Source organism: Haliotis cracherodii, unplaced genomic scaffold (assembly GCF_022045235.1).
Source record: "Haliotis cracherodii isolate W230 unplaced genomic scaffold, xgHalCrac1.p SCAF_20, whole genome shotgun sequence".
NCBI lineage: Eukaryota > Metazoa > Mollusca > Gastropoda > Lepetellida > Haliotidae > Haliotis > Haliotis cracherodii.
Genome location: NW_027266276.1, coordinates 10,142,986 through 10,277,500, shown reverse-complemented (window position 1 = coordinate 10,277,500; position 134,515 = coordinate 10,142,986). Strand labels below are relative to the sequence as shown.

Genomic DNA, 134,515 nt, shown 5'->3' with positions numbered 1-134,515 from the left:
AATACTACTGTTGTTTCTACTACTACTTCTACTGCTGCTGCTGCTACTTCTACAGGTGGGGGTAGGTGGGGTGGGGGGGGGGGGGGGGGGGGGGGGGCGGCGGGGTCCAGGTCACATTAATATCACAACAATGCCTCTCCCTCTCGCAATCTAAAACATCCCGGTACATCATTCCAAATGCATACATACATTAGCAGATCGATGAATAACACATCAATTTTAGCCTTTTAGAGAACTTTCCAAGCCTCACTTCGATTGTGACCTGTCAAAGCACCTCCGCCATTTCATAAATGACGACTATCAGACACAGGACCAGCCGAGCTACTCTCGCGCATCGTGAATTGATTCAGGTCCCAAAAGAATCAATTATACATCCCCAATTCTCAAGAGGGAGCATAAAATCGATTTGTAATCGCTTCCTATCTCACTGTGCTCAATGTACTTGTTTGAAACAATTCCACTTTGATTTATCGGTCTGTAAGATTAATGATGAACACGTCCACAAAGACATCAGTGATGACGTCGTTACCTATTATCAGAACAATGCCAGACTTTGGAACGGGGAAATTAATGGAACCTGTTATTTGTTTCTCAATGTGATTTGTTTGTTTGTTGTTTTACGCCGCACACCGATATATCCCAGCTGTATCATGGCTGCTTTATATTGTATAGGCAAAACAAACCAGTGAGTTCGATTATAAACAACAATCCACTTTGTCGGGGTGTAACGACGTTCAGTCGACCAAGCTTCTTAGTGTCTCCATGGAAACACACAACAGCTTTGAGAACAGCGACAATGGTAGCAAGCATTCCGTGAAATCACGTCCGTCTATTTTATTTCATTAAAACCCCGTTTCCGTCTACCACATTAAAACCTCGTTATAGCGCTGTAGCTTGTGTTAGGCACTATTTTATATACAATGCTTAATAATATAATTTCACATGATAGATACACCAAGAGTTATTATTGTTAATATATTATAACAGTTTAACGTGCCACAATATCATAGCCAGGCCTATTATGTATGCAATATGCATTTCAGTTCCAAAATAAACATGTTTTGAATTGAAAGTGTTTTCAGTAATATGCGCATATATATTAGATAATATCTGTAGTCTAATGTCATCTGCAAACTTCGCCATTAGAAGATAACATGTTCATGCAACACTGCCACCGTATACATGCTGTCTTCCTTGTGATGTAACATCTGTCACCATGGCAACATACAACGTGTTCACAAAGAGATGAAAGCACTTACCTAGGTTTTTGCTAACATAAATTTATCAAATTTATTTCTTCTCATACTTAGGTGAGGTGAGGTGAGGTGAGGTGAGGTGAGGTGAAATGGGGTTTAACGTCGCGTTCAAGATTATTGTGCCAACATAATATACTGACTCCGAGCCGACAGTCCTTGTTTTAGCCCTATATGCTGTATATATGCTTATAACGAACTATGGTTATTACGAACTAAAATCAGTGGTCCCTTTAAGTTCGTTATAACCGTAGTTCACTGTATTTTTTTGAGTGAGCTCCTCTTGCCGAACACCAAATCAGTCGAATATCAGTTATTTGTGTTGACTCATTCGTTTGAATCATAAATTAAAACTGATTTACCTTTGCTGAAAGTTAATGGCTACGTTAAATATCCTTCTCAGTTTTGATGAGAAACCTCTCACTGTTAAGCAAAGGGCATCCTCCCGAGGCAAGGGAGTAAACCGACTTTAAAAGTCCAATTTCCACCCTTGCCGAACTAGGCGCGAATTCCTGGGCTTGATCGTAGCGCCACCAGTGTCTATTACGAGTTATGTCCCTTCTAAGCCCTCCTGTGGACCAATCAGACTCCACCTCTTATATCGCATGCATTTGCTTCAAACAAAATGGCGGCGCCCAGTCAAGACGATCTGATCGATAATCAAGATCTACATTGTGATAAACGGGTCTTACATCGCGAAGTGCACCAAATCACGTGAGCACCTTGCTTAAAAAATGAAAAGATTTGAAAAAATATCTGTTGACGCCATTTTGGCGGAGCACATGCTTTGCAAATCCTGCAATCGACCGAAATCTACATGACAGTTTACAAACCGGATTTTGATTTCATTGCGCGATTTTGATTGGACTATGCATAGACTCATTATTCCAGACAAAATGTAACTCCATAATACCAGCCAAGTTCGACAAGGGTGGAAACTGGACTTTTATAGTCAGTTAACTCTCTTGCCTCGGGAAGATGAGGAAAGGATTGATTGCCAGAGGTTGCCATATGAAGACTTTAATATTTTAGTGATTTGTTTGGTTGTTTAAAACCACGCTGTATTTCCATTGTATAAAAATTGAATCATATTACCATCACAAACCTGAATATCCATTCAGTGTGACTCCTATGCTTCATTGCACATGTATGTTTTTACATGTACCTGTCTTCTTAACATGGTTATATTCAATTTCCATAATTTTCCACCGCCTCCGTTGTCTACTGGTAGAGCGTCCGCCCGGAGAGCGGAAGGTTCGGGGTTCGATCCCCGCGTCATACCAAAAGACGTTAAAAGATGGTACTTGTTACCCTGTCTGGCTCACGGCATTAAGGGGCTAAAACAGGGAGTGGTCGGATACAGTATACTGACTCCGAGCCGACCAGTCCTTGTTTAAGCCCCTAAATGCCGAGCGCCAGACAGGGTAACAACAAGTACCATTCTTTAACGTCTTTTGGTATGACGCGGTCGGGGATCGTCTAAGGCGCCGCGATTCGCTGTGCAGAGTTGCGACCCTTGGACACGCCAGAAACCTATGATTGTGGGTTCGAATCCTGGTTCTCCCCGATTATGTTTCTAGGTTTGTCAGCACCATACCCGTGCTCGTGGGTCTCACCGAAGTGGTAAACGTCTGAGACCTGCATCACTTCGGGCTTTCCTCCCACATTAAGCTGACACGCCGCGATATAACTGGAATACTGTTAAAAGCGGCGTTAAACCCAACTCACTCACTCACTCATTGCCTGTGCAGAAAGTATGTGTCTTTTGTGTAACGCCGTTCCAACTGGAGGTAAACACATGGTTATGGACTGCGTATTTAAAGAACGTCATGTCTGTTTCATTATTGTAATGGGAATACCAATTAACAGCATGGTACACACTGCAAAGTCTAGATTTCCTATGTCCACATCAAGACATAATTACATGTATTATCGTGTTGTAAACCGCAATCACACGCTGATTGTTCGATAGATCAGCTCGATAAATGTCTGGTGTCTAGGCTACGAATGATTAATAATACCTTGGCATGAGGGCCGTCGGAAATATCTCTCTCACAATATTTCGAAATGTTTTCATTGATTATGTTCCTGCACCCTCTCATTAATAGTATCGTAGTTTCGAGGGCAGTTGATTTCTAGATTACGGGAGTCAAACAATACTTCAAACAATACTTCAATATTGTTTTGACAGCCACAGCATGGCCACCCCATGTTATATCCTATCCATAAATGCGTTTCCTGGTGTTACCGTAGTTATCATAAAAATGCTCTGTAGCATCGGACCGAGATTCACGTCAATCTGGTTGGTAGGAAGCTGGAAAAAGTGTCCCCATGCGGTTTGAAAATAAAAAATTGTTTGATTCGGTGTTACAGCATAATTGTGACCAAAAAATGTCAGTCTGCCACAAACAGTAAAAGGTGTGTGAGTGAGTATGGTTTTACGCCGCTCTTAGCAATATTCCAGCAATAAAACGACCGGGGACACCAGAAATGGGCTTCACACATTGTACCCATGTCGGGAACCGAACCCGGGTGTTTGGCGTGACGAGCGAACGCTTTAACCACTAGGCTACCCGACCGCTCCACAGGTATATAAGAAACGTACACCACTGAGCAGAACAACATATAACCGAGAGGGATACGGACGAATAACATTGCAAGGGACTGGTTGATGTCCGATGCAATTCCCTATCTTGACTTGTACCATACGTTTCCGTGTTTATTAGGTGAACATAAAAATATTTGACTTGCCCTTGCTCGATCGGCTCGATGACTACAGTTACTGTGTAATGCTACCCTGCTTCTGTATAATTTCCGAGTCCCGTTATTGGATTCGAACCACGGACTCTCTGATTAGAAGTCGGACGCCTTGTCCACATGACCAAAGAGGTTAGCACCGTCAGGAAGCTGACAAGGTAAGATTGTCATCCGTGGGATGACTCCACGTTCCGCTACATACTTCCCCGTCAACAGAAGGGTACTGAGACTTACTTTGCTCAAATTTAATATGAACGTGCTCAGCCCCGCGTTGGGCGTCAATGTAGCGACCATAAAATGTCCGAGTCCCGTGATGGGATTCGAACCACGGACCTTCTGATAAGAGGTCGGACACCTTGTTCACATGACCAAGTTGACAAGGTAGGGATGTCATCTGTGGGATCTTGAGATCTGGCTCAACTGACATGAGAACTCGTCAATGTGTCGTGAGATCACCGACTCCCATTGAACAATGCTCCTCTGTTCCCTGGGGTCATTCCGACCGCCTCCGTGGTCTTGTGGTAGAGCGTCAGACCGGAGAGCGGAAGGTCCGGGGTTTGATCCCCGGCCGCGTCATACCAAAAGACGTTAAAAGATGGTAATTGTTGTTACCCTGTCTGGCGCTCAGCATAAAGGGGTTAAAACAAGGACTGGTCGGCTCGGAGTCAGTACACTGTGTCTAAGTGGGGTATTCATGTTAAACTGCGGCATGGTATCTCAGTGAGCTAGCACTATAAATCGGCATCAGTCCGGACTAGTACAAGCAGCCACACACACACACACACACACACACACACCACACACACACGTGCATGCACGTTGCTATATAAATGCAATAATCTTGGACGCGACGTTTAACCCAATTTCACCTCACCTCACCTTCACACAATGTACCGATGTCGGGAATCGAACCCGGGTCTTCGGAGTGACGAGCGAATGCTTTAACCACTAGGCTACCCGACCGCCCCTAAAAAATATTCTGAAATATATATAGAGGATATTTCACGTCTCGCCACTCTTGTATGACAATAGTTCCGTCAAGGTGTGATGTTCCCTGCAGTGAAATGTCAAGTGGTATGTTCACTGCAATGAAAATACCACCTTTCTCAACTTCAGAAAACTCAGTGTTTCACGCCGATGAATAATTATTATAAAAAAGTCCTATTCTTCCGTAATCACGACGCCCGTATCTGTGGTACAGTCCATGTTTTAACGCAGGTTTCTTATCCTTTATGACGATCTCTGTGACGAAGTAATTCAGCTTTTCTTCCTGTTTCAGTTCCCAGTGGCCGCAGCCATTGCCCTGGTGTCCACATGGTGCGTGACGGTGTGCCTCAGTCGACTCTACCTGGGCGTCCACACAGTGCTGGTACGTCTAGCCTCACCTTGCATCAATAAACTCGTTCCTCATTAGTTACTGAATGGGCAAGATTTTCCCATGTTCCCCGCTGACAATGTGCACATTTGACATACTCGACTGGGAAGTGTCGTGGTTCTTATCAATACGAATACCATGGTCTGATTATATTATCTCGAATTCACGAATTTGCCCGACGAAATCCGATTGTAAAGCAAGGGTGGTAACTCTAGATGTGCTTACGTCGTTTACAAGCTGCTTAGATGTCCCTGGAGCGGTTCGCTAGATATCGGTCGGGGTATTTTGTTATTATAGTTAAAGACAGGCGTTTCGCTTTAACTCTGATCTAACAGTTATTGACGATCCAGTGCAGGTGGGAGGTGTAAACGTGAAACCCGTTTGCACAGTTTTGGTGACCTTTACCGTTTGAATCTGGGTTCAACGAGCATCGGGTCAAGGCTTCTAAGGGACGCCACTCCGTTAAGTGACTTGCTGTGCCTTACGTCATTTGGCCACCGATACTTCTATCAAATAATTCTCTGTGTGTTTGTTGAACGCAGTCATCAGCAATATTCGAGCCATAATACGGCTACCTGTGGAGTTAAGACCAGACAATATAATGGCGGAACATTAAATGAGCCACGTCTTACGTCGACAGGTTTCAATTTCGACACTTACGTCTAGCATGAGTTGCCGGGACCAATTCTACCCCGAAATCACCTGGATAATTAGACCCGTGAAGATCCGGGGTAGAATAGGTCTTCAGCAACCCATTCTTGCCGTAACAGGCGACTATGTGTGTCGTAAGACGCTACTAACGGGATCGAGTGGTCAGACTCGCTGACTTGGTTGATGCATGTCATCGTATCCCAATTGCGTTGATCGATGATAATGATGTCAATCACTAGATTGTCTGGACTCTATACTGCTGTCATATAGCTGGAATATTGCTGAGTGCGTCGTTAAACAATCAAACAAGCAAACCTGGATGATTACTGGTATATAGATTTTATTTGCTAATCCAGCAACAATATGAAGAAAACATTCCAGTAAACTCCCAGTTCATGATGTCTTTTGTCCACAACGAACAATAAACACCCAAACATCTGTCGTGTTATTCAACTGACATATGTAGTGTTAATATTATTTCCTGGAAACTGTTGTTAATCGTTTATCGAAAATCGGCCACTTATTGTTCACAGAACAAATCGTTTGGACCTGTTGCTAGGCAACAAACCTCCGTCTGTTGCCAATCCGTTATATTGCGATACTAGACCGTCAGAAATCAATGGAGGTATATCAAGTTCATGAACACCTGGCCTATCACATACCCATCAATACAACCTGATTCAGATTTTCGTTTGTGTTTACCATAGCTTTACTCATTGAATGTAGCGTGAATCATTTAAATGTGTGGTCATTCGAACTGTATTCCTCAATAGATTTTCTCTTCCGGGAGGTCTTTAAGATGAACGTTTTTTGTTGTGTGTTTCATAAAACCGTTAGGTTCAGAAATTGAGTCGAATGTGTGCTCATACATGTTGGTTTGTTGATTGGTTGTTTATACCGCTCTCCAGTTAAATGACCGCGGCCTTCATGATCTATATCTGCATGGCTAACATTTCGGTAAACCTACACTAACAAATCTCAAATTACCCGCTCTTGACTTACATCCAAAGTTTACCGACCAATCCAATGCTCGACTTACTATCGTGTATTGCTTCAGGAAATCAGACCGCACCGCCTCAAGCGGCAATCCCCGTCATCAGCAGACGTAGTATGACTCAAACACACACCCAAAGTTCACAGAACGTTAATATCAATCCATTTTCAGCATCAGAAGGGTCTGGATTTCTTTCCATCTCTATCTTTGCCGAGTACAACTTTTTATTTCAAGTGAATGACATTGCCGTAGCCGCCATTTCCAACTGTTTGTAGAACCGAGGGATGTCACTCCAAATAGAATGTTTGGGACGGGTGACGTCACGGTTCTCCGCATTGATATAGTTCGCTTTAAATAAGTTTCAGGTTTAATGGATTGTTTTGTTATGATTTATGTATCTGTCAATATAAAGATTGAAGTTGTATTTGTTGACGTTCATCAGCTGACATTTGCTCACGTGCGGCACTGTCTTCATCAGCTGCGGAAGTTCTTTCCATCAATGTTTTTGAGAGCCTTCGTTTGCTTGTCAGTCAGTTTTCAGTTTCTCGCAATCAATGGGTCTGGCCGCCATTTTGTTGATGCCGCCAACCCAACATTGAAGCTGGTTTGTTTGTTTTGTTTGTTGTTGTTTAACGCCGCACTCAGCAATATTCCAGCTTTATGACGGCGGTCTGTAAATAATCGAGTCTGGACAAGACAGTCCAGTGATTGACATCATGAGCATCGATCCACGAAATCGGGATGCTCTGGCATGCATCGCCGTTAGTCGCCTCTTACGACAAGCATGGGTTGCTGAAGACCTATTCTACCCCGGATCTTCACGGGTTGACTATATATACTACTCAAAAGAAGTTAAAGAACACCCGATTCTTTCATATTACTATAGTTATAATCTGTCTTGGCATGTGAGACTAACTAACTATAGTAATATGAATTGGGTGTTCTTTAACTTCTTTTGAGTAGTATATATTCTGTGTATGATGTAATCGGGGATTATGTGATGTAATTGATACTGTGGAAGAGACTGAAATCTAATACGTGTATTTCTTTCCGCAGGATGTTCTTGTCGGGTTCCTCTTCTCAGTGGTCATCATCATCGTTGCAACGCCTTATTTCAAGGAGTTTGATACATTCCAGCAGACTCATCCTAGCGCCCCTTTTGTCCTTTTTACCACAGGACTAGCGTTGTGTACAGTGTGTTACCCGGGTAACGACCAGCACTCCGCCAAGGGCGACGCAGTCGGGACCGTTGCGGTCACCGTGGGCTTATCCTACGGCATGTGGCTCAACCACCATCTTGGATTGACCTCTCCACCGGAAGTGACACCTCCATACGCCATTGCAAGCCCCACTGTAGCATGGCTGGCTTTGTCCATGATTCGTTTGTTTTCTGGTGCCTTTGTGTTAGCACTGGTTAGAGAAGTGGTTACGACTGTCTCCATTAAAGCGTTTTCGTATTTCTTCGGATTGGAAAAACCGGACAAGAGTCATCCTACAGTGCAAACAGCGTATAAATTCGTCAGCTATTTCTCGATGGGAGTATGTGTCTTGTGGGCGGTTCCCTATGTACATAAGACAATGGGCATATGTCGGTCAAATTTTTACTTTGAGGTATTATAACACAGAGGACATAAATGGCATAGCAAAACGATCATCCGGACCCTTGAATACATGACACTTTTTATGGAGAACTTCTTGTTTCTAATTCACGACGTTTCAGAACTACGTCTTGCAAAGTATCGTGTCAAAGTATCTCCTGTGTCAATTGACGCCAGCATCTGAAAACAAAACATGTAACTGTTCTCGGGCAAATGGCATGATCACAGGATTCAGTAGCAAACAGTTTGTGTCTTAATGTTAAGCAGATCAGTTCATTGCTGCAGACATGTCTGTCATATTTGGTAACTCCTAATTATTTTTAAAATTCTGGTTTGAATTCGCTAGCAACTTCGCGTGTATTCGATTCAACAGTGCACAGAAAAAGACGAGTAGTAGGCACTACATAACTGGTATTATCTAAGGAATGCGCGATCTCCACCCATGTCAGCGTGATACCAGTGGAGTGAAACATGAAGGAAAGATTCCATAATTCGTAAATTACAATAATTTGCAAAGTGATATTCTCATATTAAATTGCTTTATCAAATGCCATAAATGACAAACACACATGTGCACACACGCACACATGCACGCACACACACACAACCATTCGCAGAATGTGAGACTCACGAGCACATATATATGATTGTATTTTATTTAAATAGATGTTTTTCGTCAACTGTGTTAATGTTTAATGTCAATATGCGGTATTATGTAAGTATGTCTTACTACCACTAAAATGTCACTTCAAACCCTTGCCAATTTGCCATTATTTATGGGTGTGTTGTTACATACCCTTGCCGTACCAGGATCCGCTGGCGCTGAGTTCAAATCCAAGACTGATCCCGGATATCATCCTTGGTTTGAGAGCACCTTTCCGTTAAGGTTTCACTAAAGTGGTAAACATCTATGGCCTGTGTAACTGAAATTCTGTAACAGGTTGCGTACTTCCCACTCACTCAATCACTAACTCACTCACTCACCCACGCACTCACTCACTCACTCATCAATCGCCCACTTACCCCCTCATCAATCGCTCACTCACTCAAACGCTCACTCATCAATCGCTCACTCACTCACTCACACTGACCATCTCGTGAATTCGGTTCACGAATTCAGCGATCATTAATATTCACTGTATTCGATGTTTAAAGTGCGAAACATTGTTATCAAAATATATTTTTTATTTGTCGCATATTTGTCGAGTCGCCGTCGTTGCTTTGCACACACGCAATCACATTCACGTGTACCGATTTCAGTAGCATTTTGAAGACAATAAATATGCCACATCTTTGGTTAAAGGACACGACATTTCACGGAGAACCACACATACAACGTCACGCCGAAGACCCGGGTTCGATTCCCGATACGGGTACAATGTGTGAAGCCCATTTCTGGTGTTCGCAGCCGTGATATTCTTGAATATTGCTAAAAGCGGCGTAAAACCAAACTCACTCACTCACTCACTCATACCAGAGCGAGACACTCATGCTAGGAACACAATACACAACAATTATATATTATCATATGTATTTCATAAATGATTGCCAATATAACATATGCTGTTGTGAACAAATAGACAATTATTATTTATATTCGCTGTTAAAATTGTTAAATTGATGAAATAAATAATGACCTTGCATGAAACTGATTTGTTTTCTTCTGTGAATCGAAAACAATAAGCGAGTTATTCTACATTTGTACGTATCTGTTCTTTTGTTAACATCCGGGTAAGTGCGGTGCGCGGTGCATCTTGGGGCATGACGCCATCTTGACGCATAACAGACCTGCGTAGTGTGTCCTTTTGACAGCATTTGACCGTTTCCGTGATCTAGGGAATGGAGCGTCTGCCCGGGGAGCAAAAGGTCGGTGGTTCGATCCCCGGCCGCGGCATAGTAAAAGACTTTCAAAGATGGTATTTGTTGTTTCCCTGCCTGGCGATCGGCACCAGGGGATAAAACAAGGATTGGTTAGCTCGGAGTCAGTATACTGTATCTGAGTGAGGTATCCATTTTAAACTGCGACATAATATCTCAGCGGGATAGCGCTATTTTGAAAACCGGCGTTAGTCCGGACAAGTACACACGCAGGCAGTTCGTGCACGCACGCACGCACGCACGCGCACACACACATGATTGTGCTATACGAGTACAAAATTATTAAACCATCCCACCTCCCCAACAATAACATAACAAGCGGGCTCTGGAGTGAAATAGAGCCTGCTGTTTTCAAGGTTTAGGTAACATGTTTCCGTTTATCGCTGTAATTAGATGCTTGTTGCCATGGCTACAGCTGACACTTATGTACAAATTGTCAGGTATGATTGATTCATTAACGGCATGTTTCACATTGTCAATGCAACTGATACCGATCTACATAAACTCAGCCAATCTTCCTCCAGACATCTGTCATCCAGTTTGATCCATTTTGAAATGGTCATACCCCAGTGGAGAATCAAGGTTGAATTTGGTCATCTATTGATGTCAACTTGTGCGTATGTGGGACCTGCACAGGATAATATTCTCACTCAAAACGGGGGCACGGGTGGCCCAGTCGTCTATGGCGCCGCAATTCGCTGTGCAGAGTTGGTGTCCCATGGGCACGCCAGAAACCTAGGATTATGGGTTCGAATCCCGGTTCGCCCCGATTATGTTTCTAGGTTTGTCAGCACCATACCCGTGCTCGTGGGTTTCACCGAAGTGGTAAACGTCTGAGACCTGCACCACTTCGGGCTTTCCTCCCACATTAAGCTGACATACCATGATATGACTGGAATATTGTTAAAAGCGGCGTTAAAACACAACTCACTCACTCACTCTCACTTAAAACACTGCATAACCAAATCTGCCATCTGCGCTACATGGTACTGCGTTGTATAAACTGCCGGCAATAGGAAGTACGCACTTAAAAATTAGGTTTGACCAAAATCTTACGAAGGTTTTCAATACGTTACTTAGCTGAAGACAGTAAACTTAAGATCCAAAACACAACTGCGATCACCAAATCAAATGCATCGCCATCGAATACTATTTCTTGTTTGTTTCATTAAACATGGGTGTATACTTTCTTTTGCCCGGCAGTGTAGTTTTAAAGTATCCGTTTCAAGATATCTCATGATATCACTGGTTATAAAATCGGTTCAGCTGCATGGTTCTGGGATGAATAGGTCGTATGCATATTAAACCCCAATCACTCACTCACACACTCACCAAACTACCCACCCAGCCACTCACTCACCTACCAACCCACTCACTCACTCACCCACCCAGCCTCTTGCTCACCCACCCACTCGCTCACTAACGCAATCACTCACTCACTCACTCACTGTCGTTTGAATACTAGTATACTTGTAAAAGGAATTATGGACCGAACCAATAGGAAGTAGCACGCAAATTTCGCACGTGATTTACCTGGTCAATTCAGGTCAGTAATACCCTATTTAATATGTCGTACATTTGCGAATAAAATCCAGGTAGATTGTGTATTTAATCTTTCACGGCACGATTGTTCGCTGCGATGATACGATGTGAAGACATGAAAAGGACGATACATTCTTGCGTCGCATCGTGCCATGGTATCGCCGCTTGCTTCTGTTTTGTCATCGCTACGTTCTGTTGTGTTATCGTATCGTCCCCTCGTTTTAACAAGTCAATGACAGAAATAAGCCACCATAATTCTACGACCCGTGAAGATTCCTGGGTAGAATGGGTCTTCAGCAACATATGCTTGCCGTAAAAGGCGACAATGCTTGTCGTAAAAGGCGACTAACGAGATCGGGTGGTCAGGCTCGCTGACTTGGTTGATGCATGTCATCGATCCCAAATGCGCGGATCGACGCTCATGATGTCAACCACTGGATTGTCTTGTCCAGACTCGATTATTTACAGACCGCCGTCATATAGCTGGAATATTGCTGACAAACAAACAAAGAAAACAAGCAAAACAGGAAAGCATTTTGTTGTTTGTGACCCTGATCGCCCGCTTGGTGAGATATGTCAGTAGGAGTTCTGTCCCTTACACAACGACACGCAGATCTTGGGCCGACGGTTTGTGGACTGTTAACTCAGTAATTGAATACAAGCAGTATAATTCTGCGCTAGGATACAAATTCAAACACTTTCATGATACTAAACAAGGCAAATTAAGTAAGGATAAGAATTTATGGATGAACAACTTCTTTATTACAATTACAATTAATTCATTGCTCTTAAGTTCTAATAAAGAAGTTGTTCATCCATAAATTCTTATCCTTACTTAGTACTCCAACTTCTAAATGCCTTTCAAATAAGTTATTCGTCGTCTTCAGCGGTCTTCAGCAACCCATGCTCGACGCAATAGGCGACTATGCTTGTCGTAAGAGGCGACTAACGGGATCGGGTGGTCAGGCTCGCTGACTTGGCTGATGAATGTCGTATCCCAATTGCGTGGATCGATGCTCATTATATCAATCACTGGACTGTCTGGTTCATATTCGATTATGTACAAGCCGCCGACATGTAACAGGAATTTTGCGGAGTGAGCCGTTAAGCAACAAACATAAACATAATTAACACAGCCACTTCGCAATGTCATAAGAAAAACATACACTCCATGGTTCTAGATGTGGCGGTCATATTTGTCAAGAAACTTGTGAAGCGTCATCTTCGGTCAGGTGGTGCTTTAGGAGGTGTACAGTGTAAAGAAAGGCAGTTTTTAAAAACATAGACCAAACGCTAAGGTCAAATCAAGTTAAAAAATTAACATCGCAAAACAACAGCCACAGAATATGTGTTGAACTAAACACACTAAATTTCATTATAGTTTGAACACAATGGCCAAAAACTCCAACAATACAAGTTTTATTTCTTATATATAATATTTACCATTTCTTATATATAATATTTACCATTACCACACTCAGCTAATAATCGCTATTTCAGATGTGATGTTTACAGAGGCAAAATGACATTTAGAAGTTAGGTCGCAAGTTAATACGATGTCAGCATTTGAAAAATTGCGTGAAAGGGAACATATGTGAGTCCCATCACAAACTAAACATTTACCAAAGTCATTATATTTTGAATGGAGTTCTTTATATTTTGAATAGAGTTCTTTATATTTTGAATAGAGTTCTTTATATTTTAAATAAAGTTCTTTATAATTTGAATAAAGTTCATAAAAATGTGAATAAAATTATGAGTGTAGTGGCCATGATTAGGGTTTGAAATATTGAAATTTGGATTCGAACCTCTTGAGCACATTGGAGTGTCGTCATTAGTGGAAACAAACAAACAAGGGAAGTGTCAGTTTCATTGGTCCAAGGTTTCTGACCATTAGTTGTTTACGACGCGCATTGCTTAACGCTCTGTCAGGTGAGCAAAAACGAAAATGATAAAAAAAACAAAACCATTGTATTAATAATTTTATTTTTTCCACTTTTGTATGATCGGCCGAATCTGTAAACCAGTTGAGAAAAGTCTCGCTTAAATGTTAGAATTATCAATTAAATGGTGGTTCTACTTTTAGACATTGTCGCCCATTACCAAATTCCAACCCCGCCCTTTTTTTCTTTGTTCACATTTGTCTGATCGGCTCGCAGCCTAAATGCTGAATAAATAACATTGTCATGACAAGTAATGATTTAGGATGGGATACACGTATATCCATTAGCACAGAGCTTACTCTCCGACCCTCGCATCTTCCAAGGCAACCTGGGTTGTCCACAAGCTCATGAAACTGATCGGGTGCTCCGTTGCGATATCAAGCTGAATTACAGGAGTTGGTCACGAATGCACGGTACCAATATGAGTTGTCTCCCTTTACATGCACACATCCTAGCTCCTTCCCAGCGCGTGTTACACTCTCGGAGAGCTCCGCGAACGGGCTATCGCTGTGAGGAGCTTGGCACACAACGTATTGATGTTCGTACAATGAAATCTGTGTTCACAGTTCAATTCACACAGTATCCGCCTGTGCTATTTTGAACTTGATGATATTCGATAATTTCTCAGGTTGTATCACATACACAAGAAAAGCACTTCTTCTGGTTGAATTCAATTCACAAATATTCCTTTCTAAATAAAATATATACAGAATTATGTTACAGTAATCACACATCACTGCGGAAAACGGCCATTTGAACTTTGAGTTATTTGTCACGTGGGTTCTCCGTTACATGATTACCTCCCTTTGATTTCTGTCTTTGGTTATCCGTGGTTTTGATCCCGGGAAGATGTAAACGACCTCCGGGTGAGTTTCCGGGTACATTAATGTATATTGGTGGGGTGGGTTCTGAACCGTTTCCGGTCCTAGAACGGGTATCAGAAAGAATGGGTCCTAGTTGTTTGACAGGGCCATTAGAACTATTCACGACACTGCTCGTAGCATAGAGTCCCTCTGAAGACGAATTGGGGACTTTAACATCTACACACTCGACTCCATGGGGAACTTTCTTGGCTGAAGGCGTGGCTCGACTCAGACGGGAATAAAGCAAATAATTCTGGTCCGCAAAACGCGGACTCTTTTGTTCACTGTCAATAATAATATTCTCGTAATCTGAGATTTTTGGGTCACGAAACGATCTCCCTATCGTTGAGCGAGTTATGAAAGGCCCGGATGGTTTGGACAACAATCCAGGTGGAGCTGGATCAGAAAATGTCCGTGTATGCGTAGGCAGACCCCCGAAGGTTTTTCCGTTTGGATGAGTTCGGGAGAAAGTTGAAATGTTCGGCGAAGAAAACGGCAGCTGACTCGGAGGCAGAGGTCGAATTGATGGTCCGAATGTAAATTTCTGAGGATCCCAACGACAGTTATCTCCCTTGCAAACGTCCTCGACCTCTGCGTAACCGGGCGACGCAGGAGTGGCTTGAACTCGGGATGCTATGGAGTCGGCTACCTCGCAATAACAGTCCCTTAATATAGGCCTCTCGTGTTTTAAAGGGGATGCTGAATTAGGGGGACTTCCTGGGCTTGTGTCGCACGGGGTCGGGACTGCATAGACATGCTCCACGCGCTCGATTCTAGGTCGCCTGAAATGAAGATTTAAACGTCAGCACGGTAACGATACTTACACTTAGATCTCGCTAAAAATACACCGACATCAATAAAATATTAAAGCAGATATGGTTGAGTGACGTTGGTGTATTGCCGTTTTGAACAGTATTTCAGTTATATCACGGCATGTCAGCTTGATGTGTTGGTCGTTACCATAAAGTGCTGACAAGCCGGGAACCCGAAATAATTTGATCCTGGCATGCCTAAGGGACAAAACTCTGCACAGCCAACTCCTTGACAAACATTTCCAAAAACATCTGACGCTCAACAAACGATACATCCCCGCAGGTCAGAATAAATCCCTCTGTTCAAATCAGCTAATTAATTCAAAAGTAATATAATTGCAACTCTTTAAGATTCATATTTCTCAATATCTTCAGATCAATATCAAATCACACTCTCTGACAGTCATCATGCGCTGCGAACCACAGTACATGTGTGCTGAGGGAGTGAGTGAGTTGGAGAGTGAGTTAGTGTTGAACTCCGACAGCACAAGGTGAGGAGTCTATAATATATATATTTCTCAAAGATTCGTTTCGTTCGATTATTCGTTCATATTACTATATAGCAATATGAAGTAACTTCTTTTGAGTAGTGTAGAGTCTTGCATGGAATCTCCACACAAAGCAACGGATGAAATATTTTGGAATATTCTTCCCTCATATCTAGTAAAACTCAAATAAAATTAACAAAACAAAGTACTTTGCAAAAAAATTGTATTCTATTCTAATCTGTACATTATTTAGGACTACTGTCAGACGGACTGAATCTCCAAACTTCGATGTCCGGATATAGCCGGAATTAGCCGAAGATGCCACTCGTATCAATCCTGAACATTCGTCACCACACGCCCCTTTCCGTAACCTCGCTATTCGGTTTGTCCCGGAATAACACGAGTTGGTCACGAATGCAATCCTGGACGTACCGAATTGCAGGTTACGGAAAGACGCGGGTGGTGGCGAATGTATCCCATGACGGGATGGAGGTACATTCTGGTACACCAAGTTGTCCCCCTGTTCACTAACCTGGACTGTTATGTGCCGCGTCTAGAGGGTGAGTGAATATAGTGTTACGGCGCATAGATGAGATACACAAGGACTTACTTCAGGAAAATTACTGTGAGGATGATGGCGACAAGCAGGACAGCTCCGATTGTCGACACCACGATAATCACAACTGAAAACAAAATATTGACATAACATGAATAGAAGGATAGAAATATTGACATAACATGAATAGAAGGATAGAAATATTGACATAACATGAATAGAAGGACAGAAATATTGACATAACATGAATAGAAGGACAGAAATATTGACATAACATGAATAGAAGGATAGAAATATTGACATATCTTGAATAGAAGGATAGAAATATTGACACATCATTGATGGAAGATAGTATGGAATAGAATTACTGACACAACGAGGACATGACAGAAATATTGACACGAGGTGTTGAGAAGGCCAAAAGTGAACAGAAAAATTGACATGTGGATAGAAGGACAGAATGGATAAACATTATTGGCACAACATTGATAGAAGGATTGAATGGTAAAGAAATATTGACACAGAGGATAGAAGGGCAGAGTGGATATACCTATTGGCACAGCCTTGATACAAGGGCAGAATAAAATAGAAATATGGACACAACGTGGATAGAAGAACAAAATATAATAGAAATGTTGATACAACGTGGATATATATGTATATATTTGCCTGTAAATAATCCGGGCCAGACAACTGGATTGAAAAATAGACTAAATATGAATACGTACACAGCCTCGGGAATAAGGTGAGCTACATTTGGTCAACATTTAATAACTTACAATAGAATCGTAATCGTTAGCAGCCCTTCCTACCAGTTTCAATTTTGTTTCAGCGCTTAATAACTATTACCAAGCCTCGCTATCACACCTTAAAGGTAAACCGGACCCGTGAAGACCCGGGTAGAATAGGTCTACAGCAACCCATGCTTGCCGTAAAAGGCGACGAGGCTAGTCGTAAGAGGCGACGAACGGGATCGGGTGGTCAGACTCGCTGACTTGGTTGATGCATGTCATCGTATCCCAATTGCGTGGATCGATGCTCATGTCAATCACTGGATTGTCTGGTCCAGACTCGATTATTTACAGACCGCTGTAATATAGCTGGAATATTGCTGAGTGCGGCGTTAAACAACAAACAAACACAAACTTACCTGTGATGCTGATCTTCTCTCGCTCGGTAGATGGCGCTTCCGTGCTCGCAATGGCGGTATTCAGAGCCGAGGTGTACCAGTCTACAAATAACAATTCCATATTTTTTAAAAACGTGAAGGAAAGATTAAAGCAGTAAGACTGAGGATGAAAGGAGCAGTTTGAGCTGCAGTTTGACCTCCGTTCTGAAACCTGCCATGTGTTGGCTGGGCCAACTGCCGGCAAGAATGCATGCTTTAAGTTCTACACTGCACTTCCACGTGGTGGAAAGTTCAAAGTTAGCAATCACTTGACTTACAAGTCCGGGTACTTGAATTTGAACTCTTGGGCTACAGACTTCCTCCTTGGGAACTTTTGCCATGTCACATGTGTGTACATTTGCCACGTGCACGAATGGAACGTGTAAACAGCTGTGATGAATACAGGATTCGGATTGAAGAGATCCGTGCTCATGAGGTTCAGGAAAACGAAGTGTTTGCCCTGTCTGGATTACCGGGTGTGGATTAATAAAGTTTAATGAGTTAAAGTAATAAAACGCAGGATTCCAAATCGGACGTAACCAAATTATGTCATCTAAAGTTCACTGAGACGTTTACTGTTGGAGTAAGTGAGTTGGGTTTAACGCCGCTTTTAACAGTATTCCAGTCATACGGCGTGTCTGCTTAATGTGGGAGGAAAGCCCGAAGTGATGCAGGTCTTAGACGTTTACCACTTCGGTTAAACCGACGAGCACGGGTATGGTGCTGACAAACCTAAAAACATAGTCGAGGCGAACCAGTATTCGAACCCACGATCATAGGTTTCTGGCGTGCCCAAGGGACGCAACTCTACAGTGAATCGCGGCGGCTTAGACGACTGGGCCACCCGTGCCCCTGTCTACTATTGGACAAACTCGTAGATAACTTTATGTGCAATTTAGGGGTAGGACATCTGGGCAAGGAGTAGGCAAGGCACCGACCGTGTCCCCCCCCCCCCCCCCCCCCCCCTCATTGCTGGCAGTTTCGGATGAGATGATGTTTACAGTGTAAGAAATTCATTTTGAGAGAATTTAGGAGCGAGGTCAAAGTGTAAAGGTCAAATAAAGGTCAAATTAAGGTCAAACTTTAAAATATCGTAATACTAAATATCTACATGTTCCAATGACTAATCCCCCCGTCTGGTGCAATTCGGAAATCAAGTTTGGCTACTATACCCCACTTTGGTTCATTGCCATTAGAAACATTTAGTTTAGTAAAGAGAGAAAAATAATGTTGTTCAGTATTTTTCAGCCCAAATTATCAAAAGTCACCAGATTACCACTAGGCTCATCTGCATAACAAGTTTCACCAAGACATGGACTTCAGCTCCGGAAACGAAAAACAGTCTGAAAATCGGATTCTGATTCATTGGTCTTGTGGAGATGCTGAACACAGTCCAAAGAAGTGCGTTATGTCAGAATGTAGGAGCAAGGTCAAGGTCTAAAGGTCAAAACAAGGTCGCGTTTACGGAACACTACTAATTATACATGTGCCGATTTTCGTTACGTTTTGAACACAAATGGCTGATAAAAACACGTCAGTAGGTTTTTTTCAATGTATGGCTGACAACCCCATGCTCGGGCGTGAACCTCTTGAACAAACTGGTATGTTATGTTGGTGGGAACAATCATATGAACTGTCAGTTTCGTTGGTCCAGTGGCTTCTGAAAAGATGTGTAGCCTAGTGGTTAAAGCGTTGGCTCGTCACGCCGAAGACCCGGGTTCGATTCCCGACATGGGTACAATGTGTGAAGCCCATTTCTGGTGTCCCCCGCCGTGATATTGCTGGAATATTGCTAAAAGCGGCGTAAAACCATACTCACTCACTCACTCTGAAAAGATGTTGAGTGAGTGTGAGTGAGTTTGGTTTACCGCCGCTTCTAACATTATTCCAGTTTTATCACGGCGTGTCAGCTTAATGTTGGAGGAAAGCCCGAAGTGATGCAGGTCTCAGACGTTTACCACTTCGACGAGACTCACGAGCACGGGTATGGTGCTGACAAACCTAGAAACATAATCGGAGCGTACCGGGATTCGAACCCACAAGCATAGGTTTCTGACGTGCCCGAGGGACGCAACTCTGAACAGCGAATCGCACCGCCTTAGACGACTGGGCCAGTTGTGCCCCCGAAAAGATGTTGAAGACGGACCGTGAACAAACACGCCACGACGTAAGCTCACCTGATTAGAACATAATCGGGCGATCAGCCAGGTGAGTAGTGGGTATGGTTTTTCGCCGCTTTTAGCCATATTCCAGCAATATCACGGCGGGGAACACCAGAAAATGGCTTCATATTTTGTACCCATTGGGGGAATCGAACCGGGGTCCTCGGCGTGACGAGCACACTTTGTACCCAGGTGAGTTAATACAAAACAGGACCGCCTCCGTGGTCTAGTGGTAGAGCGTCCGCCCGGAGAGCGGAAGGTCCGGAGTTCGATCTCCGGCCGCGTCATACCAAAAGACGTTAAAAGATTGTACTTGTTGTTACCCTGTCTGGCGCTCGGCATTAAAGGGCTAAAACAAGGACTGGTCGGCTCAGAGTCAGTATACTGTGTCTGAGTGGGGTATTCATGTTAAACTGCGGCATGGTATCTAAGTGAGCTAGCACTATAAATCGGCATCAGTCCAGACTAGTACAAGCAGCCACACAAACACACACACGTACATGCACGTCGCTATATAAGTGCAATAATCTTGGACGCGACGTTAAATTCCATTTCACCTAATACAAAACACATGAGCACCTACAATTGCTTGGAGGTAACACTGAATCTTTAGCTTATTTCCTGTCTAAAAAAAGAACAAAAACAGCCATTAACTTTATCTGAAAGCGTTCCGTCGTTATCATCCATTACCTCAGGGAACGAATTGACTCAATGAAACCTGTCCGATATCTTTCTGCGCACTATCTCACTTCTCGTATACGTCACGATATCGAATGAATCCAATAAATATACACGATAAGGGCTGACATGTAAGACGATGGAACCCCGATCATGCTAATCTAGGTGATATCATTCTCTCTGTACGTTGAAGTGTTTCTGGAAAATTCTGTTTTTTTTCTTTCAGATAAACAAAAGGTGGGTAAACACATGTGATGTTTAGGGAAGGTGGGCTCACATTGGGCTGTTTACCACATCAAACGCACCTGTTGCTGTGAGGAGTCGGACATATGTCGTGTTTACGTCGGTTTTCACGACACATGTGCCGTAATACATTTGATTCGGCTGGAGCCCTAATCGAGCTAAATGATCTTAATGCAAGAATAATCGCAAGAATGACACAGGTCTCCGGTTTTGACTTTTGTTGTATCAAAATATATGCTGGTATTGTTGGCCGCGGTTGATATTATAACCGCCATTTTCTGAGCCAAGTTTTGGGCTTATGAAGATGTGAACACACTGGGACACACATTATTTGGATTAATCTCCTGGAGATCTTTCCAGTGATATAAAATATGATTTTGTAGCTCATTTCCTTCTGTGTGGTCAAGTTCAGACTGCTGGCCATTCCGATTTTTTCCCGCCCTGCCTTTATACTTCGCGGACAGCTTTGATCTCTCAGAACTTGCTGATGTCGCCATGGAGACGCTGCTGCGATTCCCCAATACTGGCTGATGTCGCCATGGAGACACTGCTGTGATTCCCCAATACTGGCTGATGTCGCCATGGAGACACTGCTGTGATTCCCCAATACTGGCTGATGTTGCCATGGAGACACTGCTGTGATTCCCCAATACTAGCTGATGTTGCCATGGAGACACTGCTGTGATTCCTCAATACTGGCTGATGTCGCCATGGAGACGCTGCTGTGATTCCTCAATACTAGCTGATGTTGCCATGGAGACACTGCTGTGATTCCTCAATACTAGCTGATGTTGCCATGGAGACACTGCTGTGATTCCTCAATACTGGCTGATGTTGCCATGAAGACACTGCTGTGATTCCTCAATACTGGCTGATGTTGACATGGAGACACTGCTGTGATTCCCCAATACTAGCTGATATCGCCATGGAGACACTGCTGTGATTCCTAAATACTGGCTGATGTCGCCATGGAGACACTGCTGTGATTCCTCAATACTGGCTGTTGTCGCCATGGAGACACTGCTGTGATTCCCCAATACTGGGTGATGTCGCCATGGAAACACTTCAGTTATTCCTCAATACTGACTAATGTGATTCCTCATTGTTTTATGTACTTGGTTTGACCAGAGTATGATGTATTTGTTTTGACCAGTGTATGATGTATGTGGTTTGACCAGTGTATGATGTATGTGGTTTGACCAGTGTATGATGTATGTGGTTTGACCTGTGTTTGATGTATTTGGATTTGGTTTTGATCAGTGTTTGATGTATTTGGTTTGAATTCTGTTTGATGTATTTGGTTTGACCAGTGTATGATGTATATATAGTTGCATGCAGTGCTAGGGATAAGTATTAGAAATGTCGCGATCCAACTTTAACTTGTACTTCACAATAACACAATTAACTTAGTATCAAGGACTACATAACCAACGGTCTCCTTACACTAACATTCCCTTCCGACACAAATCTGCTACAGGGACGCGTCATCTCTCATTGCAAACCACCTTTGGCGCCGAGCCGGACAATTAACGCCACTGTACAAACAACGAAACGATCTGAGGGTCCCAAACTGTCGCATCATGCAACTCATGGACCAAAATATACGTAGGAGGATGGAGATATAGAGATAAGGTCGTATAATAAAGACATGTTAAGTACATAATGTTATACCGTGAAATCTGGTTTCTTCCATTTCCACTAAACCGGAAACATCATCATTCGTGGAATTTTGTTGGGAGCGTCCAAGAACATTTAAAGGTAATACTCCGCATCTATGACTCTTTTACCCGGACATGTATTAATCCGGGCGATTTGAATAAGAACAGAACCATCCAGATTAACGAGGCTACGTTTTTACCTTCTCAGTCATCAAATTTTGTAATCATTGTAGGGGCGGTCGGATAGCCTAGTGGTTAAAGCGTTCGCTCGTCACCGGGTTCGATTCCCGACATGGGTACAATGTTTGAAGCCCATTTCTGGTGTCCTCCGCCGTGATATTGCTGAAATATTGCTAAAAGCGACGTAAAACCATACTCACTCACTCACTATAATGATTATTACTGAGAATATATCTATAAGTTATAAAAAAGCCGATTCTCTCAATGGCTAATGATGTGCTGTTATAACTAATCAAGTAAAAGCGGTTCTTTTGTTTTCTTACCTCTCACAAGATTCTTCGATCAGAACATTTAAATTAATTTGAGGCGATCTGTCAAAAAATCACTATTTGTAAAATGACTGATTTTTTTAATCAATTTGGAAACTGACTTGATCGTGATGACAGTGATCTATAAACACATACTCGTGATATAGTCGGAATTGCGCATTGGACTCTGCTCTTGACAGGGATTTCTTATGATTGTGGAAAGTGTGTCGCTTATATTTAGTGAATCAGTATTTGAACAAAGTTACTGAAAAGTTCTGTCATTTACAAACTGACAGATTTTAGACATTGGCTGAAACCAGAGGATTTTGAGTGCTCTAAACGCCATAGCAATGACAAGCTGTCGGCGTGGTCGCTCCGAGTCGTTCGCCGCGTCTGTCTGCACTAATAGTGCAATGCAATAATTTCTACAAGAAGTAATTATGTAGCTATTTATTGTTCGGGATAAGTTCGCGTTGACCTAAATATTTTAGTAATAGATAGATTAAGTGTGTAAGTGAATATGAGGCGAGCGCTGTCGGAATTTCTTCTCGTTCATAAAACTGTTGTCTCATTTGTAATACAGGACAAATATGTAACGCAAGTAGAACAAAAACAGAATCCGTTAAAATATACAGTTAAAGCTTTCATCCATCCATTCATATACATGACATCGAGCCAGTCATTCAACATGGCACTTTCGTGTATATCAGTGGATATCGCAGTGCTATAACGGTATGTTTTAACGGAATCTGTGTTTGTTCAAACTAGAAAGTTGTGCTCAGACTCAAACTTTATAGGTTAGATACTTGACCTTGGAATAGGAATCACAGCCATACAGATGCAATATGGAACTATTTAAACAAACAATCAGCCCCTGATTGAGCTGAGGCTTATAATCACTGAAACGAACAAGGATATGAATAGCAAGCATGTCTCAACACTCGGTTGTCGAATATGGAATGTGTATTTGTTAAAATTATTAACTAACTTGAAACAGGCACAATGTGACAACATGTCGCCATACTGTGTTTGCTCTGTGCGAATACAGTGTGTCAAATACCCGTGATGCGTTTGCCGTAATCAATCGGAAATCCAGATGTAATACCACTCCAAATGAAACCAGGTCCATCAATATCGCAGTGTTAGAGTAAAACAAACAGAGCGAGCCTGCAATGTAATATTAAAATCTGCTCACCCGGAGTCGTTGTTGACGATGCCATTGCTGCAGTAGCTGTTGGATACAGCGGCCGTAGAAACGGTAGTGGTAAAACCTCCGATGATAAAGCACGGCTTGAGGTTCTCCGGCCTTGCGTACATGGCCCAGCAAACTGAAGTAACGGGGGCCGAACTGCAGCTTCCGGTGAAGACGTCACTGGACCGGAAACGGAAATGACGTTGAGGATGTTAGAAGAATGTATCAGTGTCTGTCATTCTAAGGAGGTGGTGCGGTTGTTGTTGATACATTCAGCAGGAAGTAATGCGGTTAAATGTATGCAGATTCAGGGCTAGGTAGTGCTGCAATTTGGTCGTACATATGGATTGGATAAGCAACACGTACGGTGAAACTCGGTCACGTATTAACATATTGGTATGGACTTTGATACGCTGCACGTACACGTGTTAGTTCGATTTTGGGAATTTCCTTTTCAAGATTTTTTGTAGAGATTTTATCTTCAGGTCACGATTCAAATTCAAGGAATAATTTTTGTTATGGAAATGTCGTAGATCTGATTGAAAGTAGCTTTTGGTTAGATAGATGATGGTTAGTTAACCATTTGAAATATATACCATCCTCGATTATCTAGGGTATTATATTTCCATTCCATTTGGATAAATACCCTGGACCCATGCCCTGTAATAGCTTTGTTTGTCAGCGAGAGGAATTTGGGCTCTTATAATTATTTGAGAGACCCGTGAAGATCCGGGGTGGAATAGATCTTCAGCAACCCATGCTTGCCGTAAAAGGCGACTATGCTTGACTTGAATGTCGTAAGAGGCGACTAACGGGATCGGGTGGTCAGGCATCAGCAAATCAGAAAGCAGCTTTATTGAGCTACACTAGTTTCAAACAGCCGAGTTCCATTCCAGATAACGCTTTGGAATATATTTTGATAAAGTTCTTGATTCAAAATTTGAAAACTGAATAAAGGAAAATCCTGGAACGTCTAACAGATGGCCGCGATTGGGTGTCAAGGGTGTACTTCAAATGTTTATACCATTGAAGCAAGAGATAGGACGATGGTTGTGACGGATTCTGTCGTACAGACAGTAACTGTCGTTCGGAACACACCGTGTTTACCTTTTCGAGGTTACATTGTTTGAAAAGGAAATCCTGATCAAGTAAGCAACGCTCTGATTGGTCTGATGAAAGGTCGTTCTGACGACTCGTATTGGGATGTCCTCAGATCTTTGCGTAGCGGTAGCAAGAACTAAGATCTGATTTAAATGAGATGGGAGAAAAAAACCGACTATTTTGCACACACAACAGAATACCCAACATATGAACGTTTTTTTTTCTTTTCGTAAAATATTTCGGCCCTCGATTTTCACAAAATAAAGGGTTGGAGGGACATGCTGTTTGTCTTGACTACTAGGGTAATTTTGTTTTGTTTCATTACAGCTACAATGGACACCTTAAAGGGGAAATGATACAGTTTTATCCAAAGGCGGGACTGCTTCACAATTATGACCAGTCCGGTAGGGCATCCGGATGGTACAGCAGACTACATTGATACAGTTGAGGGATTGACTAGTTTGTGGATTCATACACCACGCGCACACCATGAATGGACTTTCCAGCGAGTAAGTTGAAAGGAATTATACTGGCGTGAAAAAGAAAGTACACTGTCCTGTTTGACGGTGGCGAAAACTGAAATGGTTATTCTATGGTAATGAATCATTGTTCTGTTTTTTTATACTTTAGGTTTGCAGTGTTTCGGCGACTGTTTTAGCCTAGTACTGTATTGATAACGTTTGTATATTTGGTCAAAGCCAAAGTTTTCAAGTGTATACTTTCTTTTGCCCGGTAGTGTAGATCTATATACGCGCGCAACGACATTTCCTGTATGTCGGATGTAACATTGCTATTGAAAATGTTTATGGGTTTATTTTAATTTTAATTTAATTTTACGTCAAAGAAACATAACCGTGGGACATAATTATTAAATTATTATTTTTTGTGAGTGACAAAATCATGGTCGGATGGAACAAATTAAATAGATAAGCTGTGTTAATTAAATTTGTCTCATTGGTCTTCAACTGTAATAACTATTGTATACGCATTGTTGTGAAGTGAACACTTTAGTTTTAATTCAGCGGAATAACATTTCGCGATTAGAATATACTGAGTGAGTTAAAATTCGTTAACGCTCATTTTAGCAATATTTCAGGAATATCACTAATTGGACACTTCCATAGTATCGCACAGTTTACCCATGTGGGGTGGGGATTGGGGGATTAGAGGTGGGGGTGGGGGGGGGATGTGGGATGGGGTTGGGGGGTTTGGGGGTGGGGGTCGAACCAGGTGTTCACTTACCTGTGTAAGACAACCAGAATCGCACATCACTCCCAGGCCGAGTCGCTATTAACTCCACGCTGACGCTACCGCAGGCTATAAGCTCGTTTTTTGCAGTACTCTCGCAGGAAAGCACAGATACGACGTCCCCAGTTTCACACGCCTGGTAGGTTATGTTTAAGCTGCTGTAGCAGGTCCCGGATGAATGTTCCGAAGACACGTCATGGATGGACAGATGGACAAACCTATCTTCCGGAGCGGTGATCCTCCACAGACAACTCTGAGACCGGAAGGCTGCTGGGTAATATGGCGTCTGGATGTGTCCCTCGCGCCGCCATATTGTTTCTACATGCCAACCACATTCGTTGCTTATTGACGAAGCTGAAATGAGTATTGTATAACACAATGCAATAAACACAATAACAATATCTTTTACTGTTGAATTATTGTTTTTTGTTGTTTAACGCCGCACTTAGCAATATTCGAGCTTTATGACGGCAGTCTGTAAATAATCGAGTCTTGGCCACACAATCCAGTGATTGACATTATGAGCATCGGTCCACGCAACTGGAATACGATGACATGCATCAACGAACTCTCTTAGGACAAGCATATGGACGATTACTACCTCATCTTTAGTGTATTTGACACATTTGTTCAGCGTTTTCTGAATATACCATGCGTATCTTTGATTTAAACGGTAGCTTTTCATTTACGGTAGTGCAAAAAAGATACTCCAAAAATGTCATATTATGCAAAAAATGTCATAATATGCTTTTTTAAAACTTGTGTTAAATGTAAACCTTATTTGTCAGTCTTAAATTCGCAAAATATGAAAACAACCCTCACGAGATTCAGACTGAATTGTCATTCTTTGGAAATTGAGAATGCACGTCATTATAAAATTCCAAGAAAATGCAAACTTTGTAAATTAAACTGTGTTGAAACCGAGTACCACTTCCTGCTTATTTGTCCATCGTATGTCAAGTTACGGCAACTACATCTCAAAGCCAAGTTCTATTGTCATCCTAACGTTCATAAATTTGATATGCTTCTGTCATCACCAGATACATATACTATTACAAACCTAGCAAATATCTATATTATGCAAATGAAGTAAGAAATGCAAAACTGAATGTTTAAAAGTTGTCTGTACTCAAAGGCCTGTGGCCTTTATGTATTGGAAATAAAATGATTGAACAGATACTCTTCAAATGCATGAATGTGCTTTTTGCGACCCTGTCTGAGAATTAGTCAGTTTGTTAAAGGGGAAGTGTACACGCAAAAATCACTTTCTTTCTTTTTCTAAACAAAACGCAATTTTAGAATTAGTTAGTATCTGTGTTTGAAAATATACACTCATTTTTTTTCACAGTGAAAGTAGGAAGCTCACAATAGTGTGAAAGTGATATGCCGTTCTGAGGCCTTCGTTTTACGAGCGAAATAGGCCTGAGTTATCCCCCTTAGATTATGACGTAATTGGTGCCAATTCAACTGGGTCCCTGTCTATTCTCAACGCAAAAGATATCAAGGACCAGTTTGCGGTAAAACAACATGGTCTACGACACACTCCGGCGCAGTGGTGTCTCAGCATAACACAATTCTGGCTGGCATCTGAGATGCTAGAATCACAAAACTGTACCTACCCCACGTGAAGCGGCTCTAACAAAGCATGATGACGTCATAATGTTTATCAATTGGCACCAATGACGTCATATTGCAAGGGGCATAAGCCATGGTGTTTTTGTTATGGAAATAGAACACTTGGTAAATGTGAAAAATATGAATCGTTTTAGTGCAAAAAATATGTTTATTAAATATGATGTTTTTATATTTTTGTCTATGACACTTCTATGTTAACACTTTTAATGTGGAAAAAGTACAAGAAAAAATGGTTCATTTCCGTGTGAACTTGCCCTTTAAGGTCCTTCCTTATGATGAAAATTGCGTGTAGCCTTTACTTGTGCCCTTCACAGCTCCGGGGGGGGGGGGGGGGGTGGCCCAGTCGTCTAAGGCGCCGCGATTCCCAGTTCGCCCCGATTATGTTTCTAGGTTTGTCAGCACCATACCCGTGTTCGTGGGTTTTACCGAAGTGGTAAACGTCTGAGACCAGCATCACTTCAGGCTTTCTTCCCACATTAAGCTGACACGCCGTGATATAACTGGAATACTGTTAAAAGCGGCGTTAAACCCAACTCACTCACTCATTCACAGCTCCAGTTTCCTTTACTCAGCTTTAGGCTAAATTTATAAACAAGGGACTCCCCAATTCTCGAGGGCTACTTCGTGGAATTACAGTAAACTACGGTTATAACGAACTCAAAGGGACCCCTTATTTTAGTTCGTAATAACCGTAGTTCGTTATTAGCGTTATACAACGCAAATCCAACACATGGGCGGGACCAAAATATACAGTTAGTTATATCCGTCAGTTCGTTATAAGCGTGTTCGTTATAGCCGTAGTTTACTGTATTATTTTTCAACCTCATAAGTCTGTTTCGGAGACATGTATCTTTTGCACCCACCCTCACTCACCAGAAACACACACGTATCGGACACGGAGGGGGTCGGTCCGTCTCCTGCACAGCCTAGACGGGTCACATGACCTCACCCCCATGCACATCTGTCGGATATTCTGATATGCTGCTTCGTTCGGGGTGCCCCTGAAGTTGGTGACGCTTTCCACGAATATTAAGGAGTTATTGTCACAAGCGAAGGATTCGTCTTGTGGGCGGATGTTGCATACCAACCATTCACAGGCTTCTCCTGAAACAAACAGGTGCGTGAGTGAGTGAGTGAGTGAGTGGGAGGAGTGATGAAGGGAGTGATGGAAGGAGTGATGGAGCTAGATGTTCACCTCGAGACCGACAATATCACCGTAGGAGACACTAGATATGGTCCTGATAGTTCAGTGGAGGCACTGGATCAGTTATTATTTTGGCATCTTCCCGAGGCAAGGGAGTTAACTGACTATAAAAGCCTACTTTCCACTCTTGCCGAACTAGGCTGAAATTATGGAGTTATGTTTTGGCTGGACTAACGAGTCTATGCATAGTCCAATCGAAATCGCGCAACGAAATCAACATCCGGTTCGTTAACAACATGGATCTCATCGTGCCGATTTCTGTCGACTGCATGATTTGCAACAAGTGTGTACCGTCAACTGGGCGTTGACATATATTTTCCAAATCTTTTCATGTTTTTAATCAAGGTGCTCACGTAATTTGATGCACTTCGCGAGTTGAGACCCGTTTTATAGCAATCTTTATCTTGATCATCGATCAGATCGTCTTCACTGGGCGCCGCCATTTTGTTTGAAGCAAATGCAAGTGACATGAGAGGTGGAATCTGATTGGTCAATAGGCCTATTAGGAGGGTAAGTGAAGGAACAAAACTCGCGATAGCCACTGGAGGCGCTACGATCGAGCCCAGATGTTCCAGTCAAGTTCGGCAAGGGTGGAAATTGGACTTTCAGAGTAAGTTAACTCCCTTGCCTCGGGAAGATGCACTGTTGGGGACATTTACCACTTAGATCTCGGCCTGATGTCACTGACTATTGCACATTGTAATACTAGTATGTGATTTGACTATAAGTAATTATAATATAACATCCGATGTTGGTGTACCACAATTTATTTCGGGACACAAGTAAAAATGACATTTTAAAGTCTAATTTTAATTTAATATTGTCACATAGATTATAAATTTGCATAAGACATGTTACGTTTGAAAAACTTCTTTCTCGAGCTTGTGTACCAGATCAAAATGGTTAATTAAACCAATACGTTACTGCTGGGTAGGGCGAAACGCAGCCTGAATATATTAAAAAACACCAGTAAAGTACATGTATATAACCACTTCAACCCCAAAAAGCATAACGGGGGATTCGATTATTTCTTTCATTCTTGAAATGGATCAGCTGGGTTACATTTTTTTAGGCGAGAGATACGGACACGATGTCCTCAATGACAAACCCTCAATCTGCGAAATCAGGTTCCACTTGAAGGTCTGGTTAACACACGCCAAACTATTTTTTGATGTCATGCTGTTGTATTTGTTTGTTTGTTGATTAACGCCGCGCTCAGAAATATCCCAGTTATATGACGGCGGTCTGGAAATAATCAAATCTGGACCAGACAATCCAGTGATTGACATCATGAGCATCGATCAACGTAATTGGGATACGATGACATGCATCAACCAAGTCAGCGAGTCTGACCACCCGATCCCGTTAGTCGCCCCTTGCGACAAGCATGGTCGCCTTTTACGGCAAACATGGGTTGCTGAAGACCTTTTCTACCCCGGATCTTCACGGGTCTACTGAAGATAAATAAGGTGCACTCTATGTGAAGTGTGGCATGACCGACCCATCAAGAGATGTGAGTGGGTGAATTGAGCTTAACTTTGAACTGTATTTCTTATACTGTATTGAACTGTATTTCTGTACACGGTCTGCACGAACCATACCGTCATTTGGGTTTTAAACATCCGTGTTGGGATTACAGCAGTGTGTTCGAATCCCATTTTCTCCCCGATTATGATATTTGATCTGTCAGCGTCACACCTGATGTAAACATCTACGTCACTCATCGCGTAGAACCTTTCTCCACATCCAACTGACCCGCCGTGATACAACTGGAATACTGTTCAAAGCGGCGTTAAACCCGCCTCACTACATGGGACAAAGGGCAAAAAAATATTGAGAAAACGGACCTTCTCCAATAATAATCTCGCAGACACTCGACCATCTGTCAAACATCTGTAGATTGCAATAGAAACGGTCCCCAGGGTATACCGGAGTGCGCATGCGCACTATTCGGGCCACGTGCATCTCCGTTTCAAACGTAACTTGTAAATATCATTAGCGAAGCAGCCACCAAGTCTCAGCAAGCACGAACATGTTAGCTAATCATGTTTACATAGATATGCCGTCTCATATTCAAGTCTTGGATCGGCGTATGACATAAGAGCCAGTGTACGAATGATGCGAAGTTCCGCCCGAAGCCATGTTTATTCCGTTCCTCTCTTCCCTCGAGAGCCTCGTTATCAGTTCTTATCGTAAAGGTCAGCGTAAACACACAATCACCAGGCTTCGGTAATACTCGCGTCTGATCTTACAGATACCCGCGTGCGTTTCCTGAGCGACTCGCGTGTTATTCTACATCCTGTTAATTACAGCATTAGGAGAAGGTGAAGAGGCCTCATGAGCCAAACGGCACTGGTGTGGTAACACAATGTCAGCGCGTTTATTTTGCGGTGGTAAATGAAGATTGTGGGAGGTTTGTTTTGAATTCTTCTGTCGGGCAGCGGTGAAACATTGCACTAAATCGTTCATTATTTGACGTTTGGAATCTAGTTAAAAAGGGTTATAGCACACACACGAGAACCTTCCATACACACGTACAATCAGCGTGTCTCTCTTATTAGAAGCGTCTTTTGACTCGCCTCTTACGACAAGCCTAGGCGCCTTTTACGGTAGGCATGGGTTGCTGAAGATCTATTCGACCCCGGATCTTCACGGGTCTTAATTCCATGTGCAGGTAATGCTCTATATTGAAAAGACAACATGTTTGTCTTCTACTTGCTGCTATAACCACACCCACTCACTCACCTACTGTTGCATCTCTCGTCACGTTATGGCCATCTATAATGTTATCTGCTCCATTGTCTTTGACCCGTGAAGATCCGGGGTAGAATAGGTCTTCATCAACCCATGCTTGCCGTAAAAGGCGACAATGCTTGTCGTAAGAGGCGACTAACGGGATCGGGTGGTCAGGCTCGCTGACTTGGTTGATGCATGTCATCGTATCCCAATTGCGTGGATCGATGCTCATGATATCAATCACTGGATTGTCTGGTCCAGACTCGATGATTTACACAGCCCGCCGTCATATAGCTGGGATATTGCTGAGTGCGGCGTTAAACAACAAACCAACCAAACCAAACCATCATGTCTTGACTGCTTTGATGGTAATAGCGAACCAACACTTGCATAAGTAGTCTGCCATACAGACCCTGATACAAATATATACAATGCAGTCCATGCATGTCTATAATATTTGGTCCAGATTACTGCAGTATCTGAAAATTAACAGTCTCTGGTCTCCTGTTTAATATTTTTATTAAGATAATTTAACAACGGTTTTATTTCTGTAAAATATGTTCATTTCAGAGCCTAGATGTTAGTCTAACGCATTAGTTAAACACTTTGTACAAAATATATCCAAAACATTGAGAGAAGCAAAGAGACATCATATCTTTAGATGAACCGATGTGTTGTTTAATAAGCAGAAATATGTATATATAATCATTGTATGTACTTCACGGCCGTATATGTTGAATACATTGAGTGTTATCATTCACTCACAGCGTGTGCTTGCTTAGCATCCGTCTTTTTTAACATTCCGGGGTAAGCTGCATCAGTTATAACCATATCCCTGCTCTGTGCGGTCAAACTAGATAACAGCCAGCATCGCTTAAGGACGGTACACGTTGCAGCAACCCATCGGCTCATCAGAGCGTTCTTAAAAGTCATGTTCAGTCAGCATCAGAGCAGAAATCATCAAAAAAAAATCTTTAAATAGAATTGAAAGAGTACCATATAAAAGCAACAAAATCTTTTCCATATTCATGGCAATCTCGATTACTTGTATACGATTCCGACTATATCATGAGCACGATTTATGAATTACTATTATATAGTGTTTGTTTGTTTGTTGTTTAACGACGCACTCAGCAATATTCCAGTCTGTAAATAATCGAACTGACCAGACAATCCAGTGATTGACATCATGAGTATCGATTCACGCAATTGGGATACGATGACATGCATTAACCAAGTCAGCGAGTCTGACCACCGGATCCCGTAAGTCGCCGTTTACGGCAAGCGTGGGTTGCTGAAGACCTATTCTAAGCCGGATCTTCAAGGATTAGCGCAGATGTTCCTAAAGTGCTTCTCCATTAAATCCATTGCCTATTCCGTTACCTTGCGTCAATACCGCCAACAGTTAAATGACAATTCATTACTTCAATATCCCTCAAGACTGTATTTATCAGTCGTGTTTTTGCGTTGTCTGGGACCCTCCCTAGACCATCCACCCCCACCCTTCGGCTCTTCTCCCACCCACATATTATCGATGACCTCTCCCGAGCAATCCCATGACCATCCCCAATTAAAACAACACGTACAAGAACAATCCAGATGTGTTCCGTCCTTTCAATCTCTGACATTTTCCTTCCTTCGATAACTGCTGTCAGAGACGAGCTCATGCCGACCCGTTAATGATAAGGACGAGCCCAACGTGGGACCTCGATCGTAGCCCGTCAAACGGTGCATTCTTCACGTAACCACTAAAACCGCGTGTTATGCAACCGGCAAGAGGATTCTGCTGGAATTCCTCAACCTGTGATGGTATGTATATTCAAATAACATGAAAGGCGCGTCAGTGCGCACGTGTTTCACGTGCATGAACTTCAGACCTCGAAATTCCCGTGCGTGTTTGTCGTGTTTCGTTGAGAAAACAATTAGCGCCGTGAGAGTGACTGGAGTGTTTCGTAAGACGTGAGTTGTGCCGAAATTTGTGGAATCGATACCTTCAAAGTTAATATTTATGATACAATGAAATTCTTTTATATCGCGCTAGTTGTAGGTTGAGTCGCACATTCAGGGCCTTGTTCCACAAAACGCTCTCAGCACTACAACTGTCTTAATGATTGACCAGAAATTCAAACTTTCATAATACGGTCATGTTTGTTTTGTGAAGCTAGGCCCAGTATTTAAGCTATATGACGGCGGTCTGGACATACCAGTGATTGAGATCATGAGCATCGATCCACCCAATTCCAATTGAGTGAATCGATGCTCATGATATTAATCACTGGATTGTCTGGTCCATACTCGATTAAATGCAGACCATTCATATAGCTGGAATATCCCTGCATCGCTTCGGGCCTATCACATAATCCCACATTACACCGGCATGCTATTATATAACGGACGTTTCACATGAATATCCCACTCAGACACAGTATACTAACTCCGATCCGACCAGGCCTTGTTTTAACCCCTTAACGCTAAAGGGGCACCATCTTTCAACGTCTTTTGGTATGACTCGGCCGGGGATCGAACCCCGGACCTTCCACTCTCAGGGCGGACTCTCCCCCACTAGACCAAGGAGGCGGTCTTATTCATGATAGGCTGAAACATGTTTACGGAGCTGGCACTAAAACCAGAGAGGACACAGATGGAGGCGTGCCTACCAGGGCCGTGCTTTAGCTATCTCAATGTTTACGTGTAAATAACGTTAACGGTGGAGTTGAAAGTCGAGGCTGACGTCTTTATGGCCTCGGCGGTTTCTGAAAGGTGAGGTGAGGTGAAATGGGGTATAACGCCGCGTTCAAGAATACTGCACTTATATAGCGACGTGCATGCATGCATGCATGTGTGTGTGTGTGTGTGTGTGTGGCTGCTTGTACTAATCCGGACTTCTGCCGATTTAAAGCGCTAGCTCACAGAGATACCATGCCTCAGTTTAACATGAAAACCCCACTCAGACACAGTATACTGACTTGTTTTAGCCCCTTAAACCATGTTTAACGTCTTTTGGTATGACGCGACCGGGGATCGAACCCCGGACCTTCCGCTCTCCGGGGGGACGCTCTACCTCTAGACAACGGAGCCGGTTGTTTCTAGAAGGCGTTTGAAGAGCTACACGTATTGACCTGATAAAATTGGTGACCTCGCGGCTGAAGTATAATGTTTGATCAACTCTGTCAGGAGACTCAGTGTGTGAATGTTGTTTGTCGCCGCAGTCTAGACAAGGCAAAACCAGTGACAGAAAGCATGAGCAACAATCAAGGCTATCAGAATACGATGATGCAAAATCAGCCAAATCACGGACCCAGACCACCCGATCCACTTTCGTCGCCCCTTATGATTAGTAATAGAGTGAAAGGCATCAATGCTAACCCGGAACCCCACTGGGTATTTTATTGACAGAGGAATAAAATGGATCGTTTAGAGAATTTATCAAAGAGAGACTTGCACAAGTCTCTCAGACTATTATTATTAGTTTAAATCATAATTTCTAGATTATGAAAATAATAAGAATAAGTTGTCTGTGAAAGAGACAGAAGTCCTTAAACTGTCCACACATCTAGACTTGCCTATTAGGAGGATAGAATTACTGTACATCCATTGATTTTTCTTTCAGTACAACCTTGGAGAAAGGCTACTGCACCGTAGCTGATCGGATGACAGTGAGTCAGTGTTGTTCGGGAGTTTTCGCCAAATAAAACAAACCATTCTGTAAGAGATTACAGATTTCCGTCTTAAAAACACAACTATTGTACAGCATAAAGATACAAATAACATAATGGAAGATTCTCAAATCCCGAAATACATTCATTTGGAAAAAAGTGTTTTTCCTCTGCCACGAGTACCGTAATACTGGCTATTAGAGAAACGTGTTAGGAGAAAGTTTATGTTAAATCTTATACCACATCTATAATGGCAAAAGAGCCACTAGTACGCCTCCCAGACCCTAGTGAATACATTAAAGAAGAGTGCAAGTCTAGAATGATTTGGCAAGTCTAGATTGCCCCAGCTCTTGGAAGGTTTGTTCTGGGGTCCATTTGCATTTTATGTTTTATTCAGTCAATATAGATTTTGAAACAAGAGAACTTGTATACTCCCCAGGGACCTGAGAATGAAAATCGAGTGCTCACTGATCCATTGGCCGGGGTTATAATAGTGTAGTGCTATGAGCATCCACTTGGTGAATGGAATCTGGCGCATTATAAATGCACTTATTATTATTATTATTATTATTATTATAATTATTTAACTTTATTCAACTTTATTCCTGAGACTAACTGTGAGTCTAAAGAGTCGTGTAACCATGTTGTCTCTGTGTTGAAAACAAATACACCTATAACCATATAATACTATAAACAGTACTATATAACCTCAAATCCCGTAAAACCAGATTATATGGGTCTCTGGTCTCAAGCTGTAGAGATTGCACTTGACAGCGCGCTCGCGTAACAACAGGATATAACCAGTTCACGCAAAGGTCGCGTTTTAACAATGGCGCGATGACCCCTTCATCAACTGCGCCAGATCGAGATGTCAAAGGTTACAGCTGAGCATCCAGCACAGAGATAACATCCAGTTTACAAGAAACACGTGCTGTGCGATTGATCTTCCGGAAGTCCGACGTGGTCCCGTGAGTCAAGGTCATCGGTCATGTGACCCTGATAAAGAAAATACTTCTTTCCTGGACTTTGTGAGAGAAGGTTTTGGGGGAATTAGGTTGTTATCTTCATTTTGAGATCTCTATGGTCTTTCTGATGTATTTAAATGTCGAGTCAGATGTTAAGTGGACTGAAATTGTTTGTTGGAATCTCGTCGCTTTGACTTTCCAGGTGCTATCGCAATGAAATGGGTGAATGGATATTTCAAAATGAATATATCATGACTGACCTTTACACAAGGAAGGGTGTCCACGGATTTTGGCTCCCCTTCCTCATCCAGCTAACTAACGGTAACGGGTGGTCAGACTCGCTGACTTGGTTGATGCACGTCATCGTATCCACATTGCGTGGATCGATGCTCATGATATCACTCACTGGATTATCTGGTCCAGACTCGATTATTTACAGACCGCCGTCATATAGCTGGGATATGGCTGGGTGCGGCGTTAAACCATAAACAAACAAACAAGACATACAGTAAATGATATACTGCTCAAACTAAAGGTTAAAAAAGGAAATAATTTGACGTCAAGGTGGGGATCGAGTTTCAAACAAACACTTTTTGAAGAAGTCTACTTGTACGAACAACTTTGAGAGACAACATCAATCTCATTTCCATCTATGTGGTTTTTGCGGGCGCAATGTTGGGCGCCACGAGACAGGATGAAACATATCGCTATGTTTTATATACCACCAGTTGGATAATGTCAGTTCTCACCTCCAGGTGGAGCTGCGGCACGTGAGACATAGCAGGTGGTTTGCTTACCGATATATAGCTGAACCAGACAATCACTGTGGATGAAGGAATTTATCTACACATGTGTTTATAGTCACAGGTACACTATGCTTGAGCGTTTAATTTGAAATTCACGCGAAGTAGGTATTTCTGTATAATTTATATTTTAATGGAAAATGTTCCCATGACGTCTATGGCGTCCTCCTAAGAAGCTCAAATGACGTACGCCCTCGAAACCCATGACGTATACCTCTGTACCAATGTCGTATACCTCTGTACCCCGTGACGTATACCTCTGTACCCCGTGACGTATACCTCTGTACCCATGACGTATACCTCTGTACCCCGTGACGTATACCTCTGTACCAATGACGTGCAGATTATAACTTTGACGAAAAAAAATCACTGTCGTGTGTGAATATGCAGATCTACAAGATCCACAGCATAATCAAATTATTATTATCATAATAATACTTCAACCAAAAGTTGACACGTATTAATTTAATATCATACAACGGCCTACCTTTAGAATATTCAGGGGTCCGTTCCACAAAGCTATCGTAGCGCTAAGGTGATCTTCCATGCTATAACATCGACTTACGACTGTCGTTCGCTACGATCGCCTTGTGGGACGGGGCCCTGCGACCCTAAGCTTACAATCATGTCACAATACCCTATGAACTTTAAACAACAATACGGGGGCAAGGGTGGCCCAGTCGTCTAAGCCGCCGCAATTCGCTGTGCAGAGTTGCGTCCCTTGGACACGATTGAAACCTGTGATTGTGGGTTCGAATCCCGATTATGTTTCTAGGTTTGTCAGCACCATACCTAAGACCTGCATTACTTCGGGCTTTCCTGCCACATTAAGCTGACACGCAGTGATCGATATAACTGGAATAATGTTAAGGAATACTCACTAAAAAACAATACAAATTATGCCATACATCCAGGTAATGTCTCGCACAACAGTTAGTGTGAGGTCTTAAATCTGGCCTCAGACCACAGTTATCCCCCCTAGATTTTACCCATGAGTGAGTGAGTGAGTGAGTGAGTGAGTGAGTATGGTTTTACGCCGCTTTTAGCAATATTCCAGCAATATCACGGCGGGGGACACCCCAAATGGGCTTCACACATTGTACCCATTTTACCCATGAAGGAAAATAGGAGAATATAGTGCCCTGTTCAAATGGGCTGTTCAGCCTGTGCCAATGTTTTTGGAGTGACTTGTGATAGCTTAAATGAGAGATTAGACATTGTAGTTTGTTGCCAATTTTTTTGTTAGCCACAATCTGTGATGGTATTGATTCCAGCCTCCCATGACTTGACCCCAAGTTGAAGGCCGCTCTGTGTGTTTCGGTTCGAAACTTCCGGTGGGCACTGTTGACAGTGGTTACTGCGAAAGGGAGCTGGTCAATGCAGGCCGAAACTTTGCGTATTAAGTGACAAGTGGCAGGTTGGTCAGCATGCAACGGGAGAACGGCCTACGACCGATAATAATTATGGTGGCCAGTCATGTCACTGTACATAGCAAAGAAGGAAATTGATTGTGGTCTGAGGCCATCTGAAACTGGAGTCATCGGGTGTGCATAAGCTCCTCACAGTGATATATAACAGAGCTCCAGATAAGCTGCGTATCTGCGTAAAATACGCATTAGAAATGCAGAAATACGCAGTGAAATAATATTCAAGTGTATCAAATACGCAACGAACATTACAGATACGCTACATAAGACTAGTGCGTATCATCAAAATATTGTGAAGTAACCCTGCGTATTCGATTAGCAAATCAAACTTATTTTGAAATTATATACGGACATTCTTGCCAAACTCCACGATGACAGTTACATCATGATCATTTGCCTTCCTTTCTTGTGGAAGTATCGCGGTATTTTTGAGTCCTATAAAGCTCTCGAACCCACTCGACAACAGTTTGCAGGGACGAGACTAAGTGTTTTTAAATATTTAACTTAAATACCCACATGTGTAAAAACTAGTGGGTAACAGAAATTTGAATACCCAGATAGAACTACTGATACCCAATGATTTTAAAATGCATGGATAAAATACCCATGAGACCAAAAGCTTATCTGGAGCTCTGATATAACCTCGATAATGTCGATGAATAAGCCAAGGGATGTTGGGAGTTTTCAATATTAAATATTGTCAGTGAAACATGTTCCATACAATGTGTAATAATTAATGTACCAGTATTGTTATTAAACGGGTGATCTTTTCACGGACGAGTGATACATTTCAGTACCCCATGACGTACATGTCAGAAGCCCATTGACGTTTATATTAGAATCTCATGACGTATATCTGATATCATCCGTGTTCCGCGGAGATTGCACCCTAAAACACCCCCACGTGACTTTGGGACGTAACTCTGAGTTGTAAAATTTAAATACTGGCTGAGTTGCGAGCGAGAACGGGATTTGTTGTTAATTCGAAGACAAGTCTAAAAATAAGCGAAAGGATATTTCAAGATTGTGAGTAACATTTGTGGAATGATGTCTGACGATAGAAGCGATAATTTTGCATATGCTGCAGGATATAATCACAAATTTACACGAAACGAAACATTCCAGCTGCAATGGCACGGCTATACTACCTGTCATTATGGCTGTCGTGGCGATAGGTACAATTACGTTATCATCTCGCCATCATTCACCCAGGAACAGAAGGAATAAAACAGCTGCGGAGCTTGTGAGTCAGACGCCAGGAAAGAGACCTGCATCACTTCGGGCTTTCCTCCCACATTAAGCTGACACGCCGTGATATAATGGAATACTGTTAAAAGCAGCGGTAAACCCAACTCACTCACTCACTCATTCGGATGAGGAGAGTGAATAAGAATGAAATTGATTTTTCTTGAAGGTAAGGCCAGAGTGAGTGAGTGAGTATGGTTTTACGCCGCTTTTAGCAATATTCCAGGAATATCACGTCGGGGGACACCAGAAATGGGCTTCACATATTGTACCCATGTCGGGAATCGAACCCGGGTCTAACATGAATACCCTACGCAGACACAGTATACTGACTCCGAGCCGACCACTCCTTGTTTTAGCCCCTCAGTGCAGAGCGCCAGACAGGGAAACAACAAGTACCATCTTTTAACGTCTTTTGGTATGACGCGCCTGGGGATCGAACCCCGGACCTTCCGCTCTCCGGGCGGACGCTCTACCATTAGACCACGGAGGCGGTCCGGTACATGTATGTATCTTACAGTAAGATGTTACAGTGTCGGTGACTGGCGTGGTATGGATCAAGGCTAGAGACGCTACTAGGTTTGTGAAGTAAAATGTCAATGCAGAGTAAATGCCCCCCCCCCCCCCCCACCAACGTGATATGAAAAATAGCGATTGATACAAAAAGGCACTGCTGGAGTTTGGCGCACCCAGCCACACCATGGGGGACCTCAGTACCGGGAGTTTTAAAGTACGTCTACAGAAACAAATACTCCACAATAGCCGTGTGTCTGAGCCCCAGGAAGCTATTAAACAATATACTTCACAACACAGGCAGTTGAATGAGAAACTTCCTACGTGATGCTTGGCGAGCTGCTGCTTGTTTTTCCTGGTCTAACTTGAAACCGCAACTGGGAAATCAGTAGTTTTTTGTGTTTTTTCTTTCAAATTTAGACCTATTAAAACTGATAGGCGCTCTTGGCGTATGGTTACACTTTGAAGGTCACGACCTCACGAATTTACTATATTCACAGTCCGAGTTAAAGTCACAGTCCGAGTTAAAGATGAGTTAAAGCTGAGTGAGAGGCAATGGTTTTCACAGATCATCACGACGTCGTTCAACGTATCCAACTACGTTTCTAAGTCTTCGTTTGTTTGTTTGTTTGATTGCTTGTTGTTTAACGCCGCACTCAGCAATATTCCAGCTATATGACAGCGGTCTGTAAATAATCGAGTATGGACCAGACAATCCAGTGATTGATATCATGAGCATCGATTCACACAATTGGGATACGATGACATGCATCAACCAAGTCAGCGAGCCTGACCACCCGATCCCGCTAGTCATCTTTGTTATTTATGTTTAATATAGTTTATTCTTTTTAAAAATAATCGACACATATTAACTTTATGAGTACTTTGGGAAAAATAGACTAATGTTTAAGTATTCATTTTCATACTATCGTAATTTAAAATTTATATTGATATGAATTCACATTTTGTTGTCTATCCTTCTGATCAATCCCAAAGCAACCAGACATGTAACCTTTAAGGATGTATGACAATAATCCCTTGTTCACTGCTGTGTTATATCATGGGGTTCGGGAATAGCGGGACTAACCTGTTTTAAGATTTACGGTAGTGTGACACAAATAAAATACTCCCTCCATCTCTCTCTCCCTTCTTTCCCACTCTCTCTCCTCCCCCCTCTCTCTACGACACACTCTCTCACCATCCTCAACTCTCTTTCTCTCCCACTAACTCTCTGCTTCACCCTCTCTCTAGCACCCCTCTTTCTCTCCCTCTCACTCTCTGCTTCACCCTCTCTCTAGCTCCCCTCTCTCTCTCCCACTAACTCTCTGCTTCACCCTCTCTCTAGCTCCTCTCTCTCTCTCCCACTCACTCTCTGCTTCCCCCTCTCTCTCCCTCCTTCCCCCACTCTCTTTCTCCTCTCCTTCACCCTCAATCTCCCTCCCTCCCCCCACCCCCATGCATCTCTCTCTCCGTCCCTCTCTCAGACACACAATCTAGTAAACCATTACATTATATAGTATTAACTAACGACCAATCTGTTTTGATGTTTGTATTTTAACGGATCCGGTTACTAGAGACCGAGAGCCGCGCCGTCTCCCTCCACACTCTCATACAATAGCTCTGTGATCGACAGTTTCCGCCAGGAACCGCCCTTCGGGTAATTACGGTGAGAGGTTAAAGGTCAGACCTGCGTAATTGCGACTTCCTGTTTATCTGTGCAAGTAAGTTAAAGCAAATCGTTGGGCCTTGCTGTACATCACAACGTAATGCCGCTTTATACACCAGCAACTGACACGGGATCGCGGTGAGCGAAAGACAACGATATCATATTTATAAGGACTGGTCGTAATGCATACCCCATGTGTAGATATATATATATATATATTGACGAGATAAGAATAGTTGTTTTCACAAATCTCTGCATGATTTATTGATGAAATGATGTTTCATCGTCGATTTATATACGGGAGCCCAGTAAAAACGAGTTTAAAGAATTAACTGTTTTTTGTAATTGCCATAGCAACTTTGAGTTATTGCCAACATACGGATAATACTTGTCATGTGATCATTAATATAAGATGAAAATGCATACTTCTAGAAATATGATAATGCATACCTCAAGAACAATAAGATAATGCATACCACAAGGTCAATATGATAATGCACGTCTCGAGGCCAATATGACAATGCATACTTCAAGGCCAATATGATAATGGACACCTCAATGTCAATATGATAATGCATATCTCAAGGCCAATATGATAATGCATACCTCAAGGCCAATGTGATAATGCACACCTCAAGGCCAATATGATAATGCATACCACAAGGCCAATATCATAATGCACACCTCAAGGCCAGTATGATAATGGACACCTCAATGTCAATATGATAATGCATACCTCAAGGCCAATGTGATAATGCATACCTCACAGCCAGTATGATGATGGATACTTCAAGGCCAATATGATAATGCATACCTCAAGGCCAATATGATAATGCATACCTCAAGGCCAATGTGATAATGCATACCCCAAGGCCAATATGATAATGCATACCCCAAGGTCAATATGATAATGCACACCCCAAGGCCAATATAATAATGCATGCCTCAAGGCCAATATGATAATGCACACCCCAAGGCCAATATGATAAATTATATAAATGCATACCTCAAGGCCAATATGATAATGCATACCTCAAGGCCAATATGATAATGCATATCTCAAGGCCAATATGATAATGCACACCTCAAGGCCAATATGATAATGCATACCTCATAGCCAGTATGATAATTCATTCTTCTGCAGCTAACATATCGACTATGTCCTATGACTGTGTATCAACAGTAAATTACAACAAATGATAATTATAGCGCAACCCCGTTAAATCCATCTTCCCGAGGCAAGGGAGTTAACTTACTACAAAAGTCCAGTTTCCACCCTAGCCGAACTAGACTGGTATTATGGAGTTACATTTTGGCTGGACTAACGAGTCTATGCATAGTTCAGTCAAAATCGGGCAATGAAATCAAAATCCGGTTCGTAAACTGTCATGCAGATTTCGGTCGATTGCAGGATTTGCAAAGCATGTGCACCACCAAATTGTTGTCAACAGATATTTTCCAAATCTTTTCATGTTTTTAATCAATGTGCTTACGTTATTTGACGCGATGTGATGTGATTTTTTGACAGATCGACTGAAATTAATTTAACTGTTCTGATCAAAGAATCTTGTGAGAGGTAAGAAAACAGTAGAACCGTTTATACTTGATTAGTTATAACAGCACATCATTAGCCATTGAGAGAATCGGCTTTTTTATAACTTATAGATTTATTCTCAGTAATAATCATTATAGTGAGTGAGTGAGTATGGTTTTACGCCGCTTTTAGCAATATTCCAGCAATAACACGGCGGGGGACACCAGATATGGGCTTAACACATTGTACCCATATCGGGAATCGAACCCGGGTCTTCGGCGTGACGAGCGAACGCTTTAACCACTAGGCTACCTTCCGCCCCTGAATCATTCTGAAAGTTCATATAGTTGTATCGGAAATGTGGAGAGAATATTTGGCTTTTCAGGTCAAATAACAGCATGATATATAGTCATCGCATCAAGTGACCTGAAACAGTTGCTATTTTTATAAGTGTCTCAATCACGAATGCAAATGTCATTTAATCAGGTCACTGGGATGAAAAGCTACCATTTAATGTGAAGTCTGAATACCTTAGATGTCATGGAGGCAGGCTGCAAGTAGTTCTGGCATTGAGTGGTGTTTGACTCGGTGGAATATGTTGTTTCATTCGAGAGAAATATCGATTTGTGTTTATACTTTTCTGTGCATCAATCACTGATCACGACATATTGTACGTGGTTCGAGACAACCGGAGTGATTATATTCGACTAACTTCACGATATGCATTATTAAAGTGTATTACCTTCACGCTGCGCAGTATAAGTGTATCAGCCTCATCCTGTGCATTATTGAAGTTTATTACCTTCACGTTGGCCATGATTACAGTGTAGGAACCTCACGTTATGCATTGTTAAAATTTATTACCTTCACTGTGTATTATTACAGTGTATCAGCGTCATCCTGTGCATTACTAAAGTTTATTACCTTCACTGTTCACTATTAAAGTTTACTCCTTCACTGTGCATTATTACAATGTATCAGCCTCATCCTGTGCATTATTAAAGTTTATTACCTTCAGTGTGCATTATTAAAGTTTATTATCTTCACTGTGCATTATTAAAGTGTATCAGCCTCATCCTGTGCATTATTAAAGTGTATTACATTCACTCTGTGCATTATTAGTGTATGAACCTCACGTTGTGCATTGTTAAGGTTTACTACTTTCGTGTTGGCCATTATTACAGTGTATGAACCTCACGTTGTGCATTGTTAAGGTTTACTACCTTCGTGTTGGCCATTATTACAGTGTATGAACCTCACGTTGTGCATTGTTAAAGTTTACTACCTTCGTGTTGGCCATTATTACAGTGTATGAACCTCACGTTATGCATTGTTAAAGTTTACTACCTTCGTGTTGGCCATTATTACAGTGTATGAACCTCACGTTGTGCATTGTTAAAGTCTATTACCTTCACGTTGGCCATTATTACAGTGTATGAACCTCACATTGTGCAGTATTAAAGTTTATTACCTTCACTCTGAGCATTATTACAGTGTATCAACCTCACGTTGTGCATTGTTAAAGTTTGTTACCTTCACAATGTGCAATTTTTAACCTTCGCCATGAGGATAATTAGTTTATCGAATTTCCTAGCAAGTGTTTTCATTTATATTATAATTGGACTCATTATTTAGTTTCTGAACAGAAGCGTTAGTATTATAATAGACAGCGGACAAAACATATACACAGACGAAGAATCGGCTCTCACTAAGTGAACCAATGACAACTAAACATTTTAAATATTTTTGAAAGAGTCACTAGAGTTTGTTATATCCGGGTCGGTGGTGGTAGTCTAGCTGTAAAAGCATTCGCTCGTCACGTGAGGGTCGGGTTCGAATCCCCACATGATTATAATGTATTTAAGTCATGGACCTCCGGTGTCTATCATCGACATATGGCGGTAATAGTACTAAAAGCGGCGTAAAACTTCACTCACTCATTCATCCGGGGCGGTGGAGTAGCCTAGTGGTTAAAGCGTTCGCTCGTCACGCCGAAGACCCGGGTTCGATTCCCCACATGGGTACAATGCGTGAAGACCTTTCTGTTATCCCCCGCCGTGATATTGCTGGAATAGTGCTAAAAGCGGCGTGAAACTATACACACTCACTCATTCATCCACCCACTCATTCACTACGTTGTACTTGATAAAATGATCATGTCTCGAACACTGTTTTCCCCCCCTCAACACTGCATGCCCGACATGCATCCGCACTTAACCACAACATATTGTTGATTTCAGTGCCCAGATGAAATACGCATAACTCATGCCAGGGAGTAAATATACAGGTCTGTGTAAACAGTCTCGCCTCCTAACTCATATCGGTATCTTCATGACGATGTTCCTGTGTGAACGTGATAAGAGCGGTAACAGGTCTACATCTGTAGCCGGGGCACTCTCCGTGTATTGTACTCTACTCTGGCGTGCCGTCACATTGTTAGCGGACGAGGCCATGGCTTCATTCCAGACAACGGCTGCAAGTGATGGAGTACATATTCAGCTGTCATAATTAGTACGAAAGGGGTTATCTCCCTTTAACCTCAACACTCAATAAACATGACACGAGCGTTACGTGCAGGGGATGTGTTCTTAACATTGCAAAACGATAGACGTATGTTGGTTGGTTGTTTGTGATTTAGCATCAAACTCAGCAATATTTCAGCTATATGACAGCAGTCTGTAAATAATCGAATCTGGACCAGACAATCCAGTGATTAATATCATGAGCATTGATCCACGCGATAGGGATATGATGACATGCATCAGGCAAGTCAGCGAGCCTGACTACCCGATTGAGTGAGTCGCCACTTACGACAAACATAGTCACTTTTACGGCAAGCATGGGTTGCTGAAGACCCGGATTCGAACCCGGTTCTTCACGGGTAAACCTATGTAGTACTGTACGTAGTTGTTTAGACACGCCGCTATACTTACAAAGCTATATCTTATAAGGAAAGGCTTTGTTAAACAAACGGACTGGATAGTGATATTGATAATGACAGATAATCTTATGATACCGAGTAAACAGCTGTTACGACTATAAAAAACACCCTATTAACTGTACAGACGGATTAGTTAAAATGCCACAATAATGAGGTATTAATTTAGATACCCTCTTTTAATCATTAATGGTACAATAATGAGGTATTCGCATCCCCTATTTTTAATCCTTAATACCACAATAATGAGTTATTGGCATCCCGTATTTTTAATAATTAATACCTCAACAATGAGGTATTGGCATACCGTATTATTAATCATAATACCACAATAATGAGGTATTGACATACCGTATTTTTAATCATAATACCACAATAATGAGGTATTGGCATCTCCTATTTTGTAACCATCAATACCTCAAAAATGAGGCATTGGCATCCTGTATTATAAATCATTAATACCACAATAACGAGGTATTGGCATCCAAATGTATATCCTTTCGTACCACTCCTACACATACAAGAGGGTATATACATCCATACATATGGGCCACTGGTACTATATCCCTGTTTTGTCACCATTGACAAACATCAGTGTGTAAGGTTACTTGACTCGACAAATCCCTACAGGCAAGTTCAATATATATCCGAAAAAGTAACCATATCTTTTTGCCACTGGCAGGAAGTAGAAATACAATGTTATTCTGCTGACAATCTAACCATTTACATGTATAATGGGTTCGTATATTTTCATTATACATCCCCGTAATATTACTGGACCGCCTCCGTGGTCTAGTGGTAGAGCGTCCGCCCGGAGAGCGGAAGGTCCGGGGTTCGATTCCCGGCCACGTCATACCCAAACATGTTAAAAGATGGTAGTCGTTACCCTGTCTGGCGCTCGGCATTAAGGGGCTAAAATAAGGACTGGTCGGCTCGGAGTCAGTATACTGTGTCTGAGTGGGGTATTCATGTTAAAACTGACGCATGGTATCTCAGTGAGCTGGCACTATAAATCGGCATCAGTCCGGACTAGTACAAGCAGCCACACAAACACACACGCGTCGCTATATAAGTGCAATAATCTTGAACGCGACGTTAAACCCCATTTCACCTCACCTCACCCGTGATACAACTGGAATACTGTTAAAAGCGGCGTTAAACCCAACACACTGGCAACTCATTACACGTATATTTAACCATTTAACTTTGACATTCAATATGTTTACTATAATCTCAGCAGTTTTCCCTTAAAACTGAAGAAAGAAACTCCCGAAACTGGAGATGCCTCGGCATCCCAAATATAGAGCCGGAGCCAAGATACACACTCTCTCACTCACCATCCTCGCTCTTGTCTAAATTGTTGACTCGATCGCCATTCACAGATAACGCTTACCTCGCCGACATGTCAGTCTCTTAATGATCATTATCTGCAGCAAGCATGGGTCAGTTGTATTTCATTTGGCGAGGTAATAATGATCGACAGCGGCACAAATGACCGGAAGATTAGATTAACCCTTCGTGAACGTCATCACAGAGCCTGTTGCGTGCCACTGTGGTTATTAAAGGGGCATGTCGAGTTTACCTAGAGCGGCATGGCGGGTTTTTATGAGGTCGGATCAAAGAGTCGCGTTTGCCTTGTGAAGGCTACGTGGGGCTTAACGGGGCATGTCACTGTTGAAAGGAACAGGTAGTGTTTTAAAGGGGCACATCACAGTTGGTTGAAAGCCCTGCTCTGATTTAAAGGGATACTTTGAGCAGTGTTGTGTCTAGGACCGATGAAGATAAGGATAAGAGGAGTACGTTTCAGGTTTTAAAGGGGCTCTGTACGCAAAAACTAAATTGTCTTAAAAAATTCTAGAAAAAAGTGATTATGCTTCAAACCGTTGAAAAAAGAAGAAATTGACTGCCTTAAAAATTAGCTGAAATGTAGCTGAAGAATTATACATATTATGGAGAACATAACATTTTTCTTTACATATTTTATCTTCTCGATTTTTTTTAGTAATATAACTTCAAGCCGAATCCATAACTCCATGCTTTTGTGATTTGTGTTAAGTTGTGTTCGGGATTCAGGGATGAACAATGAAGCTGAAAGTGCAAAAATTAGATGGTCTTTGAGCGGGTTGGCACCCTCATGAATATGCAAGGATGGAGAAATTTGCAACTTCCTCATTCTGACCAAGTGAGTGAGCGAGTGAGTGAGTTTAACGCCGCTTTGATTACTATTTCGGGATTCGGGATTCAACGATCATAGGTTTCAGGCACGCCCAGGGGACGTAACTCTGCAAAGCGAATTGCGGCTAGTTACATGACTGAGCAATTTGTGTCCCCGACACGTGTCATGAATTATAGTACACCTTTTGTCACCCAAATCCAGTGAAAGTTTACTGACATGAACACAGCCCCTCTGTGACCAATACAGGCATGCGGTGCCGGAATAAACCTGACCGGCGGAAAGGGCCGAGTGGTGACGAACAGACGCGACTATTGTTGTACATCCGGGTTGTGACGCCCACCAGACTTTACAGCTGTAGTCGTAGGCGGAATAATTACACGTATTATTCAAGGCTTTAAGGCATAATAAGGCATCGGTGAATCTAGCTGGTATGGAATAATTGGAATAATTGCATGATATGATCCATATGGCTCTAGACAAGTCAGGGTCGAGAATAGCTAAAATGTATTCGATCGTTCTATGATTAATAAATATAATAATTTAACCCCTTTATATAGCGCCAAATTCCAGTCGGCTGCTCAAATCCTGTTTAACGTATTTATTATCCTGGTTAATGAGTCAGTGTGCACTTGAGTTTCATTCTCAGCTCCCTGCGAAGGATACAACCCAAGCTGATCATTAGCATCGATGACGTGCAACAACCAATCAGCGAGTCTGACCACCCGATCCCGTTAGTCGCCTCTTACGACAAGCATGGGTTGCTGGAGACGCGGATTTTCACGGATCACGCTACACCTGTACAGTTACAGGTGGAACTATTGACAGAATCATGTGACAATTTTTCATTTTTTTCATGTTTCTTATATTTTTGTTCCAGTAACACATTACAAGTATTTTTGTGGCAATATATATGTATACCTAATATGTGGGAGAAATTATTCTAACTATTCAGACCCGTGAAGATTCCGGGGTAGAACAGGTCTTCAGCAAAGGCTTGCTAAGGTGACTATGCTTGTTGTAAGAGGCAACTAACGGGATCGGGTGGTCAGGCTCGCTGACTTGGTTGATGCATGTCATCGTATCCCCATTGCGTGGATCGATGCTCATGATGTCAATTACTGGATTATTCACAGCCTGACGTCATATAGCTGGAATATTGCTGAGTGCGGCGTTAAACAACAACCAACCAACTTGTGCCATTTGGCGAAACATACGTTATTCTTGCGACAGGTGTCCGTGGTATACTCGACTTTTATCCCACTGAGATTGCTGTAAGGTAAATATTTTCAAATGATACATGGAATTTTGGGATAAACCAAAATAAAAAAGTTTTGGTGCTCAACAGCTGTGTACATAAGAAACGATAGCGTGAGTAAGTAAGTATGGTTTTGCGACCCTGCCGGCAATATTCCGGGAACATCAGGGAGGGAGGCATCAAGAATGAGCTTCTCGCCTCATCCCAGGATGCTGTAGGTTGTAATGCTCATCTTCATTTTTTGTTGTCTTTTTTAAGTAATATCATGTGGTTTCATATGTTTAAAGTACGTGTCCTTCACACTGAAACAGTTCTCAGTTCATATTTTTTTAGGGTTTGAGGTTGGTGGGTGCACACTTTTCCCATGTTAGGCTAACATTGTCTCGGGTAAAGTTATGATAGAATTCTAGATTTGGATTTATTTTTGAATTTATTCTCTGGTGTTGGAGACTATACCCCAATCACAATGTGAACAAATATACATGACAGCTTTGTCTGTGGTCCATCTATGTGAACCCGTGAAGATCCTGGGAAGAATAGGTCTTCAGCAACCCATGCTGGCCGTAAAAGGCGACTATGTTTGTCGTTAAAGGCGAGTACCGGGATCGGGTGTTTGGTCCAGATTCGATTATTTACAGACCGCCGTCATATAGCTGAAATATTGCTGAGTGCGGCGCAAAACAACCAACCAACTAACCATCTATGTGACGGCGGGCTGGACCAGACAGTCCAGGGATTGACATCATGGGCATCGATCCACGCAACTGGGATACGATAACATGCATCAACCGAGTTAGCGAGTCTGACCACCCGATCACCCGATCCCGTTAGTCGCCTCTTACGACAAGTGTGGGTTGCTGAAGACCAATTCTGATCTGTTATGCTATACGATGAGGTGAAAACGTATGTTGTCTTAAAAGAGTGGATTGTCTTCTTCTGGATCCAGTGTTTGTTTGTTTGTTTGTTTGTTGTTTAACGCCGCACTCAGCAATATACCAGCTATATGACAGCAGTCTGTGAATAATCGAGTCTGGAACAATCAATCCAGTGATTGACATCATGAGCATCGATCCACGCAATTGGGATACGATGACATGCATCAACCAAGTCTGGATCCAGTGCGTTTAACGTATCTGATTATGTAAAGTGTCCATATCACTGAAAGATATCCGACGTTAAACAAACAAACAAACATGTTACACTTAGCGTGTTTTAAAAGCTAATGTAAAATGCTAGGAGAGAGAAAGTGGCGAGAGAATCTTTCACATAAAGACATATAAACATGATGTACATGTAATCATATCTCGACAGCGGTAAAACAGATCAAGGATGAGTTAAATATACATATATATAAAACATCAACCCCAGAGAATAATCAGTCTACATAACCTGCCAAAACAAATTCCATTGGGCGTAGAAGGAAAACTAGCGGTGAAAATTATTTGAATGGATCACTGAAAATCAGTGATGACTCCAGCTGTTCGCGAAATGAATATTAATAAGCATGAAAACATGTTACCAACTTTTCCACGAGTTTACGATTTCAAACCGAAGACCCTAATTTATGAAATACAGGTCACCTTCAAAATCTAGTTCAGCCTGCTTTTTTTCAGATAACTGCTGTTTTTAAGAGGAATCGGCATACAATGCATTTCAGCACTCAACATGTGGTTTTCCGGTATTTATCTGAAATAAACATCTCCCAGTCCGTGCCCTCTGTGCCTCGTGCTTATCTGTCAAACAAACTGGGCTCTATTCCAAATGTAAATAAACACCCTGTAATTGCCAAACATCGTTGGCATTGAGTAATATTTAACCGATAGGATGTTCTACTGTCAAAACGAGATGGGGGAGACGAATGAAAATGTCGGGGTTTTATGTATGAAAGTGACGCCTTGGCGTGTGTTAAGTTGATGTTTATTTGTTGGGAACGTAAGGAACTAAACATGTTTGCCATGTATGTTTCTTGTCATTTAACATGTTTGGGTAAACGGTCGAGATCGGACCATGACTGTTGAGGAAGATGGTGGTGTGGATGATGACGATGACGATAGTGATGGTAATGGTGTCAATAAAGGATGATGATGATATTGATGATGATGATGATAGTTATGAAGACATTGATAGTGATGGTGAGATGATGATATTTATGAAGACTTAAAATTGGTGATTACATTTGGTACAGGTTCTGATCGTTCTGATCGTGATTCTGGTTCTGATCGTGATCGTGATTCTGGTTCCGGCTCTGGTTGTGATTCTTGTGGTGACAATGCAGGGGTCATCATTGATATTTTAAAAGATATTCTATATCCACCTTACGCACCAGCTCAACGAATCAACACTTTTCCTTCAAATATACAGTCAAACATGTCCGCTCCATAATCTATAAGCAACAAAAGTAATATCCATAATATTATGATGTCTCTAATAAATGAAGAGTACATCGTATGATTTTGACTGTATCATCAGCATGGACTTATGAATCACTATCAAACAGTGATGACACCAGGTGTTCGCGAAAAGGTGGCCATGTCTTTCGTCACCAGTTGCACCCCTCACGAACACATGCAATTGTTCATTTGAGAAAACACGGGGACATATGTGACAAGTTAAAGGGAGTTGCATCGGACATCATTTTTGTCACTGATGCGTCAAATTTGTTTTTGTTTGTTTGGTTTGTTGTTTAACGTCACACTCAGCAATATTCCAGCTATATGACGGCGGTCTGTAAATATTCGAGTCTTGTCCAGTGATTGCCCTCCATTTGTTTACCATAAAACATTTTGAAACTTTTACGTAGGTCCTGAAAAAATGAACTTTTGAGTGAAAGTCATATGAAACTTTTTGAAATCTTCGTAGAAAGTGCATGCTCGACTATATCCCAAATTTGTAAGATGTAGACACTAAAGTTTAGAGCTGCTGGAATATCGCTCGACTTAAAGGGCAAATTTATAATTCATAGAAAGTTGAAGTCATCCCTCTTGTCGTCTTGAATTGAGCGTTTGGTCACCCTGAATCGTTTAAAAAGACCCCAATATGAAACAGATGAGGTGGTTACTCTGGTCTTTCAGTCTCAAGTTGGTAAATCAGTTTAAGGGAACTGGCTTCTAGTTATTGACCCTTATTGAACGAAATCAGATCGTCGATATACATGAAAAATCAGTTAAACCTCCACATGCCCTGGTTTTGATTGTGCCAATGCGAACACACATACAGCAGGATGATGCCGATAAAACTCGGGCTATCTTATTTTCAAATTATTAATGTAAACAAATATGTAATATCAAAGTTAATTAGGCTGTGCCTGCTTTGTTTGTTTTCACAATCACGTCGCGAGTGTACTTTTAATCTACCCTTTCCCTGTACAATAATCGCCTTCCAGATTACATACATCATCAGCAGAATGTTTACTGAACTAATCGACGAGCAGGCCTGCCATTATCACGAGATGAGGCGAGAACATATTTAAACCACGTGACTTCACGCTCGACAAAATGGCGACTGCATTAGGCGCGCGGGTAACCCAAGAAACCAAGGGGTTCCAACGTAACACCACCCATGATGGCTTTACCATGCCTCTCAAGAACCTTGTTAAAAAGTGGCATATTTCTGAGATAATGGTCTAAAAATATAGCATACCTATAGCATAGCCAAACACCCCAACTCTGCTCCACCGGCCTGTTGATTTAACCCTGTGGCCTACTCGCGGCTTATTCCGCAACGCATTTCACGCGTCTAATATTACAGGTCCGCATTTCAGCTTCTCATCCTTCAGACATAATCTTACAGATGTTTACTACCTCGAGATGAAAGAGCATTCTCCGTGTCAATTATTACATTAGCGATCGCCCCGCTAGCTTGAGAAATCAGCATCACAAGATAATCTACCTATGTGAAATACATCATATTTTAGATGCAATCAAGACGTTCTGATGGAAATACACCAGGGTAGGCCCAGCGAGAGAGGCTCGCCGGCGATATTATAAGGTATAATTAGAAACTATCTATTCAGACTTAAAACCATTGAAAATATGACTCAACGCTTACTCATCAAAAATTTATGGCTTAGAAATAAAAATGTGTTTCAAGAAATGAAATATATAAAAAGAAACGTGTATACATTTAACTAAACGTAAATCAGCACTTAACTATACTCTTGCGAAAACGTTAAGCACCACATCCCAAACTGGCTTCCACACGAGATATATCGATTGGGTGAGATCAAGCGATGTCTCCCCGGAGATATCGCTGCAATTAAACTGCATCACAATGACTTGCACACTATTGTGATGTAACATCACTAATCTCTCTGTCACTGAAGCTGGTTTAATTTTTAAACTCAAGACACAGCTTATTACTGTTTACAAACTGGGAAAGTTGGAAGAATGATTTTGAATGATTAGATTTCACCCTCTGAAATTAAAATTACAGAAGTTGGCTTCACACATTGTCGGGAATAGAACCCGGGTCTTCGGCGTGACTGGCGAACGCTTAAACCACTAGGCTACCCGACCACCCCTACTTGATAACTTGGTATAAGAAGGCGTACAGTGGCGCGTGGTCCTGTGCACAGCGCACTGGTCACAAATCAGGCATCTTCCCGAGGCAAGGGAGTTAACTGACTATAAAAGTCCAGTTTCCACCCTTGGCGAACTAATTATGGAGTTATATTTGGGCTTGACTTACGAGTCTACGCATAGTCCAATCAAATTCGCACATCGATATCCGGTTCGTAAACTGCCGTACAGATTTCGGTCGATTGCAGGATTTGCAAAGCAAACATGGCGTCAACAGATATTTTCCAAATCTTTCTCATGTTTTTAAACAAGTTGGTCACGTGATTTGATGCACTTCGTGAAGTAAGACCCGTTTTATCACAATATTGATTTTGGTTATCGATCAGATCGTCGTGACAGGGCGCCGCCATTTTGTTTGAAGCAAATGCAAGTGATATGAGAGGTGGAATCTGATTGGTCAATAGGAGGGACATAGAAGGGACATAACTTGCAATTGCCACTGGTGGCGCTACGATCGAGCCCAGAACTTCCCGCCTAGTTCGGCAAGGGTGGAAACTGGACAGTTACCGTCAGTAAACTCTCTTGCCTCGGGAAGATGCAATTCAGGTGAAGTTAAGCAACGTCTGTAGCGGAGACTCCTTGGATGGGTGAGTGCGTTTCGGCAGCTGGGCTCCTGAGAATTTCTAGGGCTTCGGTTCTGCCCCACACTGAAGCACATGTGGCATCTCCTTGGGCAAGTGACCTTGTTCGAAATGTGCCTCTGTTCACCCAGCAGTGAAAGGGTACCCGGTAGGATGAGATGACAATACTGGTTGTTAACGTTCTGGCACATAACAGGCAGCTTAGGTTGTATACTTCCCAGGGAGCTAAGAATGTTATTCGAGTGCACACTGATCACGTGACCGAGGTAATAATAGCGCTTTGAGCATGTCCTTGTGTGGTGTGGAAATATGCGCAATATAAATGGTCTATTATTATTATTATTATTATTATTATTATTATCAAGTGCCATGGAATAAAGAATTACTAAATGTCATCACATAATCGGTTCGGTTTATGAATTTCAATGTTTATATCACTTTGTAAACAAACACAAATGTGTTTAGCCACAAAGTAAATACAGGATACATTTTGTAAAATTGCCATTTTATAAGGAAATATATAATTAGCGGTGCCTTGAATAAGCCAGCGCATGTTTGTAAGTGAAGTCATCGACTCTAAAGATTACTTCAGCTGTATGTGGCAATATAACATTACAGCAACTCTTTCAATCACTCATACGGTTTACGTCAAACATGATAGATAAATATTTAGAAAACAAATGTTAACTGGTATCTGAAAATAACAACTTGAAATCAGATTGCTGGCTGGCTAACGCACAATTTACATTGCCGGGCAAGAGAAGGTGTACATGTTTGATGGTGGCTAAAATGAAACTATCAAGATCTGGTTATTCGATGACAATCATTTGATACGGGTATCATAGTTGTGTTTTGGATGTTAAGTTTGTAGTGTTTCGGCGACTGTTTTCAGCCAAGTAGCGTTTAAATTACGTTTGTAATTTCTTGGGCAAATCCTATTTTTAAGTGGGTTTGTTTTGCCCGGCACTTCATATTGTCTTTCTTTGTTGGCTTCACATGATTTAAACATAACAACGTCTGTTTCTCATTATGTCATAACTAGTTGTCCTGACAGTAACATTGTATCTTTTTACAAAAATACCCATTTGTTTATTTGGTTACTGTGTTTTATTACTTGCAGATAAACAGTCGTAAACAGTGCAGGCACGCGCCATCTTCCCGAGGCAAGAGAGCTAACTGACTTTAAAAGACCAGTTTCCACCCTTGCCGAAGTAGGCCAACTTCCCGAGGCAAGAGAGTTTACACATTGTACCCATGTCGGGAATCGAACCCGGGTCTTCGGCGTGACAAGCGAACGCTTTAACCACTAGGCTACCCGACCGCCCCGAGCACACTTTGAACATAGTCCCATCGTGGGGAACAGGAGACGACTGAAGACTGGTGTCACCAAAAAATCTCATTCACAGAACATACTGGGATGGAAGACATTGCGACAAGGGGAGGTGGGATAGAGTAGTGGTTCACGCGTTTGCTCGTCACGCCGAAGGCCCGGGTTCGAATCTCCCCATGGGTACAATGTGTGTAGCCCGTTTGTAGTGTCCCCCGCCGTGATATTGATGAACTATTACTAAAAGTGATGTAAAACCATTATCATTCATTATAAAAGACAATCTTAAGTCGTGATGTTGTTGCGGACTTTGGTGTCGATGTTGTAGGGGGATATGTTCAGTGCTCACTCTATCAATCACTGGTTTTCGATGTTTGGATCCAATGACCGCCGCTATATAGCAGTAAATCTCTTCGCTCACCAGTGCACATACACTTGGCCTTACAACGCCGCAGAATAAGGAAGAAGACACGTCGAACCCTGTTTGTTGCCAACATTACACAGGAGACGAGCGGCGTGACGGACTATTAATACGTTAGTACGTATGCAGGCACATGCCTGTTCGTCGATCCGTGACGTACTAAACGATAACAAGCTTAACCAAGTTCCAGGGATGACACATTGGTGGTTGATGAGGAAACAGGAACACACATCATATGGAATATTCATGGTGTTTGGGGGATGGGGATGGCCCAGTCGTCTAAGGCGCCGCGATTTCCTGTGCAGAGTTGCGTCCATTGGGCACGCCAGAAAATTATGACAGTGGGTTCGAATCCCGGTTCGCCCCAATTATGTTTCTAGGTTTGTCAGCACCATACCCGTGCTCGTGGGTTTCACCGAAGTGGTAAACGTCTGAGACCTGCATCACTTCGGGCTTTCCTCCCACATTAAGCTGACACGCCGCGATATAACTGGGATACTGTTAAAAGCGGCGTTAAACCCAACTCACTCACTCACTCATGGTGTTCGGAATCCAATATTTGAAAACACAATTTAAGAATTTGGACTCCAGGATCATCCTCTGATGTGCCACTGATGTAACGTCCCTTCCTAAGAAAAACGGACAATTACGACTGTTTTAGATCGGCTTACCGTCATTCATTATTACGAAGTAAATTCTTCCAATTACTATTTCAAATAACAACATTAAATGAGTTGTTTGATAGGCATCCCTTAGTTAATGGATGAAAAAGTAGACACCATTTATGGATAGCACATATTTATTTAAGTATTATATCTAAATATTACAATCAAATGCAATATCAATGATTTGTTTTCACATTTGTTTCCTTCGGTCGTTTCTTATTTGTTTTTTAACCAATCGCTGAGGTAAATACTTCAACCCCATGACCAATACGGATCGAAACAAACAAAATTAATTATAGCATTCATTTCCCCAAATGAAAATCTTAAGTTACTGATGAAAGTGAGTTTTGTGAAAAAATAACGAAATTTTATTTGGGACGGTCCCTATTCTTGGAGCGAAATGTACACGTTCCACCTGAAATATACAAGGCGCACCTGTGATGTCGACATGTTTACCGGCATGGAGCGACTCGAACTGTCGTTGTCAGCTGTTCTCACAAACATTCCTCAACCGTGGGTGGTTTCTCGCCAGCCCGTATCAGACAAACATGTTTTAGGATGGGCTACACTTCTTGAAAACAATATACTAAGCCAAGCATATAACGAATTAATAATAAAAAATACTAAGTGCGGATTCGAAAACTAACTACCCACTTTGTCTTTTTGAACTCATTTTCGTAATTTTAGACTATAGAATTGGTTTTTGAAAGGGTAGTTGAATGTTGATTAATTTTTAATAGTTGGTGGTTTAGAGGGAAGATTAGGTAAGGTGAGAGCTACGAACGGACATCAAACGGAGAGAGCTACCCACGGACATCCTGACACGGGACAGGTAACGGAGAAGGCTATCAAGAGATATCCAACGGAGAGAGCTACCCAGGGACATCCTGACACGGTACAGGTAACGGAGAAAGCTACCCACGGAGATCAAACGGGGAGAGCTACCCACGGACATCCTGACACGATACAGGTAACGGAGAAAGCTACCCACGGAGATCAAACGGGGAGAGCTACCCAGGGACATCCTGACACAAGAAAGGTAACGGAGAAAGCTACCCAGGGACATCCTGACACGATACAGGTAACGGAGAAAGCTACCCACGGACATCAAACGGGGAGAGCTACCCGGGGATATCCTGACACGATACAGGTAACGGAGAAAGCTACCCGGGGACATCCTGACACGATACAGGTAACGGAGAAAGCTACCCAGGGACATCAAACGGAGAGAGGTACCCATGGATATCCCTGACACGATACAGGTAACAGGGAGAGCTACCCACGGACATCCTGACACGGGAGAGGTAAGAGAGAGCTACCCACGGACATCAAACGGAGAGAGGTACCCATGGATATCCCTGACACGATACAGGTAACGGAGAAAGCTACCCACGGGCCACGGACATCCTGACACGGGAGATTAACTGAGGGAGCTTCCCTGCATCCCCTCCCCCCGTGGTTTATCATCACTCCACCGCCTATCAGCACCTGTAGTCCCGATATCGCGTGGCCACACGGGATATATTCACACACACGGGGTCTGGTTTCAGTGCATTAACCTGCGCACATTCATAACGTGAGTTTCCCTAGACTGTGTTCACGAAGAGGATTTAATCTAAAACCCGTTAGCCCGGGGATCCATCTTCTAGATTACCCACGTCTACGTATACACAAATAAGCCTTACTCAATAATTATATTTCCGTCAATCCGGACATGAGTCAACCCGGATAAAATATGGTGTGGTTGATATAAAATTTCTCTATGATTTGCATATTAATGACCTACGGTTATGTCAGTTTTTACTTGTTAAAAATACATGTTCAGCATGGCCATAAAAGTCCTGCGCCCAGAATCCACTGCGAGTACAAAAGCGTGACGTCATCATGATCGTTTATTGTCGTAAAAGATGACAACGATCGGCACCGGGGCTCGCTTGCACCAACCGACCTTAGCATTAAGACCATCATAACTCCCCTACTTTAATAACAAAGACTTACACTAGTCAAAGATGACTTCGCGTAAGTTTGTGTTCTCGTTACCCATTAGTCCCGCGCCATGACTGCGGAATTTTACTAAACGCCAAGGCAAGTCTAGATCAAACTAAACCAAGTCTAGTTTCCTTGAGCACAGCAGAAGTGAAAAGGTTCTTTTGAAGAAACAACAACAACATTTGTTTTAAAGAAATGTTTTCATAGTCTGATTTCCCATCGTCGAGAACTAGTAATACTATAATGGTTAATGCGCTCGCTCGTCATGGGTGGTACAACGTGTGAAGCCCGTTCATGGTGTGATCTGCAGTGGCATTACTGGAAAAGTCTGGACTTTAGCCACTTGTCCGAAGCCCGTATCTAGTAAAATTGTGTTTGGTCTAGTAAGCTCACCTAATAACGGTTCCTAAAATAAACTCAAAATATATTCATTGAAAATGGTGCAGAAAAACTGTATTCCGGTTAGTAGACTCAAAGTTGCTGAAATATTGCTAAAAGCTGCCTTAAACCCTACTCACTCACTCACTCACCCCACTCGCATGTTTAATATAGAGTGTATGGAGACATCTATGCTGTTGCTATATCATAATGTGTGTACAACGTTGTTGTTTAACGCCGCACTCAGCAATGTTCCAGGTATATGACGGCCGTCTGTAAATAATCGAGTCTGGACCAGACAATCCAGTGATTGACATCACGAGCATCGATCCACGCAATTGGGATACGATGACATGCATCTACCAAGTCAGCGACCCTGACCACCCGATCCCATTAGTCACCTCTTACGACAACCAAGGTCGCCTTTTGCGGTAATCATGGGTTGCTGAAGACCTATTCTACCCCGGATCTTCACGGGTATGACGTTTGTTTGTTGTTTAACGCCGCATTTACCAAAAGTCCAGCAATATTACGGCGGCCTGTAAATAATCGAGTCTTGACCAGACCAACCAGTGATTGATATAATGAGCAGCCTCCAACGCCGTCGGGGTACGATATGACACGCAATCAACCAGGTCAACGAGCCTGTCTCGTAGTTAAAATACACTATAACAGTGAAACCCTACTGTTCTGAACTTAATAGAAACAGTACCACTATTTAATCTGATTTCTTGATACAGCTTATTCTTGTGTGAAAACATTCTGTATTCTAATGAATGGCATCAATGAAACCAAGCCTATAATAGCTATCAATCCCGATCTCGCTGTATTCTCGTCTCAAAAACTCTCGCGGTTTCTCGCGTACGGGCCCTACTCTCGCCGCGTCTCGGCGATCGTCATTGATGTGGAAATATACCGGTGGAACAACATGATAAGACTTTTTTGCTTCAGTGGCTGCGGCAGTTATTTACGTTGGAAATATTTGCAGCCATGTCGATGCTGCGAGATAGCTGGCGATGGCCCTGACTCACGCTTGTGAGATAGCCCGTTGATACTATTTGCTTGAAGAACCAAATGGCTCCGAGAAATTGTGCTGTTTATATAAATGTACCTGATATGAAAATTGCCACATCACACCCATTGTTAAGATGAGTTTGTCGAAGATGATTTTGTTGATGAGGATAACAGTAGTTATGGTAACAAAAGAAAAAGAAAACCAAAACACATTCATAATATGATGATTATGATGATGGCCATCATCAATGGTATAGATGTAATTTTTGTGTTTATCAACATTTCTTTTCTTACATATACCCTCCATTGATTCTTGATCAACATACCAGTCGTTTATGCTTACTTTATTAAAGATTAATAGCTGATAATTATGCATAACACAGAGAGGAGAACGGGCATCAATAATGGCCATTGCGTAACTTACATGTAATTGAAAAAATAATTCTTCAAGGTCTCGGTCTCCCGAACGAGACCTCGATTATATGAATTATTTTTTTAATAGGAACAGATGTTTTCCTGAGAACAAATACTTTATACCATAGGACGTTCCACTTATATTTGTGACGGTTTTTTAACACAAGATGACCTGATCACAGTGCTGCTGTTAAATTAAATTGACTGTTGGTTTCATTGATGAAATAAACGAAACTCATGAATATGTATTTCTTTCCTATAAACATGCATACATAGTAGTCAATGTTCAAAGTAAGCTGGGAACGACTAGTACGATGATCAATCACTTATTTCAGTATTAAGCCACCAGACTCAAATACAAATAATGCAAGAAAGGTATTTTGAACATGTGTCGTATCAAATATTTACAATTGTAATCGGAGATTTATGGCAATTTTAATGTAATTTGCTTAATGTTTTAAATCAGAGGATTGCGACATTGTTATCAAACTATATTTTGGATTAACATAAGGATGGGCATTAAACATGGGAAATGTTTTGAACGAAGATTATACTACATTTTTTAAAATTAAACACGAAATTACATCAACAAAACCCTCATCTTCACCATCATCACTAATGCAATGCCGCGTCTTGGTCACGTGATTACAGGTTTCTGCGATCCCATAAAACAATCCCTGTCAAAAGGATAGTTCGTGTCGGACAGCTTAAGCATGCACGTGAACGTGCGCATTGTTGTCCACAAACAATGTCTGTCCACGATGGCAAACAGTTACCTAGCCCGATGCAACGTCGTGTGCTTACAGCCTACATACAAACAACAGTATATATGGAAACGATTGTTTTAAATACATATACAATCCTGCGATAGACACCAACAGTTTTAGTCGACTAGTCCTTATAACGATAACATAACCTTTAAAAGGGCACGTTAAGTTTTTTATAACTTAACTATTGGTCAGTTTTGCAAGGACTATAGAACTAGTGCCAATTTCTAACGCTGCAATCTCTGAAATGGAATAGCATAAGTTGACATCCATCACAATACAAGATTAAGAGAACAGATGGTTAAAAAGTATGATAAAAGTCATAAAAATATGAGAGTATGATTCGCATAGGAAAAAACACCAAGCACATACCTCCCAAAAATTAGCTATTAAACAAAACAACTAAAGTCTCTCCTTTGGAGAAATGAAATAATCCCTGGTATGTATATTATAACCATACACTTTTCAGTCGGAATTAACCCAGCAAATGAATGAGTAACTCTCTCACCTTTAGACGAATCGGCACCTATTGTGTAAGTAAAGCCAGTCCATACCGCTGAAATCACAAGCCAACGACACAACATGGTATCCGCGGGCCGTCAAGGCGCAACGTTCATGTATCCCTCATCTTTCCACGAATCCGAATCACGAAGTGTCTACCTCCAAGAGTAACCGGAGTCTGGTCTGCTGCAGCACCTCGAGCGATATCGGGAACATATTTGATAAGAAGACCACGAGCAGACGACTCTCTATCTATCCCTTATCACGTGACCAAACGTCAACAATGGCGTATTCAGAACGACCGGACCCGAGGAAAGGGCAAGCTGGCTAGGCTCCTTCGGCCTAGAATTGTAGTATTGTATTGGAGAGGAAATGTTTATCACTGGCGCTGTACGGAACTCGCCAGAAGTTTACAGCAGGTGGTTTTCGTTTGAGGCCAAAAGCGCCAACAGCATCCGCCATATTCACCGCGTGATCTTTCCCGCGCTTGACATTTTTAGATTGAAAGGTCAAAGAGGGAACCGCTACTCTCCATCGTGGTCATAAGGAAAGGATAAACACAGCCGTCGTATTTGTTGCTGAAATAGTAAATACACTGTCGAATAATCTCTAGGGGGGTGGATTTGTGTCAACATCGTTTACGTAATGCTAAGGAAATATCTGGTTATAGTTCTTGATATGTGTTGGTGCATCGGCATAAATGTCAATAATTGGGCAATTAAAATTGTTATTTAGAATTGAAGTAGGTCAGAAGATTGAATTAGTCCCGTTTAGGAAACATTGTAATATTTAACAGTGAATATAAAACATCAGCGCCCTAGAATAACCTGTCTCGATTATCAACCAAACAGATTTCATTGGTTGTAAAAAACTAGACTTACATCTAGTCTCTGAAATGAACATATTTTACAGAAAAAAACAGTTGTTAAATTATAGTTATAAAATATAATAAAAAGGAGCCCAGAGACTTTCTTCATTTTCAGATACTGCAGTAATCTAGACTTGCAAAACATTATAGACTTGCATGGGATATATTGGAAATATTTGTTTCAGGGTCTGTATGACAGTCTAGTGAAAGACAAAATAGCTGTGGAAATTATATGATTGGTTCACTGACATTCAGTGATGACACCAGGTGTTAATCCCGTTATTCCCTAAGCACCGTTATTCCAGGTGGTATGTCAAGACAAACGACATTATTCAATTAACAAATTGTGATACAGTGGTATTTCTGTCGCTAAGAACTTCATTAAAATCGGCATTAGTCCGTCTAGTACAAGCAGCCCCCCCCCCCCCCCCCCCCCGAACAAAAGGAAATATCCTCTGCCCCACACACATTAACTGTGGGTGAGATACAGTCATCATCTCAGGAAGAGGAGGTGTACTCTTCCCCGGAAATACCACGCGAGGACACACACTAGACCAGGTCACTGCAAGAACGCACTACAGATTTGTAGACGAGTAAACTACCACCCTCTTGATCAACTCTGACGCCAAGTGATCAGCATTGTCTGTAAACAGACAGACCCGTGAAAATCCGGGCTAGAATAGGTTTTCAGCAACCCATGCTTGCCCTAAAAAGCGACTATGCTTGTCGTAAGAAGCGACTATAGGGATCGGGTGGTCAGGCTCGCTGACTTGTTTGATGTATGTCATCGGATCCCACACTGCGTGGATCGATGCTCATGATGTCAATCACTGGATACTCGATTATTTACAGACCACCTTCATATAGCTGAGTGCGGCGTAAAACAACAAACAAAACAAAATGTAAACAGACAATCTGCTTGAAATCCACACAGACGCCGTGATATAAGGGAATGTGTATTAGGTGATGTATAACCGCACTCTCACTCACTCACGAAACATGGGGAAATAAAGTTTCTTTATAGTTTCTCACATGAATGTCAATTTTGAAAGATTCTTTCTATCTCATTTTTGAATATTCAAATCTTAGAGGGAACTGGTACCAATATATGGTTACATTAATTAGGAGACGTATAGTTATTATTATTATGATGACTTTTGACCCCTCACTGACACTCAGACTTGCCTCCTATCTTCAGCTAATTGGAGAACGTCCGACCTGCCTCGCTTCCCACATCACGCTGACACGCCGTGATATAATAAGCTAACGTTTAAAGCGGCGTTGACCCGAAGTCGCTGAGTCACTCATTCATCAGGTTGAAGGAATGCAACATGATCGCTGCCCCGTTTGCGCTTTCACGTCATGGTTGGGTCTTTTACGTGCGCTTCAAAAGATAGCCAAATCAGAATATTCTGTATCACTTGAGGTTTGATAAAATGCTAAATTATAGTTCCAAGAGCATGTTATGCAGTTTTAACTGTGATCCATATCAATCGCGGTCAAGGTGATGTTAACATACAGAAGACAATTCCAACCGATGCTGTTTGGCCTCGGAATCACATAATAGGTTTAGGTTGTAGAATGAACACGGATTGTTCCATAGTTAGAATGTCATTCATCAAACGAATCAAATGTATCTTAAAATATATTTCCGACATGTTTAATCATAATTATCATAATAATAATAATGATAATAATAATAACAACAACAACAACAATAATAATAATAATAAAAATAAAAAAAATAAAAAAAAGACGTTACTGGGCATAAAACAGTCGCAAAACACTGCAAACTTAAGGTCTAAAACACAACTATGTTATCCGCATCAAATACATCAACTTCGAATAACCCTTTCTTGTTTGTTTCATTTTAAGCCGCCATCAAACATGATTGCATACTGGTGCTGACAAACCAAGAAAATTTTCAGGGCGAATCCGGCTTTCAAACCCGCAGATTTTGGGTCCTGTCATGCCTAAGGGACGCAACTCTGCACTGCTATGATGGCGCCTTACACGACTGGATCACCTATCAGTGTAGCATAGGTCTTCAGCAACCCATGCTTGTCATAAGAGGTGGCTATGCTTGTCGTAAGAGGCGACTAGCGGGATCGTATGTTCCGTCTTGGTTGATGCATGTCATCGTATCCCATTTGCGTGGATCGATGCTCATGATGTCAGTCATTGGAATGTCTCGTCGGGATTCGATTACTTACAAATCGCCGTCCTATAGCTTGAATATTGCTGATTGTGGCGTTAAACAACAAACAAATAACACACACAGCGAGGCAAGAGAGTTAACTGACTTTAAAAGTCCAGTTTCCACCCTTGCCGAACTTGGCACTGCAATTGGGGTAGGAGAAAACCCCTAGAACCCCGTTGTTTATACGACACCAGTACCCCGAGGTTTTCTCCCCCTAGTGACACCGAGAGAGTCAGTATTCCCTGTCAAACAGTCTGCATTAGTAAATATCCATAATGACGGGTGCGGTGAGTTAGCCAATTGCCTGAAGCTCATTCCTAGTGTCCCCGGGCCCCGCCTTGATATTGCTGGAATTTTGGTAAAAGCGGCGTAAAACCATACTCACTCTCTCACTCCATACTGACGAATCAGAAGCAACTTTTTTTTATTAAAACAATCATCGCAATGAACATATACACTCTGCAAAAAATGAATCGCAAAAAGTGATTTTAGATGTATATTTAAAAATCATATAAGTAATCAACAGATGGACATTCATTGTTCAGAATTGGCACCCATCATTGTCATTGACCCAGGTTCCAGACACTGAACAGTAGATTTTTAAGTCAAAGGTAATCTGTTTTCAATATCTTGTGTGGCCACTATTAGGGTCCAAAATTGATCGGCATCGTCGTCCCATGGAAGCAATCAGATCCCGCATTGTGGCTTGGGGAATGTTCTGCAGTGCTTGTGCTTGCAGTAAGATTGTGATGACATGCAAATGAAAACCTAACAGTTTTTAGCCCCACACGTGATGTTGCACGTGCATGTCTTGTTTGTGTGTTTGGCGCCAGAGGTATCAGCACCTCATTCTTTCCACACAAACCAATCCCAATCCCATTCCAAGCAGAAATGACCAATTGTTTTTTTTGTGTGTATTAATTGTGTATGGATGTCGGCAACACTCTGTCCGGTATTAACGGTCTACTACTTTTGCGTTTCTGTTTTTGCGGAGGATATTATTGTCAAACCTAAGTGAGTGAGTGAGTTGGGTTTAACGCCACTTTTAACAGTATTCCAGTTATATCGAGGCGTGTCAGCTTAATGTGGGAGGAAAGCCCGAAGTGATGCAGGTCTCAGACGTTTACCACTTTGGTGACACACACAAGCACGGGTATGGTGCTGACAAACCCAGAAACATGATCTGGGCGAACCAGGATTCGAACCCACAATCCTAGGTTTCTGGCGTGCCCATGGGACGCAACTCTGCACAGCGAATCGCGGCGCCTTAGACGACTGGGCCACCCGTGGCCCCGTCAAACTATGGTCTCATATGCACCACGGACCTATCATCTCCATTTTTCTCACAAGAAAGAAAAAATTGTCCCCACTAACTTTAAGTCCTCCTCTGTTGACAGTCTCAGTCCAAACGCGAAATTTTGTCATAAATGCAGATGAAGTATTCTGTGATGTTATGCATAAATGCCTCAGGGTTTTGGCTACTTTTGACTCTATTCCTGAGTGCTTTGTAATGGCCCTAATTAAAAATCCACAGATATAAAATAGAGTTTCATTTTCCGCCGAGGTCAGATCTTTAGCTTCGTGTTCTGCATCATTCTGTATACTTGATATAAACTTCGTACACACAGCATCAACCAGTTCATCCAACAAGCACTGACTTAGCATGTGTACATTCCAGTCACTCTCTTGTGTGTGTAATTTTATTACATATGCAATTGATCACAGAACTTGGTGTCAGTTCTTACTCTGTGGAACTGTGCCCACATCTGCTCTCTGCTCGCCACAAAGGAGCTGCTTTTTCCCAATCCAGAAAACAATGTTACAAATGTAGGTGTCAGGTGGTCAGTTATTTGAGCTAGGCATGACTCTGAACCAGAAAGTAAACTAGCAATGTCACACATTTTCCCCTCACATGCCAGATCCGACTTGTGAATTTCATTATGAGCTATTGCGTTTAAAGAATTGCGGACAGACTCCAGCATACATCCTTGCAATTGCTCAGTGCTGAAGAAAACTTGATTTGAGGAACTTGTCAGCGTAGGAGGTGTGGTCGGTATTGTCTGCTGGGTCTCACTGGTAAGCTTGTAGTCAGGAGCTGGAATTAGTAATAATATCCCTTATGATATGCAATCAAAAGAACCTTTCACCAAGTATATTAGTTTAAGGTTGAATGTATGGTGTTAACATGTAAATGTAAACATGTATCAAGGCATTTATCCAGTATGTTTACGAAGTGCCTGTGGCAGTCAAATTGTGGAAGATAATCGTTATTCTGTTCAAAATAAGGATTTCCATATTTTTTTAATTCATAGTTATTTTACAATTGTATTTTGAGATTGAATTGAATCCAATGATATAAAACTAAGCATTAACACATCACGATGAATAAATAAAAAGTAATTGAAAAAGCATTCTAACTCATGCTTCTTAAATGATTAGAGTTTTCTCTGATACAAGTATTCTGTTCATATGTAATGATTGCAACATTGAAAGTGTATACACATGATACAAGAGTCCCAAAATGTTAGTTCAGTTATTATTCTACGGCAGTCAAATTAATGTATCCATGGTCAATGTGTTAAGATTAGATTAAATGTATACAAATTAAGATAGATACACACATGATAAAATACAAATAGGGTTACTTATTTCTGAAATTATATTAGTCTGGAGGACAAAATTGCAATATGTAAATTGAAGAATCTATTTATTCCACACATTATAACATCTTGGAGTATCTGCTTTCCTCTTATAATTATATGCCTATATTTTACCATTATTCATATTATACCCATGGTGGTAATTAGCCAAATTGTGCCCTGGGACTTTTATGTAAGAATATATATGTAAATAAAATATGAATATATGTTTGAACAGAAAACTTTACTGTTTTGTGATTTTCATTACCTCGTAAATCGGATCTTCCGTGTGCTTTGATCACATGGCCACGGAATCCAGAAATTGAACCGTAGTCTTTGCTGCACAAAGGACATCTGTACAAAGCTGCAAAAGTCTTGCCAGGTCTCTGGTTTTCGCCAGTCTTTTGCACCTTTGAATGGCAGTCATCGGACGTTGAATCCGAGTTTCTATCCACTTCATACTCTGTGTACTCGCCTAGAAGTACGGACAAATCCATATCGGAGTCATCCCAGTTGACGAAATCGGACATGTTGTAGTTGTTACGAGAGAATCTGAACGCTTGAATATGTATCCGTATTAGGTTAGGAATGACGATAATGTTGCAAGGCATTGTATATATATGGTCTGATATCTCGATCATCTTAATTACCGTTTCCGTGTTTAATTGATAAAAATCTGATGCACATGGGACATATGTGTTTTGATAGCTATCGATCGCCACACATGCTATTAGCCGGATGTTTTGGTAACCAGGGGAAGTCAAGTTAAGCCCTACTACGCATGCGCCATAAGCTGTCCACATGTGGTTGGCATCGCGTCTGCGGGATACCGATAACATGGGGCTCGGATTTCAATTAGCGGATGCGCGGCAGAGATAGTTTCAGGAATTCTGTATCGTTTCCCATCCAGGTTATACAAGTCCGTGTATGCACATTCATGGTGTGTTTGTTAAATTGATTACAATCATCCTATACCTCTCAAACACATGGCTCCGACGAGGTTTTATGTGCTCAATCTATACCCATAACATTTACTGTATTTGCTATGTGGGCTGTCATAAGGCACTGTATGAATTGAGTTCATATTACGTCAACAACTGGTTTGTCGATTTAAGCTGCGGTAACATATTGCGGTAACACATTGTGTCAAACTGCAGTACCATCTTTCAATAATGTAATTGTCATATTGTGCGTGCACGGTGTGTAGCGGTGGGATGAGGTGCGTGCGTGCGTGCGTGCGTGCGTGCGTGCGTGCGCGTTGTGCGTTGTGCGTTACGGTTGTTTTTTTGTTTGTTGTTTAACGCCGCACTCAGCAATATTTCAGCTATATGACGGCGGTCTGTAAATAATCGAGTCTGGACCAGACAGTCCAGTGATTGATATCATGAGCTTCGATCCACGCAGTTGGGACACGATGACATGCATGAACCAAGTCACCGAGCCTGACCACCCGATCCCGTGAGTCGCCTCTTACAACAAGCATAGTCGCCTTTTACGGCAAGCCTGGGTTGCTGAAGGCCTATTCTACCCCGGATCTTCACGGGTCACCTCATCACGGGAATGTTACTAAATAAAAACATTAGTGTCATACAAATCTCCAAATCATAAAAATATATGGATATGAAACATGAAGTAATAACTGTTTATTTGTAATATCGGTTGTGTGATTAACACCTGTACATCTGAGTACATCCATAAACATCTGGTGGTCTGTTCACAAATCTGTCTCAGCTAATAATTATTAACAACGGGACGTCACAAATACGTTGTATGTAAATTATGTCGTGACGTTGCTGATATGTATGGGGTCGCCCACTTTGTCATTCTTTTTATTCGGGTTAAAAACCTGCAACGGACGATAGGAGCGCACTGCTTATCCATAGAATAAAACAACATTCAACTGAAACAACAGATGTTGTTTACGACATTATGCTGTCCTGATTAAGTGCAAAACACAAGGGCGAGTAAATACAGTTGGACACAATGACTGTAGGATACTGATTTTATTTAACATAAAATGAGGATGTTTGTGCATGTCTCTGGGCGTCTAGCTATTGAAACGGAGAAACTGAAGAAATTTCGCAAATTGACAATCATTGATGCAAAATTCATCCTTGAACCCGGTCGCGTCATGCCAAAAGACGTTAAAAATGGTACTTGTTGTTACTCTGTCTGGCGTTCGGCATTAAGGGACTAAAACAAGGACTGGTCGGCTCGGGGTCAGTATACTGTGTCTGAGTGGGATATTCATGTTAAACTGCAGCATGGTATCTCAGTGTGCTAGCACTATATATCGGCATCAGTCCAGCTTAGTACAATCAGCCACACACACACACACACACACACACACACACACACACGTGCATGCACGTCGCTATTTTAGTGCAACAATTTCACCCAATTTCACCTAACCTAACACCTCAAGACGCCGCAAATGTCACAACAGAGTTGCGTCCCCTTACTGATGGCTGCCCCTGCAAAAATGTTTAATCGACTCCCAGATTTAATTAAATTGGTACATTTCTACAATTTCGGTCACTTTGAGTTTTCCGCCAACAGGAAACACTGTCATATTACCGAGACACTGATTTAGCAGAGGAAGAAGATACCTTTGCCCAAGCTCCTCACAGCCATAACCCGTTCGCGAAGCTCTCTATACTATCGCTGCCACCAGTCAAAACTCCCCACAGTGATAGATGACCATAACCATGCTTGGAGTTGAACTCGCAACCGACTGACCGTTATATTTACAAACAAGTGACGACTGTCGTGACGCCGAAATCACTTAACCCTGCTAAATTACTTTGTTTGTTTATCAATATCATGTTATTGTTATTGTAAGAATGTAAGGGAGAAGTTGGTTGATTTTCCATTGGTCCGCAGTCTCGAACCAATCTGATTATACAAACAACAAAGTATACTACTCAAAAGATGTTAAGGAAAACCTGTTTCATTCATATTACTATAGTTAATTTGTCATGCCATGATAGATGAACTATAGTAATATGAAATAATCATCTGGAAAACATGGTCAGTCGTAAACCTTTTCAAAATGAACTATGATGGCATTCCCAAAGACATAAACAAATGTATGAACGTTAGAGGGCAAATTTCAAGAATCTTGTAATGGCCGCGCCCACTCTGGTGGCTGCGATGTTAACGAGGGTATAACGAAGGTGTCACGCGCTAGGGAGGAGCTTGACCTTGCAAAGGCAAGGGACGCAACTCGTGCCCCAAAGGCAAGGGACGCAACTCGTGCCCCAAAGGCAAGGGACGCAACTCGTGCCCCAACAGGTGAAGACATGTCTCATCAAAATCCGATCTCGGGCAGTTGCCACAAAATCTGACATCAAACGCCGAGACGTATCTTATCGGAGTAACATATTTGATTCAATTGGATTGAAGATTTGTTGATCATATGCATTCGGCTCCACTCGGCTTTTTCCGTTACATTCATGACATATCGGACTGAGATGAGCCGAGTGAATTATACCACGTTTACTTCTTTGAAAGACTTCACGACGCCGTGAGGACGGAGCCTGTACAAGACAAACTCCATGATGTGGATGTCGTAGTGCTGTAGATAGTGGAAGGAGATGGGGTAGTCGCTCATGGTGTCGGTACCCTGAAAAAAACGAAACGGTGTAACTAATAAAAACAGGCTTCGGTTCGCAAATCCTGAGATCATTTATTGTCTCATGTAAATCGTAAAACATGTTTTTCCATATTCTTTTGATTTGAGCTGGAAATTTAAGGTCTCTGATATATTTCGCATCTTTCTATGTAGCACGCATCATCACATTACGAAAGACGCATCTCATGTACCACGCTTTAACACATTCTGAATGACGCATCACATTATGAATGACGCATCGCATTATGAATGACGCATCACATTATGAATGACGCATCACATTATGAATGACGCATCACATTCTGGATGACGCATCACATTATGAATGACGCATCACATTATGAATGACGCATCACATCACATTCTGGATGACGCATCACATTATGAATGACGCATCACATCACATTATGAATGACGCATCACATCACATTATGAATGATGCATCACATTATGAATGACACATCACATTATGAATGACGCATCACATTCTGGATGACGCATCACATTCTGGATGACGCATCACATTATGAATGACGCATCACATCACATTCTGGATGAGGCATCACAATCTGGATGACGCATCACATTCTGGATGACGCATCACATTATGAATGACGCATCAAATTATGAATGACGCATCACATCACATTCTGGATGACGCATCACATTATGAATGACGCATCACATCACATTCTGGATGAGGCATCAGAATCTGGATGACTCATCACATTCTGGATGACGCATCACATTCTGGATGACGCATCACATTATGAATGATGCATCACATTCTGGATGACGCATCACATTATGAATGACGCATCACATTATGAATGACGCATCGCATTATGAATGACGCATCACATTATGAATGACGCATCACATCACATTATGAATGACGCATCACATTATGAATGACGCATCATATTATGAATGACACATCACATCACATTATGAATGACGCATCACATTATGAATGACACATCACATTATGAATGACGCATCACATTCTGGATGACGCATCACATTATGAATGACGCATCACATTATGAATGACGCATCACATCACATTATGAATGACGCATCACATTATGAATGACGCATCACATCATGAATGACGCATCACATCACATTATGAATGACGCATCGCATTATGAAGGACGCATCACATTATGAATGACGCATCACATCACATTATGAATGACGCATCGCATTATGAATGACGCATCACATCACATTATGAATGACGCATCACATTATGAATGACGCATCGCATTATGAATGACGCATCACATCACATTATGAATGACGCATCACATCACATTATAAATGATGCATCACATTATGAATGACGCATCACATTAAGAATGACGCATCACATTATGAATGACGCATCACATCACATTATGAATGACGCATCACATTATGAATGACGCATCGCATTATGAATGACGCATCACATCACATTATGAATGACGCATCACATTATGAATGACGCATCACAATATAATGTATAAAGAACGTACCTTCCTGTATCGAGCTCCCATGAAATCACGGTACCACTGTTTCACATCACCAACAGCATGCAAGTCAGCGCGGTCGTAATGGAACCTGCTTTTCCCAAAACGGTCCGTTGTGTCTCCGATCTCAACACCGAGTTGACGCAAACAGTAGCCAATCTCCTTATCCTCTGGACCTCCAGGGTCCGCGCAAACGCTTCTCAGAAGCGCAAGATCCCCGTAACGTCGAAGAGCCTCTCTGCTGAGGACGTAGCCGGCCCCTCCGCTGTTGTAGCGGAGGTATTGAGTGTCATAAGGGTTATAAAACTCGCCGAAATAAATCGGTAACTCAGGATTCTCTTCACTTAAAAAATATTTTAAATTTTCCATAACAATGTAAGTGTCATCATCCGCTTTTAGAAACCAATCAGCGTCATTTAAATGATATTTGTGGATGTATTTGAGGCAGGTGAAGGTTTTGGCAGCGAGGAATCTCTTCCCTTCTTGTGTTCTTAGATCTATGGCGGCGAACTCGTCATCAATGCCAAAGAAGAGTAGCTTATCACAACGTTTTCCCCAAGTTGCCCGCAGAGCTCTGGCCTTGACATTGCCGCCATCTCGGATCATGACCCAACACAAGATCCGGGTTCTGTTCAGCACTGCCCGGGCCAGTCTGTCGTCACCTGTGATGTCAATGTCACATATCAAGGTCAAGGAAAAACTATGACTTATTAAATTAACAACGTATTTTTGTAACAATATAACTGTCACAAAAAAGTGATAAGAGTGAGTCGAAGACATTTTGCAAGAACCAACTGGATCGATACTACTGTAATACCATTGTTGTTTATGATATCAAGGACAGTGTTATCGATGCGATGAATATTATTATGCTGTAAACCTGATATCACGATTCAATAAATATCCACATGAGGTCACATGGCAGGATCCGCTTAAAATAAGCTCCGCACATCGATGCGATTCCAACTTGCTCAATAAATGGTTGCCCAATCTTCCCAAGGAATTTATATCAGGGTTTTCCAAATGCATTAAAATCTGCTTTTTCACTCAGATACGTGAGGGGTCACGTGTGGACCAGTCGTCTAAGGCGCTGCGATTCGCTGTGCAGAGTTGTGTCTCTTGGGCAAGCCAGAAACCTAGGATTGTGGGTTCGAATCCCGTCTCGCCCCGATTATGTTTCTAGGTTTGTCAGAACCATACCCGTGCTCGTGGGTTTCACCGAAGTGGTAAACGTCTGAGACCTGAATCACTTTTGGCTTTCCTCCACATTAAACTGACACACCGTGATATAACTGGAATAATGTTAAAAGCGGCGTTAAACCCAACTCACTCACTCACTCAGATACGTGAAGAGCTCCATACAGGGTCGTGTCCGGTGAACTCTGAGCGAACCCTGACCATCCAATCTAAATGAAGGGTGGGCGGGTTCTTGAGCCAATCAGATTTCACCTTACTAAAACAATTCAGCTTCATTTTATACCATTTCGATTCGGAAAATTAAATTTGTAATAATTGAAATCCCCTAATAACTCAAATATTCATCCGATTGAACTCCCGTTTGAGTGTATATGCCATGGCGCTCAGAAATGACAGGGGATAACAGCTATCTACAACGCGCGGGCGGTAATTATGGATTGTGCATTAGGAACTGGCCGACTGGAGTTCGTTTCCGAGATGCAGATATGAGATATGTTAGTCTGAATACTTGTCTGACGATTCCCGACGGCGATTGGCTGATTAGAAAGTCCATCTGGCGCGACTTGTGGTCGAGGTGTCGTTAGATTTCCAAGTAGGGAGATCTCGTATCGGAGAATAAGATGTCTTTTTAGTGCTATTGTCTTTTTTCTGACGTATTGACAAACATGGCTCCCGCAAAGATAAGTATCGGTGATGCCAACAGTGTTGAGTGAGTGAGTGAGTTAGGTTTAACGCCAGTATTCCAATTATACCACGGCGTGTCAGCTTAATGTGGGAGGAAAACCCGAAGTGATGCAGGACCCAGACGTTTACCACTTCGGTGAAACCCACGAGCACGGGTATGGTGCTGACAAACCTAGAAACATAATCAGGGCGAGACGGGAATCGAACCCACAATCCTAGGTTTCTGGGGCGCCCAAAGGACGCAACTCTGCACAGCGAATCGCGGCGCCTTAGCCTAGACGACTGGGCCACCCGTACCCCCGTACACACACCGTTATGTCTATTTTTATTTTGAAACTGTAACCAAATACGATAATAGTTGCGTCTCACGTACAGCACTGCTGAGTACCGAATACCCTAGTAACTGACCCCCGAATCCTGAGTACCGAAACTGAAAAAATACCCCCGCCCCCACCACAACCTCAAAAGTACACGTGGGCCTCGATGGAGGCGGCTGGCATTCGCGAAACGGAATAGCTTTCGTTAACAGTCAGCTGTTTCACTCGCCAGGGCGGTTGACATTGTCAGCCTGTCAAGGAAACCTGGCCTGCTGATCAATTGTCGTATAGAAGGAAATTCTGATTATTGATCATATTTGAAATAGAGCTTTCTTTGTGGTACCCGATAATCGAAATGCCTTCATACTGCTGATTGTTAATCATTTGTCACTATATAACAAATGGGACAGTTAACGGTAGTGAGCCGGAAAAGAGTGAGTGATTGAGTGAGTTGGGTTTAACGCCGCTTATAACATAATTCCAGTTATATCAAGGCGTGTCAGCTTAATGTGGGAGGAAAGCCCGAAGTGATGCAGGTCTCAGACGTTTACCACTTCGGTGAAACCCAGGAGCACGTGTATGGTGCTGACAAACCTAGAAACATAATCGGGGCGAACCGGGACTCGAACCCACAATCATAGGTTTCTGGCGTGCCCAAGGGACGCAAATCTGCGAATCGAGGCGCCTTAGACGACTGGGCCACCCGTGCCTCCGAGCTCGTACCTCGTCTGTTTCAATTATGAGGCAGGTATTGGAACTTAATTAATTTCGGCAGTTGACCGTCCCAGGTTTCACCATGACCCGGAAGGAATATAGGATCTAGGAGCGCCCTGTTTAAATGGATTGTTCAGCCTGTGCCAATTAGACATGATTGTATCTTGCTGCAAAGTTCTTATACACGATCTGTACATGGTATTGTTATATGACAGGCTGAGTGAGTGTATTTTATTGTTTAACAATGATAACAATTCTGCTATGTCTGGCCGTGCCTTTTCCTTTTGCAGTCCACAGTTATAGAACTCTTTGCCTTTGAATCTGAGAAACTCTGCTTCTAAGGAAACGTTTAAGTCTCTCCTCAAAACCCACTTCTTCACTTCAACTTTTCAATAGATCTCCTGATTGTTGGCATATGTACATAGACATTACTTTTTAACTTTGTCACAGCGCCAGTGAGCAACTGTCGATGGATATTAGGGGCTTTACAAATCAATTATTATTATGAGATTCGGTAGACGCTCATTGCAGTGTGTTTAGATAGTGATCAGCCGTCAGGAAGTCACAATATTTAATCGTAAACGTGCTCCACCTGCACCTATGTTAACAACGGAGTTGGTTGGTTGGTTGGTAGGTTGGTAGGTTCGTTGGTTGTTCAACGCCGAACTCAGCAATATTCCAGCTATATGAAGCAGGTCTATAAATATTCGAGTCTGGACCAGACAATCCAGTGATTGACATCATGAACATCGTTCCACGCAATTGGGGTACGATGACATGAATCAACCAAGTCAGCGAGCCTGACCACACGATCCCGTTTGTCGACTTTTACGACAAGCATAGTCGCCTTTTTACGGCAAGCATGGGTTAACAACAGCGAGTTGTGTGCATACATAACATGTGGAATAGCAAGCTCTGTCGCATTTCACACGTCCGTTAACCTCTCAGAGCCGGGGAACGAAATATCTCCATTGGGATCTTTGTTGTTAATCTACAGGAGTGAGACGTCCATTTTTTGGCAACAAAAATCAACACTGACCTTGACCCTTCTTAACGATGTATTCTAACGCGAATTGTAAAGTGACTTCAGTGAGTGACCTTGAACTTCGATTTTCTTACGAATGACGTAATAAAGAGATTATTTTTTTCCTTCTAGAGCTAATGTCGTAAATATCAGATTCTTCATTCGGTGAAGTATCTACTTAATATGCTCAGATAAATATGGTAAAAGTATTTCTTTACTATATACATACATGGGTACAACGTGTGAAAACCATTACTGCTAAAACTGACGTAAGACCATACTCACTCACTCACTCACTCAAATAACGTGTACCCCTCCGCGCCTTTTAACAATGATATGTTCGTGAGTGACATTTGACATGAACATGTGGATATTCTATTATATTTTGTTGTTGATTTCTTGCAGATCTTAGTTTTAATAGGAAATATGCCATATGCTCCGTCCGTCATTACTGCAGCTTGAAAGTAGTTCCGGCAAAAGGTCTTGTTATCACAGGATATATTTCAGCCGAGTGACATATCGATTACGTTTTTTAAATATGCAGTATTGAATCTAAGACTAACACGTTGAATATTGTAATACAGATAACATGCACAGTCAGCATAATGTGCAATGCCACATTTGACATCACAGACATCATTTATGACGTCATGCGGGAACTGTTTTTATTTTGGCAGGTACCATAAAGTTCAGTGTGGATAATTAAGAAGCATAACCTTCTTGGGTAGACCTTACTTAATTTTACAAAAATGGTTTTTTCTTCGCTTTTGTTAAATCTCGTATTATAACACACGGCAAAAGTATTATAAAGGTATCTACAAACCACCATCACTCCTCTTCTCTTCACTCAGCAATCGCTCCAGTGTGTCTTCCTGCAGTTGCTTCCCTTTCATAAAGCCGGTATTTCTGTTCGCCGCCAGATGGGGCAGCACAATCACCATAGTAACAAAACCTAGGACGAAGCCATAGACTACAAGAGTCAGCCTTGATGTGAAGGCCAGTCTTAGAACAAAGTTTTTGAATATCTTGTACACTCTCATTTTAAGAAATCGTTTTTCGCATTATCTATGATGGTTTGCGAATCGATACAAGTCATTTAGAAGCAATCGAAAATATCTGTTCATTTTAAATCAAGGCCATATCAAAGTCTGCAGCGACTGACGTATTTTCGCTTCAACGTATGCCACGTTACAACTGGAACTGTAAGATCCACGTCCTGATAGAAACATATTGAATATACACAAACTTTTTAAATCGTACAACAGGAAGTGTCGCAGCTCTGCGTTCAAACCTTAAGAACAAGCAGTGAATATGATCGTATCCGATATCCAGGCTATGGCTCGTTGTCTTGTGAGTTGTATCCGACTAAACAACCCGGAACATTATAAATACTCTCATCTGACATTACTTCGACACGTCCAAGCATCCCAAACTCGTGTGGCACAATATAGACATGCAGTATGAATATCCTATTGACCGTCATTGTTCAAGCCGGCGGTTTTGCCCGCCTGCCGCAGATCAAAACATGGCGGCGGTGGCGTCAGCTGGCGCCATTGATCTGCCGTCACTTAACGGTATTATATTGGCCGAATATGCAGCTGACGCACATCTAACTCCGCTTTGACTGATACACTATTATACACTCGTTAAAAAAGAAAAGAAACGCACATGTAGTATGTAGTTCCTTGAACCTGACTACACCAAAAATCCGGTATATAAATTAGATATATGTTATTTAAAAATGTTGGTGACCTGATATTCGAGTCAAATCGCAGACATTGTCGATTTGCAGCAAAATGCACGTTAAAGTTATGGCATTCGTAACTCGTGGTAGTGGCTATAAAAAGGCAAGCATAAGACAATAATTTGTCATTCAATTTTTCAATTTCGAAAATGCCGAGACTCAGCGCTGCCGATCGGAACATCACCATAAGACGTATCCAAAGAGGGGAATCGCAGTCTTCTGTTGCACGCCCCTTCAACGTACACCACAGCACCATTTGCCTCCTTTGGAACCGTTACACACAGTTCAATTCCACTGCAGACCGACCGAGAACCGGCCGACCAAGAGTTACCACCCCTGCACAGGATCGCTACATTCGACTGTTCCACCTACTTCATCGCAATGCCACAGTTACGGAGACTGCAGGACGCATCCCTGGTTTGAGGAGGATATCGGACCAGACTACCAGGAACCATCTTCGCGAGGCTGGAATCCGACCCGGAAGACTAGTTATCGTCGAGTGTGGTTTAGCGATGCCGTGTTTAGTTTAGCCGTGATTGCTGCCCGGGTCGGCCACACAAGATACTGAGTTCAGCACAACCTTGTGGCCTTATGTGACATGACAATAGACAGTTTTCAATGCCTATGAGGTAGTGACATATCCTAATCAATGCGTAGCATGATGGTATTAAAATATGAATATTTTAGGAGATAACAGTATGCTATTTAGCTCTATAACAGAATACTACGATGCTCTGATTTCTTACGAAAACGAATGGATATAATTGAATTACGTGAAAACGAGGTTGGCGTGGATCGATCCACTAGGTGTCAATCACTGGATTGTCTGGTCCAGATTATTTACAGACCGCTGTCGTATAGTTGGAATATTGTTGAGTGCGGCGTTAAGCAACAAAGAAACCAAGTTTCCAGACTTTGCAGTGCTTTATATCAAGCGAGTGAGTGAGTGAGCATGGTTTTACGCCGCTTGTAGCAATATTCCAGCAATATCTTATGAGTACAATGTTTGAAGCCCATTTCTGGTGTCCCCCGCCGGGATATTGCTGGAATATTGCTAAAAGCGGCGTAAAACCATATTCACTCACTCACTCACTCATAATACTGTTTCTGAGTGGCGTGTTCTTGTTAAACTGCGGCATGGTATCTCAGTTGGCTAGCACCATAAAATCAGCATTAGTCGGGACTAGTAAAAGCAGCCATACACACATGCATGTCGCTACATAAAAGCACTAAATTTGAGCGCGACGTTAAACCCTATTTCACCTCACCACACTTTTGATCTGGTTGGCAAGGTCTGTGAGAACTTTTGCAACAGCTTGCAGTGAAAAGAAAAGTACCATTGTTCCTTCTTTTAGTCTTTCCTTTGTTATCAGCTTGTAAACGATGTTTCTCAAATCCACTGGTCGGTGGTCGAAGTTATACCTATTATAACAAAGCTACAACGATGTGAGCATGTTTGTCTTTGCGTGTGTGCATGTATTATTGACCGCCTCCGTGGCCTAGTGGTAGAGCGTCCGCCCGGAGTGCGGAAGGTCCGGGGTTCGATCCCCGACCGCGTCACACCAAAAGACGTTAAAAGATGGTACTTGTTGTTACCCTGTCTGGCGCTCGCCATTAAGGGGCCAAAACAAGGACTGGTCGGCTCGGAGTCAGTATACTGTGTCTGAGTTGGGTATTCGTGTTAAATTGCGGCATAGTATCTCAGTGAGCTGGCACTATAAATCGGCATCAGTCCGGACTAGTACAAGCAGCCACACAAACACACACACGTACATGCTATATAAGTCGCTATATAAGTGCAATAATCTTGGACGCGACGTTAAACCCCATTTCACCTCACCGTACCGCATGCATTATTTTCCACATAAACTTATACCACCAAGGCCCACTTGCACAAAGCGATCTTAGCGCTAAGACTATTGTAAGCCTATGTTAAAGTATGGGAGTTACGATCATCTTAGCACTAAGATCGCTTTGTGCAAGTAGGCCCTGATGTTGCGAGGTGTGTCATACCGCCTGCTATGTTATTAATGACTAAATTTCAATGGAGCACATGCCGATGTGACGTAAAGCACAAACTCACTCACTCACTCACTCACTCACTCAATGGAGCACAGAGACAGGATACTCAAAATTAATATCATTGTGGCATATGTGTGTCACTGTACACTACGATGTAAATCTCATACCGCCAACCACTGGTTTGCCTGTCCTGAGCTCGATTACTTACGAAGACAGAGTTGCGTCCCTTCGGCACGCCAGGAACCGATGATCGTGGATTCGAATCCAGACCCGATAGGTTTGTCAGCACCATACCCGCGGTCTAGGGTTTCCCAAAGTAGTAAACGTCTGAGACCTGTATCACTTCGGGCTTTCCTCTCACATTAAGCTGACACGCCGAGATATAGCAGCGTTAAACCACTCACTCGATTATTTACAGCCAAGTGATATCGCTGGAATGTTGTTGACCGGTGTGTAAACCATGGCCAAACACTACTTTAGTCCTCTAGACAGTCATTCGTCGTGTGGGGGCACGGGTGGCCCAGTCGTCTAATGTGCCGCGATTGGCTGTGCAGAGTTGCGTCCCTTGGGCATGCCAGAAACCTATGATTGTGGATCCGAATCCCGGTTCGCCCCGATTATGTTTCTAGGTTTGTCAGCACCATACCCGTGCTCGTGGGTTTCACCGAAGTGGTAAACGTCTGAGACCTGCATCACTTCGGGCTTTCCTCCCACATTAAGCTGACACGCCGTGGTATAACTGGAATACTGTTAAAAGCGGCGTTAAACCCAACTCACTCACTCACTCATTCGTCGTGTTGCTGTGATGTTGCTGAAAGCTCTCCTCCATAAAAGTAACAAAAGCTATATGACTGCTGATCCTTTATTTCATAATGTTCATGTATGATATCATGTTACGACGTTGCCATGGGAACATGGCAGCTGTCATCTCCGATGGTTGATCGTGATATATACTGAATATACACACGTGTTACAAATACCAATAAATAACATTCTAGTTATGGAAAGCCACTTGCACGTCAGCTCTGAAAAGAGATAAAGTTCAATATGATCAAATTATTTATCGGAGAAACCAATCACCCCAAACTCAAACATAATTCACTAAAATCAATCGATACAGTCTGCACCAAACAATCCCGTTATTGATCTTATGAGCAACATTCAACAGCATGACCAAGAACGGTATAACTGAAGCACTGTTGGACCGGAGTCACCGAATATGTGTAGAGTTGCCCCCCCCCAAAAAAAAACAAAACAAAACAACAACAACAACAAAAACAAACAAACCAAAACAAACCAAAAACAAACCCAAAACAAAACAAAACAACAAACAAACAAACAAAAATAAAAAATTCAACAACAACACAAAACACACACACAGAAAGCGATTATACTTGTCGTAAGAGGCGACTAACGGGATCGGGTGGCCAGGCTCGCTCACTTGGTTGAAGCACGTCATCGATTCCAATTACGTGAATCGATGCTCATGATTTCAATCACTAGATTGTCTGGTCCAGACTCGATTATTAACAGACCGCTGTCATATAGCTGGAATATTGCTGAGTGTGGCGTTAAGCAACATACTTACATACATACATACATACATACATACATACATACATAAAAGATTGCTGGTCGTGTGTATGAATCCCATTTTCCAATGATTGTGAGAAGACCACAATGGCCCCCTTGGACACGCCAGAAACCTGTGATTGCAAGTTCGAATCCTGCATCACGCCGGTTATGTTTCTAGGTCTGTCAGCATGGTCGTGGGTTTCACCAAAGTGGTAAGCGCCAAAGACCCGCATCATTTCGAGCTTTCCTCCCACATCAAGCCGATGACAGAACTGAAATACTGCTGAAAGCGGCGTTTATCCAAACTCTTTCACCCACGTCAAAATCAGCGTGAGGTCTAGCTTACCCAATCACTCACTTACTTACCCTGTGTAGGCATCAGGAACGTAGAAGCAGTCAAGACGGAGCGTGATGCATGTTGGGTAATCGCTGACCCTCACTGTGTCGCCGACAGCGGGGTCGTCCGTTGTTGACAGACTCCTCATAACGTTGTTGGCGCTCAACGTCTTCGTTCCCCTGCAAGGGTGCATGGTCACGAGGTTGCCAACTTTGTCGTGTACGCCAACGAAATCTCCGGCTTTAACGCTCAAGGGGGTGCTGAATGTCCACGTGACCGCTCGACCCTCCACACACTGCACCTGTTCCGTTACCCTCAGGGTAAAATCCTTGGGAACTCCGGTATCACTGCAACATATTTAAAGGGGGTTATGCACGGGCTATTTGTCATCTCCAGCACGTTTAATTCAAAGAGATCCTTGCGCAAGATTACCGTAACTCACACACTTATAGACGAAAATATGTGCACTAAGGGCATTGCCCTGTCCTTAGATAATGACGTTGAACGAAAGGGACATACCAACATGGCTATCGGCTAAAAATAGATTCACCACACAATGCCATATACTCACGCTAGACGCCAGAACTGGATGTTTAATGTGCCGCTGTTTCTGCAGTAAGCTCTGCAGGCTTTCACTTTAGAGTCCACTGCCACACTCAAGTAGGGGGAAGGTCCAGCAATTATTTGGTTCTTGCTTGTGGCAGAACGAGTGTCGCTAAGCTCGTAGTAGTTCATCTGTCTCGAAGCTGTGGCGCCATCTTGCCAAAACGAACACACATACATACATTAGTGAGACGTGTTATTCCTTGTTTGTGATAGGCAGATCGATTGAATTGTTAGACCCGTGAAGACCCGGGTTAGAATAAGTGTTCAGGAAACCATGGGTGGTCAGGCTCGCTAACTTGGTTGATGCATGTCATTGTATCACAGTTGCGTGGGTCGACGCTCATGATGTCAATCACTGGATTGTCTGATCTAGACCCGATTATTTATATCATATAGCTGGAATATTGCTCAGTGCGGCGTTAAACAACAAACAAACAAACAAATGAAACAAAATGTTATTCCCAACAAGTCAACTTCGCAGTTGACTAAAACTATCCCTGAATGAAGAGTCTGACTTCACTCCCTTTGAAGTGATGACAGTTTAACCCGCGCCGCTCCCTAATACAGCAAAGAAATATTATTGTTAATCAATGAATGCTATTCAAAGAGTATAATGGTCCAACTGTCATGTCCTATTGGTTTTTGTCCACTTCAACACACCGACAATATTCAGTTGGTTATAATGCGTCAGCGTGTCTACAAAACCTTTATTTTTTAATGCCCCAGACTAACGCTTAATTCCTTAAAATATTTAATTTGGATAGAAACAAAAATTACATTTAAATCGAAAAGGAAACCCATAGAGATAAGAGATCCTGAACATGGGAAAATCTAGACTTGCTCTTTTTATGACTAGAGCGTTACAGTAAGGGTAGACTAACATTTCGTCTATGAAATATAAATATAAATATATTACACAATATCCTTCTTGACTCAAAAGAAAAATTCTCCCTATGCTGATTTCATGTGAGGAATCTAGAGCTGGCTAGACTTGCTTTTGTATGCATTTCTAGATTATTTTTTTTTTATTAAATAAATATATTCCACAGTCATGGAGCAGGACTACAGTCAGGGCTGTACAGAAGGGAAAATAATATGTTTCAGGGACTGTGAGACAGACTAATAAAGCTCGTGTGAGATACCATGTACACTACTAATCTATATAAACCACCCTCTCTCGCTCGCACCCGTGTATACACGCATCAACCAAGTCAGCCTAGAGGCAGCAAGGCTGTGACACATGGCGCACGAGAAATATTGATTTGTAGTCTACCGGTACACAATTCAGTCCCGAAAAAACACGACATGTAGGTCCGAAATGGGTTTAATTTGACGTATGTTTGCGTGATATTTAAAATAGATTTTCGAGTAAGGTATACTTTTTTAATATCCGAGTCAGACTAGAAATACAGTGAGTGAGTTAGGTTTAACGCCGCTTTTAACAGTATTCCAGTTATATCTAGGCGTGTCAGCTTAATGTGGGAGGAAAGCCCGAAGTGATGCAGGTCTCAGAGGTTTATCACTTCGGTGAAACCCACGAGCACGGGTATGGTGCTGACAAACCTAGAAACCAAATCGGGGCGAACCGGGATTCGAACCCACAATCCTAGGTTTCTGGCGTGACCAAGGGACGCAGCTTTGCACAGCGAATCGCGGCGCCTTAGACGACGACCCCCCCATCCACCCACCCACCCACCCACCCCCTAGAAATACAGGAATTTACCGATTTTGCTGCCGAGGGATATGTAATTTTTGAGGAGGATATTCTCAGAATATTCATATCAGGAAAATAATACATTATCCTGCTGATTCTGCCACGGCCTCTAGCGGAGGGACATGGGCTAATGATTTTAACCAAATTAAATGTAGTAGATGTGTTTGTCTGCGGCGTAACGCAACATTCACTCACGCAGATAGTCCCTGCTGTTTCGTAATGGCCGGTTTTATGGGCAATAGATAATTCGGTACCACTCGTGTCTTTCCGGGAACAGCCGGCGATGACCACTCGTGTCTTTCCGGGAACAGCCGGCGATGATTGCGGCGAGTTGGGACGAATATCAATAGAGGGGAAAGTCTCACCTCCGCATATGATGTCACTTCCGGTGAGAGTACCATCTCGTTGGCAGGCACGGATTCTGTTTCCGCTCTGGTAGACATACCCCGAACCACATTCGTACTTGACGGCATCGCCAGTTTCCAAGGTCGTGGCGTCGGCAACAACACCAGCCGGGGGAGTGGGGACGGTGCACGTGCCTAGGACATTAAACACGTATTAGACATACTCAGCGGGTCAAAACAAATTCATTATAAGTACTTTGTGAAGACTAGATGGATAAAAAATAAATATTGCATTTTCAATGTCTGCGCAAAAGCCAGGTCCAATATGTCTTCAGCAACCAATGCTTGTCTCAGGAGGCGAGGGGCGGTCGGGTAGCCCAGTGGTTAAAGCGTTCGCTCGTCACGCCGAAGACCCGGGTTCGATTCCCGACATGGGTACAATGTGTGAAGCCCATTTCTGGTGTGGCCCCGCCGTGATATTGCTGGAATATTGCTAAAAGCGGCGTAGAACCAAACTCACACTCAAGAGGCGAAAGAGGGATCGGGTGGTCAGGCTCACTGACTTGGTTGGTGCATTTCATTGTATCCTCATTGCGTAGATCGATGCTTATGGTGTCAATCACTGGATTGTGTGGTCTAGACTCCATTGCTTATAGACCGCCGTTATAAACAGACTTGGTTGACATTCCCGAGTGTGGCGTTTAACGGCGGTCTGTAAATAATCGAGCCTGGACCACACAATCCAGTGATTGACATCATGTCTATTGAGCATCAATACACGCGATGACATGCATCAACCAAGTCTGGATCCAGTGCGTTTAACGTATCTCATAATGTAAGGTGTTCGTATCACTAACAGGTATCCGACGTTAAACAAACAAACAAACAAACAAACAAAAAAACAAACAAAGAGTTACATCCTCATCCCATACTGGTTTCGAAGATTCATCCTGATTATCACCCTTGGCGATGGTTTCACCAAAGTTGTAAACGTTACTTCCGGTTCTCATCCAGCATTACCCAGCACAACTTTGTAACAGGGTTAACATATCGTAGTTACCATCACGTCACCTACCTGGTTCACAGTTCCCGGATGTGTATTCACAGAATTCCTTGGCAAAGCTTGCACTGTACCGCAGCTGGGGATTACCGCTGAGAATTGTCCCACAGTCGTCCTTTTTGTCATTACAAGATCCGGAACCGCCTAAATCAAGACATCATACTCGGATCAGTTATAGATTGGGCATGGCACAAAAGTCACAAATAAAGCGCAATCAAGAAACTTAAGTTGCGGAGAGCGGATGGGTGACCGTGTTCGATAAGCTTGAATCCTGGGATTACCTGGAGCTTCGGTCTAGCCCCGCCCTGAAACAAATGTTACAAGTGTCTCTTTTGGCAATCGACTTTATTTCTTCGAAATATGCCTCTGTTCGACACGTAGTGAATGGGTACCCGGTAGGATGAAATGGTAATGTTAAGCTTATAGCGCCTCATCAGGCAGCTTGGCTTGTATACTCCCAAGGGAAATGAGACTACATTTCTCGTGCACAATGATCCAGTGACCAGGGCAGGAATAAAGTAATAATATAGAGCTGAGTTGATTCAGCACATCATCATCATCATCATCATCATCATCATCATCATCATCATCATCATCGTCATCATCAGGATTAGGGACTCGTTTGATTAAATTGAAAAAAACATTTCTTCCTACTGAAACTGGCAACTAATTTCTATATCCAAATTAACAATGAATAAGGATATTTTTTTATTTTTCCGGGCGGTGTTCACTTTCCAACAAAGGTCAACAAAGTGTCAACAATTATACCTACATCGGAGAGGAATATTGGAGGTCGCAAATACCTGATCGGTTGGTCGAGTTACCTAATATGCAAGTTTCTTCTTCTTATTATTATTAATTCGTGGAAACGGCCTTACCTGTAAGTGGCAGCTTGCACAAGGCATATCCGGAGTGTTTATTGTTGCTCGTCTTGGCTAGCTTGTTTGCGTACTTGTGGTTACTAGGTAGCAACCAGGCCATATTGGTACTTGCGCTTCCCTGAATCCCGTTCACTAAACAAACGTGGAAAGGGAAATGTCAGAGTAAGTCATTCATTTTGAGGTGCATCGGCCACAGCCTGGTTCCCTGGGTATGCTGCGCTGGCGCTACACTGCGCCAGCGCAGCATACCCAGGGAACCAGGCTACATCGTCCAGTACTGTTTCATTGTTTCATCTTCGAGGGTGAGGTGACGTCATACGACAAAACGATGCATGTAAACCGGTGTTCATAGGGCGAAAAGGCGCTGCAATTCGCTTTGGAGAGTTGTGTCCCTTGGGCACGCCAGAAACCTATGATCTTAGGTTAAAGAACATCCTGAACATCTTTTCAAATGGATATGATAGAAATTAAGTAATGTCGTTTGAAACGATCGGGTATTCTTTAATTTCATTTTTGTTGTATATTAATATTAGTCTGTGCGTGGTCGTACCTGCACCATTTTTCCACAGGTAGCTGCCAGTTACAGGAGCGTTATCGTAATCCGAAATCCATCCATTTCCACTCGGGGTTATCCCAAACCAAAGTTTAGCTGTACTAAGCCTGTAAAGAAAATGGATTCAGTAATTTGTTCAATTAAATATTAATTACGAAACAATTTTCACTTTAAAAAAGAAAGAAATAGAATGGGAATTTTGGATTAGAATTATTGGTCCCCAGGAGCATTATAAAACTACGATTGTTGTAAAAGGCAGCCACACGGATTGGCTCGTTGTTTGGGACACATTCTAACCCGGATCCTAACGCAGGTCTTTCGGTATTAAAGGGAGGGAATATTGATGGTGGTGTTTTCTATCTCCTTCATACCCTCAAAGTCATTCTAGCTGTACAAAACCGTGTTAAAGCTAGAGCTAGTAAACATGAAAATAAAATAAAAGTAAAATATTTAAAATACAATTATTACTGAAATGTTGAACTCAAACCAGCAAAATTTGCTTAACGTTTGAAACTGTTTTGGGTTCGGAATCAAATAAGCTGCTAACATAGAGCTTTGGTTAAATAGAACAATAAAGCAGAACGTTAGGTATGGTTTCATAGAACAGTTGGTATAGTTGTGGAAGGACATATTTCCTGAGTCCAAGTCGCCAACAGATATCTAAGTAACCAACAGATATCTGAGTGATAAACGGATATCTAAGTGACAAACGGATATCTAAGTGACCAACGGATATCTAAGTGACAAACGGACATCTATTGAGTAAGTGACCAACGGATATCAAAGTTAACAATTGACATCTAAATGACCAACGGATATCTAAGTGACCAGCCGATATCTAAGTGACAAACGGATATCTAAGTGACAAACGGATATCTAACTTACAAACTGACATCTAAGTGATTTACGGATACCTTAGTGACAAACGGATATCTATGTAACCAACAGATATCTAAATGACAACGGATATCTAAGTGACCAACGGATATCTAAGTGACAAACGGATATCTAAGTGACCAATGGATATCTAAGTGACAAACAGATATCTAAGTTAACAACTGACATCTAAGTAACCAACGGTTATCTAAGTGACCAACCGATATCTAAGTGATAAACGGATATCTAAGTGACCAGCCGATATCTGAGTGACAAATGGATATCTAAGTGACCAACGGAGATCTGAGTGACAAACGGATTTCAAAGTGACCAACGGATATCTAAGTTAACAACTGACATCTAAGTGACAAACGCATATCGAAGCGACAAACGGATATCTAACTTACCAACTGACATCTAAGTGATTAACGGATATCTAAGTGACCAGCCGATATCTAAGTGACAAACGGATATCTAAGTGAGAAACTGACATCTGAGTGACCAAAGGATATCTGAGTGACAAACGGATATTGATCATCAGACAATAAGTGATCAACGCATATTAAGTGATCAACGCATATCTGAGCGATCAACTGATGTAGCGAACAACGAATTCAACGGATATTATTTTATCATCAGACACTAAGTGAATAAGTAATATTAAGTGGTCATCGATCAAGTTGTTGGATGATTGACTTACCCCAGAACATTATCTCTCAAGTCAACAATGATGTCTTCGAGTTCGGTCTGACTCTCTGGGTATACAAGAACGCTGTTTCCGTTTTCGGCTTTAGCACATTCCGCCCTTGCATCAATACCTTTAAAAGTTCCTGCGGGGAATTTGTAGCAGTTTCCACTTCGCTCTATAAAGCCAGCTGGGCACCCTTTGAAATACGAAACATACTGTGTTAATGAGTGAGTGAGTGAGTTGGGTTTAACATCGCTTTTAACAGTATTCCAGTTATATCAAGGCGTGTCAGCTTAATGTGGGAGGAAAGCCCGAAGTGATGCAGGTCTCAGACGTTTACCACTTCGGTGAAACCCACGAGCACGGGTATGGTGCTGACAAACCTAGAAACATAATCGGGGCGAACCGGGATTCGAACCCACAATCCTAGGTTTCTGGCGTGCCCAAGGGACGCAACTCTGCACAGCGAATCGCGGCGCCTTAGACGACTGGGCCACCCGTGCCCCTGTGTTAATGAGGTAACTGTACACTTTAAGGCGGTAAATCTCGACAGTTCTCAGTGTAATGGGGTCGTAGCTTGTTATCAACTGGAACACTATTTTTACGTCACAGTTCTTACATATCAAAATAATATCACGGCCGCTGCAGAAATGGGCTTCACACATATACCATGTAGGGAATCAAACACGGGGTTTCGGCATGACGAGCAAACACTTTAACCACTACGCCACTCTACCGCCCAGAATTCTCCGAGACCGAACCACATGATATTACGTAAAATTGATTCAATCACGAGATCAGTGGCTTGCGAATCATAGATATATATCATTCGATATTAACATACCCTGTTTGAGGCACGGTGGTCCAGTTGTCTAAGGCGCTACAATTTGCTGTGCATGTCAGAAACCTATGATTGTGGGTTCGAATCCCAGTTTTCCACTATTATGCTTCAAGGTTTGAAGACCCCATACCCGTGCTCGTGGGTTTCATCGAAGTAGTAAAAGCTTAAAACCTGCATCACATCGGGCTTCCCTCCACATTAAGCTGATATGAAGTGATATAACTGTAATACTATTCAAAGCGGCGTTAAACCTAACCTAACTTGCCATGCTCTCACAATAGATTCAGGTACTCGGGTTTTTTAAATGCTTTTTATCTAATCTGTGACAAAGGCGATACGATGGCCATACATACCTGCACAGAAGTTATCCTGGGTTGACCATTGCCCATTTGACAGGCACACAAACTCCCGTGTGTTGTCACCGGAGTTGCATTTGACGGAGATGCTGTCTCCAGTTTTGTAGCCGTTGGCGCTGACGTCGAGGTTGGTCGTTCCCTCTGGCAACGTGGGCTCACCGCAGGAGACGTCTTGTGCTGGGAATGAGGAACATACGCAGGTTAGACCTTGAATCTACAGCTTCTGTTGCACCTGATCGAGATGTCAGGGCTAAGCCAAATGTGTTTACATTGAATTCCTCTATTACAAAAAGGTCGGGTTATCTCAGTATAAAATACACTTGAATAAAAACACAACAAGAAACAAAATAGATTCATATTGATAGTAATTTATTAAGGGGAGGGGAGGATGGGCAAGAAAAAGTGACACCGTGAAAGAATTTGTTTGTTTATTTGTTGTTTAACGCCGCACTCAGCAATATTCCAGCTATATGGCGGCGGTCTGTAAATAATCGAGTCTGGACCCGACAATCCAGTGATTAACATCATGAGCATCAATCCACACAATACGATGGCTCGCCTCTAACGACAAGCGTGGGTTGCTGAGGACCAATTCCAACCCGGATCTTCGCGGGTACACAGTAAAAGAGGATGGGGGATGGAGGGTAGGTGGTTGTTGCCAAATGAATTACAACTGTGGGGTGGCGTAGGGGAGGGTTGTCATGAAAAATGACACAGTTCTGCTTTTTAAAATAAAGAGATACCTATAGGATTCCGAAAGATGTGAATGGTGATGAATGACAGACTTTTATGGCTTTCGCAACAATCTTTCCGCGGAACTACACGAGTCAGTTTTAGTTGAGAGTTATCGCCCCTTGTCCCTACCGGGAGTTTCCGCAGCAGGGTAGTCGGTGATCAAGCCCGCGTCTTTGCACTCCTTGAAGCAAACTCTCCTCGTTTCGGGGTCGCTACACGTGGGGTCGAGGGAGAGGGAGCTGGAGCAATCCTCGAGGACGTCGAAGGGTTGGACTGTTGAGAAAAATAGGGAAAAACGGTGATAAAAGCTCTCAATTTAAAAAGCTTAAACCGGGCCACAATCCTCTTATTATATTCCCCCTGTCCTGACTGATAAGAGACATATATAAATAAGTCATGTTTTCTAGACTGAAGGCAACTGATGCCTCTTCACCTTCTACAGAAAGCCCACTCACACAACGCCTCTATACACCCAGCATTTCACTCACACGACGCCCCTATACACCCAGCGTTTCACTCACACAACACCCCTATACAAGCATAATTTCACTAACATAACGCCCTGTAACAATCAGCATTTCACTCAAACAACGCCCCTATACACCCAGCATTTCACTCACACAACGCCATGTAACACCCAGAATTTTACTCACACAACGCCCCTATACACCCAGCGTTTCACTCACACAACGCCCCTATACAAGCATAATTTCACTAACATAACGCCCTGTAACACCCAGCATTTAACTCACAACGCCCCGTAACACCCAGCATTTCACTCACACAACGCCATGTAACACCCAGAATTTTACTCACACAATGCCCCTATACACCCAGCGTTTCACTCACACAACGCCCCTATACAAGCATAATTTCATTAACATAACGCCCTGTAACACTCGGCATTTCACTCACACAACGCCCTGTAACACCCAGCATTTAACTCACAACGCCCCGTAACACCCAGCATTTCACTCACACAACGCCCTGTAACACTCAGCATTTAACTCACAACGCCCTGTAACACCCAGCATTTAACTCACAACGCCCCGTAACACCCAGCATTTCACTCACACAACGCCCTGTAACACCCAGCATTTAACTCACAACGCCCCGTAACGCCCAGCATTTCACTCACACAACGCCCTGTAACACCCAGCATTTAACTCACAACGCCCCGTAACGCCCAGCATTTCACTCACACGACGCCCTGTAACACCCAGCATTTAACTCACAACGCCCCGTAACGCCCAGCATTTCACTCACACGACGCCCCGTAACACCGAGCATTTCACTCACACGACGCCCCGTAACGCCCAGCATTTCACTCACACGACGCCCCGTAACACCGAGCATTTCACTCACACGACGCCCCGTAACACCGAGCATTTCACTCACACGACGCCCCGTAACACCGAGCATCTCACTTACACACACAACGCCCCACAACGAGGTTAAATGTAAGGAATTATTTTCGTAATACTCACTGAATTGCCCAACGTCACAGTAGGTGAAGGTCACGTTTCCCAGGTGTACCGAGGTGGCACAGTAGGGCATGAGTTTGAGTCCCCGCACATTTCGGCAGTAGTTCGATTCAAAGCCACAGACGTGGTTCTTTGTTGACGCACTGTGTAAAACAGAAAACATTTTACTTTAGTTGGTAGATATCCACATTACGTAAGTATAGTAAGTTTGTAGTGCTGGCCCACTGAGATACCATGCCGCAGTTTAACATGAATACCACACTCAGATATATATATATATATATATATATATATATATATATATATATATAGAGAGAGAGAGAGAGAGAGAGAGAGAGAGAGAGAGAGAGAGAGAGAGAGAGAGAGAGAGAGAGAGAGAGAGAGATGACGAACGTGTAGGCTGTATCACGTGTGGAAGGATGGAAGGAGAAATGCATCAAGACAAGATACGCATCACTCTATCACAGTTGTGCTGCTAACAACACCCCCACCTCCTCCCACAACTGGGACAACGTCCAAATCCTCTCCAACAACCTCCATGATTCCACTAAAAGAAAACTAACAGAAGCAGTCCACATCCGCCGCCACAAGCCATCAATCAACAGAGATCAAGGCTATTTCATCTCATCTGCCTACTTTGAACTCATTAAGCAATATCTTAACTTATCCTGTTTAATTGGCTTCTTGTCCCATTGGCTTCCACCTTTATGTTCTCTGTCCATCAGGTTGTGACCGTATTATCCTTCTGTTGTCATTACTTACGCATGTATGCAATTATTCTTACTGTTAATTATTGTATATATAGTCTGTACTTTGTCCATCATTTAGTCTTGCTTGACAACGGTATTAGGATCTATATCGAAACGCCGATTTTCACAGTATTAAAGACGTTGTTATCCATTAATTGTGTCTACTTTGTCATCCGTCAACTAAGTAATGTCTATTAAACAATTCAGCATTTAAACTTGTGCCATAAATAGAGACATGTTTAAACACATGGTTCAGCTTGATAAAAACGGATCCAGATCAGAGTGGGTGATTTCCCGGAAGCACGTATTTGTTTTGATTCTGCCGTAAATCGTCACACCTACTCACAATGGTGCAAAAAGGGATGGATCGGCTTCAAACACCTCCGACCAGGGCCTGCACTGCGCGAAGCCCTCCTCGCTCACGGCGTAGTTCACCTGCCCGCAATATTCTTCGCCTCTATTCGCCAATGAATGTGGCAACTTTGTTGCTGAAATGTCAGAATGGTATTTACTAAAATGGACATGGTCGCGGTCAATACGAAATGGTGGACACGGTAAGACCCCATTCGCCTGACGTCGCAGTAATTTCCCGGGACAGATCTTGTGTTGTGACTTTATCGTCACTACATGTGCACAGGTCATCAAGACATGTACAAAGGGCTGTGACGTCACCACACGTACATAGAACTGTGACGTCACAACATGAAACAAAGCTGTGACGTCACAACATGTACAACAGGACGTGGCGTCATCACAAGTACACAGATCTGTGACGTCACCATATATGCACAGGGCTTTGATGTCACCACACCATTCGTCACCACTCGCCCCTTTCCGTAACCTGCAAGAAGACTCGTCCCCCTATCGATGAATGTTATGTGCGAAAATACCACAAACCAATCAGAATGCGCGTATGATTTCAAGTTCTTCGTCAAAGAATCCCTCAGAAATAATTTTTGATTTTATATATGTCTTGCATCTTGAAATATACCCGAGACACAGTTAAATGTGTTCAATCATACTGTAAAATTCCGCATGTTCCGATGTGCTTTAACTTGAATCTGAAATATATATAATATTATAATATATGAGAAATATATGTGAACCGTTGTTTAAGGTATGCCCGTTTGCACTAAGACGGAACCCGTTCGCAAAAATGGCCATGAGAGGGGCACTTGTCCCGGAATAACACGAGTTGGTCACGAATGGTCACCACATGTGCAGAGGGCAGTGACGTCACATGTACACAGGGGTGTGACGTCACGACATGTACACAAGGAGTGAGTGAGTGAGGGTCCAGAAAAGCTACAGGTCATCGACGTAACGATTATGAGAAAATGCGGGAAATACCCACTTGGGCATAAAATGGACTTGTCCGACATTGCCATCGGATTCTTCGGAGGGGGTCATTCTTATGAAATACGTGTAAATATTTTTAAAGTTTGTACATTATATCACCATCCTTGAAGGGGCTGTAAATAATGTTGATATCTCATATACGAAAATATACGACTCGTGGTCGTTGTTCACCGTGCACTTAAAACATAAGCTGGTTCCCGGCTCCCTAAGCGCGTCATCAACCTTCGCCAATATTCTGATACTAGAGACGGGGCCCAGCGTACATAAAACACAGCAGGGAGAACAAACCACTCGGGGCGGCGCCCCTCATGTCTTCTTAGCCCTGCATTGTTTTATTGTACGATAAACAACTCCCACTTGTCGTTTTTTTCTTAAATAAAATGACTGATTGCTCGATGCATCACTTACATGCCGCGAGCTTGGCTGTACACTCGAACCCAGAAAAGGCACACGATTGAATCCCTGAGCTGAACGTCACCCTCAGTTTGTTGGCAATAGACAGCACGGGGGACATTCTGTCTCCGTTCGAGTAAACAGGTCTGAGAAAAAAAAATTATCATTACTCGTCATAACGTATAATGGGCATAAAAAACATGAAAAATATGTGTTAAAAAATATGATTGTTTGTAGTTTAACGCCGCGCTAAATCTATGCAATATCCAAGGTATAAGAATTCCACTCCGATTCACACCTATTGCAATATTATTAGAACAATTTCTCACAGAATATGACCCAGTGGGGATTCCGGGAAAACAAATGTTCAACGCACACCATCACCATGGCTCGACTCCGGCCACATTCGTAACCACTCGCCCCTTTCCGTAACCCGCTATTCGGCTTGTCCCGGAATAACACGAGTTGGTCACGAATGCTCCGGCCAATGATATTATGTAGGTAGCGGAAGGAGCCGAATGGTCCCGAGTGCCCATGCCATGCTTGGCGTGGTTTGTTGTTTAACGCCGCACTCAGCAATATTCCAGCTATATGACGGCGGGCTGTAAATAATCGAATCTTGACCAGACAATCCAGGGATTGACATCATGAGCATCGATCTCTGCAATTGGGATACGATGACATGCATCAACCAAGTCAGCAAGCCTGACAACCTGATCCCGTTAATCGCCTCTTACGACAAGTATAGTCGCCTCTTACTGCAAGCATGGGTTGCTGAAGACCTATTCTCTACCCGGACTTTCACGGGTCGATAATTTCGTTACATGTGTCAGTAGCAGGGTGTTGGTGACCTGTGGTCACGTGACGTACACACCCTGAGAGCTGGTGAAGCTCCGTACAATCCGCTATTGGTCCGTTAAACTCATATAAAAAAAAGTACTTATGGAAATGAAAAAAAAACCTGTTTTGCTGGATTTAATAATCGACACAAAGCATTACGTAGATGTAAATACGAAATAACAAAACAACTGGAAAAGTACTAGTCTGGATTTGCTAGTTTTATCTCAGTACTCAATGCAAAATGTACTTTACAGGAGGTAATTTGTAGGCACTTTCAACATTCAAAAATAAAACTAAGTCCAAATTGACATGGCAGAAACAGGCTATAGGCATTATGCAAATTACCCGGAATAAAAGTTATCAAAACAACAATAAAAATAACAGCTATGTTTATGTACATAATAATAATGACATGTAAGTTGTTGTTTGAGAAGGGAATATGTTACTTTTACGTTCTGATATTTTGACGATGATTCACTATCCCACAATGCCACTCACAAATCACTAACCAGTGAAAAATCACATGCACGTGGGTTTCAAGCACCTGTTTTCACCTGTCGTCAAGGTGTCATAGGTCATGGACATTCACCTTGATCTACTAACACCTGCAGGTTATGCTTAATTTTACAATAGTCTGTTTTGTTCATATTTTTACACACTTTTACGTGTAAAATGACATAAAAACCTTTGATACGCTGTATTTGTGCCAAGGCCCAATTAGTACTAATTGAGTTGTTTGAATATTTATATATTTTGTATATTAACTGCATTAATTTAAAATGTGAGAAAAGTATTTTTTCTTTTCCGCTAGTACTTTAGTTCCGACCCACAACAGCCATACTCAAATCTCGTTTTCTCGAAGTTATGGGGACAATGCTATATCCGTAATTCGAGACAAGCAGAGTGGAGGTTATGGCCAGGCCATAAAACTCGACTCAAACGAGGTATCGAGATATTTGAGTTCGAGTTATCGAGGCGTCAAAGGGTAGAAGGTCGAGATAGAAGGAGTTGCAACCAGAGTTACTTCCCTTGGTCCGCGATACGCTGCTCGCGGTTTCAAACCTCGGATTTTACGGGTCGTTATCCTAGGCTTGATAGTAATATTCCATGTATGTTGGTATTGAATTTGTCACTCGCTTATCATCAACCATGGGTAAACAAATCTTACATCACACCGCCTTCACCAAACATGTTCTTGCTGACCGTAAACGACGCATCGCATCCAATGGCGATGTCGCTGCATTCAAGGAGCACCCTGGAGCCCTCGGGAGCCTGCGGGAAGAGACGGTCATCGCTAATTAACTTACTGCCGCAACATTTTATTTGTTCTTCGGAATTCTATTCCAAAAGTAACAGGGGCGACGCTACCATTGTAGCTGAAAAGCAATTGTTTGCACCTAAGAAAAAAGTATAATTTAATATTATAATAATAATAATAGAATTTTTTTATTTATAAGTAAACATCAATTTACCAGCGATGCAGTAAGTTATTAATTCAAAGTCTACAGAGTTGAACATGGTAACTATTTTTTTTCTAACTTGAAAATCGGAATCTTTACGCACTTTTGGATTTTAGTGGTAGATGATTTGTGACGTTAAGTGAAGTAAACCGCGCTCTCACAATTATTTTCTCTGTAATGATAGGTCGGCTCGCGATAAAATATGAAAATATGAATAATATTATCCATCATAAACTACAAATGAAAACAGGTAAAAACACATAAAAGTAATATTATCAATTCGTTTTAATGTTCAAATTTCATTTGTAAAATAAAAATTAGAATAGATAAATTTTTCAATCAACAAGTATTCTTTACGGCTTTTCTTCGCGACAATCTTTAGACAAAGTATAAAACTAACTTGCTAAATACAATGTACATATATCTGATCAGAACAGTATGACATCAAGGCATCGTGTTTCTTAAGGAATGTCAGAAGGCCGAGTTTAGGCAAATAAGTCTTAATCAAAATAGTTTTTATTTTTTTTTAGGATTGTGTGTTTGGTCGAATCCGTCAAACGAAAAATTAATTAAGAATTGCTACCTTACCTTAAACAGCCAGTTGCACTCAGTGTTGGAGCCGTACGGGTTTGGGTAACCGGGGGAGGAGAAGTACTGCTCTGTATTGCTGTCACTCAGATCGAACATGCCTCCACAGTCTGAAAGAAGTGATGTTCGTTGGAAGTAGACAGACAGACAGACCCACAGCCACACCGACAAACAGCGACATCGGCAAACAGACACATTGGCAAACAAACACACCGACTAACAGGCACACCGACAAACAGACACACCGACAAACAAACACACCGACAAACAGACACACCGACAGACAGACACATCGACTAACAGGCACACCGACAGACACACCGACTAACAGGCACACCGACAAACAAACACACCGACAAACAGACACACCGACAGACACACCGACAAACAAACACACCGACAAACAGACACACCGACAGACACACCGACTAACAGGCACACCGACAAACACACCGACTAACAGGCACACCGACAAACAAACACACCGACAAACAGACACACCGACAGACACACCGACAAACAAACACACCGACAAACAAACACACCGACAAACAGACACACCGACAAACAGACAGACTCATCGACTAACACACATATCGACAAACAGACTCATCGATTAACAGACACATCGACTAACAGACACATCGACATACAGACACACCGACAAACAGACACACCGACAAACATACACATTGAGAAACAGACACACCGGCAAACGGATACACAACGTCAGACAGCTGCACAATGACATTTTATAAGGCTTTTTGTAATAGAGCATCATTTAGATACGGTATTTGAATTTTAATAGCAGATGTTTTGAAAAGAAGATTTGTTCCAGAAAATATATTTTCAGCTACAAGCCCTCATGTATAAGACAGACAAATCGAATTCCGACTGAAGAAATCCCAGTTATGACCTTTTGTAGCGTGTTTAGTAGACAATAGTGTGACGTGATCTTGTTATTCGTTTCGCCCACGTTTGCGAACATATCGTTAAAGATTGACACGATTCACTCAAGATTCCCTCACGACGGAAGCATTTATAGGCCGCTTCTACATGTATATCAAGGATTGGTTTCGTTTGTTTAGTGGTTGTTTAACGCCGCATTCAGCATATTCCAGCCATATGACGGCGGTCTGTAAATAATCGAGTCCGGACCAGACAACCCAGCGATTGACATCATGAGCATCAATCCACGTACTTGGGGTACGATGACATGCATCAACCAAGTCAACAAGCCTGGCCACCCGATCCCGTTAGTCGGCTCTTACGACAACCATAGTCGCCTTTTACGGTAAGCATGGGTTGCTGAAGACCTATTCTACCCCGGATCTTCACGGGTATGATTGGTTTCGACTTGGACGAGTTCATTACGTTTGCATTGAGTGATTACTGTCTTTTGTATCTGTTTTAATAAAATAAAAGCACGGAGAGAAGTGTGGATTATGTACTGGCCGTGTTATTGCAGTAACCATGTATGTAGACACCGGGTTTGTTCTGCACTTACTGTAATCGACTGGCTCGTATCTGCAGTAGTCAAACTGAAGCTTGTCGCCGGAGGAGGCCGTGATGGAGGGCTGAATGTCACCGAAGTTGAAGGTAGAGGGTCCTGCTTGGTCAAAGATGAAATACTCGCTCTGGGCGTTCATACCTACAGGAGTTGAGAGAGTGTGTTTAGTAGCAGTCAATGACCCGTAGATGACTGGTGTGAGTGAGTAGAAGCAGTAGTGGTAGTAGTAGAAGTAGTAGTAGTAGTAGTAGTAGTGGCGGTGGTGGTGGTAATAGTGGTAGTGGTAGTAGTAGTAGTAGTAGTTGTGGTGGTAGTAGTGGTAGTGGTAGTGGTAGTAGTAGTAGTAGTAGTTGTGGTGGTGGTAGTGGTAGTGGTAGTGGTAGTTGTAGTAGTAGTGGTGGTAGTAGTGGTAGTGGTAGTTGTAGTAGTAGTAGTAGTAGTTGTGGTAGTGGTGGTGGTAGTGGTAGTGGTAGTGGTAGTAGTTGTGGTAGTGGTGGTGGTAGTGGTAGTGGTAGTTGTAGTAGTAGTGGTGGTAGTAGTGGTAGTGGTAGTTGTAGTAGTAGTAGTAGTGGTGGTAGTAGTGTTGTTAGTGGTGGTGGTAGAAGTAGTAGTGGTAGTGGTAGTAGTGTTGTTGTTAGTGGTGGTGGTAGTGGTAGTAGTAGTAGTTGTATGGGTAGTGGTAGTAGTAGTAGTGGTGGTGGTAGAGGTAGTGGTAGTTGTAGTAGTAGTAGTAGTGGTGGTAGTAGTGTTGTTAGTGGTGGTGGTAGTGGTAGTAGTAGTAGTGGTAGTGGTAGTAGTGTTATTGTTAGTGGTGGTGGTAGAGGTAGTAGTAGTAGTAGTAGTGGTGGTGGTAGTGGTAGTGGTAGTTGTAGTAGTAGTAGTAGTGGTGGTAGTAGTGTTGTTAGTGGTGGTGGTAGAAGTAGTAGTGGTAGTGGTAGTAGTGTTGTTGTTAGTGGTGGTGGTAGTAGTGTTATTGTTAGTGGTGGTGGTAGAGGTAGTAGTAGTAGTAGTAGTAGTGGTGGTGGTAGTGGTAGTGGTAGTTGTAGTTGTAGTAGTAGTGGTGGTAGTAGTGGTAGTGGTAGTTGTAGTAGTAGTAGTAGTAGTAGTGGTAGTAGTGTTGTTGTTAGTGGTGGTGGTGGTAGTGGTAGTAGTAGTAGTAGTAGTAGTAGTAGTAGTAGTAGTAGTGGTGGTAGTAGTGGTAGTGGTAGTTGTAGTAGTGTTGTTAGTGGTGGTGGTAGAGGTAGTAGTGGTAGTGGTAGTGGTAGTAGTGTTGTTGTTAGTGGTGGTGGTGGTAGTGGTAGTGATAGTTGTAGTAGTAGTGTTGTTAGTGGTGGTGGTAGTGGTAGTGGTAGTGGTGGTAGTAGTAGTGTTGTTAGTTGTGGTGGTGGTAGTGGTAGTTGTAGTAGTAGTGGTGGTAGTAGTGGTAGTGGTAGTAGTGTTGTTAGTGGTGGTGGTAGAGGTAGTAGTGGTAGTGTTGTTAGTGGTGGTGGTAGTGGTGGTGGTAGAGGTAGTGGTAGTTGTAGTAGTAGTGGTGGTAGTAGTGGTAGTGGTAGTAGTGTTGTTAGTGGTGGTGGTAGAGGTAGTAGTGGTAGTGTTGTTAGTGGTGGTGGTAGTGGTGGTGATAGTGGTGGTGGTAGAGGTAGTGGTAGTTGTAGTAGTAGTGGTGGTAGTAGTGGTAGTGGTAGTAGTGGTAGTAGTGGTGGTGGTGGTGGTAGTAGTAGTAGTAGTAGTAGTAGTGGTGGTGGTGGTGGTAGTAGTAGTAGTAGTAGTAGTGGTGGTGGTGGTGGTAGTGGTAGTAGTAGTAGTAGTGGTGGTAGTAGTGGTAGTGGTAGTAGTAGTAGTAGTGGTGGTGGTGGTGGTAGTGGTAGTAGTAGTAGTAGTGGTGGTAGTAGTGGTAGTGGTAGTAGTAGTAGTAGTGGTGGTGGTGGTGGTGGTAGTAGTAGTAGTAGTAGTAGTGGTGGTGGTAGTGGTAGTGGTAGTGGTGGTAGTAGTGGTAGTGGTAGTAGTGTTGTTAGTGGTGGTGGTAGAGGTAGTGGTAGTTGTAGTAGTAGTGGTGGTAGTAGTGGTAGTGGTAGTAGTGTTGTTAGTGGTGGTGGTAGAGGTAGTGGTAGTTGTAGTAGTAGTGGTGGTAGTAGTGGTAGTGGTAGTAGTGTTGTTAGTGGTGGTGGTAGAGGTAGTGGTAGTTGTAGTAGTAGTGGTGGTAGTGGTAGTAGTGTTGTTGTTAGTGTTGGTGGTGGTAGTGGTAGTGGTAGTAGTAGTGTTGTTGTTATTGGTGGTGTTAGTTGTAGTAATAGTAGTGGTGGTGGTAGTTGTAGTAGTAGTAGTAGTAGTTAAAGTAGTAGTGGTGGTGGTAGTGGTAGTGGGGTTGTTGTTGTTGGTGGTAGTAGTAGTAGTAGTAGTAGTAGTAGTAGTAGCAGTAGTAAAATAGGTAGTATGAGTAGTGGTGGTCGTGGTGGTAAAAGAGGTAGAATAAGTTGTGGTAGTAGTAGCAGTAGTTGTAGTTGTAGTTTTGGTAACAGAGATTGCATATGTTGTAGTTGTAGTGGTAGTAGTAGTTGCATCAGTAGTAGTAGTAGCAGTAGTAGTAGTGGTGCGTGACACGTGGATGCAAGTAAACCATCAGCAACATCTGAAACCTACCTGCAACTTCCATGCAGTCGTTGTTCGTGGTCTTCATCAACGTGAAGGGGAAGTCGTTGGGGAGGATCAGTTTGTCGCCGGGGATCCTGTCGTCACGGCAACAGAACTGGTAGACTGCGCCTTCGCTGAAGTCGCCGTCGGGGAGGCCGCAGGAGCTGGCGTAGCTCCCACACTTATTGCCAGAGGCGGCCTCGTTCACTTGGTAGAGGGCCGAGTCGAATCCTGTCAGATTACGAATTAAGGGTTTATTCAAATGCTTGAAAGGATTTTAGTAAGTGAGTGATTATGGTTTTACGCCTCTTAACAATTTTCCAGCAATATCACGGCGGGGGATACTAGAAATGGGCTTCACACATTGTACCCAGGGAATCGACCCCGGGTCTTCGGCCTGACGAGCGAACGCTTTTACCCCGTCCTTAGGGGTGGGGGTGGGGTGGTGTGGTGGTGGGGGTGGGGGGTTAAACCGTTCACCACTACACTCCCCACACAAACGTGTGTCTGTCCTGTCTAACAATGTCATCGGGTTGTCATGGTGATCAGATTGATTGACATCATAACCTTTGAACGAATGATTGAATTGGGTTTTACGCCGCCTTTAGCATTAATCCGGCAAAATCACAAGGAAACTAGAAAGGGGCTTCAAGTGAGGAATCGAACCCGGGCCTACGGTGTGGCGAGCGAACGCTTCAAACACTAGGCTACCCCACTCTTTTCAGCCCCGTCTCTAATACATTTCGAGTAAACAAACAAATAATTTACAAATGTGCTACGACTGACAATTCCACCTCGCCATAAACGTCGACTATGCTTGTCGTAAGAGGCGACGAACGGGATCGGGTGGTCAGGCTCGCTGACTTGGTTGATGCATGTCATCGTATCCCAATTCCCTGAATCGATGCTCATTATGTCAATCACTTGATTGTCTGGTCAAGACTGGATTGTTTACAGACCACCGTCATATAGCTGGAATACTGCCGAGTGCGGCGTTAAAAAAAACAACCGATCAAACAAACAAACAATACCGTGGTCGGAACAGTTGAGTCCAGGGTTGAAGAAGCAGTAGGTCCCCGGTGTCCACGTCCCGGAGTAGGTGTTGCCGGTGTTGGTACAGAAGTCGAGTTGGAGGACGCTGGGGGACTGGAGGCCAGCCAGGGTGTTGGGGGAGGAGTAGGCGTTATCCCCCTCACTCTGGGCGATGCGCGTCCCCACACTGAAGCTGGCGTCTGGACACCCCTCCTTAGGCGCAAGATAAGACACCTCGCTTGGCCAGTCTGTCACTGGGTCTGGGGAGAGTAAGGGGGTGAAGAAATGGGTGTGGCTTTAGAACAACAGAACCCCCTCATAACTGGGCTCCTATCAACTGGGCTTGACAGTGTCATGAGCTTATCACTACATGCAATGGCCGTAGTTTAAATGTTAAAGATAAAACGCGTCCGATGGTCTAAAATGTATAGATTTAAACCCTCGCCGAGGGATAAAAATGAGAGGCCAACCGAGGGTGTGGGTTTTGAATATGATAAAACCCAGTAGGGTAGTGTTTTATCTTACATATCACTCAAGAGAAAATCTGAAAAAAACAATTATCAACAATTTAATGTTTCAAACATATTTGTCCATGCACATTAAGAAACGGACGTAAAATATCTCTCGTTGGCGTCCAGGTTCTTGAAAAAGAGATTCTTTAAAGCATCGTGTTTAATCAGCACCTCGTTAGCCTATTGGTTTACTCACAAAGCTACAGTGAGTGAGTATGGTTTTACGCCGCTTTTAGCAATATTCCAGCAATTTCAAAGCGGGGGACACCAGTAATGAGCTTCAACACATTGTACCCATGTCGGGAATCGACCCCGGGTCATCGGCGTGACGAGCGAACGCTTTAACCACTAGGGTACCCGACCGCCCCTACAGGCTACAGAGACGAAGGTAGTCACAGAACCAATTATGTTCCACCTAGCATGTTATAGGCCTAAATGACGCAGGTCAAGATTTTCCAAAGGCCCATGTCTCAATCTCCCATCTCACTTAGGTTCCCCATCAATGTAGTTTCTTGCTGTTGGCAGCTTGTCGAAAAAAGAATAATATGACAATATTTGATATAAAAAATGTATTATTTTTAATACGTTTACAGTTCTAAACTCGGCTAGAAGACAATATTCCAGCAATATCACGACGGGGACACTAGAAATAGGCTTCACATATTGTACCCATGTGGGAATCGAACCTGGGTCTTCATCGTGACATGCGAACGCTTTAACCACTTAGCTACCCCACCGCCCCTGGCTAGAAGTAGAAGTAGAAAATTTCTCCAAAGTTTTATCCACATTTGTCAAAAGTTTGATCGCTTGATTAAACGAAATGCGCGCTTAACGTGAGTAGGCACTGGTCAGTGATTGGCCGATCCTAGCCAGGTATACATAAAATAGTTAAATACTTACATCTTTCGGAGAGGACAGTTGTACACTGAGTGCGGCTATCGAGGCCGGGCGGACACACGCACTGGCACGTCCCCTCGACATTCCCCATATAGCCCTCGTTAGCACAGGTGGTGCTGTCGCAGCTTTCCTCCCCTAGAACATCATAATAAATACAGTCAGCAACAAATACATTGTTCCATTCCGCACACGTCACAAACACATGCAAAGGCAAGTCAATTGTCCACCTGACCCTGGGAAATGTCAAAATAGGTAAGGGTAAGGGTATCAACGCTTTTAAGTAGGGCACATACCGCAGCACTGGTGGTTGATGCTTATTTCCTTGAAGAACAAGAATAGACTGTCGAACGACGGTCGCCCTGCGCCGGGGTACAAGTAGGTGTAGGTTGGCCATCCGTACTTCGTAATCAGCTGGAACGAACATAAGTGATTATGTGTTTTCTATGGTTACCCCCCTAGGGATTCGGGGTAGGAATATATAGCCTTCGCCACTTAAAATAGAATCACGAAATATCGGGATGATTTATCAAGGAAGGTAGCTGCATGTGTGCTAATACCGTAAACTACGTTTATAACGAACTTGCTTCTAACGAACTGACCGAACTTATAACGAACTTATTTTTAGTTCCAAGCATTTGTTGTTTATATGCTGTATGTATGCTTATAACGAACTACGGTTATTACGAATAAGTGGTCCCCTCGAGTTCGTTATAACCGTAGTTTACTGTACTGATAAAGTGAAAAACATGTCATTCCATCGAAAAAGAATGTTCCTTTAGTTGAAGTAATGATAAAAATTGCAAAGTGCGCTTTCCAAGAAATGTCAATTTTGTCACCATTAAGTTTAGATTTATTTATTGTAATCGGTATTAACTCCAAACCACCTTACACCTAATACAACTGAAAGGGCAAGACATTTTCGTAAAAAATAAAAAAGTAAGACTGATGGAATCTACACAAATTTCACACAAATAACTATCCTTACATGTATTTGATCAAGGTGTTAATTACACGGACTAATTTAGTGCATTATCTTAATTTGGAGTTGCGCTAAATTTATTATACTCACCGCCAAAAGAAACGAGAACCATAGAAACATATAGAGACGTATGCATGTTAAGAAGAGATGTTGCCAGTATGTCCCATTTACTGACTATACAAACAGTCTGTCAAGTGTTACCACATCTCCCCGAGGCAAATGAGTTAACTGACTATAAAAGTCCAGTTTCCACCCTTGCCGAACTAGGCTGGTATTATGGAGTTGCGTTTTGGCTGGACTAACGAGTCTATGCATAGTCCAATCACAATCGCGCAACGAAATCGAAATCCGGTTCGTAAACTGTCGATATTTTCCAAATATTTTCATGTCCTTAATCAAGGTGCTCACGTGATTTGATGCACTTGGCGATGCAAGACCCGTTTTATCACAATATAGATCTTGATTATCGTCTTGACTGGGCGCCGCCATTTTGTCTGAAGCAAATGCAAGTGATACGAGAGGTGGAATCTGATTGGTTCGTAGGAGAGGCATAGAAGGGTCATAACTCGTAACAGCCACTAGTGGCACTACGATCGAGCCCAGGAATTCCAGCCTAGTTCGGTAAGGGTGGAAACTGGACTTTTAAAGTCAGTTAACTCCCTTGCCCAGGGAAGATGGTGTTACCATAGTGTTTTTTATTCTTATCAGTTGCACGTGACTTCCAAACTTTACATGCTAAACCTCCATGGGACAAATAGTGCATCTCGAGTCATGGATCTATGACGTCACATGTGATGCGTTCACGAGCGTCGCTTCACATAACATGTTGTTCGTTTGTGCATCGAGCCAATCTAATATCTCTTGAATATGAGTAATTCTTCTTAATTATATTAACCAGCATGCATGGCATTCGCGTTTCTTTTGTCGGTTAGTATATATACAGATGTAAAAGAAAACCAGGAAGCCATCTATAACATTGGTTATGCCCGTATTATGTCTATAAAATTATCAATGCTAGAAATTATAGATTCTGAAAATAGGATTTTAGTAAATACGCATGCACAAATAGTAAATATGTCTCTATTTTGGGCCAAAGGCCTTGTACCGAAAAAAACCTGTCTTGTCTTGTCCTAAGTGACTCGCCATTTTAACATATTCCAAAAAGATATATATTACGCTACAAATTAACTGAAGTATATCAAGTCCCCCATTGCATCTGAACTAGAAACTGTTCTTGACGTCAAGTAATGGTATTATTTTCTTTTCTTTGAACATTGAATCAACATCCCTTGAATCCATGCCCATGTGGTTTTGTACAGAGTTGTAAAACGTGGAATCAGGTGAGTTGAAATGGGGTTTAACATCACATCCAAGATTATTGCACTTATATAGCGACGTGCATGCATGTGTGTGTGTTTGTGTGGCTGCTTGTACTAGTCCGGACAAATGCCGATTTATAGTGCGAGCACACTGAGATACCATGCTGCAGTTTAACATGAATACCCCACTCAGACACAGTATACTGACTCCGAGCCGACCAGTCCTCGTTTTAGCCCTTAATGCCGAGCGCCAGACAGGGTAACAACAAGTACCATCTTTTAACGTCTTTTGGTATGACGCGGCCGGGGATCGAAACCCGAACCTTCCGCTCTCCGGGCGGACGCTCTACCACAAGACCACGGAGGCGGTTGGAATCATGGTGTAATAAAGATTATGTATAAAAATAGACATATAAAAAGCAAAGAAATAGCTCGAGTGATGGTAATATTTCCTCACGTAGTTGTTGTACATCATAATAGACTGCGAGGAGAAGCCACAGCTTGCGTATTTCGTCTGTTCTACGTCTGATGCCAGTTCCTGCTCAGGCCGGTAAACTGAAAACAAGATGGTGTTTATTTGTTTGTCTTTTAACGCCACATTCAACAATATTCAGATATGTGACGGTAGTCTGTAAATAATCGAGTCTGGACCAGACTGTCCAGTCATTGACATCATGAGCTTGGATCCACGCAATTGGGATCGATGACATGCATCAACCAAGTCAGCGAGCCTGACCACTCGATCCCGTTAGTCGCCTCTTACGACAAGCACAGTTGCCTTTTACGACAAGCATTAGTTGCACGGGTCCTGAACACAAGTGATCATGATACGGGTAGACCCGTGAAGAATCCGGGGTAGAATAGGTCTTCAGCAACTAATGCTTGCCGTAAAAGGCAACTGTGCTTGTTTTCAGCAATCCATGCTTGTCATAAGAGGCGACTAATGAGTTCTGGTGGTCAGGCCATAAAAGACGACTATGCTTGTCGTAAGAGGCGACTAACGGGATCGGGTGGTCAGGCTAGCTGACTTGGTTGATGCATGTCATGTAACCCAATTTCGTGGATCGATGCTCATGATGTCAATCACTGGATTGTCTGGTCCAGACTCGATTATTTTACAGACCGCGGTCATATAGCTGGAATATTGCTGAGTGCGGCGTTAAACAACAAGCAAACAAACAAAAACATGATACGGGTCAACATGTACATAGAGAATGTCACCCGAGTGTCTTCTGAGATCAAGCACATCAACACGAGTTGATAAAAGTTACCAATATCCGAGACTCTGGGATATTTTCCCGTTTATCAATGGGTCTTGATATAATTGAGCACGGAAGATGAGAGGATGAGATGATATTTTCCATGCAACATCATTCTTTTGTAAGATGTAGTACCAGCTTCAGTAACAGACAGAGAAGTGATGCCATTTGGTTGTGACGTCATAGTAACCGATGGTGCCACAATGATGCTGCAAATCATTGCAGTGCAATTTCATTGTAGGTTTATCTCCTAGGAGATATCACTTGATCTTACCCAAGCGACATCTCCTGATAGCAAGATGAAGTTTTTTTAATACTCTGCAAGGAAACAGGTTCACGGGATTTGCTGATGTCTGTCACCTGATATACCCTATTTGGAAAAGATTCAAATATATGACTATGTTTCGAGGTTTGTCATCACACACGTGCCGTGGGTTTCACCAAAGTGGTAAACATCTGAGACCTGCATCACTTTGGGCTTTCCTCCCACATTAAGCTGACACGCGGCGATGTAACTGGAATACTGTTAAAAGCGGCGTTAAACCCAACTCACTTACTCAATTATAAATAATGGAAGCGTATATAAATAGCTACGGAAGATTAATACAATAATAGACGTTTGCCATGTTACTGACAATCCCTTTCTGAATGTAAATCAATATTAATATATCAAACATATGTTTGACATGTTGTACTGACACTGAAGTCAATAGCAAAGATTTCATCAGCTTTATGATCGTGAAAACGTCGATAAAACAAATGACTTGTTTACAAAGGAGAAAACGTAACGCTTTGTGTTGATCTGATATTTTCCGTTATCGTACATGTATCACGACACTGGTTTTGTTTGTTTGTTATTTAACGCCCCACCCAACAATATTCAAGTTATATGACGGCGTTCTGTAAATCACCGAGTCTTGACCGGACAATCCAGTGATTGACATCATGAGCATCGATCCACGCAATTGGGATCGATGACATGCATCAACCAAATCAGCGAGCCTGACCAACCGATCCCGTTGGTAGCCTCTTACGACAAGCATAGTCGCCTTTTAAGGCAAGCATGGGTTGCTGAAGACTCACGACACTGATAAAGGTATGAGTGAGTGGGTAGCCAGTAGAACTAAGAACACTCACTCACTCATACAATCAAGTGTATGCCGGCAATGAACTCCAATACCTGATGCTACATGGCTCCGCGAAATGCTATATATAACTTTATATATACTAGCGGAAAAATGTAACTGTGCTTCATATGATATGCTGTAAATTTCGACACAATATTTGATCATTTTTCTGATCAATGATTTGTCATCACAAATTCATTGACAAAACCCATTCCTGGTAACAGGAGACAGTGACACGCCCTAGAAAAGGTGGAGTAACAATTCAATTATCAATGACAATACTGGGTGTGACCACCAGTTGCATTCATACAGGCGAGGCAGGGCGGCGCATTGAAGATACCAGATGATTGAAAACAGTCCGGGGGATGTTGTTCCAAACGTCAACCAAAGATTCTGGTCCTGTCGTAGGCGTCGAACCGCCTCATCAACAGAAATGTTCGGGTCTGGAGAAACAGCCGGCCATGGCAGTACAGCACTGTTATGTTCTCGGACGGTGTTGTCCCAGTAGCGTACGTCCTTCCAATTGCCATTAACAATGATGTGTTGTGTTCTGGGACGTCACCCCATATCATTACACTTCCTACCCAAAACTGACGACCTTAGTAACGAAAGCGTCGCTAAAATTCTGGGCGCCAGTAGACCCTTGCCAAACCATCAGACCTGGTCAAATGAAACCTGGACTCATCAGTGAACAGTAAACTGCCCCAGTCTTATCTTCTGAATTTCACCACCAATTTCTAACACCAAGCTAGGCGCCCTTGACTGTGAAATGGAAGCACAATTGGGCGTGTCGCGGAACGTCGGGACCGGATAATGTTCTCCATCCACAATTATTGCGTACGGTTCTGCCACCAATTTGTCTTAACCCAGGATTAGTCCGAGCTGTTAATGCGGCAGTTTGGTATCAAATCCGTAGATGTACCAACCGAATATGGTGTTCTTGTTGACATTACGTCACATGTGGACGACTGGCCCGTGGCCAGTCACGAGTTTTGCCCTACTGTAGAATTGTGATTATATTCCGATGAACATTAAAATGTCTGGCAACTCTGTTTTGCGCAATTGCTGTTTGCGGCGCGCAGACGTTGTTTTATAGCAAATCGTGGCATTGTGAAACCGTCGTTATTTACGGTCTGGGGGCACCTGATAGGTAAAAATCATTGTGTGCTCTTCACATTAAAAAACACGTGTTTGAGTATCAGTATAATAACGATGATAATGGTTGGGCCTTGAATAAATCGCAGGACCCCATTTTCTATTTCATGATTTTTTTTGTCCGGTCAGTATGAAATCAAATTGCATTCCCACCTCCCTTGGGAGTATACAACGCAATGTGCTGTTTTCAAAATGTTGCATTTACTTTGCCACGGCAGCCTATAAGGATGAGCCTGGGTGTAGCAATTCCTACAAACGCTCAGGAGTCAAGGAGCCGCAAAATCAGGTTAAGCCATTCGTGACCAACTCGTGTTATTCCGAGACAAGCCGAATAGCCGGTTACGGAAAGGGGCGAGTGGTGACGAATGCAGGTTAAGCTTGAAGCGCTCGTATAACCCCACTAGTGGCAGTTGCAACCCGCGACGTTCCGGGATAGAACTGGTTTTCAGCAACCCATGCTTGTGGTAAGAGGCGACTGATGAGTTCTGGTGGTCAGGCCATAAAAGGCGACTATGCCTGTCTTAAGAGGCGACTAACGGGATCGGGTGGTCAGGCTCACTGACTTGGTTGATGCATGTCATCGTATCCCAATTGCGTGAATCGATGCTCATGATGTCAATCACTGGATTGTCTGGTCCAGACGCAATTATCTACTGACCGCTGTCATATAGCTGCAGTATTGCCGAAAGCGGCGTTAAACAACAAACAAATCTGGTGGTCAGGCTCACCGACTTGGTTGATGCATGTCATCGTATCCCAATTGCGTGAATCGATGCTCATTATGTCAATCACTGGATTGTCTGGTCCAGACGCAATTATCTACTGACCGCTGTCATATAGCTGCAGTATTGCCGAAAGCGGCGTTAAACAACAAACAAATCTGGTGGTCAGACTCGCTGACTTGGTTGATGCATGTCATCGTATCTCGATTGCGCAGATCGACGGTCATGATGACAATCTCTGGAGTGTCTGGTCCGGAAACGATTAATTACACACCGTCGTCATATCGTTGCAATATTGAGTGCGGCATCAAACACCAAACATACAACCAAACTAACGAACAAAAACTGAACTTACAGTTGCCAGCGTTGTCCAAGAGAGCATTCACATACTCTTGTCGTGAATTGATTTTCAGTTCATGTACCAAACCAAGCATGTGACCGAATTCATGGGCGTATGTAATCTGAAAAAAATATATAAAAACAAGTACATATTTTAGTAAATAATCTAATATAAGCTTCATTTACATATTGGGGGCGGTCGGGTAGCCTAGTGGTTAAGGCGTTCGCTCGACACGCCGAAGACCCGGGTTCGATTTCCGACATGGGTACAATGTGTGAAGCCCATTTCTGGTGTCCCCCGCCGTGATATTGCTGGAATATAGTTAAAAGCGGCGTAAAACCATACTCATTCACTCACTCATTTACATATTGAGTGAAATGTTTTTTTCTTGAAAAGAAAAGAGTATTCCTTGGTTGGGAATCGAACCCTTTGAACGTCTTTGGCATGACGATCCGACACCCTTAAACACTAGACTACCCTGTCCCGACTGAACAATATAATTAATATCTAGATAACATTGGCGAACACGCTGATATGGGACACATCAAAAACTAATACCCAGTGGTACCAATGCGCCCTGTCATGATCTATTGGGGGCACATTCGAACTCCAGAGTGAGTGAGTTGGGTTTAACAACGCTTTTAACAGTATTCCAGTTATATCAAGGCGTGTCAGCTTAATGTGGGAGGAAAGCTCGAAGTGATGCAGGTCTCAGACGTTTACCACTTTGGTGAAACCCACGAGCATGGATATGGTGCTGACAAACCTAGAAACATAATCGGGGCGAACCGGGATTCGAACCCACAATCATTGGTTCCTGGCGTGCCCAGGGGACGCAACTCTGCACAGCGAATCGCGGCGCCTTAGACGACTGGGCCACCCGTCCCCCCGAACTCCAGATGGTCCTAGTGATAATTCGTTACTTTCAATCACTTTCCCTCTGTCGAAGTGTGCATTTGTGTGTGATTTTTCTTTTTTATCCCAAGTTTTTTACAACCTGCGTTGTTATAAGTGTTCCTCCTTCCGCGGTTATTTGGCCTAAACGCTAAACAGAGAGGAGGCCGACCCGTTTACTCACTCACCGAAACATGCTGAAGTAAACTCAACACAAGTTAAAGAACATCCACAGTTGGAAAGTGTCTTTCTTTGAGTAGCATACAACACAACATAACGTCTATAAACTTACAGCTCCAGCGCATGGCGCCAGCGTTCTGCCATTGGCGCTGTACCCTATGTATGAGCTGCATCTGAAAAAAAGCAATCATGGGATTCATATTTCGATTCATTTCTCCTGTACTCACTCTGAGACCCGTGAAGATCCGGTCTTCAGCTACGGAAGCGTAGTAGGGCCACGGTGATTTTTTGTGTCTTAGTATCTCCTACGTAGGACTTATTATCTCCTACGTAGTACTTAGTATCTTCTACGAAGGACTTAGTATCTCCTACGTAGGAGATACTAAGTCCTACGTAGAAGATACTAAGACTAATCACTAAGTCCTACGTTGGAGATACTTAAACAAAAAAAATTCACCGTGGCCCCACTACGCTTCCGTACTTCGGCAACCTGTGCTGGTATTGTTTGTTTGTTGTTTAACGCCGCATTTAGTAATATTCCAGCTATATGACGGTGGTCTGTAAATAATCGAGTCTGGACCAGACAATTCTGTGACTGACATCATGAGCATCGATCTACTCAATTTGGATACGATGACATGCATCAACCAAGTCAGCGAGCCTGACCACCCGATCCTGTCAGTCGCCTCTTACTACACGCATAGTCGCCTTTTGCGACAAGCACGGTTTGGGAAAGATCATAATGGCACAATATTTACAACCTCTGTATAATGCGACTGGCGGGATCGGATGGTCGGCTCGCTGACATTTTTGAAGCATGTCATCGCATCCCAATTGCGTCGATCAATATTCATGATATCAATCACTGGATTGTCTGACTCGATTATTTACAGACCGCCGTCATATAGCTGGAATATTGCTGAATCCGGCGTTAAATAACAAACAAACAATCAGTCAAACAAACAAACAAACAATATTTAAAGGCTAGCGTCAAATGTCTGGAATATCGTGTATTTCGTAACAACAAGCCAAAACAAAACAAAATGGGTCAGGAGTCAACTCACACGCCACTGTGATAGATGTAAACCCATCCTCGTGTATTGGGGGCTTCGGGTACAGCGGAGGAGTTATCGGCCTTTTCTATGAACCGGATGCAGGTATTTCTTTCGAGCGTCTGCATGAACCCGCGGTACTTTTTAACAAGGTATGCAGCTGTAAAAAAATCGTTTTACATTCAGACAACATAGAACCCTATCCTTCAGAGCGATTTCATATACAGTATTTTTAACAAAACATATCTTTTGAAAATAACGCTTGGGCACGTGCCATAACTCTGCAAACAGTGTGTAATGTTCTTGGAACATGGACGCAGAGGCCGGGTGGCCCAGAGGCCAAGGATCCATCACCAAGGCGCTACAATTGTTGCCTCCCTTGACCGTTACAGCATTCTCAGATCCTGGGTTCGAATCCACATTCCCTTCAATTATTTTCTTTGTTCTCTACGATCTGGGTCACGCTGACGTGCTTCCCTGTTGAGCTTACACGCCGTGACATACCCAGAATACTGGCCATGTGAGTTAGTGAGTGAGATGATTTAAAGCAGCTTTGACTCGTATTTCAGTTACATCACGGCGTGACGCCTTGATGTGGGAGGAAATCCCGAAGTGATGAAGGTCTCCTACGTTTACTCCTTGATGGAACAACCACCTCCGTGGTCTAATGGTAGAGCGTCCACCCGGAGAGCGGAAGGTCCGGGGTTCGATCCCCGGCCGCGTCATACCAAAAGACGTTAAAAGATGGTACTTGTTGTTACCCTCTCTGGCGCTCGGCCTTAAGGGGCTAAAAGAAAGACTGGTCGGCTCGGAGTCAGTATACTGTGTCTGGGTGGGGTATTCATGTTAAACTGCGGCATGGTATCTCAGTGTGCTAGCACCATAAATCGGCATCAGTCCGGACTAATACAAGCAGCAACACAAACACACACGTACATGCACGTCGCTATATAAGTGCAATAATCTTCGACGCGACGTTAAACCCAATTTCACCTCACCTCACCTTCATGAAACCATCTACGATTCGAATCCAAGACCATAGGCTAATGGCGTTCTAAAGGGAAGTAACTCTTGAAAGCGAAATGCGACAACAGGGCCACAATTGCACTCCAAGTACTGTTCCATGGAGGATTGAACCGACTCACTTACCACTTAATAGGCAGCTTAATGGACTTACGGATATTAGGAGAGAACACATATGGAATTATTTTGTCGGGCCAAGGTCGGGTGTAGAAAAAGGCCCTTTTGCGTCGTTGTCCTGTCTGAAAATTGATCAGATTCAATAATTAGGTCACGACGATTTATTTTCATGCTTTAAACGTGCCAAACCTGTAATCAAATCAGTGTTCTGTACTTTTCTGAAATATTATGTTTGTGTATTTGTAAAAAAAATGTAAAAAACATTCTTTTGAGGAACTTAATCTCAAACGAACCCTGAAAACACTTTGTTTTATTATGTTTGCTTACCTACTGACTAAGAATATGTTGAACAAGAAAAAATAATTGATCTGTTTAATGAGCGAATATTGACTGAATAAAAAAAGTTACAGATCGCGATTTTTGGGGGGTGATATTTTTATAAAATTGTGTGCTCAGCCTTGACTATAAAATTATTCATGAACCCTACTTTTTTATGTTCAGTATATATTTAAAACATTGGCGATTTTTTATTGAACTCGTGAAACATAGCGCTGAGCCGACAGCAGGCACCATAAAACATGCATAATGACACTTGTTATTTTGTACGAGTAAAAATTGCTGACGCGGCAAAACATGTCGTTGCCATCACGTGTTTCCAAATGTTGAGGCACATTATTTGGCCGATATCTCTTAAAGAATATTCCGATGATATAAAACGATAACGCCAGAGAATACCCAGTCTCGATCATCTGCCGAAACAGATTCGATTAGGTGTAAAAGACAAATTCGTAGTGAAAATGAACGGAACATTGAAACTATAGACAATCAATATATTGTGTGTGGACTCACCTCGCCGTTGACAATCTCTATCTCGGAATCTATCTGCTGCTCTGTATCGATATCCACCTAGAAGGGAAAATATCATGTACTACAAAATCGTTAAATGTACCCATAAAATGAAAAAAAGTAATACCGGTTGTATTTTTAGGTAAACGAATCTCTTCTCCCCCAAAACACCCAAGTCGATAGAAAAGAAGTAGAAATGAAATCTTAAAACAAAAGTTAACCACAAAATAATGTTTGAACAAAATACTCATTTAATGATATCGGTCGGGTAGCCTAGTGGTTAAAGCGTTCGCTCGTCACGCTGACGACCCGGCGAAGACCCGGGTTTGGCGTGACATGGGTACAATGTGTGAAGCCCATTTCTGGTGTCCCCCGCCGTGATATTGCAGGAATATTGCTGAAAGCGGCGTAAAACCATACTCACTCACTCATTTAATGACATGTCTTAGTGTTGAATGGCATCGCCAGTCGTGGGTTCGAATCCCACATTCACATTCTTCCTTGATCTGTCAACACGACGCCCGAAAATGGGGCGGTGGGGTAGCCTCGTGGTTAAAGCGTTCGCTCGTCACGCCGAAGACCCGGGTTCGATTCCCCCATGGGTAGAATGTGTGAAGCCCATTTCTGGTGTCCCCCGCCGTGATATTGCTGAAATATTGCTAAAAGCGGCGTAAAACCATACTCACTCACTCACGATGACCGAAACAACGTGCAGAACGTCTACGACATGCGCCGTTGTGAGATTTCCTACGTCAAGCTGACGCTCCGTGATATACTAGTGACTGAAATACTGTTCAAATCGCCTTCACATTTACCGCAATTTAGTACCAAACTAAAATCAAGGTATATGGTTCACGTGACCTACTTCGGGGCCATTCTGGCCGTCTCCATCTTCAACCGGGGCACCACAAATAGACTGCAGGCAGCACAGCGCTAGAAGAAGCCCTGTGACCTTGAACAACTTCATCTACAAATATAAAGTATATTGAAAATGAGCCAATCGGTCTTTTTGTTATCAGGGAGCACTGACGCATGGAAAAAGCATTGGTCTCACTGTTTATCGATATGTCATTAATTGTGGAAATGTCATTAATTGTGGAAATGTCATTTATTGTGGAAATGTCATTAATTGGTAATGTCATTAATTGTGGAAATGTCATTAATTGTGGAAATATCATTAATTGGTAATGTCATTAATTGTGGAAATGTCCTTAATTGTGGAAATGTCCATTTCTGGTGTCTCCCGCCGTGATATTGCTAAAAGCGTCCCCAAACCATACTCACTCATAGGATCGCGTACGTATTGCAAAAGTGTTGAAAGCAATAAAAACTACCAAACCAGTTCCATAACAATCTCTGCAAAAGAGTCGATTGTAAGATTCCGACTATATCGCGAGCATCAGATTTAGATTCAGCAGTTGAAATTTCAAGATACTAAGTAGAAATTTCAAGATACTAACTTGAAATTTCAAGATGTTATGTTGAAATTTCAAGATAATCGTTTTGAAATTTCAAGTTAGTATCATCGTATTTCAACTTAGTGTCTTGAAATTTCAAAAAACAAACAAAAAGGTTTCCGTAGTAAATTTAAGTATGGGTTAAACGTATGAGTAGAAAATAAAATGTGAAGAAAAATACATTCCTGCTTTTAACAGCAAAGGAACATAAACTTTCATTTACAGTCTTCTACATCTTGCATCATTTTACAAAATACATGACCATCTATATGTATATGGTACCAATGTGAAAACATAACTATATAATACAAAATAGACATATCAAAAAGTAAACAGTAATAGCTATTAGTAATTCCATCCATGAATAAATGTTTACCCAATGTTGTTTATTGACGACAGCCAGTACAAGCAAAACCTTCTTTTATAACTTTTCACGTTTTGTTGTCGTTTCGAACATGAACCTTTTACCATTCGTTAAAAATCTTGTTATTTCTTTATTTCTTTATTTCTTTATTTATTACACTCAGCAATATCCCAGCTAAATGACGGCGGTCTGTAAATAATCGAGTCTGAACCAGTCAATGCAGTGATTTAAAAATCATGATCGTCGATCCACAAAATTGGGATATGATGATATGTATCAACCAAGTCAGCGAGCCTGACCACCCGATCCCGTTAGTCGACAAGCATAGTCGCCTTTTACGGCAAGCATTATTTACTTGAAGACCTATTCTAAATGCTGAAGCATCTGACACTTATAACGAATATAAATACATACCATGGGACCTTGAGTCATGGGGTTGTACAGTATAATGTAAATTCTACCATTAACTGCTGTTAAAACTGATTGTGTTTTCGGATAACATTGATCGGTAAAATATATGTTATCGGGATGTATGTCACACATGTTCAACAGATGGCCTGTTGACAGGGTTATCGTCATCTGTCTGTTATTTTTATTTGTATTAATGACCACACCTGTGAGTGCGATGTTCTGCTTCAACTAAACATAACACCGTGTGCCCACGACTTCCACACTACATTAAACTACGGTTTTAACGAACATACTTATAACGAACTGACGGATATAACGAACATACTTTTTAGTCCCGACTATTTGCTGTAGTTATACTGTATATATGCTTATAACGAACTACGGTTATAACGAACTAAAATTAGTAGTCCTTTTGAGTTCGTTTTAACCGTAGTTTACTGTAATATGAAAGGGATCAACTGGGAAATGACGCTTTTATACTACTCCAATACACTTTTCCCAAAGGAATTTAGATTATGTAGAAAATGTAATTTACAGCTAATAGAGGATGGGTACCATTTTGTTCTCATTTGTCCATTTTATCAGAATTTACGAATTACATACATCCATCAATGTACCAATTTCCAAATATATTTAAGTTTAATGAATTAATGTCTTCTATAAATATTAAAGTACTGAAGCCTTTGACTTCGTATATTTTCCATACAATGAATTTTAGAAATGATAAGATGAGAGAATATGTTCACCCACTGCCCACAGAGATATGTACTATAGGCCTATGGCCTTTCATTATTTCTGTAATATAGATTGATATAGAATACACCTTTACCTGCTACATATTTCAATATTTTAGAAAGGCATATACGAGAACACATTTGAGACAAAAAAGAGACCTCCGTGAACACTTGACTTGCCTTTACGTGTGTTTGTGACGGGAGGCACCCGAGGGCAGATACAATCACCTTTTCCCCAAACTAGACATCATCACTATTTGATCATGATATAGATAAAAGCGAGGAAAGCCTTTTCATAATCATAATATAAATAAAAGTGACAAAACCCTTTCCGAACTCATAAGAAATCTCACAAGAGTGCGTGAGTTAAAATTTAACGTCGCATCGACATTATTTCAGCAATATTGCGACATCTCATAAGAGTCGATATTGCGATTCCGACTATATTATGAGCATGTGTTTATGAATCACGATCAAATAATGACGATACCCCATAAACATATGCTTATGATATAGTCGGAATAGTACAACTCTCTACATTGCATATGTACAGCGAAGCATCAAAGTCCACGGTCTGATAACCTCGATAATTTACGTTCAGGGACACTGACGCGACTCGCTGAACATTCCCTCGAGACATGACCCTGCTAATCCTATCAGCCAAATATACACCCCCTCATCCTCATAAATCTGACTCCCGTGGGGAGGGGGCCCCGGGGAGTAACTGCGAGACACTGGTTATGACATTGTTGGATAAATCCTGACACAATTTCCATCAGGTTTAATTAGTTTGATACTATATATTTCGAATGTTATTTTATACTTAGTACATCACGTTGGTGTCATCAACGATGAAGGGACAGATTGAAGCTCCCTCACTGCGCTTACTGCCTACAAAGACACTGTAATAGTACTCCGTAAACAGGATTCGTTTAACCACAAATTTGTTATAAGGAAGGTTTCACTGTTACTGAGGGAACGTTAAGACCAAGGTAGCTTGGTGCCGTTGCGTATAGGGAGAAAACGTCACACATAAAACCTCTTCCCCCTTTAAAACTGCTGCACTTTTTAAATGGAAATGAGACAACATAATATTTCACAATAACTTGCATAAAAAAATAAAAAATGCAAGAATGCATAAGTTCAGTAAAACCAATTTTAAATTAATAATATAAATTAAGAAAACATATGGGACCGTACGTTGTAATCATCCAAAAGAAGAGATCTGGCTTAAACGCTTTTAAAAATCACAATATGAAATATGATCTTAGTTACTATTACGCTTCAGTAAATCATCATATTCGAAGAGGAATATGAATTCTTTTATGAATTATCGATTATTTGGATATATTTTGTATCATTTCTTTAATATCCAAAATGTCCATCACAGAATACAAAAACAACCTCTCATCGGAGTAACTGTATCACGAAACAGCCCATTTCACGTGTGTATACAGCTAAGTGACTCGAACATCAAAAACAACGTATAACAGTAAATGGTATTTCACGGCCCTTATCACATGTGCATCGCGTAAAATACACATAACATAAAAACAGTACACTTAATTTCACAGAATATTAAATAATATCCATTTATCAAAATATTTACACGCCATGTGGTTTCATGTTTAAAACAAGATCTATTTACATATTGGTGCGATATGTATTAGTCATGTTTTTAGCGACACAGTTTTGAATGTATTACATCAATATCTACCATGTCCATAGGACTGTTTGCCCCGGATCGCATGAAAAGAGGTACAACCCGCTGTGACAACGGGATTGAATTACATATATTTCGTGCGTAACGCATAATTATATTTAAAATAAAATGGGCTTAACTGGAAGTTTTTGAAATAGCGTGTGGTTAGAATAGGGGGACTATTGAGTGTATATTTATTTTGCAACAATACTGTCGCAGTAAAAACAGAATTGCGATTCTATTGTACTGGAAGTACAATTATTGCGAGATCATTGCACTATATGTAAAACTATTGCGATGTTATTACACTATAAGTAGAACTATTGCGGTATTATTACACTATAGGTACATCTATTGCGATATTATTACGCTATAGGTACAACTATTGCGATGTTATTACACTATAGGTAGAACTATTGCGATGTTATTACACTATAGGTACATCTATTGCGATATTATTACGCTATAGGTACAACTATTGCGATATTATTACACTATAGGTACAACTATTGCGATATTATTACGCTATAGGTACAACTATTGCGATATTATTACACTATAGGTACAACTATTGCGATGTTATTTCACTATAGGTACAACTATTGCGATGTTATTTCACTCTAGGTGCAACTATTGCGATATCATTACACTATAGGTCCAACTATTGTGATATCATTGCATTATAGTGAGTGAGTGAGTTGAGTTTAACGCTTCTTTGAATAGTTTTTTAATTATTGCATGGCATGTCAGCTTGCTGTGGGAGGAAATCCTGAAGTGATGCATGTCTTTGACCTTACCACTTTCAGTATAGCCTTGACAACCATACCATAATCAGGGCGAACCGGGATTCGAACTCATGAACATAGGTGTCTGGCCCGCTTTCGGGCTGGGTGCCCACGAGCACGGGTATGGTGCTGACAAACCTAGAAACATAATCGGGGCGAATCGGGATTCGAACCCACGGTCATATATAGGTCTGTGGAAGCAAAACGTATCTATTACGTTTATGGATACTGTCGACGTTGTAACACGGCCTAGCTGTCAACTTTCCTTGTTGTAAGTTGTTATCGATATATTGCCATGGGGATTTGCAGGAAACTGGGTCGGTGACAGGTAAAATATATTTTTTTATTAAAACCTCTACAAAACAATACGTAAGTTATAATTAAAAAGATAATATCTTTAATAAAGAAATAATCTTTCGAAGTTACAATACTAAACTGCTACGCTACAATGGGAGCTTTTGTTTAAAATGGTTGAAAAACCATCTAATTGTGTTTTGGATTTTCATCTAATGAATAAATTGATAGATTTTTAAGTTTTGAGATATTTTTTTCAGGTCTGTCTGCAAGTGTGTTAGGACTGTAGGGGCGATGGGGTACGCTGAAGAACCGGGTTTGATTCCCCACATGGGTACAATGTGTGAAGCCCATTGCTGGTGTCCCCCGCCGTGATATTACTGGGATATTGAGCGGCGTAGAACCATATTCACTAATTGTCAGGGTTAGCACATGTACATGTACCACGTTTGGTGTCTCCTTAGGCAAGTGACTTTGTTCGAAATGTGCCTCCGTTCACCCAGCAGTGAGTGGGTACCCGGTAGGATGAGATGGTAATGTGGCTGTTAACCTTCTAGCGCCTCACAGGCAGCTTGGGTTGTATACTCCCCAGGGAGCTGAGAATGAAAATCGAGTGCTCACTGATCCATTGACCGGGGTAATAATACTGTAGCTCAATGAGCATCCACTTGGTGAATGGAATCTGGCGCATTATAAATGCACTTATTATGATTATGATTATGATTATTATGATTATTATTATGACGATGATGATTATGATTATGATAATTATAATAAGTAATAAATCGTTGTGTAGTAAGTCGTTGTAACTGGATCTTTATTAAAAAGAGGATTTATAGGGTTGGGGTGAGTGGCACTATATACCAGGCGAGGTCCATTAACACGACTCAGCCGCGACCGTTAGCGACAAGCACAACCTCTTTAACGCCACAACACGTGACCCTGAATAAATGTTGGGACATTTACATACGTTTGTATTTATATCCACACGGGGAATTTGATATATTAGAACTGATTTATTAACATTTGCTTTTCAATCACTGTTTTCCTCCTACCTTTGATTCAACATTCTCATATAACAAGTTAGGGTTAGCCGAGAAACATCCAGTTGACGAGGTCACTGGTCCCGGGGTTGTCAGTTGGCCGGGGGTGAAAAACAAGATTTTCGTTTCCACATTTTCCTGTGTACCTTTAACCTTTTCTATTGTATTAAAAAATGCATTTGTAGACAAATTTCATTGGGGATTAAGCTTAAAATTAATTAAAATTGGCTGTAACATTTTTATTAAGTCATTCAACTATCCACATTATGTCTTTGATCACAGGTAATATGTTCAGTTATATGAATTTGGCAAGCAGTTGGTTTCATTTAACTGTGATTCTAATTCTCAGTGAAAACATTGATAAAAATCATGTTTTTTTTCCTTCTCTTTCAAATCTTTTAAGTAGGTAAAACACTAATTCCATTGCATTTTGGTAATAAAACCATTATAACTGCATATCAAAATCTGCCTAAACCATTGTGCTATCCTACCCAGTAAACTAAATAAAATTATTTCAAATAGGGGCTGAGATATTGTATACAATGTTACCCCACCCCTCAAATACCAATTTTGACGTTTTAACAAACAATGCTAAAAAAACCCAAAATAATACAATCTTAGAGAAAATTGATGTTCCAAGTTTTTCTATGAACATCTATGGGGGCCATCTTGAATTTCAAGATGGACGCCATTTTGACCTGTTTTCAATATCAAGATCTAATTTTATTCTTCAACATGGTCATGTAATATATCATATGAAAGCTTGTTACATTGTCTTTTCAATGATGTATGCTGTATTCACTGACGTGTGTGGCAAATTGATCAATTGATTAAAACAAATGATATATTGATAGCTAATTTCTCTAGCGACAACAACCCACTCCCAAAGTTAGATTTCAATTCAAATGAACAAAGTTTGACTCAAAATTGTAGATATACTGCACTTTTGCCCGATCATTCTACCAGTTTATCAACTGAGTGAAAAAAACACGTGAATACTTGTAGTATTATGATGTACCTCGGTATATAAAAATTACATCACAAGAGTCAAGGGCTGTGAAATAAGGCCACTTCTAGTCTATGTAAGATTCCATCTCTTAGAGGTAGGTAAGTTTTTTCTGTTAAAGCATGACATGGAACAATTGCATCAAAGGGAACATCCCATGTTGCACTTAGTGCAGCTACATGTACATCTGGATGACAAGATCTGCCTGTTGTGCATTTACGGGTGAGCAATTCTAGACACAGTTCGTTCCTGGGTCATTAGCCATGACATTCTCAGTAGACGTCCACATATACTCTTGTGTGGGTTGGAGTTTCTCTAGGTCTCCAACATGTCAGGACTTAGTGTATTAATGCCAATTGCAGTAGATGCTGGATTGTACACTTTGATGACAAATGCTTCTGCCTTTTTCATGTCGAAGGCATCAGTTTCTTCTATTGGTTACAACAATTCGGGTTGTGCGATAAATATTTTCCAGGTCGACTATTACCAGTGAACTGGCTTGTTGTGTCACAACCTGTAACCACATGGAATTTTGCAGCTACAACATCTGGAGTGATGCACAGCATCAACTGGTATGAATCTAGGGTCCTTTACAATACCTGCACTCATCCATATCTGAGCAGAAAACCGATGTTTATGATGTATCTAACGCATCAGTGTCTCGGCTGTGAATGACAAAACGGTTGTATCCATTGCAGGAGGCATCCATAACATGGATCACCTTTCGTGTATCTGCCTCTTCATGTGTTGATAGTAGATTTGGTATTTTATTATGATTATTTTTGTGTTTTTAAGCATTGTTGCAATTATCCTACTCATCCTCTATATTAACATAATCTCTACAACCATATTTCAATAAGCAATTTTCGTCACAATTTGTATTTGGGGGGGGGGGGGGGGGGGGGGGGGGGGGGTAACATTGTATACAATATCTCAGCCCCTATGTAATATATTATATTTTGTTTTCTGTATAGGATAGCACAATGGTTAAGGCAGATTCTGATATGCAGTTGTGGTTTTATTGCCGAAATGCAATGGAATTAGTGTTTTACCTACTCACAAGATTTGAAAAAGTAGGAAAAAAACCATGTTTTTGTCAATGTTATCACTGAGAATTAGAATAACAGTTAAATGAAACCAACTATTGCCACATTTATATACCCGAACATATTACCCGTAACCAAAGACATGATTTGGTAAGTTAAATGACTTGATAAAAATGTTGCAGCCAATTTTGTCAAATTATGCATTTTTCCTTCAATTTATGCAATTTTGACCCCGTGAAAATTCATGCACACACTTGCAAGCTTACTACCCAATGAAACTGTGTACAGATACCTTCTTTATGCAGTAGAAAAGGTTTAAGGTATACAGGAAAATGTTGGAACGAAATTTAAACTAAGCCTCTTTTTCCGATGATGGCTAAATGACTGTTGGAACTGTTCGTTTACTGGGTCTTGCCGGAAGAGTATTACCGCAACAGTTCGTGGCCAGCTGTTTGGTTTTTTGTTTCCCATTTCAGTGATATGTCCTCATGGCCTAATCTCAACACTCACAATCAGAGTTTGACGTATTAAATATTAGCTTACCCTTAGTTCAATAATACAAAAAAAGAATCAATATTTACTTTTGTCGTCGCAACAGTACGTCAGCATATCATGTTCCGGCGACAATATTCATGAGATAGTTGTTTTTATGCATTGTTATCATTTGTTGATACCATTTGTTGTTATCCTGGATGGGTCTGAGGCTGTATACGGGCCTATTCCAAAGAATTTTGTATTTATCATTTTCCATGACGCCCTCCACATATTCTGGGTCGTATGGATCTCTGCATCAAAACCAGAAGCATGACGAAGACGGTAAAAAAAAAGATCGAGTCACTCAATTATGTCGCTCAAGATACTGTATTCGCGCCAAAGCTGGGCATCCACAGACAATGTGTTGGACAGTCTCATGAACTTCATTGCCTAATCTATATTTCATATTTATATTTTGATGCAAAATCACACATTGGCGGTTTCGAGTTGGAAGTGACTGGTCTTGAGCAGCAAACAGAAAGCCTTCTGTTTCACATTTAAGGCCAGCCGACTTCATCCATGCGAAGGGTTCACTGCACATAAACTCGACACACTGCACATAAACTCGACATACTGCACATAAACTCGACACACTGCACATAAACTCGACACACTGCACATAAACACGAAGCAGTGGTCATTCAGACAGCATCTGCTGGATAAACCAAACCGGTGCCCATTTGATAAGGCACTAAGCTTGGTTGACACTCATTTCAATAGGGTCCGGCAGTACAGAGCCATCAACAAAGTCAACAATGACATTGAGATTATGTCCTACATCCTTGGGCCGTTTAAGAAACCCGTGGAATGCCTTGTTTTCACAATGATTCACACGATAATAATAATAATAATAATAATAATAATAATAATAATAATAATAATAATAATAATAATAATAATTGCGATCGTAGCACTGAGGCTGTAAATTTCATACAATAGTCGACAGTCGCAGTGCTAAGGTTTTACTGAATAGTCATTTGACATTCTGGGATGAATTTGTTGTGGTTAACGCCGCAATGAACATTATGTCTGCTATATCAGGGCGTGTCTGTTCAATATGAGAGAAAGGGTGACCATGGTCGCAAACCTTCCGCCTTTGGTTGAACCCAGGAGCACGTGTAGGTGTTGACAGATCAGAAATAATCTCAGACTCGAACCCCAAACAGCTGATCACAGTACGATTAAGAGGCGTAGCTCTGCATATGCGAATAGCGGCGCCTGGCACAAGCGGATCAACTGTAGATAAACTGTAAGCCAGATGTTCGGTAACACTCTGGGTTTAATATTCAGGGCACCGTTCCACGAAGCGACCTTAGCGCTACGACTATCGTAAGCCAGTGTTAAAGTATGGGAGCTACGATCACCTTAGTTAAGATGGCTTTGTGGAACGGGGCCATGACGAGCGAACGCTGTACCCATTCAACCACCCTCCACGCTCTACACAGGCAGAGACTTACCTCATCGCTACATTTCGGACAGAATTGGGTAACTAGACGACGCTTCCCTGCATCCGTTACGACCGTGTCTGGCCATGACCGGTGGTAAACGGACAAAACCGATGAATGCTTAATGCTACAAATTAACATATACATCAGTCTCGATGGACGCCTCATCAGCATATGTACATCACCTACTCATGTTGCAGGTATGGGATGCGGCATTGTCATAAATCTGTCACTTAAAATACAAGGTCTATCTTAATTACACATTTTTCTGATCATATATCAGCGTGTATTCAGAATACAATCTTAATTAAAAAAAACATTGTTTCTATTGCTGTAACGGCGGGAACGTTTTTAACTGCCATTATCTGATGATACATAATTTAAAGGGAAATTGGCATTTCTAGTACGTGTGATTAAGTCAATGGTTACATTTTTTTCACAGACAGAATGTGACATTCATAGTTTAACACAGGTCACTGAGTATGACGGGTGACGAAATGCTAGCATGGGCTCCTGGCGGTGGGATATATAGACCCTCCTTACATACACACATGAGTGAGTGAGTGAGTTGGGTTTAACGCCGCTTTTAACAGTATTGCAGTTATATCACGACGTGTCAGCTTAATGTGGGAGGAAAGCCCGAAGTGATGCAGGTCTCAGACGTTTACCACTTCGCTGAAACCCACGAGCATGGGAATGGTACTGACAAACCTAGAATCGATCCGGATTCGAACCCAGGGTCATAGGTTTCTGGTTGATTTACACACTTCCGTACAACTGATTGAAGCGCCTTGGACGACTGGGCCACCCTTACTTCCCTTTAATATACAGCATCGAGAACGCAACTTAAGGGACAATAGGGCGGTAGGTCATTAACGACAAGATGACTCCGGCAGTGTGGGTTCGAATCCTGGATGGGACTCAACCCAAAAAGTACTAGAACCTGTACTTTACTAAGAAAGTGTTATCCCAGATATAACATTTGATAAGATTACACAACTTCTATAATTACACATTTCCACTATTTGGAGTTTATAAATACCCATCGACGTGATTATAAAAAAAGTAACAAATTCAGTAACAAAATATTAAATATTAAAAAAAATCTCCATAGAATATACAATATAACCTCCAATACATATAATTCAGTTATGCCATGATGTATTCTACTTCCTATATGACTTTTACTGTTTTACATTCATGACTAACAGTAAACTCAACACTTGATTGCATTTGATAAAACTGCAACATGACGTACGCCTCCCAACCTCACAATATGCACCCCTGTAGTTTAATACTGATGTCGGACAAACAGTATACTATGGTGAATACACCTACCTTGATGGAACAGGACCACACGGCGTTGGAGACCAATAAGATAGGTGCTGTTGTAATATACCGAGTCCTTTTTATACGCATCGGCAACCAACGCAAGCGGCCCATTAACATAAGTCAGTCAAGCGGCGAGACGCCTGTGTGGAAATATGATCGGAGTACCATGTGAAAGTGTTATTAATTTTTCTGTCAACTCTGCGTATGTTCAATAACATTACTTTTTAAAGATGATTTTATATATCGTTATTTTACGAGACGCATGCGTATTATTGGCATGGGTCTTTTGATGTGATTAGGATGAGCGAGTTCATGGGAAGTTATGACGATATTACATTATTTCATAGGCCATATTATCGCAGTCACATGGCTGGGATATTACTGAGTGGGGCGTAAACAATAAGCAAACATACACACAGCCGATATTCTTTGTACTCAAATGAATGCAAATATGCAATTGGGTTTTGAAGGAAAGCATTTGGGATGTGTGGGAGTTTTCTAGTTGACGGTAGACGTCTGCATACGTGGGAACACTGTCCTATTTGTTTGATAATTCGTTGTCACTACTCTGACATGATTACAAATGACACAAGCTATTGAGTAAGATGTTACGTCAGGTTCAACAATACTCCAACAATTTCACAGCGAGGGGACACAATTAAAATCTGTTGTACCCATGTGGGGAATCGATGCTGGCTGATCTTCGTGTCCTGCCAACCTTGAAACTAAACTGGTTCCCGGTTCACAATGCGCGTCGTCAACTTGCCATTTACACCGTGTCCATAACTATTGAACATAAAATTGGTTTTACACGGGAGCGAGTTTAGTATTTTATTTTTTACTTGCCATTTATAACGTTTTTAGAGTTATACTGTTGAGTTTGAAGAGGCTGACACCTACACGATCCACGGCATAATCCAAAGTAGTTTAACAGAATAATACTTCAAACATGAATAATATTTCAAACACGTCATAATTTAATGCCATCAACGGTTCACCTTTAGAATTCCTTCCGTCCTTTATACACAGTTATCGTGGCGCTAAGGTTATCGCAACTCACATACTTTAACTCAGACTAACGACTGATCGCCTTGTGGAATGGGGCCTTGCACCTCAAAGTTTACAATCATGTCACAATACCCGATGACGTAATGTAGTGATCTTTATTACCCACGTGGTGAAGATACAGGTGGTAAGATACTAAATCCGTACGTCACACGTGTGTCGTACAAGGTTGACCTTGTTTTATTCGTTTTGATTGGATAACCGTGACCTCTGTCACACCGGGACTACTTTTTTCATTCATAAAAAATCGCGAGACGTCATTCATTTTGCGATTACAAGGCAGAACTGAAGAAATTCATGAGAACGAGAGATATTTACAAACACTTTATTAAACCAAACAAGATAGTCACACGCATCAAATTCGGTTTGCATTCAATATAAGTTATGCATAGAGCTCCTACAGACGTATAATCGAGCTAGATCTATAAATCGATTTACAATGTACGACTGCCGATCGAGCGCGTCCCTTGAGCGTGACGCACCCGACCATTTTCGCAACTTTCAATTTGATTTAACGTTAAAGGATAAGCGTGGTGAAATGAAGTCTGTTTAAACTATCTGGACAGATATCTAGACTTACTTGGGATGATCCGGTTGTGCCATCGGTGTCCCCTTTGAAGCGTATTTTGTGGCGCTGTTTCGGTAGGTGTTGTTCATGAATGAACGAACACGACAGCACGACCAGATCACTTAAAGTTCACAGTTCCGATAAAAATCATTCGAAAACTCCGTGGAAGTGTGCCTGACTTCTGATTTTGTGGCCCCAAACATCCCAAATGTGAACAGTAACATTCCCTATCTCTAGCGTAAAACGCTGTGAGTGGATCGCGGTTGTCTTTTCTTATTCCGGTGGCGACCTTGCCCTTCGAAGCTGTCACTACCATGCAAGCAGACTGGAGTTTGTTGATTTTCACGTCTTCAGTAAAGGATGGTACAGTTAACATGAATGTCTTTGGCGAACAGTCTGATTTCCCTCTTCCAAAATGGTACGAACATGATATAAATTCAGCTGATAGATCAAGGAAACCGAACCATTTTGATTGCACAGACAGGACCCCGGCAGTGTGACCGACTGTTGGTCCGATATTCAAAGCGCGGCGCTAATGTGCCATTTCAAATTTTCTTATCGGTGTCCTGCGTACTTACAACATGGCGCTTGAATTACCATAAGTTGAAGACTTTCTTCCAAAAGGATCTTGAGCGTCGGTGCTGGTTTGTTTGCAAACAGAACAGCAGGCGCATGTTGTTAATGCGGTCATAAACATGTCAACAATGCCCATATTTGGTCATATATCAATATTCATGCGCAACCAGATTTTGCAACCGGTTTCAGTTTCGTCTGTCAACGAACGAAAGTTGTTATGTATTTACACTTAAATATATATTTAACGTGGGTAATAAATAAAATACCACACTCATTCTCGTTAGATACCATTTTTACGAAACTCGTGAACTTTCTATGGTATCTGACCTCGCTTTCGCTCGGTCAGATACCATAGAAAGTCCACTCGTGTCGTAAAAATGGTATCTAACGAGAATGAGTGTAGTATTCTCTATATCATCTCCACACGCAATGTCGTTGAATAAGCCAAGGGATGTTGAGAGCTTTCAATATTTTTCGTGAAACGTGTTCCGTGAGTTCATAAGCAAATGTCTCTCTGGCATCCAGGGGGAAAGCCTGTGGCTGGTTCTCTATTTTCTAAACCTTCATTATCACTTGCCCGTAAAGAGATCACCCGTTTAATAAACATACAGCTGTATTACACATTGTGTAATACCAAAATGCGCGCTTATGTACTCTCGGAACACGTTTCACGAACAAATATTGAAAGCTCTCAACCTCCCTGGGCTTATTCAACGACATTGCGTGTGGAGATGATAGATCACTGAGAGGAGCTTGTGCACTCTCGAGGACCCCAGCAACCTTGTTGCTAGGCTGACGTCACATGGCATTGTTTCGCCGATGGATCTTGCAACAAAATTCCACAAATTACGTCATCGGGTATTGTGACGTGATTGTAAACTTTGAGGTGCAAGGCCCCGTTCCACAAGGCCCTCGTGCTGTAGCGCAACGAAAGTCGTTGGTCTAGGTTTAAGTATGTGAGTTGCGATAACCTTAACGCTACGATAATTTTGTGGAATGGACGCCTGAATTCAAAAGGTAGACCGTTGTATGGTATTAAATTCATACGTTTCAACTTTTTACTGGCCCAGTCGTCTAAGGCGCCGCGATTCGCTGTGCAGAGTTGCGTCCCTTGGGCACACCAGAAACCTATGATTGTGGGTTCGAATCCCGGTTCGCTCCAATTATGTTTCTAGGTTTGTCAGCACCATACCCGTGCTCGTGGGTTTCACCGAAGTGGTAAACGTCTGAGACCTGCATTACTTCGGGCTTTCCTCCCACATTAAGCTGACACGCCGTGATATAACTGGAATACTGTTAAAAGCGGCGTTAAACCTAAATAACTCACTCACTTTGTAGTCGAGTAAAATTCAACCTGCACCACGCATCCAGATACACTTCATAGTTTTGAATACTGTGGGAAATACCCTGTTTGGTCATTCAATCCACTGGCATTTTATCCAAGGAAAATTAATGAAAATGTCCCCTGAAAATTAGGTACATAGAAAATGTCGCCTTTTTACACATTACTAAATCACCACTCACAGCGTTATTTACAGCATGTTTTGAAATATAGATTTCGGATATTTACTCGGAGAAATGAATTTAAAAAATGGCATAGAATCTATTAGTGATCACGGGTATCTGTCTTTTATCAAATCCCCGATGATCATTCCAAAACGTCGCCGATAACCCTAGAATCGTTTAGAATGTTTCACGTGGATAAAGGTTATCAGAAGCCTGTAACATCACGTAATTTCAAACACAGCTACATACATCATTGAATTCCTCATACAGAGTAGAAGCAAATGACAAATGTTCTTTGTCACCATGGGTCTAGATGAAATCAGGAAACGAACGCTGTGTTGGAAAAAATGCACTTGTTTGAAGTGTAAACAAAGCAAAATTCAGATGTTACACGGGGTAGTATTTTTTTCTATTTTGCACTATCCATTTGTCTATTCGTTGAATACATTGGCGCATCAATTTCTGAACATGCATGGGTAGAGAATCGTATGAAGAATTAGGGAACTAAATATGGTTGATATTTTCAACGGAGATTTCCGTCATGTGTGACGCAACGACTGACGTAGAATCACGCACAACGACAACGGTATTTATCGGAATTTCTGTTGACAGTAAACACGCCATTTTGTAAAAGTCGGTCACCGGTAGTGATGTCATGCGCCAACATTGTTGACTTGTACATATTTGGTCATTTCTTTGAGGTGAAGGTCCTTGAATGAGAGCACACATATCATGCTGTTTACAGTTTCAATTATGATGTAGACTTTGCATATCTTTTATACATTTTTTCACACATTTAATTTCACTTTTGATGTTTGTCAATGTTCAATATGATATCATACGTTAAGCCACAACATGTATGAACCTTTGATAATCTCCTGTTTGTTTTAACATTGGTTACATATGAAATTGATAAGTTTATATAGTGTCTTATACAATATTTCTTTACTTTGGACAAGTGTTACGTCATTACCTTACGTTGAGTTACGTATATATTTTTGACAATGCAATTAATAATGAACTGTACAATGTGCAGAAATGTCTTTGTAATGCTATTGAGATATACAGCAAGACAAACGGACGAAGTAAGAGAACCTCTTCTCTGTTATTGTTTGGGGATAGTTGGAATGCATTAATAAAGGCTCGATGCCACAGAGATAACGCCTTTTGAGGATGATGCCCATGTCTGTTGTCATTTTGTTTTAGCATGGCAGAACTTCATGTTCAGTGTGATGGAAATCAGTTTTCTAAGAACGCATTCCATAAGACCCCATGCCATCTTTCCAACGATCTTGAAAATTATCAACATGATCACTTTACACAGGTTTGATTTATGTAAATAGTTACTAAATCATCCATGTTTAAAAGAAAATCGACATCTGACCGCTTCCAGGTACAATCTTAGACTACATTACTACTATCGTATTATTTATAACAGAAAAGGAATGTCACCTTCATACTGATATCACTCAGTTACAACGTTGTACAAATTTAGAAGTGATGACTGGGTGAATTAATAGAAAACCATCAATTATGATTCTGCACATGTGTTAAGTAACGGACATTGACTTATTTCGTTGGTTTTAATAATCATATTTCATTTAAATGTAGTTCAATAAAATATAGCTAGAAAATATCAACATCGGCCATGGTTTTAATTATTGCAATCCATTTTTTAATGTTTTCAACAGAAGTTTCATGATTTTAAACGTAATCTTTCAATAAACATATTGCAACCACATACGAGTCGTACAACACATTTCTATTTTGTCAGCAGAGTCACATCATATGTATTACGAGTTATTCCTGGTTTTGTGCCAATTTTGACACACCAACCCACTTTAAAACATAAACATTTTTTACGACATGAAATGAAAAGACAAAGTTAGGAATATTTTCAATGCGACATTTATATTGTATGGGTGGCTCTACATATGTCGACATATATAAACTTCCTACATGCGTATCTCGTTCAAATACCTGAGAATATTTTTCTCGCATAGTACAATTTGGGGGTG

General features: G+C 42.0%; 4 protein-coding genes and 1 pseudogene across 4 annotated transcripts in view; 1 reads left to right on the top strand and 4 right to left on the bottom strand.

The window, feature by feature from the left end:
- The window catches only part of LOC139470057 (sphingosine-1-phosphate phosphatase 2-like), a 23,918-nt gene extending 13,653 nt beyond the window's left edge, over positions 1 to 10,265 (top strand). The window contains exons 2-3 of the mRNA XM_071252345.1: positions 5,290 to 5,379; positions 8,087 to 10,265. Coding sequence (XP_071108446.1) covers positions 5,290 to 5,379; positions 8,087 to 8,650 — 654 coding nt within the window. The 3' untranslated portion in view covers positions 8,651 to 10,265. The remainder of the gene's footprint in view (positions 1 to 5,289; positions 5,380 to 8,086) is intronic.
- Positions 10,266 to 13,086: 2,821 nt separating this feature from the next.
- On the bottom strand, positions 13,087 to 63,375 carry LOC139470305 (uncharacterized). Its single transcript, XM_071252666.1, has 7 exons — positions 63,043 to 63,375; positions 29,157 to 29,387; positions 26,643 to 27,002; positions 24,303 to 24,479; positions 17,861 to 17,941; positions 16,765 to 16,837; positions 13,087 to 15,636 (listed from the first exon to the last, which is right to left on the bottom strand). Exons 1-7 carry the CDS (start codon positions 63,116 to 63,118, stop codon positions 14,757 to 14,759), a joined length of 1,878 nt encoding a protein of 625 aa, XP_071108767.1. The 5' UTR covers positions 63,119 to 63,375; the 3' UTR covers positions 13,087 to 14,756.
- A 4,036-nt stretch (positions 63,376 to 67,411) lies between these two features.
- Positions 67,412 to 69,435, bottom strand: LOC139470483 (uncharacterized; annotated as a pseudogene).
- A 1,643-nt stretch (positions 69,436 to 71,078) lies between these two features.
- On the bottom strand, positions 71,079 to 79,260 carry LOC139470190 (glycoprotein-N-acetylgalactosamine 3-beta-galactosyltransferase 1-like). The gene is made up of 3 exons (XM_071252502.1): positions 78,653 to 79,260; positions 73,900 to 74,555; positions 71,079 to 72,367 (listed from the first exon to the last, which is right to left on the bottom strand). The coding sequence occupies exons 1-3, from the start codon at positions 78,867 to 78,869 to the stop codon at positions 72,230 to 72,232; spliced, it is 1,011 nt and encodes a 336-aa protein (XP_071108603.1). The 5' UTR covers positions 78,870 to 79,260; the 3' UTR covers positions 71,079 to 72,229.
- Positions 79,261 to 82,443: 3,183 nt separating this feature from the next.
- LOC139470307 (uncharacterized) lies at positions 82,444 to 128,899 on the bottom strand. The gene is made up of 28 exons (XM_071252668.1): positions 128,789 to 128,899; positions 117,495 to 117,596; positions 116,633 to 116,689; positions 115,821 to 115,905; positions 114,656 to 114,803; positions 113,704 to 113,764; positions 112,533 to 112,638; positions 108,372 to 108,469; positions 105,910 to 106,027; positions 105,620 to 105,751; positions 104,207 to 104,467; positions 103,185 to 103,406; positions 100,542 to 100,685; positions 99,035 to 99,144; positions 98,155 to 98,258; positions 96,162 to 96,292; positions 94,741 to 94,882; positions 93,649 to 93,788; positions 92,291 to 92,434; positions 91,424 to 91,603; positions 90,242 to 90,425; positions 88,663 to 88,772; positions 88,110 to 88,244; positions 87,247 to 87,375; positions 86,193 to 86,366; positions 84,079 to 84,265; positions 83,537 to 83,854; positions 82,444 to 82,620 (listed from the first exon to the last, which is right to left on the bottom strand). Exons 1-28 carry the CDS (start codon positions 128,897 to 128,899, stop codon positions 82,590 to 82,592), a joined length of 3,864 nt encoding a protein of 1,287 aa, XP_071108769.1. The 3' UTR covers positions 82,444 to 82,589.
- Between the last annotated feature and the right edge of the window lie 5,616 nt (positions 128,900 to 134,515).

Coding starts and splice junctions, on each gene's coding strand:
- LOC139470190 (XM_071252502.1), bottom strand. CDS start 78,869: ATGAGAGTGTACAAGATATTCAAAAACTTTGTTCTAAGACTGGCCTTC. Junction 74,556..78,652: donor AGAGAAGAGGAGTGATGGTG/GTTTGTAGATAC, acceptor TTGACATCACAG/GTGACGACAGACTGGCCCGG. Junction 72,368..73,899: donor TGGGAGCTCGATACAGGAAG/GTACGTTCTTTA, acceptor CGTTTTTTTCAG/GGTACCGACACCATGAGCGA.
- LOC139470305 (XM_071252666.1), bottom strand. CDS start 63,118: ATGTTGTGTCGTTGGCTTGTGATTTCAGCGGTATGGACTGGCTTTACT. Junction 24,480..26,642: donor ATTCTGGTTGTCTTACACAG/GTAAGTGAACAC, acceptor TTTCCGGTCCAG/TGACGTCTTCACCGGAAGCT. Junction 15,637..16,764: donor CTCACAGTAATTTTCCTGAA/GTAAGTCCTTGT, acceptor TCTTCATTTCAG/GCGACCTAGAATCGAGCGCG.
- LOC139470307 (XM_071252668.1), bottom strand. CDS start 128,899: ATGTTAATGGGCCGCTTGCGTTGGTTGCCGATGCGTATAAAAAGGACT. Junction 93,789..94,740: donor CCATCCCTTTTTGCACCATT/GTGAGTAGGTGT, acceptor TGTTTTACACAG/TGCGTCAACAAAGAACCACG. Junction 82,621..83,536: donor GTTCCTGATGCCTACACAGG/GTAAGTAAGTGA, acceptor ATCTCTTTTCAG/AGCTGACGTGCAAGTGGCTT.